Source organism: Apium graveolens, chromosome 4, assembly GCF_009905375.1.
Source record: "Apium graveolens cultivar Ventura chromosome 4, ASM990537v1, whole genome shotgun sequence".
In the NCBI taxonomy this organism is placed as follows: Eukaryota; Viridiplantae; Streptophyta; class Magnoliopsida; order Apiales; family Apiaceae; genus Apium; species Apium graveolens.
Window position 1 is genome coordinate 99,291,737 of NC_133650.1, and position 144,179 is coordinate 99,435,915.

Consider the following 144,179-nt stretch of genomic DNA (forward strand, 5'->3'; position numbering starts at 1 on the left):
TCACTCGGTTCTACTGACAGTTTTCTAAAAATTTAGGATCGTTATTAATGGGTTGTAGTGGTCTTGACATGAATTATTGGTTTTGAATTAGTGTTGTTATGTAATTATCTGCATTATATGCATCGAATAAGAATATTAAAATGTATGGAAAGTGTTTGTTTTATAAATCGTTATCTGGTAGATTATCATGTGTAAATTATTCTAATTTGTTATATGTGTATATGTTATTTGACCCTACGAGGATCGATTGATTTTTTGCTGGGCTGTCTAAATCATTTTTTATAATTTTCAGGTTTAGTATAAAATCGAGATTGATAGTATCGGAGTTCGAGGATTTAGAATAACTAGTTTGATCTTTTGACATCTGCTTTTAGGTACGCTTTGAAATAGTCCCCTTAATGGACTTGTGGATTAATAAATAGTATTGTATTTAATTTTGATTTAAATTTAATAGTCCAAAAAGTCGGGCTATTGCATTTTTGGTAAAAATAAAAATTGACATTAAATTCTAATTTTTTATAAATTTTTTAATTAAAAATTATTGAATTATGGTTCATGCTTATACTTTAAAAATGTTAATTAAAAATTTATTTTTTAAAATTCAAATCGAAAATGTTCAACCTAAAAAAATGTATAAATCTTAATTGATACAATCAATAAAAATATTTAATGAAACTTCGTGAAGAAAATAGTTTTTCTTTATGAAATTATTTGCAATATTAAAATTTAAAAGTTAATACTCAAAAGAATAAATATTAAAAAATATTTATTTTTTTAAACAAACACATCAATATCATGCGTTCAGAGATATGATTTATGATTACACAAATTCCTTTACTTATAAAAAGAAATATATTTGACTTGACAAAAAATTAAATATATTTGAAAAAATACTTTTTCATTAAATGTCATTCGTTCAAATAATATAAAATTTTAATTTGATTATTTATTTAGTAGTACTCTTTTGAACAACCTCCATTATATGCATTATATTCATCTATGGTATTATATTAAAGACGAAATAATGAAATTTTGGTTGCTAGTCGATCAGGTCATCGTAATTATAATAATTGAAAGGACATCTTCGATTAATTATTTATTTTGGTATTTGCATAATTTAACATAAAATTTAAAACACGTATATCCTCTCCAAATAGGCATGAATTTAATTGACATAATCAAAAGTGAAAAGTCAAATCTAGCAAAATATTTTCAAAAATGTTTTTCAAAGTGTATTTATATTTTAAATATAAATACAAGAGATATTCCAATTTGCTGAAAATCAAATATATATATATATATATATATATATATTTAAGGAATATACTCCAAAGCAATGGGATCGTAAAAGAACTATCGGAAATATGATTTTTCTTAGGCTTTCTTGCAATATTAATAAGGCAACAAGTTTGAAAAAGGAATATCAAAACTTGGATATTCTTTAGAAGGCTCGTGCTAAATTTATTTTAAAAAACAGATGATTTTTAAAATGGATAAAATATATATCTTTCACTCCATAAAATATTTATAAATCCAAAGATATATTTTTACACTCCTAGAAATTAATATTTGATAAAGGAATATTAATATCTCATTTTATCCCCTTCCTCATATTTTTTCAAGTAATTTTCTCTCGTATCTCAAATATATTATTTATCGGAGAAAATACTTTTAAATACTTAAAAATATTTCCCACACTCTCAAATTATTTTACACTTAAGGAAATATGTTCTAAGTATTTATTTTAGCCCAAACTGAGCCAACAATGTCTATATGTTTTCATAAAAGATCGTTCATATTTTATTTGGAATCGAACCCTGATTTAATCATTTTAAATCCAAATAAAATACTTTCACTTGCTAGAAAATCTTGAAACTTAAGATTTGTCACTTAAATGATATTTTATATGCATGGTTAAAGTTTCGTAATTTTAAAGAAATTTTGTCCGGGTGTGATTTTTCTAGGTGTTGACCAAGACTTTGACCAAGCGTTTGACCAAGCTACCTTTGACCAAAATTGACCAAAACTTGTAGATCATCATTTTATGATATTTAGGTAATTATCATATTTTTGGTTGTATTTATTAAAGGGTTTTCAAAGTCGTTATATTTAATGGTGCTAATTACTTAATTAACTAAGTAATTAATGATTAATTGAAAAAGCTAAAATCCATTATTATATAATTAATAATTGCTGGGATTTTTCTTATTTGTCCTATATGCAAGTTGCAAACTAACACACCTTATCCTCCATGTCATCAATCCACACCACTCTCTTCATCCACCATTCATTTTAACTCAATCTCAACCACTCCCTTCAACTAACTCCTTCTATAAATAAACACTCACCTCCCACCATTTTTTTACACAAGCTAAGATCTAAATAAATGCGGGGCATTTTCAAGAAGCATTCTCTCTACACACTCATAATATCCAAACCCAAATACTTCATCTCAAAAACCTCTCTCTTACAAATATATATCATATATTCAAGGTTTTTGATCTTCAAGCTTAGTTCCACCAACCAAGCTCTATCGTCCCAAGCAAAGCTCATCCATAACACTTCCTTGCCTCCCGAAGGGCTGCCCAAGTTCGACCAACAAGCCAAAATCCGGCCGAACCTCCGACAAATTTTTCTGGTGAACTTTTCCGTTCATCTCTTAAAAGTGGTAAACCTCTTAGCTTCCATCCGAGTCTTAACCGACCACTCTTAATATTCATATAAGAAGCTTAGTAACACCTTCTCTTCATCTCTACAAGCTCTTATATAGAATAACTTAAAGAAAACTAAATCCGTATAAGGATTATTTTCTACAAATTATACACTTCTAGCACGAAGTGATAATTTCAACAACGCTTGGTTTATATTCCTAACTAGAACCTTTAGTGTTTTGTGGGAATTAAATTACAAAGCTAGCATTTTATTCTTTAAACTTAAACGCACTTATTTTGGCCATATATTGATATATTCGTTATAATTGTTTAACAAGACTTAAGCAACTTCCCTTACTAACACCTTTAGTGTTCCGTGGGAAAAACTTAAGGCTTATATTATATATATCTATATATACATATTTATTATCTTTAGTTAAAAGATTTAAGGGAATTCCCTTACCAGCACCTCTAGTGTTTCGTGGGAAAATCTTAAAGCTTTTAAGTAAATATAAGTATATATATATAATCGTATAAGAATTAAGCGACTTCCCGTACTAGCACCTTTAGTGTTTCATGGGAAAAACCTAAAGCTTATATTGTATTATATATATACACATATAAACTGTTCTAATATAATTTAAACTCTGCTCTTATACTGTTTTGATATATTGTGTTTAAATTACGCACCTTTTATTTTCTCGGCCAAATATTTTTTAAGTGCAAATAGTTAAAGAATAAGTGTAATGCTTTCGATTTATAAAAGTCTACACACGACTATATTAAACGAGACATTATTTTATCAAAGATCCAAAAGCTATAACGCTTCACCAAGGACTTGATATATTTATTACTTCAGAAATAAGATATATTATTCGAAACGAAGTAAAACCAAGTATACTATAAAATTCACTTAATCTAAAGAAAGTATATATTAATATTCTTTTAAGAATATTTGTTTGTCATCCGGTCTAATTAAGTGTATTACTAGTCCAAACTCTTTTTATCTATAACAGGTATTGTTTCGTAGATATTGTCTTATTCATTTTGCAATGAGGTGAAGTATAGTGAGGTGATTCTCGTTCTAAGACCCAAGTCCTAGACGTACTAAAGGGGAGTTAGTAGTCTTCGCACCGTGAGGAAGAGGAAAGACCCAAGACCAACTACTGAGATCTAAGACCGGAAAAAACTTAGAAGGACAAAGACTACACCAAGGGTTCTACATCAACTTTGAAAAATAACAGGGTGTTATTGTCTAAGATAGGTTGTGTAGGTTGCACATTTATTTTGAGGTGGTAACCCGGAGTTACGCACCAAGACAAGTATTTGTGGGGTTGTAAAGGCTTCTCCGCCTACGTAAGGAGCAAGGTTAATTTAAGGGAAAAACTCGGGTCCTGGAGAGGAGCTCGGGGACTGGACGTAGGGGTGAGCGAATCTAGTAGAGGTTGCGCCATCGCGAACCAGGATAAATCTCTCGTATGTTATTTTTCTTCCTTGTCTTTTATTTCCGCATACATAATCTGCATCGGTAAAATATTTAAAACGGGATAAATTTTTTTAATATTCTATAATAATTTTTAAATTGTTAATTAAGCTATTCAACCCCCCTTCTAGCTTAAAATAGCTCTTTTACGGGACCTAACAATTGGTATCAGAGCAGTGCTTTTTAATGTGTTTGTTAAGTGATTTACAGATTTACAGGCATAATAAAAAGTGATCCGAAATGGCATATCTAAATACCATCGGCTGTGGTGAAGGTCTATCTAGCTCTCGCCCTCCTCTATTTGACGGCACCAACTTTGCAACATGGAAAATGAGGTTTCGTATCTATGCTAGATCTCAATGAGTCAGAGTTTGGATGGCCATAGAAGATGGAGTCGTCATTCCTACTAAAACGGTTGATGTCATCATCATCAAAAAGAAGGTTAGTGAATATAATGCAATTGAGGAAGAAAGAATGAATATAGCTGCTAAGGCAGAAATGGTACTCACAAGTGGACTTACTGAAAAAGAATATAAAAGAGTAAATAATTGCAAGTCAGCACAAGAAATGTGGGATAAATTAGTGGTTACCTACGAAGGAACCACGGATATAAAAGATTCTCGAATGGACACATTGATCCAAGAATACGAGAACTTTAAACTCCAAGAATGAGAAAATATCATCGACATGGAAACTAGATTCACTCGCATTGTCGATGAACTATCTCAACTCGGAAAGAGTTATACTCAAAATGAAAAGAACCGAAGAGTTCTTAAATCATTACCTCCAAGTTGGAAGGTTAAAGTAACCACAATCAAAGAAATGCACAATCTCAATGATTACAAAATAGATAATCTATTTGGAAATCTTTGTGCATATGAAGAAGATAATCTACAAGAAAAAGTCATTCCAAAAGTGGAAGATAAAAAGAAAAATGTGGCTTTAAAATCTATACTAATAGATGAAGAAGAAAACGACGATGAACTAAACGAAGAAATCCAAAATCTCGATGAAAGCGAAATTTCTTTACTTACGAGACAACTACGTCGTGTGCTTCAAAGCAAAGCTCAAAGATACAGAAAAGGCTTCCTTAAATCAAATAATTAACAAAGAGTCTTCAACTCAAATGGAAGGCCAAATTATTCTCAAAATTACACTCCCAACTATAAGAGTAATTTCCCGTCAACAAGCTATAATAAAAGCAAAGGCATGCAAAATACTAACGTATTTAATAATAACACTCCTACTCACACTCCTCCCAAACAAAAAGAACAAAACACGGAGGAAATACAAGAGGTGTGTTACGAATGTAAACAACTCGATCACTTTAAACGAGAATGTCCTAAAATTATAAAAGGACGATCTCTCGTGGCCGAGAACGGGTGGGATTTAAGTGAAGATAAAGAAGCTCCGGAAGCTAGTGAAGAAATTGTGAATCTATGCTTAATGGTTATCGGGGATGCATCTAATTCAAAGTAAATCTCCACTTCAAATCAAGAGGTTTGCCTTACTGCTAAGAAAGACTTGTGGTACCTTGATAGTGGGTGTTCAAGACATATGACCGGTAATAAGTCACTCTTGAATAACATTAAAAAGGTCACTGCTGAAGTGTCACGTTCGGAGATAACAGTAAAGGTATCATTATTGGCATCGGTGACATCGGGAACGAGCACTTCAAGATATCTGACGTACAACTAGTCACGGGACTAAAGTACAACCTTCTCTCGATAAGTCAACTTTGCGATAATGGAAATAAGGTAATTTTCTATCCTACTCATTGTTCTATTCTTAATAAAGATGGAAAATTAGTCCTTACGTGTCCTCGAGACAAGAATGTCTATACATGTGACATGAGTAAGCATGTTAATATATGCCTAATCACTACTATAGATGACCCTTGGTTGTGGCATCGAAGATTTGGACACGCAAACATGAAGTTGATTAAAAATATATCAACTAAAGAACATGTACGAGGAATACCAAAATTAAATTATAAAAAGGATCACATATGTGAAGCTTGTGAAATTGGCAAACAAATACGAGCCTCTCACAAAGCAAAATTTATGGTATCTACCTCACGACCTCTCGAGCTTTTACACATGGATCTTATCGGTCCAGTCCCTGTACAAAGCCTCAGAGGATGTTCATATACTTTGGTAGTTGTTGATGACTATTCACGATTTACGTGGACAGAATTCCTCAAAGCCAAAAGTGATGCTTTTGAATCTTTTTCTTCTCTATGCAAAAGAATTCAAAACCAACAAAATAATACCATAGTTTATATAAGAACTGATCATGGTAAAGAATTTGAAAATTCAAGCTTTACAAGTTTTTGTGAAACTAATGGTATCACTCATAACTTTTCTGCTCCTTACACTCCTCAATCTAACGAGTAGTTGAAAGGAAGAACAGAACATTACAAGAAATGGAAAATATAATGATAAATGAATATCTCCGTCCTAAATATTTTTGGGCCGAAGCAATGTCCACTGCATGCCATATACTAAATAGAGTTTTATTAAGACCTATAATTCAAAAGACTCCATATGAGCTTTATTTTGGTAAAACTCCTAAAGTTAATTACTTTAGAGTATTTGGAAGTAAATGCTATATATTAAACTCCAAAGATTACCTTACAAAATTTGATCCAAAATCAAATGAAGGTATATTCCTTGGATATTCAACAGATAGCAAAGCTTATAGAGTATTTAATTTAAATTCTCTAGTGGTGGAAGAATCAATGAACATAGCATTTGATGAAACAAAACCATCACCTAAATACAAAGATCTTGTAGACAACGAAGATATCACACAAGACAATATTGAGAATGTTATTCGACAATTCGAAAATGTGGATTTTGGATCATCACCCCCAACAAATCCACTAGAATTGTTAGAAACAGATATTGAACCACCTAAAGATGTTCCAAATATTAGAAGTCATCCTTTAGACAATGTTTTAGGAGACTTAACTAAAGGAGTTCAAACGCGGTCACAAGTTCAAAACTTTGTGAATCACCTTAGTTTTCTATCACAAATAGAACCTAAGACCGCTAAAGAAGCTTTGTTAGACGAAGATTGGATCTCTGCAATGCAAGAAGAATTAACCCAATTCTCTCGTAGCAAAGTTTGGGAACTTGTTCCAAAACCCAAAAATACTTCCATAATTGGAACTAAATGGGTATTTAGAAATAAGTTAGATGAAAATGGAACTGTTGTGCGAAATAAAGCTAGACTGGTTGCACAAGGCTATACTCAAATGGAAGGTATAGACTTTGATGAAATATATGCACCGGTAGCACGAATTGAGTCAATTCGTATGCTATTAGCTTTTGCATGTCATAAGAATTTTAAAGTATATCAAATGGATGTAAAATCTGCATTCTTAAACGGGATACTAGAAAAAGAAGTATATGTTAAAAAACCTCCTGACTTTGAAGATACACCACATCCAGAATATGTATACAAATTATACAAAGCTCTATACGGATTAAAACAAGCCCCAAGAGCCTGGTATGAAAGGTTAAGCAAATTCCTGTTAGAAAATAATTTTAAAATGGGAATGGCTGATAAACCTTATTTACAAGACAAGAAACAAATGATATCTTGCTTGTACAAATATACGTAGATGACATCATATTTGGTTCAACAAATGATGCACTATGTAAAGAATTCTATGACTATATGAGCAAAGAATTTGTGATGAGTATGATGGGTGAATTAAATTTCTTTTTAGGATTGCAAATAAGACAATCTGACGAGGGCATTCATATTTCACAGTCAAAATATTGTAATGAAATGCTAAAGAAATTTGAAATGGAAAATTACAAACCAATTTCCACACCTATGTCAACATCTGACAAACTAATGGAGGATCCGAAAGGAATTCTCGTTGACACTAAGAAATATCGAGGAATGATTGGTAGTTTATTATATATTACCACAAGTTGACCCGATATACAATATAGTGTTTGCAAATGTGCTAGATTTCAAGTGGCACCAAAAGAATCTCACTTATCCGCGGTAAAAAGGATACTGAGATATCTTAAAGGTACCATGAATATTGGTCTCTGGTATCCTAAAGGAATACCATTTGACTTGACTTGTTATTCTGATTCAGACTATGCTGGACATTTAGTCGACAGAAAAAGTATAAGTGGTACGTGTCAGTTTCTGGGTGGATGTTTAGTTTCATGGTTTTCAAAGAAACGAAATTCCGTATCTATAACCACCATTGAAGCTGAGTATATAGCTGCTGCCAAATGTTGTGCACAAATACTGTGGATGAAACAAACATTGGCAGACTATAACACAAAATTTGATGTAACCTCTATTTTATGTGATAATACGAGTGCAATTGATTTAAGTAAAAATCCTGTGCTGCACTCTAAATCCAAACACATAGATGTGAGACATCATTTTTTACGTGATCATGTCAACAAAAGCGATATAAAAATGACTCATATTGAAACTGAGTTTAACATCGCTGACATCTTTACAAAACCGTTAAATTCTGACAGGTTCACTAAACTTTGTTTGGATTTAGGAATGTTGGAATATTTAAAATAAATAATATATTCTCTAAATATATTATTGTGGGTAAACAATTATATATATAAAAAATTATTTTAAAATAAAAACTTCTTTTCTACTATCTGTTAATTCTCTCAGTAATTCAGATTTATCAATAAATATTTATTGATTGAATTTTGAGAAATTAAATGGACTAAGTGCATTGAAAAGAAAATTATTTTAAAATAAATTGAATATTATTACTCAATAAAATATTAAAATTATTCACTAAATATATACATATATATACATAAATATATATATATATATATGTATATATATATATATTCAAAAATAGTTTTTAATTATTTTCTAAAAACAAAATCTATTTTCTATCTTTTTTTTTGCCCAGTCCAATATACAAATAAATCTATATTCCCTTCAACATTTCCGGGCCCCAAAATTTTATCCAGCCCAATTTTAAAAACACAGCCCATTTTCTTAAAAACCCTAACATCTAAACCATCCATTCCTAATTCAGTCTAATCTCAGCCGTTCGTTATATATCAAATATATACAATTGCTAATAAGGGTTACATTGTTAATACAGTATCTCCTCTCGCCTCTTTCTTCTCTTGTCCTTTTTCTCTGGAACTCGTCGCTGATCTCAATATTTTCCGATGAGTTCATCATTTTTATTCAAACAAACCATGATTGAATATCTCTACAGATACTATATATATATATATATATATATATTATAAACGATTCAATCCTAAAATGATTGAATCAAAGATAGGGTTGGGAAAATCAAAAAGGTTTCGACTAATCGACTCTAGTTCTAAGCAATTGAACTTGAGAGTAGATCGAAATCAACATGCATATAACTATACATATATATTCACTGTTTGATTCGATTAAATCAACTGAGTCACAAACCCTAACTTGAATTCGAGTGTTGTTGTGCAGGATAAACGAAGAAGAAGAGTATATTAATGGTAGATCGGGTAGAAAAATGATGTTTGGAGAAGGAATCGGCATGACTCAGTTGAGTCAAGTCAGACGAGTTACCGAGTTAACTCACTGAGTCACTCAACGATAGACAATAACTCCCCCCCGAACACAGCTCGGGGTCAAACAAGTTGAGTCAGGTAAGTATCCATGAATGCTTCAATGCCATGGACTCGGGTATGTCATTAAATTCGAAGCTGTTTATTGTGTACCTATTGGATTATTTGAAATAAACTGTTTTGATGATTGCACTTTGGATTGATTGGCTGTTTGAGTTCTGATTCGATGTTTTAGTTAAATGAAACAAAGTTACTTTTGGTTTAAATGATTATAATCCATGTGCATGGACTAATTTAGTGTTTATCTTAGTTATCAAATGTGTATTGATGAAATCATTTTCATTTATTTGATTAAAATTTGATTTTGATGAATAATCTAAGTTTTAGTGGTGTAGAAACAGATTCATATTGATGTAAAATGCTAAACTCGATTGGTGTTGGATTATTTGAAGTTATCAGTAGTATATAGATAGATTCATCTTGATTTAAATGTAGAATTTATTTTTTTTTGGATTAGTTGAGTTATCAGCAGTATGTTGATTAGATTTATCCTAACTTAACTAATTGAACTCTATTTTGTTGAATCATCTGATATATCAGTTTAAAGGATTATGTGTACTTAATTTGATTAACTGATGAATCATGTTGTTTTTCTTTTAAAAGTCAGAAGTCAGTTGTTGTTATTTCTGGTATATGAGAATTTTGGTAGATTAAATCACTAAACCAATTTAACTTAAATTGGAATAATTTGCTTCAAGGCTATGGACTGGCATTGAGAAATGTGATTTAGCCTGTTATATGCTTAGTGTATGATCTCAGTATGATTGTGAATGTGTTTGAATTAACTGGTCTATATAGTAATTCTCTAAGCAATTCAAATCTAGTTCCTTGTTATAAATGTGTGGACTATTGGAATTAACATGAACAATTTTTAATCATTTAAAGATGTATGACTAGTCTTGTTCACTTAAAAAGGTTAAATTGAAAATGTGAATCAGGATATTAAGATTGTTTAATGGTTAATTAGATGAGTCTTAACATTTGTAATATAATAATACTTATGGTATGAACTTTAATCAGATCAGTGACTATCTATCTTAAATGCTCATCTGAAATAAGATAGTTTGAGAGTTCTCTGTGATGTGTTATGTATTTGAACTACTGCTTATTGACTATGTGAATTACAATAGTTTATACTCTGTCTTGATAAGATACAGTGAGAAGTATATTAATATAAAAGTTAAACTTAAGTGATTGACTGTTTTGAATAAATCAAATGTAAATTGTAAAAACACAGTGGAATGATAATCTAATTAAAACAGTAATGTGTTGTACTCAAGGTTTTTGCTGTGTGTTATGAGTTTTTGCCTTTACTTGTTAAAATTATTTGCTAATTTATAAAGAAGAAACTATTGCATTTCTCATATAGCTTAATCTCACTCACACACAATGCCCTGACATTAAGACCTGGTTGGGATTCCTCTTGAGAAGCCCAGTATCTGGATCACTGATGAAACGGCCACTGTAGAAATTTGGGACATTTATGCATTTTTACAAATTTATTTATGCTAAATATATGTGCTACATTTTCTAATTGGTAAGTTGCTGGCATATTATATCTTTGTGTTTAGAAGTTACATTGTCATTTGTTGCTGGTGGTCATATGATTGGAAATTTGAATAGTCTAAAAGAATCCAAATCAGTCACATCAATCATGAAAAGTTGAGTCTTGGTCATTTAATTCACAATGTTACAAAGTGACTGCACCTATTTAATGAAACTCTGTCCCTGTGTATAAAATTTGTTCCTTTGCACTCTTTTGCTTATAAAAGGAATATATTAATGAACACTCATTGGATATTTAATGCATGCTTCATTAAATACACCTGCACAGCCACTGAGAGTTCCTTTTACTCTCTGCACAAACCCTGCATACATAAGCACTGCATATCCCCTTCCATAAATGCCTTCATATAAAAACAACTAAAAATATAATACAGTCAGTAGTAGTCAACTTAATCTTTAAATAAAATTAGAAGTAAGTGTCTAAAAGAAGACAATGCCTGTGATTTCTGTGCTTATTACTTGAGTGTTTTGTTGAACAAACTGACATGAGGTCATCCATATCTGCTGTGCATTTAAAATTTGTACTATGCATTTGCATGCCATGCATACACATACTTATGTTTATTCTTTATTCTAATGCCATAACATGATTTCTTTGAACTCTTTATAAGACCAATGCCTTACATACATTGTATTACACACACACACACACACATAAATAAACTTCACTTCATTTCTTCTTTGTGCATTCACTGTCCACTTTCATGGACTCTAGACACTCTCACTTTCACCTTAGGAGAACACCCATGCTTCTCCCTCTCATTGATACCGTTGATGGGAAATCATTCACCAACTCACCACATCAGCCACATGAATCACTCTTCCCAAACTATAATCATCATTATCCTCACCATAAAAAGCAAAAACACAACAACATCACACACCAAGCACCTTTATATCATAGCACTCATGAATATACACAAAGAGTTAGGAACTCTAACTCAAATCAAGTGATAAATGTTTCTCCTCTAAACCCTGCACCACCATCACTTAAACCACCCCAACCTACATTGGTCAAACTGACCAATTCTGGGAAACTCAACAGGATGTTGAAAAACATTCAAACTGGAATGATGATTCAAGTTGAGCAAATGGGTGAACTATTTAAGATAATCATGGCTGCTAAATGGGACAACTTTGTGTTCTATAAAGGTAGGAATTATTATGTGCATCTCATAAGTGAATTCTATGTGAACATGAAAGTCTGTCAAAGGGATGATGGTGTTTATTTTGTTGATTCTTATGTGCGAGGATTAAATTTGAAAGTTGATAGTAACTCTATTCATAAGGCCATGAGGTTAGGAAGCCATACTTTGCAAAAACCATGCATCAATATCTTTGATAAGTTTGTCTTTGATCAAAAGAAGTTTGAGTTGTATGTTGGTCTGTTCTGTGATGATGATGTGCCTTTGGGTCTCTGTGAGTCTAACTGGGGTATACACTTTAAACACTTCACACACACATATCAAAAACTAGCAGTCATACTTAGGGCAAACATTCTCCCTAAACCAAAACAAGATAGAGTTTTTGATTTTATTGATCTTAAGGTAATCATAATTTTGAACATGATAAATGGGTTTTATGAAGAATACATGCCATATGCTTTTCTTATGACCTCTCTGTTTGAAATCAATCAAGTTAATCTAATCAAAACCTTTGCTAAGCAAATTGAGTACTTTAATGTTGAAACCCTTTACCAAGATAAGGTCCCCTTGAGTGTGTGTAAGCCCCAGCCTGTGAATCTGATAAAACTGCCTAAAATAGTTAATCTTGAGAAAACCAACAATGAGATTAAAGTGCTAAAAGTGGAAACTAATAGTCTTAAAGTAATAAATCTTAAGTTGGTTAATTGGATTAATTACTTAGAAGAAAAGATTCTTAGGAAAGAGGCCTTACTTGAGGATTCTGAAGCAACCTCAAAAAGGCATGTGAGTGAGGAGGCAATTGAGCATGTGAGAGTTTGTGAGAAGGCTGATGAGATTGTTTATGTTGGTAAAGGGAATGATAAAGTTGCTGGTCAGAAGGATGATGAGTTTGTTGGTTTGACAGACATTACTGTGCTACCTGAGTTGTGTGAGAGAGCTGTAAATCTGGGTTTTATTGATGTTAACAAATTTCCTGTCAAGGAGTAATTTGTTCTGTGTTATTTTTTTTGCTGCTTGATGATCAAGCATTATCTGTAGTTTCTTTCTGCTGAGTTCTTTTGTTGTTTCTTTGAGATTTGTTTTCAGGTTAGTTGTTGGTTTGTGATGTTCTTTAAAGTTCAGTTACGTTGCTTTAAAAACTGTTGATTGATATTATGTACTTCTAACTGATCATTACTTTCTTTTTTAAATAAAATTTTTGGTGTTGACTTGCTGTTAACACTGTTTGGACTCCAGTTGATTGATGTTAACAAGATATTTAGTTCAAGTTGTGTTATATATATAAACTCTATTAGGTTCTTCAATCTCAAACCTAGTATATAACACTGTTGGTAGGATATAAAGTCATTCTTGCCTAGTATCAGAATTACTTTCTTCTGTCAAAAACTAAATCTTAACATATTGAGTTTTATAATGACTAAAAGCGGGTTGTTTGAACAAATTAAAAATACTCTCTATAATTAAAAACTGTGGTATCTAAATACCTGTCAAAGAAAGTGATTCCAATGTTTAATATATATCACAGTATTGTTACTTTGCAGTAATAGTGTTGAAAAACCCATAAATATGATTCCTTAGCTCATTTTCTATTAAAAGTTGCTAGTTGCATAAAGCTATATATTATGCAGAATGAAAAATATATTTACAGAATTATGTGAACAGGTTTTGGTGTATCATCAATCAGTATCAAGATCAATTCTGGTGGATCAAATTTCTGATCTTAGCTAGATTTAGATAGTTGATTCCCGTATGTTAGGTTCAAATATTTGTGAAAGTAAAAGTTATGTACACATTGCACAGTTTTATAAAAACTGTTATAAGACTTTGTATACTAACTTACTGACTATTCAAGACTAACCTACTAACTACTAACTCAGATGATGTTGAAATGAAAAACATCCAGATTTTAAGATCTCAAATTTGACTATCAAATAGCAAAATTGATGATCAGAAACAAGTTTGTCTTATCAGTCTTACTCAAATGACATTCACAGTTTGTTTTTAACCGAAAAGAAAACCAAGAAATCTATTATCCAGAATAAAATTTCAAGTTCAAACAAAACTGGTATTAAATTGAAAAACAAAACTTTCTCTAAAAAGGGTACTGATATAAATTAAAATGAAAAAAATTATGAAAACTAGTATTCAAAAACAAAAATGGTTAAAACATTAACTATAGTAGAAATTTCACTTGGCACTTTGGATTGAAATAAAAAATAGATTGAGAAGAAAAAATTACCTATCAAACAAATTCAAGACCATCAAGATTTGACACTCAAAAATCAGTCCTATTTATAAAGTGCAGCACAAATTCGATTAAAAAGGGAAGCCATTTTTTAGAAAAATGCTGATATTTTTTTTCAAACACTTTCCCTAAATTGAAAACTTCTTCTTTAAAAAGGGTAATAATACATCAAGGGGAAGCCATTTCTATACTCTTTTAACGATTCTTTTTGATATTATCCAAATAAAAGGGGAAGAAGAAATTAGATCCCCAATTTGAAAATTTTAAAATATTCTTGCTAAAATGACATAAATTTTACATCAAAATTTATTCATCTAATAAGTTGTTTAGTTTTGCAGGAATTAAATTCAAGGGATATACAACAATACTTCCACCTTTAATACATTTATGTGAAAAATATTTTTCAAAACACATGCATACATTTAGGGGAAGCACACACTTAGAAAATTTTAAATTTTATGTTTTATTTGGCAAATACCAAAAAGGGGAAGATTGAAAGGACATCTTCGATTATTTATTTATTTTGGTATTTGCATAATTTAACATAAAATTTAAAATACGTATATCCTCTCCAAATATGCATGAATTTAATTGACATAATCAAAAGTGAATATCTAGCAAAATATTTTCAAAAATGTTTTTCAAAGTGTATTTATATTTTAAATATAAATACAAGAGATATTCCAATTTGCTGAAAATCAAATATATATATTTTAAAGGAATATACTCCAAAGCAATGAGATCGTAAAAGAACTATCAAAAATATGATTTTTCTTAGGCTCTCTTGCAATATTAATAAGGCAACAAATTTGAAAAAGGAATATCGGAACTTGGATCTTCTCTAGAAGGCTCGTGCAAAATTTATTTCAAAAAATAGATGGTTTTAAAAAGGGATAAAATGTATATCTTTCACTCCATAAAATATTTATAAATCCAAAAATATATTTTTACAGTCCTAGAAATTAATATTTGATAAAAGAATATTAATATCTCATTTTATCCCCCTCCTCATATTTTTTTCAAGTAATTTTCTCTCGTATCTCAAAATATATTATTTATCGGATAAAATACTTTTAAATACTTAAAAATATTTCCCATACTCTCAAATTATTTTATACTTAAGAAAATATGTTCTAAGTATTTATTTTAGCCCAAACTGAGTCAACAATATATATATATTTTCATAAAAGATCATTCATATTTTATTTAGAATCGAACCCTGATTTAATCGTTTTAAATCTAAATAAAATACTTCCACTTGCTAGAAAATCTTGAAACTTAAGATTTGTCACTTAAATGATATTTTATATGCATGGTTAAAGTTTCGTAATTTTTAAGAAATTTTGTCCGGGTGTGATTTTTCTGGGTGTTGACCAAGACTTTGACCGAGCATTTGATCAAGCTACCTTTGACCAAAACTGACCAAAACTTGCAGATCATCATTTTATGATATTTAGGTAATTATCATATTTTTGGTTGTATTTATTAAAGAGTTTTCAAAGTCGTTATATTTAATGGTGCTAATTACTTAATTAACTAAGTAATTAATGATTAATTGAAAAAGCTAAAATCCATAATTATATAATTAATAGTTGCTGGGATTTTTTTATTTGTCCTATATGCAAGTTGCAAACTAACACACCTTATCCTCCATGTCATCAATCCACACCACTCTCTTCATCCGCCATTAATTTTAACTCAATCTCAACCACTCCCTTCAACTAACTCCTTCTATAAATAAACACCCACCCCCACCATTTTTTTACACAAGCTAAGAGCTAAATAATTGCTGGGCATTTTCAAGAAGTATTCTCTCTACACATTCTCTAATATCCAAACCCAAATACTTCATCTCAAAAACCTCTGTCTTACAAATATATATCATATATTCAAGGTTTTTGATCTTCAAGCTTAGTTCCACCAACCAAGTTCTATCGTCCCAAGCAAAGCTCATCCATACCACTTCCTTGCCTCCCGAAGGGCTGCCCAAGTTCGACCAACAAGCCAAAATCAGGCCGAACCTCCGGCGAATTTTTCCGGCGAACTTTTCCGTTCATCTCTTAAAAGTGGTAAACCTCTTAGCTTCCATCTGAGTCTTAACCGACCACTCTTAATATTCATATAAGAAGCTTAGTAACACCTTCTCTTCATCTCTATAAGCTCTTATATAGAATAACTTAAAGAAAAACAAATCCGTATAAGGATTGTTTTCTACAAATTATACACTTCTATCACGAAGTGATAATTTCAACAACGCTTGGTTTATACTCCTAACTAGCACCTTTAGTGTTTCGTGGGAATTAAATTACAAAGCTAGCATTTTATTCTTTAAACTTAAACGCACTTATTTTGGCCATATATTGATATATTCGTTATAATTGTTTAACAAGACTTAACCAACTTCCCTTACTAACACCTTTAGTGTTCCGTGGGAAAAACTTAAGGCTTATATTATATATATCTATATATATATTTATTATATTTATTATATTTATTTAAAAAATTTAAGTGAATTCCCTTACCAGCACCTCTAGTGTTTCGTGGGAAAATCTTAATGCTTTTAAGTAAATAAAAGTATATATATATATATATATATATATATATTCGTATAAGAATTAAGCGACTTACCGTACTAGCACCTTTAGTATTTCGTGGGAAAACCTTAAAGCTTATATTGTATTATATATATATATATATACATATAAAGTGTGCTAATATAATTTAAACTCTGCTCTTATATTATTTTGATATATTGTGTTTAAATTACGCACCTTTTATTTTCTCGGCCAAATATTTTATAAGTGCAAATAGTTAAAGAATAAGTGTAATGCTCTCGATTTATAAAAGTCTACACACGACTATATTAAACGAGATATTATTTTATCAAAGATCCAAAAGCTATAATGTTTTACCATGGACTTGATATATTTATTACTTCGGAAATAAGATATATTATTCGAAACGAAGTAAAACCAAGTATACTCTAAAATTCACTTAATCTAAAGAGAGTATACATTAATATTCTTTTAAGAATATTTGTTTGTCATCCGGTCTAGTTAAGTGTATTACTAGTCTAAACTCTTTTTATCTATAACGGGTATTGTTTCATAGATATTGTCTTCTTCGTTTTACAGTGAGGTGAAGTATAGTGAGGTGATTCTCGTTCTAAGACCCAAGTCCTAGACGTACTAAAGGGGAGTTAGTAGTCTTCGCACCGTGAGGAAGAGGAAAGACCCAAGACCAACTACTGAGATCCAAGACCGGCAAAAGCTTAGAAAGACAAAGACTACACCAAGGGTTCTACATCAACTTTGAAGAAATAACAGGGTATTATTGTCTAAGATAGGTTGTGTAGGTTGCACATTTATTTTGAGGTGGTAACCCGGAGTTACGCACCAAGACAAGTATTTGTGGGGTTGTAAAGGCTTCTCCGCCTACGTAAGGAGTAAGGTTATTTTAAGGGAAAAACTCGGGTCCTGTAGAGGAGCTCTGGGACTGGACGCAGGGGTGAGCGAATCTATTAGAGGTTGCGCCATCGCGAACCAGGATAAATCTCTCGTGTGGTATTTTCTTCCCTGTCTTTTATTTCCGCATACATAATCTGCATCGGTAAAATATTTAAAATGAGATAAATATTTTTAAAATGCCATAATAATTTTTAAATTGGTAATTAAGCTATTCAACCCCCCTTTAGCTTAAAATAGCCCTTTTACGGGACCTAACAATAATATTTAAAACACTCTCATAAATAGATTAACATTTATAATATAATTATTTAAATGCAAATAAAATTATAACATGTCTAAGGTCATTATTTAAACAAAATAATATATACAGTTAGCTGGAAGTTATTGTGCTGAAGTGCTTTGGATTAGAAATCAATTAATGGACTATGGCCTAGTATTACACAAAATTCCAATAATGTGTGACAATACTAGTGCCATATCTATTGTTGCTAATCCGGTTAATCATTCTAGAACTAATCACATTGATATAAGGTACCATTTTATTAGAGAACATGCTACAAATGACACCATTGAGCTTATTTTTGTTCCAACTAAAAAATAATTAGCTGATATTTTTACTAAACCTTTGGATGAAGCAATTTTTACTAGACTTATTGTGAAATTGGTAAGTTAAATTCTTCAACCTAAAGGCAAGAACTCAGCTAATGTGTTGCAGCAGATTAATTTCTGATAAATCAAAATCAATTTAATTTAATTATAAATTAACTGGAATATTATTTATAAATATTTCAGAATTCTCTATATATTTTTTTTTCAAAATTAAAATTTAACTTGAAATTTTTCAAATTCTGAGAAAAACTGTCTACTTGTTAATTCACATTCTCAATATGTGAAATTAATATACGACAGACCTGAAAAAGAACAAAGGTATATAGAAAACCGAGTTCTCGATAAGTCTAAATGACTTCTCGACAAGTCATTTTGAGACTTATCGACAGAGTTCTCGATAAGTCTTTTTCATGACTTCTCGATGGACTTCTCAACAAGCCTCTTTATGATTTCTCGATAAGTATTATAGAGATCTCGACATATATGAATATATGGAGTTCTCTATAAGTATAAATTTTAGACTCTCGATAATTTAGAACTGAAATAATTTAATTTAATAAATTATTTTAGTAAATAAATTATTTCAGTAAAATATTTTGATACAAAAACCATTTTTAATTTTATGTTGGTTTATTCAATATAAATTGGAATAATTTAGTCCAATTACGACAAACTGGGTAATTACTTTACATCTCGATAAGTCACTATCAAGTTCTCGATGAGAGTCAGGATAGTGACATATCGACATGAGTTTTCTCATTTACGTGACTTCTCGATAAGCAAAGATCAATCGTTTACTCCGACAAGTCACATCTCTAGCCTATAAATACCCAGACATCTCGACATAACCCCTCTTTACGCTTTCGAGATCTCAATTGACCTAACTTTTGCAAATATACACCGCTCTCACTCGTTTCAAACTCTTTCTTTCTAAAATTTCTTACCCATACAAACTCAAACACTTTCAGTGGATGCCAACAATGTTAGAGCTGATATCATAAAGGATGGAACCAGTTACCTAACGTTTACTGATAAACTACAGTGAGAAGATTAACCTGGCCAGCCTGAACAAGAAGCATCCAAGGAATGAATGGTCTTTTATTTTTAACTCCATTGTTAGAGCTTTCACTTGCAGGAAGACTGGGTTTGACAACATATCCAGTGTTGTCCAAAAGCTGATATTTTCCATGGCATATAACACGCACATCAATGTTGGTCTATTGATCCTGAAAGAGCTAAGCACCAGGCTGACAATGCCCTTGGTAAGTAGAGGTAAGGAAATTTTCTTCTCTATGTTCATAATATCTACTTTAAATCATAAAGTTACAGACATTCATTTGCTTGAAGGAATTGATCAAACTAAAATAGGCAATTGTAAACAGGTGTCCAAAATTTTATTTGGGTCACTTATTACAAAGAATCAGGTAAAGGTAGCTCTAAATGTCACCGACTTTATATTGGAGAGATTTAGGACATACCCTTATCCTATGCCTGACGTGAGGTCTAGTGCAATCTCTAGTACAGTTATGGGTCCTGCACCTGTAGAAGTATAAAAACAGGATATCCCACAGGAACCTTCCACAACTTAAAACATTTCTTCAAAACCATTAGAAGCTAGGGAACCAACTACTTCATCCTCTCAACATAGTGGAGTTAGTAAAAAGAAGAGAAAACAAACACCATTGGTTGTTACTGAGAGTGGTGAGGACCAAATAAACACTGAGTCAAACCTGGTCAAAAAACCAAAGAAGTCAAGGAAGATTGAGTTGATCACCCAAATAGCCACCTCTGCATCTTCTAAAAAAGATGCAGTTGTAATAAAGGGGTATGTACAGAATTTGGGGGCACCTTCTCAACAAGGTGTCACTACTGAACAAAGCATTCTCCCCAATGCATCCTATACAGAGTGTGCACCACCTCTTGAGCACTCTCAAGAGGTTGAAAGAAGTAATTTGGTTGACACACTCCATGAGAGCACATCTGTTGAAACTCCCTCATCCATTTAGGGGGAGTTGCCAAAATAAATTCTGAAATCTCTAATCTTATTTCCCAAATTTCTTCTTCTTATAATGAAGGGCTTGAATCCATTTCTCAAGCCTTGCCAAACTCAAGTGACACAGTTCAAGAAACTGTGATCACAACTCAGACACAACATTTATATGGTGAGAGGCTACATGTTGAGGTAGACCTTGATGACACCATCACAAACACAGGGGTTTCATCAATATTTGATGAAGACCATATGAAGGTTTCAATAGAACCTTTATCTGCACCACAGTCTTCACATAAGCTAGGTTTGAGGGTAGTCCTCTTGAGGGGGAGCTACTCAAATCCTCTCCAATTCAATTGGAGGTTTCTCAAGAAGGAACAACTCCCCTCACAATCCTGCTGACATTGCTTTGTCAATTGAAGCTAGGAGTCCAATTGCCAATAATCCAGTCATTGAGGAGGCAAGAAAAGCACATTCAGGTGCTAGTTCCTTGCAATAGGAACAAGGGTTTGAGGCCATGGTACATGATAGTAACCTGGTCAAATTCCCTCTAATTCAAATGGAGGTTCCCACTAGTGGTAAACAACACACTATCACAACCACAACTAATGCTGTGAGTCCAACTGTGAGCCCTGTCATAGGCCCAGTTACTACCTCCAACCCATCCATTTCAAACACAATAAACCAACCCTTAACCTCATCCATACAAAATCATCCTAAACACCTAATTTTCCAATGGCTGTAAGATATTCAAGCCCACCAACAATAGTAAACGATCTTTTGGTTGACTAGCTTGCAGGCCTAGCCAACAACTCCTTACCACTGATATGTTCAACCAAGATTATCAATCCATTTCACTCTCATACAAGGAGGATGTTGAGGAGCAACAGGAGAAGATTGCAGATGAAGCAGATGGTAATGTGGATGCATGGATTTTTAAAGACTTTACCATAACCATGGAGGAGGCCTTAGCAAAATTTAGAGAGGAGTATGTAACCATCCTGGGTAGCAATGCCAAGGTCCTCACTCCTCAAGAGGTCTATGATGTTGTGACAGAGGTGTATAAAGCTCAATTAAAGGCATTTCATCATATTGAAAGAGCTATGGAACACACACTAGACAAGTATCAAGTTGCAGTAAAGATGTTGATTATTGACAAGATTGATGAACCGATGCCTACATTCACATATATCAAATCCAATTTCAACAAGTATACTGATAAGCTTCAAGCATTCTTTATCACACCAGTTGAAGAAAATGTATCCAAGTTGAGGAATCTTTATTAGCCTTGCATAAAGTGATCCAGAAGCCGGATAACTCAAAATAATGACTCCAAGATCAAGCTGGATCAATTGTACAAGGCTAGGTTTGAACCATCAGCTTTGATCATGGAGGAGATCAAGAATGATGTTCAGAATTCTTTTGGCACCTTAGCTGCATCAAGTTCACAACCTATATCATCCACCTCAACCAACCTTCAAATCCAAAATCTACAAACTCAAGTCTCCAATTTACAAACTTCCAATGACTCCTTATCTGCTCAAGTCTCTCAATTAACTTCCTTGGTCACCGGCCAACAACAAGATATCAAGTCCTTAATAGACTCCCACAAATATCTACAGATGCAAAATTCAGTAAATTTGGGAGCTATTATAGAAGCTTTGAAGATACCTCATCTAGAAATAACTCAAGCTGTAAGGACCCAAATCTCCCTTCCCACACCTCCTATGCCTACTATCAAGACTAAGGGGGAGATGGAGTCTCAACTATAGCTAAAATCAAGCCAAGCCACCACTTAAGTTCAAAAGAAGGATGATGTTGGAATGAACATACTTTTGAAGGTAGTTGAGGGACCTTGTCTTGACAAGGAATTTGATGAACTCCTGAAAGCTCTCAGAATCTCTCTAAACAACAATCACTTCACTTATAAGAAGGGTTTGGATAGAAATATAAATTTTCTGAGGGTGGTACTGGTGATCAATGGAAATTTCAGAAAAAAGAGAATTGTTGCCGACATAAATGACTCAAGAGTGGACAAGTGCATGCAGGTGTCTCTTTCATATCTCCAATCCAGAAGATCATGTGAGCTGGACATCCTGATCAATAAAGTCAATAGGGTGATTCCAAAGGATACTCTCTTTCTCAATGAACTTAAAAATGGTCAAGTAGCTGCATTTTCAGAAGCTTACCTTCAACCAAGCAAGGGAGTGACCTACATCTGTTCATCTACCAAAAGGTACAAACATTTCATGATTTTTAAGCTTTATGTCATGAGAAATATGAGATTGATTATGACTCTAGAGACTGATTTGAAGACTAAAAAGATCAAGACCATTGAAGATGAAGATATAATTAAGATTCTGAGTAGATATCTGAAGAATGCTGAAACCATATTTCCTAGAGCTTATATTAATACAAAACATGACTTGGATGATGATGAGCAGAAGAAAGATGAGCAAAACTCTTCTGGCTCAAATCCAAATCAGTCTAGAAAATTAACTAGTAGCAAGGCGGATGACAAGAAAAAGGAGAAGGAAGAAAAGAAAGGAAGGGGTGATAAAATGAACGGAAGGAAGAATGGAGAAGGGGTAACAAAACAACAGAATGTCCAAGGAACTCAAATTTAACAAACTCACCAAACTCAAACCCCTAAACCTAGCCAAATAGACACTCAATAAATCCAAACTCCATAGCCCAAATACCTATACAAGCCAACTGCAAACTCCATACTCAAGATACCTATCACAGCTAGCCAAGTCTCCTTAAAGAAAGTATCAAAACCACCCTCATTCAAACCTCCAACCAAAACTCACTTCAAGACTGCATGAAGAAAACCAAAAAAAATTAAAGCTAATGTTGGTGCTATCTGGAACTGTTTCAATTAGGATGACTTTCTATCAGTTTCAAGGAGCATAACAGATGATGATTATCACCTACAACTAGCTGAGAAGATAGTCAAAGTTTGGGTTGTTTTCTTGGGAGAAGTCGGGATCTACTACAAGAATGGCTCCTTCATTTTTCTGAATAGAGAAGTAATAGAGACTTTTTTAACTATAAAATTAAAGAGGGTGATCAGTTTGATTAAGGCTAAGGATTCAAGTACAAGAATGGGAAAGGCTGTGTTGGCTGAAAGGTTGAGAGAAATGAACATAAGGCATGCTAGTGAAAAGGATGAGAGAGAAAAAAGGGAGAGAAAATATGCCAAGGAATTGAGATGTTTGAACAAAGATCTAATGAACTCAAGGCAAGGAGGTTGAGCATGGTTTCAAAAGATGGACACTTTCTGAATATAGGTTGGAAAATTCTCAAGATTCAGGATCAATAATTACTCATTGGAAGAATGACTCAAACTAGTGGAAGCTCTAAGAGGGACTGAAATAATTGAAGAACTTAAAGTGCTAGTAAAAATCAAGGACCTCATTAGAAAAGAGCCTGGTTATGAAAAATTCACCTAATGTTTGTAATCGTGAACTGATGTAAATGATTAATGTATTGTGTTTATCAACCTGTCAATTTTATTGATTTTGATTTTAGCTTGGGGTTATTATCAGGCATGAATTTGTGATAAGCAATCTTCTCACAAATTGGGGGAGATTGTTGTGCAAGACATGCCTGTATAATAACAATACTTAGTCATATTTACAGCCCTAAGATTAAGTTATTTGATAATCAATCTTTGTATTCTGTAATTGTATTTCTTGAGTTTGTAAAAATGTTTAGTACATTAAACTGGAAGATTTTTCTGTGAACTATTTTCAAGCTAAGGAATAAACTCTGGAAGAAGATCAAGTCCTGATCATACCTCAGAGAAAAGTGTAGCGGTTTGGAGTTGAATAACGTTGTTCTAGAAAAATTGTTTTAAGTCAAGATATCGACAAGTCACGGATAAAGGGATATAAAGAAGTTAGTTGAGAAGTCCAAAATGACTTGTAGAGAAGTCCCAAAAGTTATCGACAAGTCATTTCTGCATGTAGAGATCTCAAATATGTACAAGTCAAATGAAGATGTAGAGAACTGTAGATATCGACAAGTCAATACCTCATGTAGAGATCTCAGAGATATCGACAAATCATTTTTATATGTAGAGATCTCAGGGATATCGATAAGTCAAGTTCTTCATATAGAGAACTCAAGATGTCGACAAGTTAGAAGCCCATGTAGAGAATTGGAGATGTCGACAAGTCATTCTGCATGTAGAGAACTAGAGATCTTGACAAGTCATTTACATATGTCGAGAACTCGAGATATCGATAAGTCATTATACTTATCGATGTGTCACTTCTCTACAGAACAAAAAGAGATCTTGACATACTATCTCAAATTCGGAATAAAAACAAGTTCAAGATTCAAGATTATCAATCAAAAACAATTCATTCATTGAATTGGAAAGATTACAAAAGCAGCTTGAAGAATACAAGATCAAGGGCCAAAATTCACTGGACAAAGAATGGTCATAGGCCTGCAAGATTCTGCACAGATTTGCTAACACCAGAAAAGAAAATAGACAAGGTTGCTTTAGAAATTGTTTTAGTACATTTTAGTACAAGTTTTGTAAACCCGTGTTGCTAGTGTATAAAGCATGCACGGGTCCTTAGTTTAGAGGCAACAAACAGATGTAGAAAAATCTTGTATTCTCTCAAGATAGTAGCTGAGTTCTTATTTTCTAAGACACATAGTCATAGCAAGACAAACTTAATTAATATAATTAAGTGAGTTTTTGATATATTATGTTTGTGTGAATTCTGTTAAACATAATATCTCTACAATTCTTAACTGCTTTGTTTAACCATTATCCAAACAGTTTTAATAACCAAGTAAAACCCAAGAAACACATTCACCCACCCCCCCTCTATGTTATATTTCTATGCATTCAATATCTAACATCATCTTTAAAATTTCAATTTAATTTATGTTTAAATATAGATAATATTAGAAAAAATTCATGCATCACATGAATTTTAAGCTGGTATTTATAGAGTATGATATAATGTCATTATTGAGTTTTTTTGTTAATTTTATTTTCTTACTCATTTTCTAGTTTTTTAACATTTTCCACGATTTTAATTGTATAAGACTTTCAAGGTATAAGATCCACCCAGAATAAGTAATGTCGTAATGCATCTTGCTTAGTTTAAAAATGTCCCCTATAATTTGACAATGTGTTCTTAGTGTTGCGTTTACTGTGAATGATCTCATCATGACTGAGACCTAGTGCCTTTCCCAATCAAACAATAGGCATCATCACCAAGACCCTATTCTCACTCATTGGTTGTATAACTTCAGCAATCGGGAATTTAATCTTCAGTACCATGACAAAATTCTCTGCAATGACTTGGCACTTGCAAAAGTTTGAACATGGCACATTTCGGATAGCTGAGACATAGAGGTAATATTGTTATATGGCACAAAGTTGTTTGACATAGACTCAAGGTAGTGCGGTATGCCCATCATCAATGGGTTCTTTATCATGGGAGACTTTCTACTCTAGCTAGACTTGCTCTATTATTATTATTTTATTAATAATTACTATTTTATGGGCTATATATAAATATATCAATTATATTAAATATTATTTTATTGGGTTAAATTAAATGATCAACTAAATAATCCAATTAGATTTTAATTTATTATATAAACCTAATAAGTGGATACCCAATACTAGGCTCAATTTAATTATAATAATTAGGCAGTATAAAAAATAGGTTATAGTCCTAATATATTGAGTATGTTACACAACTTATCTTCTACCCATCAGAGAGAAAGTTATTGACAAACCCTGAGGAATACTTGGTTGAGATACCATCACAATAATCACATAACGGATTCAGTTACGCTTCCGCTTTCGATTTAATCTCGATAATTAGATATGATGTTACTATCATTGTCTTTATATTAGAGAATTATGTATTTATAAAATTATTAGATTGTATAAATTGGCATTCGAGCCTCTTCATATTCGATTATTGGGAATTGATTTATGCGAAATTGATTCGTTGTTTTCTTAATTTTATTCGATTATATATTTTCAAGATAAATTATGGATTCAGGTTATAACTTATACATGTTGGTTGATTTCCTTTTTCTTTTTTGTTGTGTTCGTGAATTATGACCTCTGGTGATGATGACATGGATGTGAATTTTTTTATCACATGATTTTTTTTCAAATGTCAAGATAACATATTTGATTCTTATTTTATAATATTTGCTCGATCATTGTATTATGTACTTGGGTCTTGTACATAAACAAGGTTGGTAATATAATATTAAGGATTCTTTTTGGATACATACTATGTTTTGGTATTTGAGGCAAGCTAGGTATTACAGTGTGTGTTGTGGTCATTACTTTGGTTTATTTTTGTGGCAAACTATTCCAGTTAACCATGTGAACCTATGCATAGTTTCATGTTATATAAATGTAATAAACTTTCTTTTACTGGTAAGGGAAATTGCTGAATACAACATGAATAGTTGCACTAATTTAAACATAGTGTAAGAGCTTGCCTTTATGTAATTCGGTCAGTACGCTGCAACATAAAATGAAGAATATATATTATGTGATTTTTATTAAATTATTTCCAAACTAATATTAATTTTTTTAAATAAGAGGTCCAATATTTTTTAAGTTAATTTTTTGAAACAATATGTTGCCAAAGTAACCTCTTTTGTGTAGATTGATTAATTTAAAAGATATTATTATGACGATTGATATTTAATTTTATGCAAATTTTATCGACCCAAAGGAAGGTAATGTTTGGCCAAAATCAAAATATTCTTGTGGTAATAAGTATGTGACAATAAAAAGTTTTTTCATGTAAATAATAAGTCGGTAAAAAAAAGCATATTATTTGACAGAAGTTAATTGTTAATAATTGATTATTGTGTGGAGAGTACCAATTATAACTTAAATTTCCTATTGCGCTATGTATCTTGTGATGGTATTGCCAATATATAAAATTTATCACATGATTATACATACTAGTTTTTGAGTATTTGTTCTATATTTATTTTCTATTTCAGTTATTGCTAGTGTTAATTCTGCTTCCACTCAATTGAGCATGCTTTCGCTGTTGAATGGGACAAACTGTCACGTGGAAAGAAAATGTTGAAATCATTAATTCTTGGGTGCATGGATCTTGAACGCTAAGGAAAGAGCAACCAGTTCCCATTACGGACGATCCCAAAATGGATCAAATTGATAAATGGGAACACTCCAACCGGATGTTTCCAACTGGCTTTCGGGGCTCTATAGCTGAGAGCAAAAGTGACAAGAAGTTTCGCTCTGAAAATGAGCAATATTTTGCTAAAAATGAGAAAACGGAAACGAGTAATCTTTTTTCAAAACTCGTGATCATGAAATATAACGCAAATGGGATTATTAGGGAGTACATCATTGGGATGTCTAATCTTGCTAGCAAACTCAAGGAATTCAAGTTGGAACTTTCAGATGAGTTACTTATTCACTTTGTCCATATTTCTCTGCCTCCTCAGTTCAGACACTTTGTGGTCAGTTCGGTCGAAACGGGTTTAGAAAAAACCAAACCCGAACCTGATTATTTTTTACTATTGTTTGATTATTTGGTTGATTGATTATTGTTTCTGAGTTCACGAGGGTCGATTTAGTATATAACTTTGTTGATTTGGTTATGTTTTATTATAAGCCGAAGTTCTTATTTTTCTTGTTTTTGATTTCGAGTTTTTGGAGTATTAGGAGGTTGTTGATTGATATTGAACCCATGAATGGATTGTATAGTTTTTGGGCTTCATTTTGATAATTAAAACGTGATTTTTGCTTGAGAATTACTCGACTTTGGTTTTCCGATGAATTCGCCGGAGTTGGGTTCGAGTTATGGCCGGATTCCGATTTTTGTTATCGTTGAATGACATGGGCGTTGAATTTGTTAGTCTAGATTGATGTTAGATCGATTGGCATTAAAAAACGAAGCAAAGCGAGTCAATTTGGGGCTAATCGGGGCTGCTGGAAGTGACTGCCGGATTCCGGGCAAGTCACGGATTTTGGAGAATTTTCCAGTTTTCGGCAAATTATTCTTGAAATTCCGGTCGTCTCCTTCCACCCTGCCACCGTTTAATCCAAACACTCCCTCCCCTGTTCCCACAAACATGTTTCTGTAAATTTCTTTTTATTTTTAAATTCAAAATTATTTTCTTGTTTTTAAAAATCATTTAGTTTAATTTTAAAAATCATTTCATTATTATTTTAAATTCTAAATATTATTTACTTAATTATTTTAAATTTCAAAAATTATTTCTTTTATTATTTTAAAAAATTCATATTTGTTTTTAATTTATTATTTATAGATTTAATTAATTGGTTAATTCATTTAATCAATTAATTTTATTTATAAATAGTTAAATAAAAATAATTATTTATATTTAATTCAAATAATTCCTAAAAATCACTTTTAAAATTTTATAAATTATATTTTTGTATTTAAAAATCAATTAATATTATATTAATTGATTTATTCCCATTTTAATCTTATTTTATTCATAATAAATAAAATGTTCGTCCGTTTAATGCGAAACGAACGCGTACAGACTCAGAAAAATATTACGCTTTCAATAAAAATACTTTTAAGACCTAATTTATTTTGTATTGAAAGGTCAATTGAGTTGTGATTCATTCTGAGTCGGTATTTGATCGATAAACACTGTTATTGACCTGATTTCAATTCTAAACGTACTGAGACCTATCTTTTGACTTTCTAATTTATGTGTTACATGAAATATATGGTTACGTGTTATATGAATACCATGATTACGTGCTATGTGATATGCATGCTATCTGTTTACAGTTTTAAATTGTCATGATTAGTTACAAACAATCGGGTAGATGTCAAAACGTATAGTTACGTCAATTGAGTTTGGTTCTATCAATTAAGATAGTTCTTTTGTTTATAGAATCGAGTAGAAAGGAGCGCAGTCAAGTGTTAGACGGAGTTAGTAACCAGCATTTTTAAGCCAGGGTTATAGTAAAAGGTTATCAAGCATACCAGGCAAGTATCCGTACCTTCACTTATCGTTCAAGTGATATTTATTATGAAACTTATTGCACAAATATTCCTGAACTTTCTCATATACTGCAAGTTTCCTACGCTATTCTAATTTCGGAATAGTTTATCATTCTACTTATCAGATTGTTAATTATATCATGCAAATATTCTCGAACCTCCTTGTGTTATATTTCTATATTTCTAGTACAGTTTCCCTATTCTAAGTTCAGAATAGTTAATCATTTTTACATATCACTACAAATTACTCTATATAGTGGAATGTTGAATTGAGATTAGCGAATAACTAATTATTCTAGTTATTTAACCATCAGTTGTTGAGATGACTCCGGACCATGTGAAATAGGTGGTTATATTGATAAGGATGTCGTTTGAATCCGCTCTTTTAATCAAGATGTTTTATGGATTGGATGACTGTGTAAGCGACCGGGGAGGACGGTCCAGGGGAGGGCCAAGTGTTATATGAAAAATTATGACACAACTTATGCCACTGGCAGATATATTGCCTTTTTATTTGAGTACTCGTATTTTGGGACATGTTTCTATGAACCATGATCCAGTGTTGTCACACGTGCTGATCAGCATGTGATAGTACGTCCGTCGGTGATAGATTCCAATCCAAAAATTATCGTTTATTGCTGATAGCTTGTTTAGCTTTTATTATTGATCAAACATCACTGGTTTTATCCTGTTATTCAGTTTTTATCAAAATGTGGTTTATCATTTCAAGCACACTTTATACTGCTTGTTGAGCATTTCTTTCACTCATACTTGTTATTATTCTAATCTTTCAGCTAAGCCAGAGCAGGCTTGAGTTCCAGTTTTGATCAAAAGTCAAGTGCTTGTAAATAGTTTGGTCTGTTTCCAGGTAGACTATTTTGGGACGCTTGACTAGTCTAGAGGTTTGTAATAAAATTTGAATAGATTGTAAAACTAAATAGACTTATGGGTTGTAATAACATTTGGTTTGTATTAGTGTTTGTTCCATACTATAACATGTGATCGATCCAGTTACATGCAAGGGGTCATATCTATTATATTATTCCACTGTGCTTATTTTAGTTTTGTTTATCAGGCAATGACCCCCAAATCTAGACCCCGGGTTTGGAGGGCGTCACAAAAGAAGTGCAAGTAGGCTTGGATTTGTGCTTTTGAAGTTAGACAGATGATTACAAAGTTTACTATTTATTGATTTATAATCCCACAGAATACTGAAGATGTTAGTGGGGATTATATGATACTTTTTTTAATAATTATAGACACGAAATATGTTGGCCAAGATCGAGATAAGTATAGTGCAAGTAATTGGCCAACTCATGAATTTTTCCGTCTTAATATTTGACAAATTATGAAGTTTTTTGTGTATCAATTTATAATCCCACGGAATACTAAAGATGTTAGTGAAGATTATACGATACTTTTCGTAATGATTTCTATAGACACAAATGTGTTGGCCAAGATCGAGATAAATAAAGTGCAAGTAATTGGCCAACTTGTGAGTTTATAAAATATAAAATCTCATTTAGAATTTTTATGGCACTTATGGCTTATTATGATCTAGAGTTACATCAGATGGACGTAATGACGTCTATTCTCAATGGTAACATTGGCAAGATAATTTTCTAGCTGAATAGACACCAATTATATTTAGACCCTGTATGTGTATAGAATTTGACAACATAACAGTTTAATGCACAAGTTATCTATCGTGATTACATAGGGCAAGTAAGATGGTTAAAATTACCTACGAATCATGCATATCACATACATGAACCTATGCTAGCATGGCAAGTTCTAAACCCTTAAATTCACTTTTGCTTTATTAAAGATTAACACAATATCTTATAAATTCGCGACGCCCACAAGACGAATAAGCACAACCAATACTAGGTTATCATACAATCACCACACACTAAGGTATCGAAAAAATTAACTAAAGAAATCCATAAATAAATTCATTGGAACCCCATGATAATGATTAGCCCATAATCGGACTAATCATCAATGTGGGTTCCGATGAAAGCATAATATAATAAATGTAGTCTTTATACAGAATAAATAAAACCAAGTACGAAATAAGAGTATAGGTTCACGAATAAGAAAACTAGCATCCCAAAGTTATAACTTAAAACAAAGAATCACAAGAATAAACTAGATCTTCTTCGCCTTGGTTGAATTGTGCTATATGGTCTTTTTACGCCTTCTCCTTAAGCTCTAGTACGTCTTGTTATAAAAAACGAGCATAAGTTATGTTTATATAGCAGCCCATGCAGAGTAGAAGTCCAACGGATCAAAATTCTATAAGAAACATGATTTTATTTACCGACCTGGCGCGGGCGCGCGCTTGACCAGCGTGGGCGCGCTGACATTCTGCCATCCTGGCACGGCCGCACGCTATCACAGTGCGGGCGCGCCGTCTCTTTGGAGAAATTTCCGACTTCTTTCTTTTCTTGCTGATTTGAGATGGTCTTTTCACGAGCTTTTATTCTAGACACCATCATAACCTCTAATTAGCATCCAAACAATGTCAATTCACCTGTATTCTTGATAAATGCCTGAAATGCAAAAACACTATAAAAACACGTTAAAACACCAACAACTCGAGTACAAAACACCAATTCAAAGCTTTACGGAGCGTTATAAAGTGTCATAAATGCCACTCAACATACCCCCAAACTTGAACCAATGCTTGTCCTCAAGCATAAACAGACTTAAAGAACAAGAAATAAAAATATATGAATGCAACTATAGGAATACAACGATCCCCATAGAATAACTAAACCAATCAACAAGCAACATCTCAACAAATGAAGTTATTCGTACAAAGATCAATTAAACCCCAAAAATCAACTTACAAGCCAGAAATGTGCGTGTGTGCAAATGCTTACAGATAAACTATCACCACTAGATCAATAATCATGACTCACTAATCATCAAAACAATCGCAAGGTTATAAATAGAATAAAGGCTAGACTCAAAATAACTTATAACACTTCTATTCTTATATCGGAGTTTTACATGGACTCACGCTTTTATTCTCAACACAAACACATCACAATATGCTTATTTGACCATGCAATGAGTGAGGTCCATAAAAGACTTATACAATAATACCCATGTAGCGGGCGTTAGGGTAGTGGATCCCAGACTATAAAAAGCCTTAGATCACTAGCTACAAAGTCCCCTAAGAACTTAATAACTCGAGTATTAAAGAGCCCACTCGTGATCAATTATACATAAACACATAACTTTTTTTCTTTTTTTTTCTTTTTTTTTCTTTTCCATAAATTTCTGAACGAGTGCGTTTCGCTCCATCTCGTTCAACCCTAGACTACTCATATAAAATGAGCTGGCTACTAGCCAATTGACACCTAGCCACAACAACTAGCAATGAAATCCAATTTTCTCCAATTTTTAAATATTCATGTTATTTTATCATTAAGAGAATATCTTAAATTCAAAATATAAATAAGCGATTAAACTTCGACAAGCAAATAAACCATGACCATGATCTAGCCCTCAAGCAACCTATAAGACTTAGTGAAATACAATTGTCTCTTGCATGCAAATCAACCCGACAAGACTTAACATCACTAAACACGATATCACTACACTAGCATCAATATCACAAATCAATCGGAAAAAATCATCTAGGGGATCATGTTAGTATGCAAATGCATGAAACTATATGAACAAATTATTATAAAAACTACCAAAAATAAAAAAAACTACTACATGGCAAATATGCAATTATATGAACTAAACTAGCATGAATATACAAACTATATGCGACTCACACAAAACACATAAATCCTTAACTACTACCCTAAACTTAAAATATATTCACTATTCTCAGTGAAGGTAATAGCAAGGAATCAGGCATACCTAATCAGAACCAAGAACATCACCCTCAAGGGGTGGAGTGTCAGGAGTGTCTGGAGGTGGATACACCAAATCCTCACCAAATAATGGCCAATGGATGTCAACTCCTGTGGCTTTGAAAGCAGTTCCCAATGCCTGGGTGAGGTCATGTACAAACCTGCTATGAATATCATACATCACATCCATCCTCCTAGCTAAACGCCTATACTGCGTCATACTCAAACCAGCACAACCCTGCGCTTCATCCTGATACTGCTGCTGTTGCGATCCCGAAGGACCAGCCTCTTCTCCCAACTGTGCTCTCCAAGCTGCTCGACGAGCCTGCGAAGTCCCACCAGCATAAGTCTGATTCGCCAGCCTTCCACCTGGCAGATGGTCATAAGAATATCTAAGCACCTTAGGATTGGGCTTCCCACCAGACCACTCTATCATATTCAACAATGTCGAACTATCAATCAGAGTACTAGGGAGCTGCAGCTGCTCATGTGCAGGCCAACGAATGCCAACCGCCACACACAACTTCGTCACAATAGACATATAGGGTATCGAACCCGTAGTACTCCCTCACAAAAACCTCAGGATACCCTGATGGATAACCATCCCAAGATCCATATAGTCTCCCTACAGAGTACCCCATAACAAACGCGCACGCTCAGTAATCTCATACACGTGAGAAGATGGCATGATATTCGCATAAATAAAAGAATTCCATGCACGTGCAAACCTGTTCATGCACGAAGCTGGGAACGTGGCATACTCATTCGTGCCCTTCTTGAACTTCCAATGAGTCACAGGCATACACAAGGTAGCAAAAATCAAATCCAAGTTAAACTCCTCCGGAGTCTTCTCGTTCCAGTTCTCCTGCTCCTCCTTCCTCTCGGACTGCTCAATCACCCTACAAATAGCCTCAGCACTGTAGTCCACCGTTATCCCCCTCACCACCGTAAAACCGTTCTTCTCCACCTAAGCATTAACATAAAACTCACGCACCACACTCATGGGCACAGCAGTGGGTGTCTCATAAAAGACAACCCAGCCCATCTCCAAGATCATCTCCAACAACTTACCATCTTTCCCTGATGGTAGAAAACCACGGTCCTTAGATATCGGCTTCGAAAGCAGCCTCACATACTCTGACTCAGCCTCGAGAGTTAAAAGTCTAGGCCTCACACCATCTGCACTCGAAGAATCAGTGGTGCTACTGCTTACTTGAGTTCGCTATCTTTTTGGTGCCATTGATATTGAATAAGTTTGAGAGAATAGAAGTTTGTAAGAGAGGTTGTGTGTTTGAGAGTTTTGAGAAGTGATGGAGAAGTTTGTGTATAACTGTATGTATATATATAGGAAATTGGGAGAGAATTAGTTATGGAAAAGGAGTGGGAATTGATTATGGGAATAATGGGAAGAATGGGTTGATTTGGAGAGGGAAATTTGGGATGTGGAAGAGTAAAATTCGGGTGGGAATTAATTTTGTATTAAAAGTCCCAAATTTCTCTTCTTTTCTGCCTTGTAATTTTTTTTCGAAAATAGGGACCCAGCGTGGCTGCACGCTACCTTGGCGCGGGCGTGCCGTGCTACTAACATTTTAGCGCGGCCGCCCCGCCTGGCAGCGCGGGCGCGCTCAGTTTATGGAATTTCAGCGCGACCGCGCACTTGACCAGTGCGGGCGCGCCGTGCTACTAAAGTTGGCCCTGATTTTTTCTGTTTTTCTGATTTTTTTTTATGTTTTTCTCTTTTCTTTCTGCTTCCTCTACCTACTAATGTACAACAAACTTGGGTTGCCTCCCAAGAAGCACTTGGTTTATGTCGTTAGCTTGACATAGAATCTCGAGATCACATAGACAATAAAACGGCACTAGCCACCTCACGGTTTGCCGTATCCCCATAGTAGTGCTTCAACCTCTGACCATTTACCTTGAATGCTTGGCTAGGATCATTTTTAAAAATCTCCACAGCTCCATGCGGAAACAGAATTTTGATTATGAAAGGCCCGGACCATCTCGACTTCAATTTTCCAGGAAAAAGATGGAGATGAGAGTTAAATAACATAACTTGTTGTCCCGGCACAAATGACTTGAGCACTAGACCCTTATCATGCCACCTCTTCTTCTTCTCTTATACATTTTATTATTTTCATAAGCTTGAAGCTGAAATTCGTCGATTTCATTCAATTGTAGCATTCTCTTCTTACCAACTGCATCCAAATCAAGGTTCAACTTCTTCAAATACCAATATGCTTTATGCTCGAGTTCCACAGGCAAATGACACCCCTTACCATAAACCAACTGAAACGACGACATTCCCAACGGAGTCTTGTATGCTGTTCTATATGCCCAAACAGCTTCATCAAGCTTCAAAGACCAATCATTCCTTGATGGATACAAAACTTTCTCTAGAATACACTTGATCTCCCTGTTAGACACCTCAGCTTTGACCATTAGTCTAAGGATGGTAGGCTGTAACAATGCGATGATTCACATTATACCTTTTCATCATGGCAGTGAACTTGCGATTACAAAAATACGATCCCTCATCGCTGATTATGACTCTTGGAGTCTCAAATTGTGTGAATATCTGCTTTTGAATAAAATTAAGCACTACCTTCGCATCATTTATCGACAAAGCCTTGAGTTCAACCCATTTTGACACATAATCGACTACCAACAAGATATGTTGATTATTGCAAGAGGAGAGATAAATGGCCCCATGAAGTTGATTCCCCAAACATCGAAGACTTCAACCTCGAGAAGCATATTAAGAGGCATCTCATCCCTCTTGGACATATTACCCACACGCTGGCATCGATCACACTTCAAAACAAAGTGATGTGCATCCTTAAACAATGTAGGCCAGAAGAATCCCGCTTGAAGGATATGAGCTGTTGTCTTCTCTCCACCATAGTGGCCTCCATAAACAGTCGAATGACAGTCTCGCAAAATCCCCCCCCGGTTTCGCTGTATGGAATACATCTCCTGATGATTTGGTCAGCTCCTTGCCTAAACAGATATGGTTCATTCCACATGTACCACTTCACCTCATGAAGAAACTTCTTCCTTTGAGCGTACGTCAAGTCTGGAGGCAATAAGGTAGTTCAAAATGTCTGCAAATCACGATTCTTCCTCTTGCACTCCAAATAGCTGCTCATCAGGAAAAGACTCATTTATCAATATCTTATCTTGTGAAGTTGCACTTGGATCTTCCAAACGCGAGAGATGATCAGCAAATTGATTCTCAGTACCTTTTCTGTCCTTGATCTCTAATTCAAATTCCTGACGCAAAAGAACTCATCTAATCAATCTAGGCTTCGAGTCCTTCTTCGAGACGAGATATCGAATCGCGGCGTGATCAGTGAAAACTATCACATTCATCCCAAGCAAATCAGATCGAAACTTCTCAAAACCATAGACAATGGCCAAAAGTTCTTTCTCAGTAGTAGTATAATTCAGTTGAGAACTATTGAGGGTCTTACTAGCATAGTAGACCACATGAAATATATTGTTCTTTCTCTGCCCAAGAACTACTTCCACTGCATAGTCACTTGCATCGCACATCATCTCAAAAGGTTTATTCCAATCAGGTGCAGTTATGACAGGTGCCGTGATTAAACTCTTCTTCAAGAACTCAAAAGCAGCTAGGCATTCATCATTAAACTTGAACGGGACATCCTTCTCCAAAAAATTGCACAGAGGTTTAAAAATTTTTGAGAAGTCCTTGATGAACCGCCTATAGAAACCCGCATGACCAAGAAAGCTGCGAATTCCCTTAATAGAAATTGGTGGGGGAAGATTTTTAATGACCCCAACCTTGGCTTTTTCCACCTCAAGACCCTTACTAGAGATGTTGTGACCAAGAATAATGCCCTTTCGCACCATAAAGTGACATTTCTCCCAGTTGAGAACCAAGTTGGTCTCAACACACCTTTTATGAATGTCGCCAATATTCTGCAAGTACTCATCAAATGAATTGCCAAACATAGAGAAATCATCCATGAACACCTTCACATTTTGACCAATCATGTCAGAGAAGATAGCCATCATGCATCTCTAAAATATGGTCGGTATTTCACACAACCCAAAAGAAACTCTAAAGGCGAAAGTGCCAAATGGACAAGTGAAGGTAGTCTTTTCCTGATCTTCTGGAGTGATACAAATCTTATTATAGCCCGAATAGCCATCCAGAAGACAGTAGTACTCATGCCCAGCCAATTTGTCAAGCAATCGATCAATAAAAAGCAGCGTGAAGTGATCCTTTCTCGTGGCTTTGTTCAGCTTCCTGTAGTCCATGCAAACTCTCCATCCCGTGACTGTTCGAGTAGTAATGAGCTCATTCTTCTTATTATAAACCACGGTGATACCTCCTTTCTTTGGTACATATTGAACTGGACTCATCCAAGAACTGTCAGAAATGGGATAAATTATCCCTCCATCCAGCCATTTAAGAATTTCCTTCTTCACAACTTCTTTCATGATAGGATTTAGCCTTCTTGTTGCTCAACAGTAGGCTTGCTACCTTCCTCTAGCAGAATTTTATGCATGCAATAAGAAGGGTTGATTCCCTTAATATCTGCTATAGTCCATCCAATTTCCGATTTGAACTCTCTCAGAATTCTTAAGAATTTTTCCTCATCACTACCTGAAAGGTCAGATGCAATAATAACAGGTAAAGTAGATGCATCACCTAAAAATGCATACTGTAATAACTCGAATTTTTGAGACCTTGTAAAACGTTTAATGAATAGTAACCCTGACGGATGGGGAAAAACTTTTTAGTCCACACTATGTAGTGCATGAGAAAATGAGTTTCGGAGTTGATATTATGATTATACGTACCAAATGAGTGTATGTAAACGCTATTAGTTTTCGAAGAAAACGAACTTTGAGAAACAACCATATTTATGAATCATCGAGGATTACGGGAATCACAATATAATTATGAATTTAAAACCCTACGGATTTATATCTAAATATGATAATTCAAAACATAAGAAATAAATACGAAAGGAATTACGTCGCGAACCATTTAAGAGAAAGTATTACGAGAATGTTTAAGCGACCGAGCGAACGCGTAGACGATTAAATAAACGTAATGCACTAACTAACTATGGTAAGAAAGTAACCATGGTTACTTTATCAAATAGTGAGCTAAGGTGTAGGATGATCAACCAAGGCTATCAAATAGTAAGCTAAAAGAGCTAAACAAGTGGCTTAGCTTGTAAACTAGGAATCCTAGTTAGATTTGTCCCACATATTTACAACAAAAATAAAATCCTAGGACCTAAACTAGAGAATAAAAAATCAATATAAGATATCACAAGCTATCACTTGCATCATTCCAAGAATCAACCAAGAAGCAAACACAAAAACTCTCTCCCCATTTCTTCATTAGCTCCATTCGACCCTTCACCATAAAACAAAGAAACCAATTTCAAATTTTCAAGCTCTAGCCATGGATAAATCCTACCATTAATTCTCAAGCTTCCTAACAACAAAACTAAGGTAAGATAAATCTTTGAGCTATTTTTATCAAGGTTTGATGGGTGAAATAAAATCAAGAAAGTTGATAAAGAATAGTATGAATAGTAACTCTTCTTTGGTTTCTTGATTTTGATGGTTATTTTAGGTTCCAAAAACCATACTAAGCACTCCCAAGAATTCCCCATCATCAAGAACACATCTCAAGCTCTCAATAAAGGTAAAAATCTTTGACCCAACTTTATTTAAGATTTAAGTTCAAGATCCTTTTAGTATGTAGTTGTAAACCTAGTTTTAGTGGTGGTATTGTTGAAATCTTGATGTTTAGCTAAGTAGATTTAAGGTTGATTGTTGTTGCCTCAAGAACATGATGTTCTTGAGAGGGGTTAGTGTGTTGACGATGATATGTTGATTGTTGGTGGTAGTATAAAGATTTAAGGCATAAACGAAACTCAGATCGTAACCATAATCTCGCTAAAACGAACCAAACATAACTTTAAGTTTCTACAGAAAGTCCCAAGGATGTAAACTGTAGATTCTTAAAAAATAACCTTTCATTATGATATAAAATGTTATAAGGATTGTTTAGGTGCTTAAATCGCTTGATTCCTATTTACGGACCAAAAGTTATGGCCGTTTTACTAAAAGAGATTTACGCGACAAAAACTGCTACAAATTACGAATTTTGAAAATATAAAGTATCGACTTAAGAATGTTCATAAATAATGAAAATTTTACAGCGAGTAGTATATTTAGTTTCCTAACTTCCATAAAAAATTCAAGTGAAAATAATGAATTTTCAATTTTATAAAAATATCGGTGCTGAGATCACGCGATTAGAAACTATGAAATCCATAAGCGGAGCCGACGGCGAAAATGAAAATGAACTTAAGATACTTAGGAAAAGGAAATGACCATAATGTGAACAAGGACTTAAAGAAGTAATAAGGGTAATATAAGTCGAGAGGGTGCATAATAATTAGCGCATGAGTGCGGGTAGCCGTAAATTAGAACGGGACCTAACCAAACGACTTGTGTGTTTACGATTATAGATTTTCGAGCGGAACCTAGAGCATCCTCCACCTCGAGATATCCAGGTAAGTTTACGAAACCAACTCTATTTACTGTTGTGTTGTGAAATGATTTTTTTATTATCATTGCATAAATACCATGCTTGCCATGATACGTAGTAATTGAATTTTCGCATAATGTAGCGATGTTGTACGATAAGTATATATCGTAAAATATTTAATTCCACTTTAAGCATAACGTATAATTATAAGACCGAGAGTCGGTCGGGATTTTAAGATGAAAACCCGGTAATCATTCCGGTGATATTATTAGGACAATTAAAAGTCCATAGTAGTACGATTTGAAGGACTCAACGTCCACTTACGAAATATTAAATACCTCGAACTTTTATTAAAACGATTTCCAAAGATCGTATTCGCTCAACTATACTTTATCGTTCGATTAAGAAATATTTATTAACTATTTACTTATTATGGAGGAAGTATTCTCCAGTGAATATTTATTTCAAACTCGATTAAATGTAAAAGATTATTATATTACGTAAACATAAATTAGTTGAGTAATATTATTTTTATTCTTTTAAAAGTAAACTCCTTGGAGGTTTAATTATTTATCTATTATAATTTAATTAATTATTATTTATTAAAGAGTTTATTTAAGATTTCAAAATCATAGAACTTGATTTAAAACACTTTCTGATTTTTGGAAAATCATTCAAATAATTTCAGATCGTCGAAGAATAGTATCTCGACTTATTTAAATATTTAAATATAGTTTCAAAAGAAACTGCCCCCTTATTTAATTATCTGTTGACAACGGTCAACTCACATCCTTAGTACTTCCTCTGAAAAACTCGGAAGTACGTATACATATACATATATACACTAATAAATCAAGCTGTTTCTATCAACAAGCAAAACATTTAGGGGAACTTTGATGTGGTTCGAGTTCTCGAGATATGATAGGATTTCCCAAGGACAAAGGAGGGGTAGGATCCAAGTAATTCTGTATTGGATAGACTACTGGTACCATAGGAGATGGTACTATACGTACCTAAGGACCTGCGAAGTGTGTGTATACCTGAAATGAGGACTTATAGCCCGTATGCGGCAAGGGTGATAACCGGTATATGAAGGTGTCGTCCTTCTACTAGTAGAAAAGGTTACTATTATCGTAGTACGACTAATCATTATATGCGGTGCCTCCAATGAGTGTCCTATTCTTCCAATTGGAATTGTGATGCAATACCGTAACTCAAGCCTAGGTGTTGGGTTTACTTTTAAGGTATTCACGGGATAATAAAATCCACTAAAGGATTATTTTCATAAGAAGGTGTGTATCACCAAGGAAAACTATGTTCGAATAAAATGTAATTATCTTATAAGATATTTTACATGAGATTATCATTACAGTCATTATCATACTGTACATTATTATACTGGGCATTATAGCTCACACTTGTTTTCTTAAATTGACACAACAAAACAGTGAATCAAGATGCCTACCATGAGAACCACAGCCAGGAAACGGGTAGGAAATGGTCAGTTGTTCCGTAGGTTGTTTGGTGTTGTACCACAGTTAGTCCGAATAAGCTGGATTGGTTTTCAGTTGTTTTTAGTTTGGCTTATTTATAAGTATGACTTATGTAAGGTAATAAAATAAGAAACGTATATTTGGCCGACGGACAAGCCTTACTTAAAGGTTATTCCCTGGTAAGACTTAATTACTTTTGGGTTGTAATAATTATCACTTTGTGATTTGATTTACTCTTGTAATGAACGGTTCGTTTCCAAGAAAATAACCTGTAAGTGTGTGTGTGTGATAAGTGTGGGGTCGTAAAGTGTGAGTATTTATTTATTGTGATGTGAGGTATATAGTTTATAGTGGTTTAGATGGCGTGGCCTCCAGGATACCTGACCCCGGATTTTTGGGCGCCACAGAAATGGTGTCAGAGCCTTAGGTTATCAAATCTTGGAAACGATAGGATATAAAATACGTAGACGTAAAGAATAATAAATAATCAATTAGAGCTCAAGTCGAGTTCGTCGTCAGGCTACATGGGTAGTCTTGACAGTTTTACCCTCAAGTGAATTCCGACTCTAAGTTAGTAACACCTTGCCTATTGTGTCAGGTACCAGTGGAGCCTATGAGGGAGGTTGACCCTGTTGATGATGTTATGGTTCCTGAGCGTGACCCTACTCCTGAGCCGGAGGACCCACCCATTGATGACTCAGACGATGACCCTACTGAGGATGCCCCGAAGAAGGAGATTGGCCTTCCTGTCCCCATAGCTGATGACGTTGAGATGCCCCAGGGAGATGACTTAGGATGGAGGGATGTAGAGATGTACCCTCTCCCAACTATTCGCTCTCCTACACCACACCCAGGGATGCGGAGCCTTTTTCCCTATACTGATGATGATGAGGAGGATTGGATGGATGCATAGATCTACGAGGCTTATGACATATCCTCTAGTGACCCAAACTCACCTCTACCACCCCCGGCGACCATACATGTAGCTGTACACGACTGGATGGTGGCTCAGCTTAATGCTGAGATCACTGCACCATCTGCCCGCATTGTGGAGTTACGCCAGGCACTGACAGCTGATAGAGCCATCAGACTAGGATACCGAGGGGACTTCAGAGCTGCTTCCCCAGCCATAGCCCGAAGAGAGATTGATGGGATCGAGCTCCGTACCCGGGTTCAGATGAGGATGACAGCGATTGGAGGGTACATCCCGGTAGTTGACGCAGAGCTGATGTTGGCAGGAGCGATGAGGAGAGTGCGTGACCTCACGCACAGTGACAGTGACTGAGGGACTGGTGACTAATTATGGACCTTGAAGAAGGCTAGTAGTAGATAACATTCCTATCCCTTCAGGGTACACTGCTTATGTATTTGCATTTCAGTATTCAGGACAAGTAATGATGTATTATAATCAGACCATGTATGACTCGGTTAGTTGTTTTGTCCCCAAGATATAATTGGGAGACCATATGGTATATATATCTAACAGTTATTTAGAAATGGATTTTCATATTATTGCACTTAATAAAAACATGCTAGATAGTAAATGACATGCTTACATATGAATAAATTAATCCAACTGTAAATAATTGCAACTATATTGACAAATTTTCATTATCAGAACAATGTCACCCCGTAGAAGAGGAACCAGGGCACAGCCCGTAGAATCTGTTAACCAACAACGGAATGAACCTGACCCTATAGTGAATGAAGAAAGTGAAGAGGACCTAGACTATAATGAATATGATGAGGAAGAATATGTAGAAGAAAAGGCTGAGGATACCCTTCAGGGAGGGAACCCCATGAATGAGTTTATGGAACTGTCATGAGCGAAACTAAACCAACAGCCTATTCCACCACAGCCGCATGCTGCCCAACAGACTGCAGCCATTGCCTTCAGGGCCTTCAAATCTCTCAAACCCCCAGAGTTTCTAGGATCTGCCGACCCCGTAGAAGCACGGGCCTAGCTCAAGGAGATAGAAAAGTCCTTCGAGATATTAGGTATAGAGGAATGACACAAGACCAGAAGCTAATTACTGGTGGGAGTCCAAACGAAGTGATTCCATGGGATAGATTTACCCGACTGTTCTTAGAAAAGTATTTCCCTAGGTTGATGGAAACCCAGATGGAGATTAAGTTTCTAGAATTGAAACAGGATAAGATGACTGTGGCAGAGTATGAGGCCAAGTTTACTGAGCTATCATGATTTTTGCCTGAGTTCGTGAATATTGAAGAGAAGAAAACACGAAGGTTTCAGCTTGGTCTGAAATAGTGGATTCAGAACCGAGTGGCAGTACTAGAGCTGACAGATTATGCCACCTTAGTGCAGAAAGCCTCGATTGTTGAAGCTGGCAGTGAGCAGAGTGTGAAGGAAAAGGAAAATAGGAAGAGGAAGATATGAATCTAAGGCGGAGGAGGAGGAGTAGGAACCGGGAACAGGAGCCTTCCTAGCAGGTTCGTCAGGGGAGTGGTGTCCCAACCTGCACGAGGCCCCGGATTCAGAAAGGCCCCAAGTGAGAGTCTTGGCCAGGGTGGCGGATATTCTAGGGAAACATTTTATAGCCAATCCCGTGCCCCAATACCGGAATGTCAAATATGTGGAAAAAGACACCTTGGAGTGTGCACCCAGGCGAGGGCCCCTCTGAAATGTTACAGGTGCGACTAACCCGGACACCTTGCCAACAACTGCCCCCAACATAATATGATGTGTTTCCAATATGGGAAAGTAGGGCACATGAGAAAGGATTTCCCGACATTGAAGCCCCCAGCCTCAGGAATGAGCAGAGCTGCATCCAACCGGCCCCCAGCTGTTAGGACCTTCAACATGACCGTTCAGGATGCTGTCCGAAACACTGGCGTGATAGCAGGTACCCTTCTGTTAAATTCTGAACATGCAAATATCTTATTTGATTCTGGAGCAACCAAGTCATTTATATCTCAATATTTTGCTAAAAATTTAAAACTTAATGTCGTACCCTTACGTGAAATATTACAAGTGGAAATAGCAAACAACAAAATAATTCCTGTGAATCATATACACCCCAAGTGCAAGTTGAAATTAGAAGGGAAGGTCTTCGAGGTTGACCTAATCCCATTTGCGTTAGGAGAATTCGATATAATCTTAGGAATGGATTGGCTATCCAGTAATGGAATGCAAATAGATTGTGAGCGGAAGAGGGTAAAGATAAGAGTGGAAAATGGAAAAGAAGTAGTGTTTAGAGGTCAACGACAGAACCAGAAATTTCTGACCATGTTACAGGCAAAAAGATTGTTATGGAAATGTAACAAAGCCTATTTGGCTTATATGGTAGATACCAAGAAGGAAGTTCCTAATATACAGGACATACCCATAGTGAGCGAATTCGAGGATGTGTTTCCAAAGAACTTACCAGGGTTACCACCCGACAAGGAAATAGAGTTCGCTATAGAATTAGCACCAGGAACGGCACCAGTGTCCAAAGCCCCATATAGGATAGCCCCAGTTGAAATGAAGGAATTAGCTTCTCAACTACAAGAATTATTAGATAATGGAATGATAAGACCCAGTGTGTCACCATGGGGAGTGCCAGTATTGTTCGTAAAGAAAAAGGATGTCAGTACGAGATTATACATAGACTATCGAGAGTTTAATAAGCTGACTAGATGTATGTGTGATAGTTTTTATAGATGATATTCTAATCTTCTCAAAGACAGAGCAAGAGCATGCAGAACATTTAAGGATAGTCTTAGAAATACTGAGGAATGAGAAATTATATGCCAAGTTCTCAAAGTGCGAGTTTTGGTTAAGGGAAGTTCAGTTCTTAGGGCATGTGGTGAGTAGCAAAGGAGTTTAGTTGACCCCGCGAAGATAGAGGTGGTGTCCAATTGGGAAAGACCAACTACCCCAACAGAGGTTAGGAGCTTTGAGGGTTTAGCAGGATATTACCGAAGATTCGTGCAAGACTTTGCTAAGATAGCCGGTCCAATGAATAGACTTACCCAGAAAGCAAAAAAGTTCGTATGGACAGAGAAATGTGAGGAAAGCTTTCTGGAACTGAAAAGGAGGCTGGTGTCAGCACCAGTGCTCACTCTTCCCGATGGAAAGGGAGAGTTTGTGATATACAGCGACGCATCTCTTAAAGGATTAGGATGTGTGCTTATGCAGCACGACAAAGTTATAGCGTATGCCTCTCGGCAATTGAAGGAGTATGAGAGCAGATATCCGACGCATGATCTAGAATTAGCAGCCATAGTGTTTGCCCTGAAAATTTGGAGACACTACCTGTACGGTGAGAAATACGAGATTTACACAGACCATAAGAGCCTCAAATATATTTTTACTCAGAAGGAACTGAACATGAGACAGATGAGATGGTTAGAGTTGATTAAGGACTACGACTGTGAAATTTTGTATCACCCGGGTAAAGCCAATATGGTGGTTGACGCCCTTAGTAGGAAGGAAAGACTCAAAATGATAATGACATCTGAGGAATTAATTAAAGAATTTGAGAAAATGGAAATTGACGTAAGGATGACCGGTAAGGGAATAGAAGGATTATTTGAGATTAAGCTAGAGTCGGAACTAACTGAAAAGATACGAGTATGTCAGGAAAAGAAGATGAGTGAAGAAAGAGGAACACTGACCGGTGAGGAAGTGAGATGCGAGAAGGACGAGAGGGGGATCATGAGGTATGTGTCCCGAATTTGGATTCCCAATGTGCAAGAGTTAAAGGACGAGTTGTTGCATGAAGGGCACAACTCCAGATATTCAATCAACCCAGGAAGTACGAAGATGTACCGTGACCTTAAGGAATATTATTGGTGGCCTAACATGAAGAGAGAAGTAGCAGAGTGGGTCAGCAAGTGCTTGACATGCCAGAGAGTGAAGGCTGAACATCAGCGACCTAGTGGACTATTACGACCCCTGGAAATTCCGGAATGGAAATGGGAGCATATAGCCATGGACTTTGTGACAGGCCTACCAAGGACAAAGACCAATCACGACGCCATATGGGTTATCATAGATAGAGTAACCAAGTCCGCACACTTCCTACCAATCAACGAAAGGTACACCGTAGAAAAGCTGGTGGATATTTACTTGAAATAAATTATAGTGAGACACGGCGTTCCTGTTGTCATAGTGTCAGATCGAGACCCAAGGTTTAATTCCCGATTTTGGAGAATCTTCTAGGAATGCGTAGGCACCAGACTAAACATGAGTACCGCTTACCACCCCCAGACTGATGGACAAAGCGAAAGGACTATTCAGACCCTAGAAGATATGCTACGAGTATGTGCCATTGATTTTAAAGGAAATTGGAATGACCACTTACCCCTGATCGAATTTGCTTACAACAACAGCTATCACGCTAGCATACGAATGCCTCCGTATGAAGCTCTTTATGGAAGGAGATGTCACTCTCCCCTATGTTGGGATGAAGTTGGAGAACACAAGATAATAGGACCAGAGTTAGTCCAACAAACCAGGGAAATGGTAGGACTCATCAGGAAAAGACTGGAAGCAGCTCAGGATAGACAAAAGAAGTACGCCGACCAGACCAGGAAGGATAGGGAATATGAAGTAGGAGATTCAATGCTATTGAAGGTATCTCCATGGAAAGGAGTGATGAGATTTGGGAAGAAAGGGAAGCTGAGTCCCAAATTCATAGGACCCTTTGAAATTTTGAGGATAATAGGACCTCTAGCTTACGAGCTCGCCTTGCTCCCTAATCTGCAACAAGTGCACAACGTGTTCCACGTGTCCATGTTAAGGAAGTACCATGCAGATGCACGACACGTAATAGAATACGAGCAGGTAGACTTACAACCAGACCTGACCTACATCGAGCAGCCAGTAAGGATAATGGACCAAAAAGAACAAGTGTTGAGGAACAAGAGTGTTAAGCTGGCTAGAATCTTGTGAAGAAATCAAAATATCGAAGAGTCAACTTGGGAACTTGAAGACGCAATGAGGAATAGATACCCCCTCTTATTTTCTAATTGATTCCGAGATGGAATCCTTGTTAGATGGGAAGACTGTAATAACTCAAATTTTTGAGACCTTGTAAAACGTTTAATGAATAGTAACCCTGACGGACGGGGAAAAACTTTTTAGCTCACACTATGTAGTGCATAAGAAAATGAGTTTCGGAGTTGATATTATGATTATACGTACCAAATGAGTGTATGTAAACGCTATTAGTTTTCGAAGAAATTGAACTTTGAAAAACGACCATATGTACGAATCATCGAGGATTACGGGAATCACAATATAATTACGAATTTAAAACCCTACGAATTTATATCCAAGTATGATAATTCAAAACATAAGAAATACATATGAAAAGAATTACGTCGCCAACCATTTACGAGGAAGTATTACGAAAACGTTTAAGCGACCGAGCGAACGCGTAAATGATTAAATAAACATAACGCACTAACTAACCATGGTAAGAAAGTATGATGTTCTTCTTTGGTTTCTTGATTTTGATGGTTGTTTTAGGTTCCAAAAACCATACTAAGCACTTCCAAGACTTCACCATCATCAATAACACATCTCAAGCTCTCAAGAAAGGTAAAAATCTTTGACCCAACTTTATTTAAGTTTTAAGTTCAAGATCCTTTTAGTATGTAGTGGTAAACCTAGTTTTAGTGGTGGTATTGTTGAAATCTTGATGTTTAGCTAAGTAGATTCAAGGTTGATTGTTGTTGCCTCAAGAACATGATGTTCTTTAGAGGGGTTAGTGTGTTGATGATGATATGTTGATTGTTGGTGGTAGTATAAAGATTTAAGGCATAAACGAAACTCCGATCGTAACCATAATCTCGCTAAAGCGAACAAATCATAACTTTAAGTTTCTGCAGAAAGTCTCGAGGATGTAAACTGTAGTTTCTTGAAAAATAACCTTTGATTATGATAGACATTGTTATAAGGATCGTTTAGGTGCTTGAATGACTTGATTCCTATTTACAGATCAAAAGTTATGGCCGTTTTACTAAAAGAGATTTAGGCGACAAAAACTGCTACAAATTACGAACTTTGAAAATATAAAGGATCGACTTAAGAATGTTCATAAATCATGAAAATTTTACAGAGAGTAGTATATTTAGTTTCCTAACTTTCATAAAAATTCAAGTGAAAATAATGAATTTTCAATTTTATAAAAATATCGGAGCCGAGATCGCACGATTAGAAACCGTGGAATCCATAAGCGGAGCCGACGGCGAAAATGAAAATGAACTTAAGATACTTAGGAAAAGGAAACGACCATAATGTGAATAAGGACTTAAAGAAGTAATAAGGGTAATATAAGTCGAGAGGGTGCATAATAAGTAGCGCATGAGTGCGGGTAGCCGTAAATTAGAACGTGACCTAACCAAACGACTTGTGTTTATCATTATAGATTTCCGAGCGGAACCTAGAGCATCCTCCACCTCGAGATACCCAGGTAAGTTTACGAACGCAGCTCTATTTACTGTTGTGTTGTGAAAGGATTGTTTTATTATCATTGCATAAATACCATGCTTGCCATGATACGTAGTAATTGAATTTTCGCATAATATAGCGATGTTATACGATAAGTATATATAGTAAAATATTTAATTCCAATTTAAGCATAACGTATAATTATAAGACCGAGAGTCGGTCGGGATTTTAAGATGAAAACCCGGGAATCATTCCGGTGATATTATTAGGACAATTAAAAGTCCATAGTAGTACGATTTGAAGGACTCAACGTCCACTTACGAAATATTAAATACCTCGACCTTTTATTAAAACGATTTCCAAAGATCGTATTCGCTCAACTATACTTTATCATTCGATTAAGAAATATTTATTAACTATTTACTTATTATGGAGGAAGTATTCTCAGTGAATATTTATTTCAAACTCGATTAAATGTAAAAGATTATTATATTATGTAAACATAAATTAGTTGAGGAATATTATTTTTATTCTTTTAAAAGTAAACTCCTTCGAGATTTAATTATTTATCGATTATAATTTAATTAATTATTATTTATTAAAGGGTTTATTTATGATTTCAAAATCATAGAACCTGATTTAAAACACTTTCTGATTTTTGGAAAATCATTTGAATAATTACAGATCATCGAAGAATAGTATCTCGACTTATTTAAATATTTAAATATAGTTTCAAAAGACACTCCCCCTTATTTAATTATCTGTTGACAACTGTCAACTCACATCCTTAGTACTTCCTACAAAAAACTCGGAAGTACGTATACATATACATATATACACTAATAAATCAAGTTGTTTCTATCAACAAGCAAAACGTTAGGGGGAACTTAGATGTGGTTCGAGTTCTCGAGATATGATAGGATTTCCCAAGGATAAAGAAGTGGTAGGATCCAAGTACTTCGTGTATTGGATAGACTACTAGTACCGTAGGAGACGGTACTATACGTACCTAAGGACCTGCGAAGTGTGTGTATACCTGAAATGAGGACTTATAGCCTATATGCGGCAAGGGTGATAACCGGTATATGAAGGTGCCATCCTTCTACTAGTAGAAAAGGTTACTATTATCGTAGTACGACTGATCATTGTATGCGGTGCCTCCAACGAGTGTCCTATTCTTCCAATTGGAATTGTGATGCAATACCGTAACTCAAGCCTAGGTGTTGGGTTTACTTTTAAGGTATTCGCAGGATAATAAAATCCACTAAAGGATTATTTTCATAAGAAGGTGTGTATCACCAGGGAAAACTATGTTCGAATAAAATGTAATTATCTTATAAGATATTTTATGTGAGATTATCATTACAGTCATTTTTATACTGTACATTATTATGCTGGGCATTATAGCTCACACTTGTTTTCTTAAATTGACACAACACAACAGTGAATCAAGATGCCTACCATGAGAACCACAGCCAGGAAATGGGTAGGAAATGGCCAGCTGTTCCGTAGGTTGTTTGGTGTTGTACCACAATTAGTCCGAATAAGCTGGATTGGTTTTCAGTTGTTTTTAGTTTGGCTTATTTATAAGTATGACTTATGTAAGGTAATAAAATAAGAAACGTATATTTGGCCGACGGACAAGCCTTACTTAAAGGTTAGTCCCTGGTAAGACTTAATTACTTTTGGGTTGTAATAATTATCACTTTGTGGTTTGATTTACTCTAGTAATGAATGGTTCATTTCCAAGACAATAACCTGTAAGTGTGTGTGTGTGTGTGATAAGTGTGGGGTCGTAAAGTGTGAATATTTATTTATTGTGATGTTAGGTATGTGGTTTATAGTGGTTTAGATAACGTGGCCTCCAAGATACCTGACCCCGGATTTTTGGGCGCCACAGAAATGGTATCAGAGCCTTAGGTTATCAAATCTTGGAAATGATAGCATATAAAATACGTAGACGTAAGAATAATAAATAATCAATTAGAGCTCAAGTCGAGTTCGTCGTCAGGCTACACGGGTAGTCTTGACAGTTTTACCCTCAAGGGAATTCCGACTCTAAGTTAGTAACACCTTGCCTATTGTGTCAGGTACCAGTGGAGCCTATGAGGGAGGTTGACCATGTTGATGATGTTATGGTTCCTGAGCGTGACCCTACTAACGAGCCGGAGGACCCACCCATTGATGACTCAGATGATGACCCTACTGAGGATGCCCCGAAGGGGGAGACTGGCCTTCCTGTCCCCATAGCTGATGACGTTGAGATGCCCCAGGGAGATGACTTAGGATGGAGGGATATAGAGATGTACCCTCTCCCAACTATTTGCTCTCCTACACCACACCTAGGGATGCAGAGCCTTTTGCCCTATACTGATGATGATGAGGAGGATTGGATGGATGCATAGATCTACGAGGCTTATGACATATCCTCTAGTGACCCAAACTCACCTCTACCACCCCCGGCGACCATACATGTAGCTGTACACGACTGGATGGTGGCTCAGCTTAATGCTGAGATCTCTGCAGCATCTGCCTGCATTGTGGAGTTACGCCAGGCACTGACAGCTGATAGAGCCATCAGACTAGGATACCCAGGGGACTTCAGAGTTGCTTCCCCAGCCATAGCCCGAAGAGAGATTGATGGGATCGAGCTCCGTACCCCGGTTCAGATGAGGATGACAGCGATTGGAGGGTACATCCCGGTAGTTGACGCAGAGCTGATGTTGGCAGGAGCGATGAGGAGAGTGTGTGACCTCACGTGCAGTGACAATGACTGAGGGACTGGTGACTAATTATGGACCTTGAAGAAGGCCAGCAGTAGATAACATTCATATCCCTTCAGGGTACACGGCTTATGTATTTGCATTTCAGTATTCAGGACAAGTAATGATGTATTATAATCAGACCATGTATGACTCGGTTAGTTGTTTTGTCCCCAAGATATAATTGGGAGACCATATGGTATATATATCTAGCAGTTATTTAGAAATGGATTTTCATATTATTGCACCTAATAAAAATATGCTAGATAGTAAATGACATGCTTACATATGAATAAATTAATCCAACGGTAAATAATTGCAACTATATTGACAAATTTTCATGATCAGAATAATGTCACCCCGTAGAAGAGGAACCAGGGCATAGCCCGCAGAATCTGTTAACCAACAACGGAATGAACCTGACCCTGTAGTGAATGAAGAAAGTGAAGAGGACCTAGACTATAATGAATATGATGAGGAAGAATATGTAGAAGAAAAGGCTGAGGATACCCTTCAGGGAGGGAACCCCATGAATGAGTTTATGGAACTGTCATGAGCAAATCTAAACCAACAGCCTATTCCACCACAGCCACATGCTGCCCAACAGACTACAGCCATTGCCTTCAGGGCCTTCAAATCTCTCAAACCCCCAGAGTTTCTAGGATCTGTCGACCCCGTAGAAGCACGGGCCTAGCTCAAGGAGATAGAAAAGTCCTTCGAGATACTAGGTGTCGAGGAATGACACAAGACCATTTTCGCTTCTTACATGTTGAAAGGAGAAGCTAATTACTGGTGGGAGTCCAAACGAAGTGATTCCATGGGATAGAGTTACCCGACTGTTCTTAGAAAAGTATTTCCCTAGGTTGATGGAAACCCAGATGGAGATTAAGTTTCTAGAGTTGAAACAGGATAAGATGACTGTGGCAGAGTATGAGGCCAAGTTTACTGAGATATCACGATTTTTGCCTGAGTTCGTGAATATTGAAGAGAAGAAAACACAAAGGTTTCAGCTTGGTCTGAAATAGTGGATTTAGAACCGAGTGGCAGTACTAAAGCTGACAGATTATGCCACCTTAGTGCAGAAAGCCTCGATTGTTGAAGCTGGCAGTGAGCAGAGTGTGAAGGAAAAGGAAAATAGGAAGAGGAAGATATGAATCCAAGGCGGAGGAGGAGTAGGAACCAGGAACAGGAGCCTTCCAAGCAGGTTCGTCAGGGGAGTGTTGTCCCAACCTCCGCGAGGCCCCGGATTCAGAAAGGCCCCAAGTAAGAGTGTTGGCCAGGGCGGCGGACAATCTAGGGCAACATTTTATAGCCAATCCCGTGCCCCAATACCGGAATGCCAGACATGTGGAAAAAGACACCTTGGAGTGTGCACCCAGGCGAGGGCCCCTCTGAAATGTTACAGGTACGACCAACCTAGACACCTTGCCAATAACTGCCCCCAACACAACAGGATGTGTTTCCAATGTGGGAAAGTAGGGCACATGAGAAAGGATTGCCCGACATTGAAGCCCCCAGCCTCAGGAATGAGCAGCGCTGCATCCAATTGGCCCCCAGCTGCTAGGACCTTCAACATGACCGTTCAGGATGCTGTCCGAAACACTGACGTGATAGCAGGTACCCTTCTGTTAAATTCCGAACATGCAAATATCTTATTTGATTCTGGAGCAACCAAGTCATTTATATCTCAATATTTTGCTAAAAATTTAAAACTTAACGTCGTACCCTTACGTGAGATATTACAAGTGGAAATAGCAAACAATGAAATAATTCTTGTGAATCATGTACACCCCAAGTGTAAGTTGAAATTAGAAGGGAAGGTCTTCGAGGTTGACCTAATCCCATTTGCGTTAGGAGAATTCGATATAATCTTAGGAATAGATTGGCTATCCAGTAATGGAGCGCAAATAGATTGTGAGCGGAAGAGGGTAAAGATAAGAGTGGAAAATGGAAAAGAAGTAGTGTTTAGAGGTCAACGACAGAACCAGAAATTTCTGACCATGTTACAGGCAAAAAGATTGTTATGGAAAGGTAACGAAGCCTATTTGGCTTATGTGGTAGATACCAAGAAGGAAGTTCCTAATATACAGGACATACCCATAGTGAGCAAATTCGAGGATGTGTTTCCAAAGAACTTACTAGGGTTACCACCCGACAAGGAAATAGAGTTCGCTATAGAATTAGCACCAGGAACGGCACCAGTGTCCAAAGCCCTATATAGGATAGCCTCAGTTGAAATGAAGGAATTAGCTTCTCAACTGCAAGAATTATTAGATAATGGAATGATAAGACCCAGTGTGTCACCATGGGGAGCGCCAGTATTGTTCGTAAAGAAAACGGATGTCAGTACGAGATTATGCATAGACTATCGAGAGTTTAATAAGCTGACTATTAAGAATAGGTACCCTCTCCCTAGGATTGATGACCTATTCGATCAACTCAAGGGAGCTGTGCATTTTTCCAAAATAGATTTGAGAACAGGGTATCACCAGTTGAAAATTAAACCTGAGGATATACCGAAGACTGCTTTTCGTACTAGGTATGAACATTATGAGTTCTTAGTCATGTTATTTGGGCTAACCAATGCACCCACAACCTTTATGGATTTGATGAATAGAGTGTTCAAAAGGTACCTAGATATATGTGTGATAGTTTTTATAGATGATATTCTAATCTACTCAAAGACAGAGCAAGAGCATGCAGAATATTTGAGGACAGTCTTAGAAATCCTGAGGAATGAGAAATTATATGCCAAGTTCTCAAAGTGCGAGTTTTGGTTAAGGGAAGTTCAGTTCTTAGGGCATGTGGTGAGTAGCAAAGGAGTTTAGTTGACCCCGTGAAGATAGAGGTGGTGTCCAATTGGGAAAGACCAACTACCCCAACAGAGGTTAGGAGCTTTGAGGGTTTAGCAGGATATTACCGAAGATTCGTGCAAGACTTTGCTGAGATAGCCGGTCCAATGACTAGACTTACCCGGAAAGCAGAAAAGTTCGTATGGACAGAGAAATGTGAGGAAAGCTTTCAGGAACTGAAAAGGAGGCTGGGGTCAGCACCAGTGCTAGCTCTTCCCGATGGAAAGGGAGAGTTTGTGATATACAGCGACGCATCTCTTAAAGGATTAGGATGTGTGCTTATGCAGCACGACAAAGTTATAGCGTATGCCTCTCGGCAATTGAAGGAGTATGAGAGCAAATATCTGACGCATGATCTAGAATTAGCAGCCATAGTGTTTGCCCTGAAAATTTGGAGACACTGCCTGTACGGTGAGAAATGCGAGATTTACACAGACCATAAGAGCCTCGAATATATTTTTACTCAGAAGGAACTGAACATGAGACAGATGAGATGGTTAGAGTTGATTAAGGACTACGACTGTGAAATTTTGTATCACCCGGGTAAAGCCAATATGGTGGCTGACGCCCTTAGTAGGAAGGAAAGACTCAAAATGATAATGACATCTGAGGAATTAATTAAAGAATTTGAGAAAATGGAAATTGACGTAAGGATGACCGGTAAGGGAATAGAAGGATTATTTGAGATTAAGCTAGTGTCGGAACTAACTGAAAAGATACGAGTATGTCAGGAAAAGAAGATGAGTGAAGAAAGAGGAACACTGACCGGTGAGGAAGTGAGATGCGAGAAGGACGAGAGGGGGATCATGAGGTATGTGCCCCGAATTTGGATTCCCAATGTGCAAGAGTTAAAGGATGAGCTGCTGCACGAAGGGCACAACTCCAGATATTCAATCAACCCAGGAAGTACGAAGATGTACCGTGACCTTAAGGAATATTATTGGTGGCCTAACATGAAGAGAGAAGTAGCAGAGTGGGTCAGCAAGTGCTTGACATGCCAGAGAGTGAAGGCTGAACATCAGTGACCTAGTGGACTATTACGACCTCTGGAAATTCTGGAATGGAAATGGGAGCATATAGCCATGGACTTTGTGACAGGCCTACCAAGGACAAAGACCAATCACGACGCCATATGGGTTATCATAGATAGATTAACCAAGTCCGCACACTTCCTACCAATCAAAGAAAGGTATACCGTAGACAAGCTGGTGGATATTTACTTGAATTAAATTATAGTGAGACACGGCGTTCCTGTTGCCATAGTGTCAGATCGAGACCCAAGGTTTAATTCCCGATTTTGGAGAAGCTTCTAGGAATGCGTAGGCACCAGACTAAACATGAGTACCACTTACCACCCCCAGACTGATGGACAAAGCGAAAGGACTATTCAGACCCTAGAAGATATGCTACGAGTATGTGCCATTGATTTTAAAGGAAATTGGAATGACCACTTACCCCTGATCGAATTTGCTTACAACAACAGCTATCACGCTAGCATACGAATGCCTCTGTATGAAGCTCTTTATGGAAGGAGATGTCACTCTCCCCTATGTTGGAATGAAGTTGGAGAACACAAGATAATAGGACCAGAGTTAGTCCAACAAACCAGGGAAATGGTAGGACTCAACAGGAAAAGACTGGTAGCAGCTCAGGACAGACAAAAGAAGTACGCCGACCAGACCAGGAAGGATAGGGAATATGAAGTAGGAGATTCAATGCTATTGAAGGTATCTCCATGGAAAGGAGTGATGAGATTTAGGAAGAAAGGGAAGCTGAGTCCCAAATTCATAGGACCCTTTGAAATTTTGAGGAGACTAGGACCTCTAGCTTACGAGCTCACCTTGCCCCCTAATCTGCAACAAGTGCACAACGTGTTCCACGTGTCCATGTTAAGGAAGTACCATGCAGATGCACCACACATAATAGAATACGAGCAGGTAGACTTACAACCAGACCTGACCTACATCGAGCAGCCACTAAGGATAATGGACCAAAAAGAACAAGTGTTGAGGAACAAGAGTATTAAGCTGGTTAGAATCTTGTGAAGAAATCAAAATATCGAAGAGTCAACTTGGGAACTTGAAGACGCAATGAGGAATAGATACCCCCTCTTATTTTCTAATTGATTCCGAGATGGAATCCTTGTTAGAGGGGAAGACTGTAATAACTCAAATTTTTGAGACCTTGTAAAATGTTTAATAAATAGTAACCCTGACGGACGGGGAAAAACTTTTTAGCTCACACTATATAGTGCATGAGAAAATGAGTTTCGGAGTTGATATTACGATTACACGTACCAAATGAGTGTATGTAAACGCTATTAGTTTTCGAAGAAATTGAACTTTGAAAAACGGCCATATTTACGAATCATCGAGGATTACGGGAATCACAATATAATTACGAATTTAAAACTCTATGAATTTATATCCAAGTATGATAATTCAAAACATAAGAAATAAATATGAAAAGAATTACGTCGCGAACCATTTACGAGGAAGTATTACGAAAATGTTTAAGCGACCGAGCGAACGCGTAAACGATTAAATAAACATAACACACTAACTAACCATGGTAAGAAAGTATGATGTTCTTCTTTGGTTTCTTGATTTTGATGGTTGTTTTAGGTTCCAAAAACCATACTAAGCACTCCCAAGACTTCCCCATCATCAAGAACACATCTCAAGCTCTCAAGAAAGGTAAAAATTTTTGACCCAACTTTATTTAAGTTTTAAGTTCAAGATCCTTTTAGTATGTAGTTGTAAACCTAGTTTTAGTGGTGGTATTGTTGAAATCTTGATGTTTAGCTAAGTAGATTTAAGGTTGATTGTTGTTGCCTCAAGAACATGATGTTCTTGAGAGGGGTTAGTGTGTTAATGATGATATGTTGATTGTTGGTGGTAGTATAAAGATTGAAGGCATAAACGAAACTCCGATCGTAACCATAATCTCGCTAAAATGAACAAATCATAACTTTAAGTTTCTGCAGAAAGTCCCGAGGATGTAAACTGTAGTTTCTTGAAAAATAACCTTTGATTATGATAGACATTGTTATAAGGATCATTTAGGTGCTTGAATCACTTGATTCCTATTTACGGATCAAAAGTTATGGCCGTTTTACTAAAAGAGATTTACGCGACAAAAATTTCTACAAATTATGAACTTTGAAAATATAAAGGATCGACTTAAGAATGTTCATAAATCATGAATATTTTACAGAGATTAGTATATTTAGTTTCCTAACTTTCATAAAAAATTCAAGTGAAAATAATGAATTTTAAATTTTATAAAAATATCGGAGCCGAGATCGCGCGATTAGAAACCGTGGAATCCATAAGCGGAGCCGACGGCGAAAATGAAAATGAACTTAAGATACTTAGGAAAAGGAAACGACCATAATGTGAATAAGAACTTAAAGAAGTAATAAGGGTAATATAAGTCGAGAGGGTGCATAATAATTAGCGTATGAGTGCGGGTAGCCGTAAATTAGAACGGGACCTAACCAAACGACTTGTGTTTATGATTATAGATTTCCGAGCGGAACCTAGAGCATCCTCCACCTCGAGATACCCAGGTAAGTTTACAAACCCAACTCTATTTACTGTTGTGTTGTGAAAGGATTATTTTATTATCATTGCATAAATACCATGCTTGCCATGATACGTAGTAATTGAATTTTCGCATAATGTAGCGATGTTGTACGATAAGTATATATCGTAAAATATTTAATTCCACTTTAAGCATAACGTATAATTATAAGACCGAGAGTCGGTCGAGATTTTAAGATGAAAACCCGGGAATCATTCCGGTGATATTATTAGGACAATTAAAAGTCCATAGTAGTACGATTTGAAGGACTCAACATCCACTTACGAAATATTAAATACCTCGAACTTTTATTAAAATGATTTCTAAAGATCGTATTCGCTCAACTATACTTTATCATTCGATTAAGAAATATTTATTAACTATTTACTTATTATGGAGGAAGTATTCTCCAGTGAATATTTATTTCAAACTCGATTAAATGTAAAAGATTATTATATTACGTAAACATAAATTAGTTGAGGAATATTATTTTTATTCTTTTAAAAGTAAACTCCTTCGAGGTTTAATTATTTATTGATTATAATTTAATTAATTATTATTTATTAAAGGGTTTATTTATGATTTCAAAATCATAGAACCTGATTTAAAACACTTTCTGATTTTTGGAAAATCATTCGAATAATTTCAGATCGTCGAAGAATAGTATCTCGACTTATTTAAATATTTAAATATAGTTTCAAAAGAAACTCCCCCCTTATTTAATTATCTATTGACAACGGTCAACTCACATCCTTAGTACTTCCTCCGAAAAACTCGGAAGTACATATACATATACATATATACACTAATAAATCAAGCTGTTTCTATCAATAAGCTAAACGTTTGGGGGAACTTCGATGTGGTTCGAGTTCTCGAGATATGATAGGATTTCCCAAGGATAAAGGAGGGGTAGGATCCAAGTACTTCGTGTATTGGATAGACTACTAGTACCGTAGGAGACGGTATTATACGTACCTAAGGACCTGCGAAGTGTGTGTATACCTGAAATGAGGACTTATAGTCCATATGCGGCAAGGGTGATAACCGGTATATGAAGGTGCCATCCTTCTACTAGTAGAAAAGGTTACTATTATCATAGTACGACTGATCATTGTATGCGGTGCCTCCAACGAGTGTCCTATTCTTCCAATTGGAATTGTGATGCAATACCGTAACTCAAGCCTAGGTGTTGGGTTTACTTTTAAGGTATTCGCAGGATAATAAAATCCACTAAAGGATTATTTTCATAAGAAGGTGTGTATCACCAAGGAAAACTATGTTCGAATAAAATGTAATTAACTTATAAGATATTTTACGTGAGATTATCATTACAGTCATTTTCATACTGTACATTATTATGCTGGGCATTATAGCTCAAACTTGTTTTCTTAAATTGACACAACACAACAGCGAATCAAGATGCCTACCATGAGAACCATAGCCAGGAAACGGGTAGGAAATGGCCAGCTGTTCTGTAGGTTGTTTGGTGATGTACCACAGTTAGTCCGAATAAGCAGGATTAGTTTTCAGTTGTTTTTAGTTTGGCTTATTTATAAGTATGACTTATGTAAGGTAATAAAATAAGAAACGTATATTTGGCCGACAGACAAGCCTTACTTAAAGGTTATTCCCTGGTAAGACTTAATTACTTTTGGGTTGTAATAATTATCACTTTGTGGTTTGATTTACTCTAGTAATGAGTGGTTCATTTCCAAGACAATAACATGTAAGTGTGTGTGTGTGTGTGATAAGTGTGGGGTCGTAAACTGTGAGTATTTATTTATTGTGATGTGAGGTATGTGGTTTATAGTGGTTTAGATGGCGTGGCCTCCAATATACCTGACCCCGGATTTTTGGGCGCCACAGAAATGGTATCAAAGCCTTAGGTTATCAAATCTTGGAAACGATAGGATATAAAATATGTAGACGTAAGAATAATAAATAATCAATTAGAGCTCAAGTCGAGTTCGTCGTCAGGCTACACGGGTAGTCTTGACAGTTTTACCCTCAAGGGAATTCCGACTCTAAGTTAGTAAAACCTTGCCTATTGTGTCAGGTACCAGTGGAGCCTATGAGGGAGGTTGACCCTGTTGATGATGTTATGGTTCCTGAGCGTGACCCTACTCCCGAGCCGGAGGACCCACCCATTGATGACACAGACGATGACCCTACTGAGGATGCCCCGAAGGAGGAGACTAGCCTTCCTGTCCCCATAGCTGATGATGTTGAGATGCCCCTGGGAGATGACTTATGATGGAGGGATATAGAGATGTACCCTCTCCCAACTATTCGCTCTCCTACACCACACCCAGGGATGCAGAGCCTTTTGCCCTATACTGATGATGATGAGGAGGATTGGATGGATGCATAGATCTACGAGGCTTATGACATATTCTCTAGCGACCCAGACTCACCTCTACCACCCCCGGCGACCATACATGTAGCTGTACACGACTGGATGGTGGCTCAGCTTAACGCTGAGATCACTGCGGCATCTGCCCGCATTGTGGAGCTACGCCAGGCACTGACAGCTGATAGAGCCATCAGACTAGGATACCCAGGGGACTTCAGAGCTGCTTCCCCAGCCATAGCCCGAAGAGAGATTGATGGGATCGAGCTCCGTACTCGGGTTCAGATGAGGATGACAGCTATTGGAGGGTACATCCCGGTAGTTGACGCAAAGCTGATGTTGGCAGGAGCGATGAGGAGAGTGTGTGACCTCATGCACAGTGACAGTGACTGAGGGACTGGTGACTAATTATGGACCTTGAAGAAGGCTAGTAGTAGATAACATTCCTAGCCCTTCAGGGTACACAGCTTAGGTATTTGCATTTCAGTATTCAGGACAAGTAATGATGTATTATAATCAGACCATGTATGACTCGGTTAGTTGTTTTGTCCCCAAGATATAATTGGAAGACCCTATGGTATATATATCTAGCAGTTATTTAGAAATGGATTTTCATATTATTGCACCTAATAAAAACATGCTAGATAGTAAATGACATGCTTACATATGAATAAATTAATCCAACTGTAAATAATTGCAACTATATTGACAAATTTTCATTATCAGAACAATGTCACCCCGTAGAAGAGGAACCTGTGCACAGCCCGCAGAATCTGTTAACCAACAACGGAATGAACCTGACCCTGTAGTGAATGAAGAAAGTGAAGAGGACCTAGACTATAATGAATATGATGAGGAAGAATATGTAGAAGAAAAGGCTGAGGATACCCTTCAGGGAGGGAACCCCATGAATGAGTTTATGGAACTGTCATGAGCAAATCTAAACCAACAGCCTATTCCACCACAGCCGCATGCTGCCCAACAGACTACAGCCATTGCCTTCAGGGCCTTCAAATCTCTCAAACCCCCAGAGTTTCTAGGATTTGCCGACCCCGTAGAAGCACGGGCCTAGCTCAAGGAGATAGAAAAGTCCTTCGAGATACTAGGTGTAGAGGAACGACACAAGACCATTTTCACTTCTTACATGCTGAAAAGAGAAGCTAATTACTGGTGGGAGTCCAAACGAAGTGATTCCATGGGATAGTTTTACCCGACTGTTTTTAGAAAAGTATTTCCCTAGGTTGATGGAAACCCAGATGGAGATTAAGTTTCTAGAGTTGAAACAGGATAAGATGACTGTGGTAGATTATGAGGCCATGTTTACTGAGCTATCACGATTTTTGCCTGAGTTCGTGAATATTGAAGGGAAGAAAACATGAAGGTTTCAGCTTGGTCTAAAACAGTGGATTCAGAACCGAGTGGCAGTACTAGAGCTGACAGATTATGCCACCTTAGTGCATAAAGCCTCGAATATTGAAGCAGGCAGTGAGCAGAGTGTGAAGGAAAAGGAAAATAGGAAGAGGAAGATAGGAAGCCAAGGCGGAGGAGGAGGAGTAGGAACCGAGAACAGGAGCCTTCCAAGCAGGTTCGTCAGGGGAGTGGTGTCCCAACCTGCACGAGGCCCCAGATTCAGAAAGGCCCCAAGTAAGAGTGTTGGTCAGGGCGGCGGACAATCTAGGGCAACATTTTATAGCCAATCCCGTGCCCCAATACCGGAATGTCAGACATGTGGAAAAAGACACCTTGGAGTATGCACCCAGGCGAGGGCCCCTCTGAAATATTACAGGTACGACCAACCCGGACACCTTGCCAATAACTGCCCCCAACACAACATGATGTGTTTCCAATATAGGAAAGTAGGGCACATGAGAAAGGATTGCCCGACATTGAAGCCCCCAGCCTCAGGAATGAGCAGAACTGCATCCAACCGGCCCCCAGCTGCTAGGACCTTCAACATGACCGTTCAGGATGCTGTCCGAAACACTGACATGATAGCATGTACCCTTTTGTTAAATTTCGAACATGCAAATATCCTATTTGATTCTGGAGCAACCAAGTCATTTATATCTCAATATTTTGCTAAAAATTTAAAACTTAACGCCGTACCCTTACGTGAGATATTACAAGTGGAAATAGCAAACAACGAAATAATTCCTGTGAATCATGTACACCCCAAGTGCAAGTTGAAATTAAAAGGGAAGGTCTTCGAGGTCAACCTAATCCCATTTGCTTTAGGAGAATTCGATATAATCTTAGGAATGGATTGCCTATCCAGTAATGGAGCGCAAATAGATTGTGAGCGGAAGAGGGTAAAGATAAGAGTGCAAAATGGAAAAGAAGTAGTGTTTAGAGGTCAACGACAGAACCCGAAATTTCTGACCATGTTACAGGTAAAAAGATTGTTATGGAAAGGTAACGAAGCCTATTTGGCTTATGTGGTAAATACCAAGAAGGAAGTTCCTAATATACAGGATATACCCATAGTGAGCGAATTAGAGGATGTGTTTCCAAAGAACTTACCAGGGTTACCACCCGACAAGGAAATAGAGTTCGCTATAGAATTAGCACCAGGAACGGCACCAGTGTCCAAAGCCCCATATAGGATAGCCCAGTTGAAATGAAGGAATTAGCTTCTCAACTACAAGAATTATTAGATAATGGAATGATAAGACCCAGTGTATCGCCATTGGGACCGCCAGTACTGTTCGTAAAGATAAAGGATGGCAGTATGAGATTATGCATAGACTATCGAGAGTTGAATAAGATGACTATTAAGAATAGGTACCCTCTCCCTAGGATTGATGACCTATTTGATCAACTCAATGGAGTTGTGCATTTTTCCAAAATAGATTTGAGAACAGGGTATCACCAGTTGAAAATTAAACCTGAGGATATACCGAAGACTGCTTTTCACACTAGGTATGGACACTATGAGTTCTTAGTCATGTCATTTGGGCTAACCAATGCACCCGCAGCCTTTATGGATTTGATGAATAGAGTGTTCAAAAGGTACCTAGATATATGTGTGATAGTTTTTATAGATGATATTTTAATCTACTTAAAGACAGAGCAAGAGCATGCACAACATTTGAGGATAGTCTTAGAAATCCTGAGGAATGAGAAATTATATGCCAAGTTCTAAAAGTGCGAGTTTTGGTTATGGAAAGTTCAGTTCTTAGGGCATGTGGTGAGTAGCAAAGGAGTTTTAGTTGACCCCGCCAAGATAGAGGTGGTGTCCAATTGGGAAAGACCAACTACCCCAATAAAGGTTAGGAGCTTTGAGGGTTTAGCAGGATATTACCGAAGATTCATGCAAGACTTTGCTAAGACAGCCGGTCCAATGACTAGACTTACCCGGAAAGCCGAAAAGTTTGTATGGACAGAGAAATGTGAGGAAAGCTTTCAGGAACTAAAAAGGAGGCTGGTGTCAGCACCAGTGCTCGCTCTTCCCGATGGAAAGGGAGAGTTTGTGATATACAGCGACGCATCTCTTAAAGGATTAGGATGTGTGCTTATGCAGCACGGCAAAGTTATAGCGTATGCCTCTCGGCAATTGAAGGAGTATGAGAGCAGATATCCGACGCATGATCTAGAATTAGCAGCCATAGTGTTTGCCCTAAAAAATTGGAGACACTACCTATACGGTGAGAAATGCGAGATTTACACAGACCATAGGAGCCTCAAATATATTTTTACTCAGAAGGAACTGAACATGAGACAGATGAGATGGTTATAGTTGATTAAGGACTATGAATGTGAAATTTTGTATCACCCGGGTAAAGCCAATGTGGTGGCTGATGCCCTTAGTATGAAGGAAAGACTCAAAATGATAATGACATCTGAGGAATTAATTAAAGAATTTGAGAAAATGGAAGTTGACGTAAGGATGACCGGTAAGGGAATAGAAGGATTATTTGAGATTAAGCTAGTGTCAGAATTAACTGAAAAGATACGAGTATGTCAGGAAAAGAAGATGAGTGAACAAAGAGGAACACTGACCTGTGATGAAGTGAGATGCGTGAAGGATGAGAGGGGGATCATGAGGTATGTGTCCCAAATTTGGATTCCCAATTTGCAAGAGTTAAAGGATGAGCTGCTGCACGAAGGGCACAGCTCCAGATATTCAATCCACCCAGGAAGTAAAAAGATGTACCGTGACCTTAAGGAATATTATTGGTGGCCTAACATGAAGAGAGAAGTATCAGAGTGGGTCAGCAAGTGCTTGACATGCCATAGAGTGAAGGTTGAACATCAGCGACCTAGTGGACTATTACGACCCCTGAAAATTCCGGAATGGAAATGGGAGCATATAGCCATGGACTTTGTGACATGCCTACCAAGGACAAAGACCAATCACGATGTCATATGGGTTATCATAGATAGATTGACCAAGTCCGCACACTTCCTACCAATCAACTAAAGGTACACCGTAGACAAGCTGGTGGATATTTACTTGAAGTAAATTGTAGTGAGACACGGCATTCCTGTTGCCATAGTGTCAGATCGAGACCCAAGGTTTAATTCTCGATTTTGGAGAAGCTTCTAGGAATGCGTAGGCACCAGACTAAACATGAGTACCGCTTACCACCCCCAGACTGATGGACAAAGCGAAAGGACTATTCAGACCCTAGAAGATATGCTACGAGTATGTGCCATTGATTTTAAAGGAAATTGGAATGACCACTTACCCCTGATCGAATTTGCTTACAACAACAACTATCACGCTAGCATAGGAATGCTTCCGTATGAAGCTCTTTATGGAAGGAGATGTCGCTCTCCCCTATGTTGGGATGAAGTTGGAGAACACAAGATAATAGGACCAGAGTTAGTCCAACATACCAAGGAAATGGTAGGACTCATCAGGAAAAGACTGGTAGCAGCTCAGGACAGACAAAAGAAGTATGCCGACCAGACCAGGAAGGATAGGGAATATGAAGTAGGAGATTCAGTGTTATTGAAGGTATCTTCGTGGAAAGGAGTGATGAGATTTGGGAAGAAAGGGAAGCTGAGTCCCAAATTCATAGGACCCTTTGATATTTTGAGGAGAATAGGACCTCTAGCTTACGAGCTCGCCATGCCCCCTAATCTGCAACAAGTGCACAACGTGTTCCACGTGTCCATGTTAAGGAAGTACCATGCAGATGCACGACACGTAAGAGAATACGAGCAGGTAGACTTACAACCAGACCTGACCTACATCGAGCAGCCAGTAAGGATAATGGACCAAAAAGAACAAGTGCTGAGGAACAAGAGTGTGAAGCTGGTTAGAATCTTATGGAGAAATCAAAATGTCGAAGAGTCAACTTGGGAACTTGAAGACGTAATGAGGAATAGATACCCCCACTTATTTTCTAATTGATTCCGGGACGGAATCCTTGTTAGAGGGGAAGACTGTAATAACTCGAATTTTTGAGACCTTGTAAAACGTTTAATGAATAGTAACCCTGACGGACGGGGAAAAACTTTTTAGCCCACACTATGTAGTGCATGAGAAAATGAGTTTCGGAGTTGATATTATGATTATACGTACCAAATGAGTGTATGTAAACGCTATTAGTTTTCGAAGAAATTGAGCTTTGAAAAACGACCATATTTACGAATCATCGAGGATTACGGGAATCACAATATAATTACGAATTTAAAACCCTACAAATTTATATCCAAGTATGATAATTCAAAACATAAGAAATAAATATGAAAGAAATTACGTCGCGAACCATTTACGAGGAAGTATTACGAAAACGTTTAAGCGACCGAGCGAACGCATTAACGATTAAATAAACATAACGCACTAACTAACCATGGTAAAAAAGTATGATGTTCTTTGGTTTCTTGATTTTAATGGTTATTTTAGGTTCCAAAAACCATACTAAGCACTCCCAAGACTTCACCATCATCAAGAACACATCTCAAGCTCACAAGAAAGGTAAAAATCTTTGACCCAACTTTATTTAAGTTTTAAGTTCAAGATCCTTTTAGTATGTAGTTGTAAACCTAGTTTTAGTGGTGGTATTGTTGAAATCTTGATGTTTAGCTACGTAGATTTAAGGTTGATTATTGTTATCTCAAGAACATGATTTTCTTTAGAGGATTTAGTGTATTGATGTATGTTGATTGTTGGTGGTAGTGTAAAGATTTAAGGCATAAACGAAACTCCGATTGTAACCATAATCTCGCTAAAATGAACAAATCATAACTTTAAGTTTCTGCAGAAATTCTCGAGGATGTAAACTGTAGTTTTTAAAAAATAACCCTTTATTATGATAGACAATATTATAAGGATCGTTTAGGTGCTTGAATCGCTTGATTCCGATTTACGGAACAAAAGTTATGGTCGTTTTACTAAAAGAGATTTACGCGACAAAAACTGCTAAGAATTACGAACTTTGAAATTATAAAGGATCGACTTAAAAATGTTCATAAATCATGAAAATTTTACAGAGAGTAGTATATTGAGTTTCCTAACTTCCATAAACATTTCAAGTAAAAATAATGAATTTTCAATTTTATAAAAATATCTGAGCCGAGATCAGGCGATTAGAAACCGTAGAATCCATAACTGGATGCGACGGTGAAAATGAAAATGAACTTAAGATACTTAGAAAAAGGAAGCGACCATAACGTGAATAAGGACTTAAAGAAGTAATAAAGGTAATATAAGTTGAGAGGGTGCATAATAATTAGCATATGAGTGCGGGTAACCGTAAATTAGAACGGGACCTAACGAAACGACTTGTGTTTATGATTATAGATTTCCGAGCGGAACCTAGAGCATCTTCCACCTCGAGATACCCAGGCAAGTTTACGAACCCAAATTCATTTACTGTTGTGTTGTGAAAAGATTGTTTTATTATCATTGCATAAATACCATGCTTGCCATGATACGTAGTAATTCAATTTTCGCATAATGTAGCGATGTTGTACGATAAGTATATATCATAAAATATTTAATTCCGCTTTAAGCATAATGTATAATTATAAGACCGAGAGTCGGTCGGGATTTTAAGATGAAAACCCAGAAATCATTCTGTTGATATTATTAGGACAATTAAAAGTCCTTGGTAGTATGATTTGAAGGACTCTAACGTCCACTTACGAAATATTAAATACCTCGAACTTTTATTAAAACGATTTTCAAAGATCGTATTCTTTCAACTATAATTTATCATTCGATTAAGAAATATTTATTAACTATTTACTTATTATGGAGGAAGTATTCTCCAGTGAATATTTATTTCAAACTCGATTAAATGTAAAAGATTATTATATTACGTAAACATAAATTAGTTGAGAAATATTATTTTTATTCTTTTAAAAGTAAACTCCTTCGATGTTTAATTATTTATCGATTATCATTTAATTAATTATTATTTATTAAAGGGTTTATTTATAATTTAAAAATCATAGAACCTGATTTAAAACACTTTCTGATTTTCGTAAAATCATTCGAATAATTTCAGATCATCGAAGAATAGTATCTCGACTTATTTAAATATTTGAATATAGTTTCAAAACCCCCCCCCCTTATTTAATTATTTGTTGACAATGATCAACTCACATCCTTAGTACTTCCTCCGAAAAACTCGGAAGTACGTATATATATACATATATACACTAATAAATCAAGCTGTTTTTATCAACAAGAAAAATGCTTGGGGGAACTTCAATGTGGTTCGAGTTCTCGGGATATGATAAGATTTCCCAAGAACAAAGGAGGGGTAGGATCCAAGTACTTCATGTATTGGATAGACTACTGGTACCGTAGGAGACGATATTATACGTACCTAAGGACCTGCGAAGTGTGTGTATACCCGAAATGAGGACATATAGCCCGTATGCGGCAAGGGTGATAACCGGGATACGAAGGTGTCGTCCTTCAACTAGTAGAAAAGGTTACTATTATCGTAGTATGACTGATCATCGTATGCGGTGGCTCCAATGAGTGTCCTATTCTTCCAATTGGAATTGTGATGCAATACCGTAACTCAAGCCTAGGTGCTGGGTTTACTTTTAAGGTATTCGAAGGATAATAAAATCCACTAAAGGATTGTTTTTATAAGAAGATGTGTATCACCAAGGAAAACTATGTTCGAATAAAATGTAATTATCTTATAAGATGTTTTATGTGAGTTTATCATTACAGTCATTTTCATATTGTACATTATTATGCTGGGCATTATATCTCACGCTTGTTTTCTTAAATTGACATACACAACAGTGAATCAAGATGCCTACCATGAGAACCACAGCCAGGAAACGGGTAGGAAATGGCCAGCTGTTCCGTAGGTTGTTTGGTGTTCTACCACAGGTAGTCTGAATAAGCTGGATTGGTTTTCAGTTATTTTTAGTTCTCCTTATTAATAAGTATGACTTATGTAAGGTAATAAATAAGAAACATATATTTGGCCGACGGACTAGTGTTACTTAAAGGTTATTCCCCGGTAAGACTTAGTTACTTTTGGGTTGTAATCATTATCAATTTATGGTTTGATTTACTCTAGTAATGAATGGTTCGTTTCCAAGACAGTAACCTGTAAGTGTGTGTGTGTGTGTGTGTGTGATAAGTATGGGATCGTAAAGTGTGAGTATTTATTTATTGTAATGTGAGATATGTGGTTTATAGTGGTTTAGATGGCGTGGCCTCCGAGATACCTGACGCCGGATTTTGGGGCGCCACACATACCTTAAGTGTTCAGGCAATGGTTTAAGCTCAAGTGTCAGAGGTTCCTCAATAAATGGCTTGAGGCGCTTTGGAGATTTATTCAGCTCCTCCATTCCAAGAGATTCAAAAGGAATATCCATCTTCCGTTTCCAGGGAGAAGCATTTAGATATTGAAATTGCTCATCACCTTCATCATCTTCACTATCAGAATTCCCCAATAAGGTCTTTCCTAAGGCATCAGACCGTAGCAATTGATCAAGTTCTGAAGTAACCACAGAATCGACCAACTCCACCTTTAAGCACTTCTCATTTTCCGTAGGGAATTTCATGACCTTGAACACATTGAAAGTTACATCCTAATCCAGCACTCGCATGGTGAACTCACCCTTCTGCACATCTATCAAGGTTCGGCCAGTAGCCAAGAAAGGTCTTCCCAAGATTATGGGAATCTTCTTATCCTCCTCGATATCAAGAATTACAAAATCAGCAGGAAAGATGAGTTTATCCACCTTGACCAAGGCATCCTCCACAATGCCTCGTGGATATGTAATAGAACGATCAGCTAACTGTAGAGTCATATAAGTAGGCTTTAGATCAGGTAAGTCCAACGTCTTGAAGATTGACAAAGGCATCAGATTGATGCTAGCTCCCAAGTCACATAAGAATTTGTCAAACGACACCATTAAAATGGTGCAAGGAATAGTGAAGCTTCCAGGATCTTTAAGCTTCGGAGGCAACTTCTGTTGCAGCACAACACTGCACTCCTCTGTGAGAGCAATCATCTCTAAGTCATCAAGCTTCACCTTCCGAGAAAGTATATCTTTCATAAACTTTGCATAACTAGGCATCTGTTCAAGAGCTTCAGTAAAAGGTATATTGATATGAAGTTTCTTGAACACCTCTGGAAACTTCTCAAACTGCTTATCCAGCTTTTTCTTCTGCAGCCTCTTAGGAAAGGGAGGTGGCGTATAGATCTGTTTATCCCCTTTATTACCCTCAGGAGGAGTGTGTCCAATAGGAGTCTTCCTTGGTTCCACTTCTGCTTCCTTCTGTACTTCTTCTTCAGCTAAAGCTTCTTCATCCAAAACTTGAGAGTGTTCGGGATTTGCAACCTTCCCAGACCTCAATGTAATTGCCTTTACCTGCTCCCTAGCTTCCCTCTTTCTTGGTACTTCAGTGTCACTAGGGAGTGTACCAGGTTGATGATTTAATAAAGTATTGGCAATTTTCCCAATTTGATTTTCCAAGGTCTTAATAGAAACTGCTTGGCTCTTGCATATGAGCCTCAACTCTTCCAATTCAGTTTTTTCATTAGACTGTTGCAGCTGGAGTTGTTGCATTGGTGCATATTGCGGTTGCTGAAAACCAGGAGTGTTGCACTACTTTGCTGGATACTGCTGATAAAGCTGTTGAACCGCATTCTGAGTGTTGCTCCAACTAAAGTTAGGATGATTGTGGTTGTTAGGATGATAGGTGGCTGGTACCTGTTGCTGCGACCTCTGAAAGTTACTCACGAACTGAGTTGATTCACTAGAAATGGCATACTGATCAGTCTCATGGGCACCAGCACAAAGTTCACAGACACTAGTGATATGATTAACTCCATAATTAGATAGAGAATCCACCTTCATCGTCAAAACCTTAAGCTGAGCAGCTATAGCAGTAGCTGCATCCAACTCCAGAATTCCTGCTACCTTACCCTGAGATAGTCTCTGAGTAGGATTTTGGTATTCATTAGCAGCCATCAGTTCAATCAATTCATAAGCTTCATCGTAGCTTTTAGCCCACAAGGATCCTCTTGATGCTGCATCAAGCATGGGTCTAGAAGTAGCACCCAATCCATTATATAAATAGTTAATGATCATCCAGTCAGGCATCCCATGATGAGGGCACTTCCTAAGCATCTCCTTACATCGATCCCAAGCCTCACATAAAAATTCTCCAGATTGTTGAGCAAATTGAGTAAGTGCATTTCTGATTGCAGCAGTCTTCGCCATAGGAAAGGATTTAGTTAAGAACTTTTGAGCAAGATCCTCCCATTTGGTGATAGACCCTGGTGGTAGAGAATATAACCAGCACTTAGCTTTATCCCGTAGAGAGAATGGGAAAAGCCTCAACTTAATAGCATCTTCAGAAACTCCGTTGAACTTGAAAGTGTCGCAGATCTCGATGAAATCTCTGATGTACATGTTGGGGTCTTCTGTTGGAGAACCCCCAAACTTAACTGAGTTCTGTATCATGTGAATTGTGCTCGACTTGATCTTAAAGGTATTAGCCGAGATGGCTGGTCGAACAATGCTAGACTGAATATCATTGATCTTCGGTTGAGAGTAGTCCATCAAAGCCTTTGGATTTGCTTCTGGTTCTCCCATTGCAATAAGAACCTCTTCTTCTTTTGAAAGGTATATGTCATAGCCTATTTGTTTATTTGAGGATTTACCTCAACTCAAATAAGGATGTAACAAGTAATTAGTGGTTCTTTCGTCAGAGAGATCTCTCAAAGTAACATATGTCAAAGGATTAAGTAACATTGTTCATCTACAGACTTGAGGACTTAATTCACTGGAAGAAGCTCAAGAAATTGATCAAGCCTCAGTGATATAAATCAAGATTGTGGATTTAATCAAGTGACAGAGATCTCGTCAGGGTATCAATTAATTGCAGGGATTTAATCTGAAGAAAATCAAGACATGAAGAAACATCACGGATGTTAGTCATTCATGAACCAGACAGTACATCGAGTGTCAACATTGAAGTGGTGAAATGGATTCATAAGTTTCAGTAATTTTCAGCAGATTGTCAGAAGAGTGGTTGCTGTTCAAGAATAGTATTAATTCTCTACTAATTAATTAAGTCATATAATTTAATTAAGAAAATAAATTATATCTGCAAAGATTAATTTATTGATTAATTGGATTAATTGATTAATTAATTCTGAATTAATATTATGGTTTTTCAGAATTGATTTTGAATTTAAATTCAAAATTAATTCAGCAAAGACAATCTTTTGTATTAATATGACAATCGATATGACAATCAATAGTCATACTGAAAGTCATGCCAGTTCATTTAAATTGTCTTGCCGAAAGTCATGCCAGTTCAATAGATTGTCCAACCGAAAGTTCTATCAGTTAAAAGGATTGTCTTGCTGAGCTAACAGGATTGTCTTGCCAGTTAAATCAAGGATTGATTTAATATAAGAGCAGCAGCTGATTTTCTAAAGACAGAGCATTGAATATCAAATTAACAGAAGAACACAGAACCAAGAAAACGGCAGAGAACTTATTGCAATTTCTCAGATCATTAACTTCTAGTATTCATTGTTAAATCTAAACTACTAGAAATCCTTTTCTTGTTCTTGTGTAACTATCTAGCGGATCAAAATCCCTAGAACTTAATCTCAAATTGCTTTTAGCATTTGATCCTTTTTATTTCAAAAATAGAAAAAGTTCATGTCGAATTTATTCTAGATTTGGAATAATTTATTTGAGATTAATCCCTTGTAAACGATACCGTTGTTGTAACACCTTTCAAGTTTAATAATAGTTTTATTTAACTTGAATTTTGTTTCACCTTTTTTTATTCCGCATTTTATTCGATTAAACGGTATAGTTTGTATTCAACCCCCCTTCTACAAACATATTGAGACCTAACAATTGGTATCAGAGCCTTCTGATTAACGAACAAATCAAGATCCTAGACTTTTGTGATTCTTCCACTCCTTGAATTTTTATTTACTCAAAAATTCATAATGACTACACAAAAAGTTGGAACCGTTAAAATTCCACTATTCGATAAAGAAAATTATGTTATGTGGAAGAAGAAGATGCTATTGTTTTTACAAGTTGCAAATCCCAAATATCTAGAAGTGTTAAAGAAGGGTCCAAAAATTCTGATGGTTATTGGACCAGAGGTAATAGAAAATGATGTGGTGATTACCAAAGCTAGAACTTATGTAAAGAATCCTGAGGATTTTTCTCCTGCTGAAAAAGAAGAAGCCTCCCTGGATGCTAACCTTTAATTAATTTTAGTTGATTCCCTTGATCCCTTGATGAATAGACATGTGATGAACTGTAAAGATTACAAACATATCTGGGAAACTATTGAGGTGATTAATGAAGGCACAGAGGAAGTTAGGGAGAACAAGTTAGAAATCCTAACCTCTGAGTATGAATACTTTAAATCCAATCCAGGAGAAGGAATCACTGAAGTGTTTGAGAGGTACAATGGATTGATCAACAACCTGAACACTAATGGTAAATACTATTCAATCCAGGAGGTCAACAAAAAGTTCCTTTTAACACTGCCAACTCATCTCGAACATAGAATCACTGCCATAAGAGAAGCAAGAGATCTGAGTGAGATTTCTTTGAAAAGGCTCTATGGTATTTTAAAAACCTATGAGTTGGAGCAGATTCAGGAGAAGGAAGTCTACGGGAAAGAAAGAGTGGTCAGCACGTCTACTGCTCTAGTAGCTGAACAACAACAACAACAACAACCACAACAACAACAATCTCAACAGTCAGAAAGAATGGTACAGTCTTCCAAGGCTGAAGAAAATGTGATAGTAGCAGAATTTGATCCTCCTACTACAAATCAATCAGGAGATGATTTTTATTCCTTGGAAGAACTGGAGCAATTGGAAGATGAGTCAATGGCCCTGATTGTCAAGAGATTCTCCAATGTCAGATTCAAGAGGAATCCCAAGTTCAAGTACAAGTCCAACTATAACAGATTCCAGAAAGGTGGATCTTCATCCTCTAACACCAGCAGTGGTGGGTACAAAACAGGGATGGTTGATCGAAGCACCATTCGATGCTTCAACTGCAATGAGTTGGGACACTTTGCCACAGAATGCAGGAAGCCAAAACAAGTTAGGAAGAACTCTTATGATTCTAATCAGAAGAGTAAATCTGAAAGGGCTTACCTGGCAAAGGGAAGAAGCTGGGATGATACTGACAGTGAAGATGAAGAAGTTGGGAATCTTGCTCTCATGGCTAGTGATGCAAACACCTCATCGTCAAGAAAAGAGGTAAAATTTACTGATGCTGAATTAGTTTATCATCTAGGAGGTTCCTTAGATTGTGCTCGTCGTGATAATGAAATGTTAAATCAACAAATCAAAGACCTTGAGAAAGAGGTCAATGAATTAAGACTTGTGCACATTAATCAAGATAAATTAAATGAACAAGTATCTTTTCTAGAAAATAGAGTTGACTGTTATAGACAACTCGAAACTATTCTCAAAGACAAGATCACCGGTCTTGAGACTAAGGTCAAAGCTTACTTTAATTCTTGCTCTAACGCTAAAGAGTTCTACAATAAGCAAGCTATTAATCAAACATCTGGAGTAGGTTATGATTATAATGTTGCTATTGGAGAATTAGGCATAAACTCCCCTCCTCATGTTTGTGCTAAAGGTAGGGAAGTACCACATGTGCTTAAGGGTGCTGATGAACCCCTCTATAAAAAATCAATTGCTGAACCATTTGATGAGACCTCATTTATTATTCAAGAAGAAATCCGTGTTGAAGATCTTGCTAATGAGAAAGTTGTTTCCAAGTCAAGTGTGTCAAAGGTTCCAGATCAAAGTTGTGAAAGCAACTGAGACTAACTCAGACACACATGAGTTGGATAACAAAAATGCCATGTCTACCATGCATAAGTTGCATGTTGTTAATCCCTCTCATAAAGCATGTGGTGTTCCTGATTGTATGTCTTGTGCTTTTAATTTGATGTATGCTTATTTTAATGGTAAGCATATTTCTAATGATAAGACTACTCCTCGTCAGTATGTGAATAATAGGAAGCATGATAGGTCTAAGACTGCTAGTCCTCCTAAAGCTAGAAAGGAGACATTTGTGCCTAAGCCTAAACAGAAATTTGTTAAGGCTGTTTACAAGGTCAAATGTCCAGTCATTGAGAAAGTTGAGAACATTAAAGTTAAGAATGTTATTTTGCCTGATAAAGGCCAATTTTACAAGTATGTCGGACCCAACCAAGCTTGGGTTCCGAAGAAGGTCTAATCCATTTGTATTGCAGGGCATTAAACAGGTACAACCGGTAGTGTGGATTCTTGACGGCGGATCGTCAAGACATATGACCGGAGATAGGGCCCTGCTATTAAATATGGTTGAGAAAGCTGGCCCAGTGGTTACCTTTGAAGATAACAGGAAAGGTCTAACTGAGGGATATGGCTATTTGCTAGCTGGTAATGTTATCATTGAAAATGTGTATGTTGTGCAAGGACTTGAACACAACCTGCTTAGTATTAGTCAGTTCTGTGATAATGGCTACAATGTTTTATTCGACAAGCTGAAGTGTCCGATTCTGCACAAGAAAAATGAAAAACCCTCCTTGATGGGAATCTGGAAAGGAAATCTGTTCGTAGCTGACATGAACTCTGGAAGCAATCCTGAAGTCAATTGTTTCTATTCAAAGGCATCGTCAGATGAGAGTTGGCTATAGCACAAGAGACTTTCCCATCTCAATTTCAAAATAATGAATTCTCTTGTCAAAAGAGAATTGGTCAGAGGTCTTCCTCAGCTGGAATTCTCCCCAGAAGGACTGTGTGAGGCTTGCCAGAAAGGAAAGTCAAAGAAAGCAAGTCACAAAGGCACTGACACATCCTCCATAACTGGTGTTCTGCAATTATTGCACATGGATTTATTTGGACCAGTTAATGTTCTTTCGATGTCAAAGAAGTGTTACTGTCTTGTGATAGTTGATGAATATTCCAAGTATTCGTGGGTTTTATTCCTTCACTCTAAGGATGAAACACCACAAGTTGTGATTGATCATATCAAGTTGATCGAGTTAGATTCTAATGTCCCTGTTAGAGCAATAAGGTCAGATAATGGAACAGAATTCAAGAATTCACTTCTCAATGGATTCTGTACAGACAAAGGGATTACCAGACAATTTTCAGCTCCTAGAACCCCTCAGCAAAATGGACTGGTAGAAAGGAAGAATCGTACATTTATTGAAGCTGCAGGAACGATGTTAAGTGAATCAGGTCTTCCAATGTACTTTTGGGCTGAAGCTGTCAATACTGCATGTTATACTAAGAATCGAACTCTAATCAACAAAGACTTCATGAAAACTCCTTATGAGATTATGAATGAACAGAAACCTTCTATCAAATACTTTCATGTATTTGGTGCCAGATGCTTTGTGCTCAATATGAGGGTATTTTTGTTGGATATGGAAGAAGATCATACAGGGTGTATATCATTGATCAACACAAAGTAACTGAAAGTGTAAATGTTACATTTGATGACACTAAACTCCCTAGTATCCAAACTGAAGATCCTTCTGAGAAACTGAAGTTTGATGATATGTCAGATTCAGAATCAGAACATGATCAAGAACCTGAGGTTGTTGCTGGTGAAGAACCTGTTAATCATGATGATACTCAAGGTAATGGTGATGGAAACATTGGCAACAATGGAGATACCACTGCTACTGGCAAAGAATCATCAAGTCAACCTGACAACAACTCAGGGGGAGATGCTGAAGGATCAACTAGTAGGACACAACATCCCAATGTGTTTCGAGGCGAATCATCATGATCAAATCTTCCAAGACAGACTATCTGGAATAAAGCTCATCCTTTTGAGTTGATTATTGGTGATCCAGATGTAGGAGTCAGAACTAGACGTGCTACTCAAAATGAATGTCTATTCTCAGGATTTCTTTCTGAGATGGAACTTAAGAAGATTGAAGAAGCACTGACTGATCCAGATTGGGTGATTTTAATGCAAGATGAACTCAATCAGTTTGAACATCAACAAGTCTGGAAACTGGTACCTAGACCTACACACAAGAAAGCCGTTGGTACTCAGTGGGTATTCCGGAATAAACTAGATGAAGATGGTGTGGTTACAAGAAACAAAGCAAGACTGGTAGCTAAAGGGTATTCTTAAGCTGAAGGCATTGATTATGATGAAACCTATGCTCCAGTGGCTAGACTAGAGGCCATCAGGATATTTCTGGCATTCGCAGCATTCTCTAACTTTAAAGTTTATCAAATGGATGTCAAGAGTGCCTTTCTGAATGGAAAGCTGGATGAAGAGGTGTATGTAGAGCAACCTCCTGGTTTTGAAGATCTAGATCATTTGGATTTTGTCTACTTTCTTTTCAAGGCTATCTATGGACTCAAACAGTCTCCGAGAAAATGGTATGACACTCTTTCTGAATTTCTTATTGAAAATAGCTTTATTAGAGGTGTCATAGATAAAACTCTCTTTTCTAAAAAGTATAAGAATGATACTATATTAGTCCAAGTCTATGTGGATGATATAATATTTGGATCTACTAATGATAATCTCTGTAAGAGATTTGCTAAGTTATTGCACAGCAAATTTGAAATGAGCATGATGGGAGAGCTGAAGTTCTTTCTTGGATTACAAGTAAATCAAAGGTTAGATGGAACTTTTATTTGTCAATCCAAATATCTCAAGGAACTCCTCAAAAAGTACAATCTAGAGGATTCTGCATCAGCAAGGACTCCGTCAACTACAGCTGTCAAGCTTGGACCATGTGAAAACTCCATTAAGGTGGATGTCATAAGCTATAGAGGTATGATTGGCTCGTTACTCTATCTTACTGCAAGTAGACCAGATATTATGTATGTTACATGCTTATGTATAAGGTTCCAAGCGGATCCTAGAGATATTCATCTCGTTGCTGTTAAACGAATCTTGAGATATCTTAAGGGAGCACCAAATCTAGGTATTTGGTACCCTAAAAAATCTGGTTTTAACCTTGTTGGATATACAGATTCAGATTACGCAGGAAGTGTTGTTGATAGGAAAAGCACCTCAAGGAGTTGTCAATTCCTAGGTAGCGGACTAGTCTCATGGTACAGCAAGAAACAACAAACAGTTTCCAATTCAATGGCCGAGGCTGAATATATTGCTGCTGGAAGCTGCTGTGCTCAGATCTTATAGATTAGGAATCAGCTACGGGACTATGGCTCTGTATTGAACAAAATACCTATTCTATGTGAAAATACAAGTGCAATAGCCATCACCAACAACCCTGTGCAGCATACAAGGACCAAGCATATTGACATCAGGTATCATTTTATTAGAGAGCACGTCATGAATGGTACTGTTGAACTATTTTTTGTTCCAACAGAAGAACAAATAGCAGATATTTTCACTAAACCTCTTGATGAATCCACATTTACCAGATTAGTTGGTAAATTGGGTATGTTGAATACCTTTAGTGATTAAACTTGTTAATATCTGAAATCTGTTCTTGAATGAATTTACAAATGAATTTTTCATGAATGAAAAATTCATTTGCAAATTTATTTTATCATATTTACCATAATTCTTGCTTAATTCTATGTAATTGTTATTATCTTATCTTATTTATTTATTTATTCTTCTTGTTAATTTTAATATATCTCAGAATATTTTATTTTCTCTAAAAATAATTTTCTATGAATTTTATTTGCTAAAATTCATAAGAAATCTATTTTTGGACTGAAAATATAATTATTTATGAAATATTTTAATTTTGTAAATATTTTCTGTACTTGTAAATTCTGTTTATATTTGTTTTATAACGGCAATGACAATTGGCAAGACTTTTGCAATTGTCTTGCTGAAAGTCATTCCAGTGTAACTGTGTTTATTTTAATTATTCAGTATAGTTTTATACTGGCATTACAATCGGTATGACAATCAATTGTCATGCCTGATAGGAATAAATAAATTATGATTAAATACTGCAAGGTGCGGGTTGCTAGGCCCAATAAAAAGATATATGATACTCAGACCAGAAAGGTTAAAGCCTGATGGAACAGATCAGGCCTGATGGAATAAAGAAGGCCCAAAAGCCCTGATTATTAATTAATTTCGTAATTAATTAATAAGGCAAAAATCAGCTATTGAGAAGGGTCCCGATAAGGATATAAATCCTTATAGATTATCCTCAAGGGGACCTAAAAGGATAAGGAATCAGTTTTCTACTATTTAGGACTCCTAAGTCCATTCTAATTATGAGACTTGCCCACCAAGTCTCCTATACCAAGTCCAATTCAAGGACTCCCAACATCTATATAAGGGGCCTCACCCCAAAGATCAGAACTACGTTTTTTGGCTTGATTCTCTAATTCACAGAGATACGTAGGCATCTCGTAAAGGCAGATCGAGCCACGAAACACGAGAGCAGCCATTAAAGGCCTTGAGCTCCCGAATCTTAGTAATAAATACAGCAAATAATAACCTTAGCTTTTTATCCATAACATTTGGCGCCGTCTGTGGGAAAGCACAACAACAACCATGGCGAGAACACGGAGAACAATTGGAGCTCTGGAGGAAGGAACACCATCAGGGACAACTCAGGTGATTTCGTCAACCGTGGAGGTTCCGCCCCATTCGACTTATGCATCTACTCAGGGGGATGCCCAGATAGAGGGAACTCAACCTCAGCCACAAGGGACAACTCCCTCGATTATTCAAGGTACAAATCCTCAAGTTCAACAAGTACATATACCTGTGAATTCTCGACCCGTCGGGTATGAATATTCAACTGTTGTTACTACTAACCCCCCTAATGGGATGCCCCTTCGCCCTGAGGTTGGAGGAAGCGGATATGCTGGGCGAGGCGAAGCACGAGGGTAGTCACCCCCCTATATACGAGGTTTGGGTCCTATTCCTGAGGATCGGGAATTTTCTGGTCCTTACACTGAGAGAGACTCCGAATCTTCGGATGATGAAGTGGCCCCGAGAAGGAGGCGTCCTGGAAAAGAGCCAATGGCCGATGGAAGGCAACGCCCCCAAAGCACCCCAGGGGCGAATCCCCAAGAAGTGCAGGAAAGGATCAGGGCTCATGAGGCTGAAATCCAAAGGCTGAGGCGTGATTTGGAGGCTCACCAGGCCACCAGACCCCAGATACCTCCTAGGGGGAGAAATCCTCCTCCTGTCATAGACCTGGATGGTCCGGTAAGAAGAAGGGCTGCTGTCCCAAGAACTGATCCAAGCAATCTCCTTCCCCTTGGAGATCCTGATGATCCAACTCCACCCTTCACAGAAGAGATAATGAATGCCCATATCTCAAGGAAATTCAAGATGCCCACTATCAAAGCCTATGATGGCACGGGAGACCCCGCTAATCATGTTAGGACATTCTCTAATGCACTGCTGCTGCAACCCGTGAATGATGCTATAAAGTGTCGGGCCTTCCCTCAAACCCTGTCGGGTATGGCTCAAAGATGGTACAGTCGCCTGCCCCCAAATTCTATTGGATCGTTCAGAGAATTAAGTCAGGCTTTTATTAAGCAATTCATCAGTGGAAGAGTCCATGAGAAAAGTCCAGCATCTCTTATGAGTCTTGTGCAGGGAGCTAAGGAATCCTTGAGAGATTACCTGAATCGTTTTACAAAGGAGGCTTTAAAAGTCCCAGACCTTGATGATAAGGTAGCCATGATAGCACTACAACAAGGAACTAGGGATGAGTTTTTCAAGATGTCTTTGGCCAAACGACCCCCTGAGAGCATGTTGCAGCTCCAAGAGAGGGCAGGGAAGTATATTAAAGTTGAAGAAAGCATGAGGAAGACCGTAGTAAGTAATGAGCCCACCGGAGGCAAGAAGCGAAAAACTGATCTGGAGTATATCGCAAAGGACAAATATCCTAGAACCGAACAAAAGCCTGATTCAACCCTCAAGAAGGGAGGACCTGGGCAAAAGTTCACTGAATACGCTAAGCTGAATGCTCCTAGAAGTCAGATTTTGATGGAAATTGAGAAAGACAGAGATATTCGCTGGCCTAAGCCCTTGAAGGCTGATCCCGCCAAGCTAGATAAGAGCAAGTACTGCAGGTTTCACAAAGATGTTGGCCATGACACCGATGAGTGTAGGCAATTGAAGGATGAAATTGAGTTCCTCATTCGAAAAGGAAGATTAAACAAATACACTGGAGAAGGAGGGGACAGGAATAATAGTGGAAGGAAGAACTTTGAAGATCGTAGGAGGGACCAAGACGATCAGGGGCGAAACCCCTAGCCTAGAGGACCAGTTATAAACACCATTTATGGAGGGCCGAGACCTCGGGGGCATGTGATAAACACGATCTTTGGAGGTTCAACTGCTGCTGGATTGTCCAAAAATTCCAGAAAGGCATATACTAGAGAGGTTATACATATTGTAGGAGAAGCCCCGAAAAGGGCCAGGACAGAAGTAACATTGGCTTTTGATGATTCTGACCTAGAGGGAGTCAAGTTTCCTCATGACGACCCGCTGGTCATAACACCGATAATAGGAAATAGCCCGGTTAAGAGGGTCCTTGTGGATAATGGTGCTTCTGTGGATATCTTGCTCCACGACACCTTTCTAAGAATGGGGTATAACGACTCCCAGTTGACACCAACCGACATGCCGATATATGGATTTACTGGAGTAGAATGTCCTGTGGAAGGGATAATCAAATTGCCAACCACCATAGGTACAGAACCAAGGCAAGCAACGCAGATGCTGGATTTTGTGGTGGTAAAGGCTAGTTCAACTTATAATGCTATCATGGGGAGAACAGGGATACATGCCTTCAAGGCAGTCCCCTCTTCCTACCATTCAGTCATGAAGTTTCCCACCCGAAACGGGATTGGAGAAGAGAGAGGAGATCAAAAAATGGCTAGAAGCTGTTATGTGGCCTCTTTGAGGGCAGATGGAGTCGGGGGGCAGGTTCTTCCTATTGAAGATATGGATGTTCGAGAAAATGATGAGAATAGAGGAAGGCCACCAGAAGAATTGGTTTCGGTTCCTTTAGACCCCGAGAATCCTGAGAGGATGACTTTCATTGGAGCCACATTAGAGGAGCCCCTTAGAGGGAAGTTAGTGAAATTTTTACAAGAAAATGGTGATGTGTTTGCATGGTCAGCAGCTGATATGCCAGGCATAGACCCGGAGTTAATTACTCACAAGCTAAACGTGGATCCAAGCCGGAAGACAGTGAAACAAAAGAAAAGAAATTTTGCCCCGGAAAGACAAGAGGCTATAAAACAGGAAGTAGAAAAGCTCTTAGAGGCTGGTTTTATTGAGGAGATTCAATTTCCGGAGTGGTTAGCAAACCCTGTAATGGTGAAGAAGGCTAATGGAAAGTGGAGGATGTGTATAGACTTCACTGATCTGAATGATGCATGCCCCAAAAACTGTTTTCCGCTGCCTAGAATTGATACTTTGATTGATGCCACTGCTGGACATGAGATGCTGAGTTTCATGGATGGATTTAGCGGATACAACCAGATCAAAATGCATAAGGATGACATTCCAAAGGTATCATTTATCACTGACTTTGGTGTTTATTGTTATCTTGTTATGGCGTTTGGTCTCAAGAATGCAGGAGCCACCTATCAAAGGTTGGTAAATAGAATTTTTAAGGATCTTATTGGTAAGACTATGGAAGTCTATGTTGATGACATATTAGTCAAGAGTCTAGTAAAGACTGATCATATAGCCCATTTAAGGGAAGCTTTTGAGGTCCTGAGGTACCACAAGATGATGTTGAATCCTACGAAGTGTGCTTTCGGAGTAGGATCTGGAAAATTCTTGGGACTGATGGTCTCAAAGAGGGGAATTGAGGCTAACCCGGATAAAATAAAGGCGATCCTGGACATGGAACCACCAAAAACTGTCAAGGATGTTCAGAAGCTCACAGGAAGGGTTGTTGCGCTAGGACGATTCATCTCCAAGTCAGGAGACAAGTGCTTGTCATTTTTCAAGTCACTAAAGAGCATCAAAGGCTTTGTATGGAGTGAGGAAAATCAGAAGGCATTTGAAGAATTAAAGAAGTATATGGGCCAGGCCCCGTTGTTGGCCAAGCCAGTTCTGAATGAAGTTTTATTCTTGTACTTGGCTGTTTCAGAGAGCGCCTTGAGCGCGGTGTTGGTTAAGGAGGAACTAAAAGTCCAGAAACCCGTATACTATGTCAGCAAAATTTTGCATGGTGCTGAGTTGAATTATTCAACTATTGAGAAATTCGATCTAGCCTTGGTAATGGCTTCAAGAAAACTGCGTCCTTACTTTCAAGCTCATCGGATTGAGGTGCTAACGAATCAACCACTGAGAAATATCATTCACAGTCCCAAGGCAAGTGGGAGATTGATTAAGTGGGCAATAGAGTTGGGAGAGTTCGATCTCAAGTATAAGCCACGTACGGCCATAAAAGCCCAGGCACTAGCTGACTTCGTGGTGGAATGTACCACACTCAACCAAGAAGTCGGGGGGCAGGAAGATGCCATACCTCAAGACCAGGGAGATGATAATGAAAGCAGAGGGAAGGATAATAAAGAGTATTGGGTTCTCTATTTTGATGGAGCATCAAAAACAAACTCCAGTGGAGCAGGGTTGGTTTTGCAAAGCCCTGATGGGTTCTTAATTGACTATGCTATGAAGCTAGACTTCCCAACCACAAATAATGAGGCAGAATATGAAGCCCTGATAGCTGGCCTTGGTCTAGCTGGGACACTTAGAGTCAAAAACTTAAAGGTCCGCGGAGACTCAAAGCTGATCATATCCCAGGTACAGGGAGAATTTGAGGCAAGGGATGATACGATGGCTAAGTATGTACGCCTAGTAAGGGCTGTGATGACCCAATTTAATGAATGCCATGTTGAACACATTCCAAGGGAAGAAAATGCTAAGGCAGATGCGCTATCAAAGTTTGCTTCATCTGAGATAGAAGAAAGTTCAGGAAGTGTATACTTCCGTGTATTGAAGACACGAAGCATAGATGTTAAGCTTGTGGCTCCCATAGGCCTGGGGACATCATGGATTGATCCCATCAAGGCTCACATTCAGACCGGTTGGTTGCCAAGTGATGCAACTGAAGCACGGAAGTTAACTATTCGAGCACTAAGGTACTCTTTGATAGATGGGATTCTGTATAAAAGATCTTTCGTGGTTCCATACTTAAGGTGTCTCAGGCCCGATGAGGCACGCTTGGCTCTTGAGGAAGTGCATGAAGGTATTTGTGGGCAACACCTGGGGGGCAGGGCCTTGGCTCATAAGATAACCCGTTTAGGCTTCTATTGGCCAGAAATGATGGATGATGCCAAAGAATATGTGAAGAAGTGTGATCGCTGTCAGAAGCATGCACCAGTTGTTAGACAACCCCCCGAGATGCTGACCTCTATCAACTCCCCAATTCCCTTTGCTATGTGGGGGATGGATATTCTAGGGCCTTTCCCTATGGCCACGGCACAAAGGAAGTTTCTGATTGTAGCCATTGATTATTTCACTAAGTGGATTGAAGCCAAGCCCTTGGCCAAAATCACAACTAAGCAGGTTGCACAATTCCTGTGGGAAAACATTATGTGCCGATATGGAATTCCCCGTATCCTCGTCACTGACAATGGAACACAATTCAACAATGAGGAATTCAAGAAGTATTGTGAAGAAAATGAAATTGAGTTACGGTTCACCTCTGTGGCTCACCCGCAAGCCAATGGGCAAGCGGAGGTAGCAAATCGGATAATCCTGGATGGACTACGGAAGAGGATCGAGAAGTCAAGAAATAATTGGGTGGATGAGATACTTCCAATACTATGGGCCTATAGGACTACCTGTAGAGTCACGACTGGAGCAACTCCCTTCATGTTGGCATATGGGGCAGAAGCAGTTGTTCCCGTGGAGATATCACATTCTTCTCCAAGAATTCAAGCTTTCAATGCTGGGGAAAATGAGGAAGGGCAAAGGTTGGCGTTGGACTTAATTGATGAAGTGCGAGATAAGGCACATGCAAAGATAGTAGAGTATCAGAAAAATGCTTCGTTCTACTACAACCTAAGGGTTAAAGAAAGGTTCTTCAAACAGGGTGACCTAGTCTTGAGGAAGGTGGAAGCTTCTGGTGTAGGGCAGAAAGGGAAACTTGCCCCAAATTGGGAAGGGCCGTACAAAGTCAAGAGCGTTCAGGGTAGAGGAACCTACAAGCTGGAGACTATGGATGGCTTTGAAGTCCCGAGAACTTGGCATGCGCAAAACCTGAAGGTTTACTATGTGTAAAGCCATTAAACATGATTCTCACTTGACAAGTAGGTTGAAAAGCACCTTGAAGCTTTGATTGCTTAGGATTTACGTGTTTTAGCTTTATTTTTAGGAGTGGTGTAAGGGATGAACCTCAAGAGTTGCCGTAAACCTGTTTTACAATTGTTTAGTTCATCTTATTATAGAACTATTTGATTCATATTATTATATGATCAAGTTTGCTTATCTATTTTAGTACAAGTACGGGTAAAATAGGAGATAGTTTTTAAAGCTAGCAAGCTAACAGTACAAGTACTTGAAAAGGATAATAGAAAAGCAAACAAATAACGTAAAATAGCATAATAAGCCCCGAAGGGTAATAAGTTCTGAATACGATTAAGTCAATACATATAAAGCCATAATGGGCCAAACAAGAAAAACAGAATACTCAAAGATCCTTGAAGAAGTCATCATCGATGTTTCCTTCATCGGCAGCAGAAGAAGGAACTGGCACAGGATCAGCACCTCGAGGAGAAACAGCTGCGGCCTCAGCAGAAGTAGTAAGAGTAGGAGAAAGAGGGATACCATCAAGAAGAGGCTCTTTCCCAGGAATATCAGGGACTGGATAGGCAGTGAGAGTCACCTCCGGAATCTTCTTCCCAATCTCCTCTACTATCTGCTCCCAACAGCTAGAAAAGGTCTCCGGGAAGTTAGCATCGTACTCAACATTTAGGACATCTTGAAAGTCCTGAGATGCCTTATACTCAGCTATCACCTCAGCTCGGGCCCTTTGAGCATCCAGCTCCAGCTTACGAACTTTCTCCTTTTCATCCGCCAGCTCCTTCTCTACCTCACGGAAACGAGTGAAGTTGGCCTCAGAAGCCTTGAGGTACCTATCCCTGTCTCTCTCAGCAATAGTTAGGCTGGTCCTCACATCCTTCAAATTGTGAAGGGCATCCTGGAGATAGGTATTCATCTACACAAACATATCAAAGTACAGTAAGTAATTAAAAAAATAAAATAAAAAAAAATAGTTAAAAAAGGAAGAGGCTTACAGAAGCCACGACCTGAGCACCCAGACGCTCAATCTGTAGGTCATCAGAAGACTCTACAATCTCAGCCCTGTCACGAGGCGTGATCACACTCTCAGACCAAACGGCGGCAGCCTCGGAACTCCCTACCACCGTGTCCCTCCTCTGAAGGCCCCAAGTGACGGTGAAAGGAGAGGTATCTTCATCAAGGCTAAGAGGCCTCTGGGATAAAAAGGTAGGGACGGCCTCCTGAACTGTGACTGAAGGGCCGTCACCAATCCTAACCCGCTTGTCGCGGTGGGTCTCAACAGCAGAGCCCTTGGCAGCACGGGCCTCCTGCTTCTTAAAGATCGTGTCCAAAGCTGCCCTAGCTGCAGGCAAATACAGGCACATAAGAAGAAGGACAAATAGAGAATGGAGAAAATGGAACAAAAAGGGGGAAGAAATACCCTCCGGACCAAGGTCACTTAGACCTAAACCTTGCAAATTACCCTCTGAAAGGATGAGAGCGCAATGGTGCAAGTTATCAGCAGTAATGGCCTTGATGGCCGCATCCTCATCTATCCCCAATTTTAGGTCTCTTAAAGACCCGTCTATACTTTTTGAGAAGTCGGGCCTGAAAAAATGGTCCCAACCCTCCTCGGAATCCAGAAATACATAAAACCACTCACTCTTCCATGTTGGATACGAGTCGGGGTTGGTGCCAGAAATAAAGCAGGAACGGGCCAAGGATCTATGAACTATTTTGACCTATCCTTGGTCCTCAGAAGCATTTACAAATTTAAATAAATAACGAAAGACACAAACATTTGGCTCAAAACCATGTTTACGAGATTAGGCCATATAACAGTGAATAAAATGCCAAGAGTTGGGTGTGAGTTGGGTCGAACAGACTCGGGCCTCAGCCAAAAGGCGAAAAACAAAGGGATGAGGAGGTAGGCGAAAACCAGCATAGAAGGTTTCCTTATAGACCCGAATGGCCCCAGGCTTTGGGTAGCAGGCCCTATCATTTGGGCCTGGAGCCTCGGCCCTATAAGGGTGAGAAATGCCAAAAAGGCGGGCTATGGTACCTACTTGATCTGGACCAAATCTAGAAGGATAATTATATGCATCTAAGTGTAACATGTTAGGAAAGGCTTGCCCGAATTCGGTTAAAAGATCCCTAAGAGAAATAACTGAGGAATGTACAAGAGATTTTTTACCTCGGCTGGCCCTAGAGGGACGGGCAACAGCTTGGGGGACATGGGAGTGAGATGAATCAGAATCCGCCATGGATGAAGACAAAAACCCAGGAAGCTCTTGAAGGTAAGTGAAGAAGATGAAGATTCAAACGGAATCTTCAAAATAAGCCCAGAAAGCGGCGGAGTAGAAAGCCGGAAATCGCTTTGAGGTGGCGATTCTTGAGAGACTAATTGCAGAATAGAAGTTAAGAGATTTTTGTGAAAGTAAAGTTTGAGAAATGAACTCATACTCCACCTCTTATATAGAAGAACTTAAGGATGCACAAACGTGCCTGGGCCTAAAAAAAAAAGGCGGGAAGCCCATAAAATTTGAATTTTGAAAAGATTTGCAATCAAAAATCAAAGTTCATTGAATGAATCAAGGCTCGAAATGCCTCAACAACGCCTAGGATGTATTGTCCCTAGCCGTTGTTAGAAGTGTGGCTCCTAGGCGTGGTCCAACAACGCCCAGGAAGCATCAGTCTTCAACAACGCCCAGGGTGCATTGTCCCTAGCCGTTGTTAGAAGTGTGGCTCCTAGGCGTGGTCCAACAACGCCCAGGAAGCATCAGTCTTCAACAACGCCCAGGGTGCATTGTCCCTAGCCGTTGTTAGAAGTGTGGCTCCTAGGCGTGGTCCAACAACGCCCAGGAAGCATCTGTCTTCGACAACGCCCAGGGTGCATTGTCCCTAGCCGTTGTTAGAAGTATGGCTCCTAGGCTTGGTCCAACAATGCCCAGGAAGCATCAGTCTTCAACAACGCCCAGGGTGCATTATCCCTAGCCGTTGTCAGAATGTATGTCTCCTAGGCGTTGTACTAAACCTGTCTCCTAGGCGTGGGTGCACAACGTCTAGGATCTATGAATGCATCAGCCTCCAACAACGTCCAGGAAGCATCAGCCTCCAACAACGCCCAGGACGCAAGTTTTCTAGACGTTGTTAGGAAACTGTCTCCTAGGCGTGGATCAACAACGCCTAGGATGTATTGAGCAGCAAAAGTTCTATTATTTAATCAGAAAAATAGGAAAAATCCAGAAATTAAAGGAAAAATCCCAGAAAATTAGGGAAAATCCAGAAATTAAAGGAAAAATCCCAGAAAATTAGGGAAAATCCAGAAATTAAAGGAAAAATCCCAGAAAATTAGGGAAAAATCCAGAAATTAAAGGAAAAATCCCAGAAAATTAGGGGAAAATCCAGAAATTAAAGGAAAAATCCCAGAAAATTAGGGAAAATCCCGGAAATAAGGGAAAAATTCCTGGAATTAAGATAATTCCCGAATAAAAGGAAAATTTATTGTAAATGTGTAGGTCGCTCCACACTTTACGCGAAAACGAAACCCTGTAAGGGAATAAACAGACTTAACTTCTGCGAAACCTAATCAATGTTTCCCAAAAGTTGGGGGGCAAATGATAGGAATAAATAAATTATGATTAAATACTACAAGGTGCGGGCTGCTAGGCCCAATAAAAAGATATATGATACTCAGACCGGAAAGGTTAAAGCCTGATGGACCAGATCAGGCCTGATGGAATAAAGAAGGCCCAAAAGCCCTGATTATTAATTAATTTCGTAATTAATTAATAAGGCAAAAATCAGCTATTGAGAAGGGTCCCGATAAGGATATAAATCCTTATAGATTATCCTCAAGGGGACCTAAAAGGATAAGGAATCAGTTTCCTACTATTTAGGACTCCTAAGTCCATTCTAATTATGAGACTTGCCCACCAAGTCTCCTATACCAAGTCCAATTCAAGGACTCCCAACATCTATATAAGGGGCCTCACCCCAAAGATCAGAACTACGTTTTTTGGCTTGATTCTCTAATTCACAGAGATACGTAGGCATCTCGTAAAGGCAGATCGAGCCACGAAACACGAGAGCAGCCATTAAAGGCCTTGAGCTCCCGAATCTTAGTAATAAATACAGCAAATAATAACCTTAGCTTTTTATCCATAACAATGCCAGTTATAAAACTTATATTATATATTTCTATATTTCTATATTTATTTTTTTACTAGAATGATAATCGGTATGACAATCCGATTGTCTTTCTCGTTTATTCGTTTTATATTCCTAATTTTGCCCAGTATAACTATCGGTATGACAATCGGTAAGACAATCCCGAATTGTCATACCAGTTATACTACTTAATCAGTCTTTTTTGTGTTTTGTCTTGTTATTTTATATCTCTCCTTCTTTTATTTTTTTTCTTCCTCCCGAACCGCTCTCTCTCTCTGTTCAATCAATCAATCGCCATCTCTACTTCCTTGCTCGAGTTTTTACTCAGCATAACATTTTCACTCCTGTTATATATACATACATGTATATACATACAGAAGTGTTGTCAATTTTTTTTTAAAAAAAATCAAAATCAAATCTTTCATTTCATTGGCTGTTGTGTTGTGTGTTTGAGTAATCTGCTTGCATATCTGATTTTGGTGGTTAAAAATCGTCAAGACACATTTGTTTCTAAATTTTTTGTATATAATTGAATTAATTCGAATTATTAATTAATTTTTAATTCGAATTTTCTTAATTTAATTCTTAAAATTCTGACAGTGTGTGTCTTTTTGTATTTGTTTTTAAAATGGCTCTCAATTTCCAAATTGTCTCGCATAATCTTGTTGGTTATTTTAATCCGGAAAAATGTGATGTGGAAAAATTTAAGTCGTGGATCAGATTTTTAAATGACCATTCGATTGTTAGCTCTGCTATTAAATCAAATGTGCTTTTAAATGTCGATATGCTCAGACTAATTTGCACAACCTCTACTGTGGTCGATGATTGTAAATCTTTTTCATTCACCGTGGCAAACACACAGTATGTAGTTGATGAAACAGTCGTCAATCGAGCGTTAAATTTTCCAATGGACAATTTCTGTAATTTGCCCTCTGAAAATGATATTTCAAACTTTTTCCATGCTATTCACTATCAGGGGGTGATTAATTTAACCAAGTTATCTAAATCCAATTTGGTTTCTGAATGGGATATTTTCTTCGATACACTTTCCAAAGTGTTTGCCAACTGCACTAAATCCAACTTTCACAACATCACTTCCACTCTGCAGTATATTGGTCTCGCGGTTGTTTTCAATCAAAGGATCAATTTTGGCAAACTACTTTTACCCATTCTTCTGAGACGTCTCACTACTGCTTTACGTGATCATTCTACAAATCGTAGGGTTTCATGCTACTACGCTCGTTTTCTTATGCTTATAGCAGAACATCTTCTCACACCTGAGCATAAGGCTCTTTTTGCTAACTCTTCAGAAACTGAACCCCCTCCAGTAAGCAAAAAGATTTACACACACCAAGACACAACCTTCAAATTCATGCAAGTTCCAGTACTTGTATCTGCTTTCATGGCCACTTACATTCCTTTACCAATTTTCAATCTTCCCGGTCATGAACAACAAGCTCAACCTCCAGTGGTTCAAGCCACCCAGGCTCAAACATCAGATGCTCTTCCACTGCAGGTAATAATTTCTCACTTACAAACTATTCCTACTTCTGTTGAAAGACCCTCAGTGGTTGATAGGGCTGACCATGAAGTTGTAGAACTGCAGCTTCAATCCCAGGTCATAGAGCCAAACACAGAGTCACAACCTATCTCAACCTCTCCCCCACTGTCTAAAATGTTGCCTAGAAGGTTAGTAGGAAGTAGTATGTTGTTGGATGTGAATGAACCCTCAACTCTGCCTCCTCCCAAGAAAAGAAGAACATTTACTGAGGCATCTGAAAACCCATCCTTGTCCTCCCAATAGGACATGGACTTTGATATGGCCAGTGAACAGTTACTAGAGACATTCTATCAACAGGATGAATCTATTGAAATTCGCCATAGGGCCATGGCATCCTGTACTGAGTCAAGCACACTTCCATTACTCACAATGGAAGCATACAGACCAACAGATGATACTCAGGACACAGAGCGAGGAGTGCACATTGAGTCGGTTACTGTGCCTGCCATAGTTACGGCAGAAGAACAGTCACATGCTTCTGAGGGAAAATCTAACTCTCAGCCACCTTTAATAGAGTCATTTTCTCCCCTCCCAGAACCAACACCTCTGGCTCCCTCACGGGATTCTCCACTCATAGATTTATCTGGAGAAAGTGGAGGGCAACTCGGTCAATCTATCCCTGAAGCAATTCAGACATCTATTTCACATGAAAAGATAGGTTTGACTGAGGATCGGGACTCGCGAATTCCCATTGCACCACCACTGACCTCTCTTGAAGAGGCTAGGGTGATTTCAATTGCAGGTACAGAAGATCAGCAATAGGAAGACTCCTCACGAGCAATAATATTGAGAGATACACAAGCACGTGAGTTGAGTGAACCAAACAGGAGAGATATTCAGGTGAGCGCACACACAGACACAAACACTGAAAATCTGTTAGCCCAAATAGCTGATCTGAAAGAACAACTTGCAAAAAGTCAGGCTGAGGCTCAATCATTCAAAGCACAAGTGGTTGAACGGTCTTCTTCTTCCACCTCTGTCAATAATCAGCTGGCTCTCATCAGGACTGAGATATCAGATTTGAAGACCTCTGTTGTACCAAAGCTTAACTCAATCCAGGCATCTCCAACTTTATCAGCTAAAGACATTTTAAACTTCTGCTCTCTCCATTCAATAATGACTTCTCTTGAAGACTTGGTTGAAATGAATCATTCACTGGACTTATCCAGATTTCTGAAGATAGAGACGGACATGAAACATCTCAATGAAGGGATGAAGCACTTGTACTTCATGATCAAAAATTATCACTGCCCTAATGAAGAACAAAGGACTTTTTTTGAAGGGCCTTCTGGTGGAGGCTCAGGCTCTGGAGGTGATGGAGGTCATGGAGGGTCTAAGGGAAAGTCTGTAGAGGATTCCTCAACTAAGGGGGAGAAGTGGAAAGGGAAAAGAAAAAGATTCTTCTGTTAGAGGCACAGGGAAGGCTGATGATGTCTACTATAGTGGAGAACATGATGACTTTGATATTTTGGAAATTCCCACTGAACCAGTCTTGGAAGATAAAGATGGTTTCTTTGAAGCTGGGGAAGAAAGTGATTTTGGAGAATGGGAAGAGGAAGCTCAAGTGGATCCTGTTTTTGAGAAAGAGTTTCAGCAGCAGCAGTCAGAGTTGAAAAGAAAAGAAACTGAACTAAAAAAGGTATCCCAGATCATTGATATGAGGAAAAACATTGAACGAACAAAAACTCTTGAAAAGCAACGTCTTCATGACATTAAAGCTAAAGAAAGGAGAAGAGATGTCAAACTGAAGATTGGTGAAAATTGGGATGAAGCTTGGAGAGTACTTGATATGCCTCAGCTGAGCACAAACAATGATAGGCAGTTTCTATATCTTCTTGACAAGATGGAGATCTCTAATCCAAATAATGACGTGTACATGAATGCTATCAAGACTAAAGTCTCAAGGATCACAGCTGCCTTTGACAGATCTCTAAATGAAATGAGCATATTTGTATATTGTCAGAGCGAAGGATATTTCAAGGTATCACTTCATCTGTTTGAGAATCGTTCTTTATCAGAGATTTGGGTTCTTCTCAACAAAGTCAAAAGAAGCTCAGAATTGAATGAAGTTCTTCGAGAAAGGCTCAAAGAGTTTGCCAGCAGGGCTAATCCTCAAGTGGTCAACAATCCTCATCAGGTAAGATTCTTTAAGTCTGACTGTCTTCAAATCTGCCAGCTCGATTCATAATCTATTAAAGACTACTCTGCTAAGCATCTTGTCTGGATGGAACATCACTTAAGAACTGCTGGATATTCATCCATTTTGAAAACTCAAGCAGCTGATCGGATTCAAGCTTATTGTGAAAAGAATATTAAAAGGTACAATCAGTTCAAGAATAAGCTAAAGTCAGTTGGAGTTCAACCAGTCAGACCAGCCAGCTTCACTTCTGAAAAGGATCGTGTCTTTGACAAGGAGTTGCTTCAAGATTTGGAAAAAGGTGAATTCGGAAGGGAAGACAACTGAATTCAATTAGCTCAAAACTTAATGTAATATGATTAGAGCTTTATGAATCAAGATAGACAAATGTAGTTATATGTTCAGTCTAGAGTTACATCTATCTTGTATTTACTTGTAAATTTCTTTTGGAATCTGGAAAATATTAAATATAATCCAGAACTTTTCTGTTATTTACTTTGCTTTACTGTTTATATCTTTTTCTTATTTGTTAGTTGAGTTATCCTCTAGGCATTTATTGTTATTGTCTAACAAACAAATAGGGGGAGATTGAAAGGCATATGTCATAGCCTATTTGTTTATTCGAGGATTTAACTCAACTTAAATAAGGATGTAACAAGTAATTAGTGGTTCTATCATCAGAGAGATCTCTCAAAGTAACATATGTCAAAGGATTAAGTAACATTGTTCATCTACAGACTTGAGGACTTAATTCACTGGAAGAAGCTCAAGAAATTGATCAAGCCTCAGTGATATAAATCAAGATTGTGGATTTAATCAAGTGACAGAGATCTCGTCAGGGTATCAATTAATTGCAGGGATTTAATCTGAAGAAAATCAAGACATTAAGAAACATCACGGATGTTAGTCATTCATGAACCAGACAGTACATCGAGTGTCAACATTGAAGTGGTGAAATGGATTCATAAGTTTCAGTGATTTTCAGCAGATTGTCAGAAGAGTGGTTGTTGTTCAAGAATAGTATTAATTCTCTACTAATTAATTAAGTTGTATAATTTAATTAAGAAAATAAATTATATCTGCAAAGATTAATTTATTGATTAATTAGAATAATTGATTAATTAATTCTGAATTAATATTATGGTTTTTCAGAATTGATTTTGAATTTAAATTCAAAATTAATTCAGCAAAGACAATCTTTTGTATTAATATGACAATCGGTATGACAATCAATAGTCATACCGAAAGTCATGCCAGTTCATTTAGATTGTCTTGCCGAAAGTCATGCCAGTTCAATAGATTGTCCTACCGAAAGTTCTACCAGTTAAAAGGATTGTCTTGCTGAGCTAACAGGATTGTCTTGCCAGTTAAATCAAGGATTGATTTAATATAAGAGCAGCAGCTGATTTTCTAAAGACAGAGCATTGAATATCAAATTAACAGAAGAACACAGAACCAAGAAAACAGCAGAGAACTTATTGCAATTTCTCAGATCATTATTTTCTAGTATTCATTGTTAAATCTAAACTACTAGAAATCCTTTTCTTGTTCTTGTGTAACTATCTAGTGGATCAAAATCCCTAGAACTTAATCTCAAATTGCTTTTAGCATTTGATCCTTTTTATTTCAAAAATAGAAAAAGTTCATGTTGAATTTATTCTAGATTTGGAATAATTTATTTGAGATTAATCCCTTGTAAACGATACCGTTGTTGTAACACCTTTCAAGTTTAATAATAGTTTTATTTAACTTGAATTTTGTTTCACCTTTTTTTATTCCGCATTTTATTTGATTAAACGGTATAGTTTGTATTCAACCCCCCTTCTACAAACATATTGAGACCTAACATCTTTCTCTACTAATATCTCTTCTTCAACTTTCTCCTCTACTACAACTTCTTTCTCAACTTGATCCAGTATTCTCTTACAAGACCGAGAACGCGTATGCATACATGCTCACTAGATTACCTGAAACACGTCAAGGAAATATGTAAGTAACAATGTCCGAGTCACTGAACTTTAACGACCAATAATGACAAACACATAAACTAAAAATTAACACCGCAGTCCCCGGCAGCGGCGCCAAAAACTTGTTAGGGCTAGAACAGGCGCTAACATTCACGCAAGTATACGCGATCGCAAGTAATATAGAATTAATTCTAGTTCATTCCAACAGGGACTGGTTTTGGTTAATTTCATTCAATGTATTTGTGCAACACTAGTATGGCTATTATTCAATGCTAAGATGAATAACAATTTGAGATTGTTTATAACTCAGATTAACTAAGAATTATACTAAAGAACACGAACTAGGAGATTAAAGAGAGTTGAATAATATATGACACAAACATGAGATTCTAACTTCATTAAATACTTCCTTAATTAGCCTATTCATTTTTAACCTTAGCATGTAATGGTGATGACACTAATCAGATAACACGGAACTGATAAACGCCAACTTTCATTGTACGAATACCATACTACCAGACATCCACAAAAGGGATAGAAGCTAAATAGACACCAATTATATTGAGACCCTATATGTCTATAGAATTTGACAATATAACGATTTAATGCACAAGTTATCTATCGTGATTACATAGGGCAAGTACGATGGTTAAAATTACCAACGAATCATGCATATCACATATATGAACCTATGCTAGCATGGCAAGTTCTAAACTCTTAAATTCACTTTCGCTTCATTAAATATTAACACACTATCTTATAAGTTCACGATGCTCACAAGATGAATAAGCTCAACCAATATGAGGTTATCATACAATCACCACACACTAAGGCATCGAAACAAATTAACTAAAGAAATCCATAAATAAATCCGTTAGAACCCCACGATAACGATTAGCCCATAATCGGACTCATCATCAACGTGGGTTCCGATGAAAGTATGGTATAATAAATGTATGTTGAGTGGCATTTATGATACTTTATAACATTCTGTAAAGCTTTGAATTGGTGTTTTGTACTCGAGTTGTTGGTGTTTTAACGTGTTTTTGTAGTGTTTTTGCATTTCAGGCATTTATCAGGAATACAGGTGAACTAACATTATTTGGATGCTAATTTGGTGTTAGGATGGTGTCTAGAATAAAAGCTCGTGAAAAGACCAGCTCAAATCAGCAAGAAAAAAAAGAAATCAGAAATTTCTCCAGAGAGACGGCACGCCCGCGCCAGGATGGCAGAATGTTAGCGCGCCCGCGTTGGTCAAGCCGCGGTCACGCCAGGTCGGGAAATAAAATCATGTTTCTTATGGAATTTTGATCCCTTGGACTTCTACTCTGCATGGGCTGCTATATAAATATAACTTATGCTCATTTTTCATAACAAGACGTATTAGAGCTTAAGGAGAAGGCGTAAGAAGATCGTAGAGCATAATTCAACCAAGGCGAAGAAGATCTAGTTTATTCTTGTGATTCTTTGTTTTAAGTTGTAACTTTGGGATGCTAGTTTTTTATTCGTGAACCTATACTCTTGTTTCATACTTGGTTTTATTTATTCAGTATAAAGAGTGCAACCGGAAAATTTTGTCATTGGAGATCCAAAGATTATGGTTTATAAATTAAAGAAGTCCATCTATGGTCTCAAGCATGCTTCTCATGAATGGTACCACAAATTTCATCATGTTATCACATCCTATGGTTTCAAAGTGAACTTGGTGGAATATTGTGTATATCACAAGTTCAGTGGGAGAAAATTTATCTTTCTTCTCTTATACATTGATGACATCTTACTTGCCACTAATGATATAGGTGTATTGCACGATATCAAGAAATTTCTCGCTAGTCAATTTGAGATGAAGGACCTTGGTAACGCCTATTTTGTATTAGGGATTCAGATACATTAAGATCGCTCTTGAGGTAGTCTTGGTTTGTTATGGCATGAAAGATTGAGCATCAATGGATACACGCGCGTCTAAGGGAGACAAATTTAGTCTCAAATAGTGTCCCAATAATGAACTTGAGATAAGGAAAATGTAAAGGATATCATATGCATCGGCAGTGGGAAGCCTAATATATACTCAAGTTTGTACTCGTCCTGACATAACATTCATTGTTGGAATATTGGGAAGATATTTGAGTAATCCGGGAATGGAACAATGGAAAGCAGTGAAACGAGTCTTACAGTATTTAAAGAAAACAAAAGACTACATGCTCACATACAGAAAATTAGATCATCTTGAAATTATTAGATATTTGGATTTCCGACTTTGGGAGATGTAAAGATGAAAAAAAATCTACTTCAGGCTATGTTTATCTACTGACCGGTGGAGCGATTTCATGGAGGTCTTCCAAATAGACAGTCATAGCTTCATCCACCATGGAAGTGGAATATATATCATGTTTTGTGGCATCCAATCAAGCCTTATGCCTGCAAAACTTTGTCATTGATTTGCGTATCCTTGATGGCATTGAAAGACCATTAAAGATATTTTATGATAATAAATCAGTAGTGGAGTATTCAAATAACAATGGAGCACTACAGAAGAAAAATATATAGATATTAAGTTCCTGATTATTATAGAAAAGATTCAGAGTGGACAGATTTTGATAGAACACATCAGGGCTAACTCCATGATTACAGATTCGCTAAGGCGTTAACACCTAAGGTTTTTCACGAGTATACTGCTCATATGAGTGTTACCTTATGTGATATTTTGGTTTAATGGGAGTTTATATTTGTTGTTTTATGTAATAAATATTGAGTTGTTTATGTTCTGCAAAATACAGTTGATGGAATTTTATTTTATTAAATGTCACTCTACTTTTTTTTTCAATTTTCTTAGTATGACGAATGCCGCTAGAATCTCTTGCATATATAGTAGACGAACCGAATTGTTTTTTGGTAAAATCTAAGGGCGATAAATAGCATAAAGTTGTACATTAAAGATTTGTATGATTAATTCTGGATTCTATAAAGCCCAAGTGGGAGGTTGTTATTATTAATTTATGGGCTACATATAAATATATCAATTATATTAGCTATTTATCTTATTGTGTTAAATTAAGTGATCAACTAAAGAACCCAATTAGATTTTAATTTATTATATGGACCTAATAAGTGGATACCCAATACCGGGTCCAATTAAATTATAATGAAAGATTTAATTAGGCAGCATACAAAAAGGGTTATAGTCCCCAATATATCAACTACGTTACACGGTTTATCTTCTACCCATCGGAGAGAGCTAAAGGAGTACTTAGTTGAGGAAGATAATAATTAAGAACATATTCATGATTCGGATACCGTCGCAATTATCACAACTGGATTTAGGTACGCTTCCGCTTTCGATTTAATCTTGATAATTAAATATGATATTACGATATTTATCTCTATTTTAGATAATTATGTGTTTATAGAATTGTTAGACTTTATCATGCTCGTTTTGGCATTCATAATTCCCAACAGTCCTATTTATATATTAGGGGTAGAGAGACCGATTCTCATCTGTTTCTATTAGGTCACACACACTGTAGAAGGGGGTTGAATACAGTGTATAATACAATCAAATCGAATTAAGAACACAAGTATGTAACAAAGAATAATCTTATTAATAAAACAATATTGCAATGGAACCGTTCTCTTTCAGTGATGAACAAATATCACGAGAGCTGCTAGGGTTACAATGAATAATATTCTCAATAATGATAACACTTCTAGTGTAACCCCTATGCTGTGTTTATATACCACACATTTACAAGATAATCTCTAATTGATATCGAATATAATTTTGTATCCTAAAATATATCAATTAGTTATCTTTTCCTCCAAGTCTTCTATTCTTCATAGAATTCTTCTCCATGCATATCTCTTCTCGTTTTAGTCTTGATCTTCTTTCCATTCAATCAACCGCCTTCTTTATCTGAAAGTCTTCTTAAGTCCTGATATTATCTCCTGATGAATATCTTCTGATATCTTAAGTTCTGATAACTTAAGTTCTGATATCTTAAGTTCTAATTCAGTATAAGTACTAATTTCCAGTTAAGCCCTGATTTGTCCTGTTAGTCAAGATCTGAAAACTAAACACAAATCATTATTAGACATGACATCACAAATATATCTAACAATCTCCCCCAACTTATAAATTAGCATAATATACAAGTTCAATAGTTATTTGATGATGTCAAAAACATTAAGTACAAATATATATGTGAATTTGACTAGATAACTACAACTCACAGTCCTTGTAGCTTTTACCATCCTTAAAGTCTGATATCAGCTTTAGCCTCTATATCCTTCAAAATTTAACAGTTGTAGTCCTCGACCTGGCTTCAGTGTTTGATCTCTTGAATGTCAGGAGTTGTTCTGAGATAGTTCTTCAAAAGAGTTCTCTCAGCATATTCAAGTTCATTTATCATCCTCCTTTTAGCATCTTTAAGTTCAACCGTATCTTCTCCTGTCTGAAAGATAGCAGCCCTGAGATCATTAATCTTTGCTTTCCTTATCTCCTGATCCAGTCTGATCAGATAAGCTTTGTCAGACTCCAGATTAAATTTAACACCCTTAATACCCAGAAAAGTAGTGATCTTGGCGGTATTGGGCCTCATCTCAACTAAATCACCATTGTGAGCTCTGTACTTTGGATAGTATGGTCTGTCAGACTTTACAGAGTAAAGTTTCTTCTGCCTCTGAATATCAGATATTAAGTATCTGGCAACACCATCTGTTGACATGTTCTTCACTTGAAGTAGAAATAAAACATGTTGCATTTCTTCATAATACTTCAACCGAATTGCATCCTTTCTTATCTGGAATACTCTCCCATCTGTCATAAAATAAAGCATTATGTCTTCTTTCAGCTTGGAGTTGTAGACCATCTATACAGACTCTAATTGATTTAGTCTTTCTAGAGTTGTCCCTACTCCTGGTTCAGTAAGGGATGTAGGATCTGATGTAGAGTTGTTTATTCTTTTCTCATCAGGATTACCCAGTCCTTTTTTATCTGTAGCTTCCTTCCCTTGGATCAATCTACCCTGAAAAACATTTGTTGAAGTCTTCATAGGTTGAGCAGATTGTCGAGCTTTAGTAAACCCAGGTAGTAGAACTGTTGAAGGTTTAACATGAGCAATGTCAGATTCCTTTTCTTCTGATGTCAAGACAACTTGAGCTCTGTCAGAGGTTGCTTGAATATTCCTTTTCTCCTTCAAAATCAGACTTGTATCTTCATCAACATTTACTTCCAGATCCATGGTTGGCATATATATCTTTACAGATTCATCAACTTTTGCCTTACCCTTAAATCTAGGATCAACTTCCACCTGTGATTTGGACTTGGCCTTAGATGCCTCAGTATTTGTCCTCTCTTTGATCACAATGCCCTTCGGCTTAGGTGGTTTCTTTGCTATGACTTGAGTTTTAGACTTTGATTTAGATTTGTCATTTTCAGCTTTCAGTCTAATCTCTTCTTTCTCCAGACTTTCAATATCCATGTCTGGATTGTCCTTTAGGAACAGCCTTTTGGAGATCTCTTCATCAAGTTTCAGAGTTTGTTCATCAGAACTTATCCTTTTAGTATCAGAACTTGTTCTTTGACTTATAGTTCTAGCTTCCCTTGATAAAGAACCCCTACCTTGACTTAGACCTCTACTCCTTTCAGAGTTTCCTTGGTCTTCATTATCATCATCCTTACCCTTCAGTGGTTGATCAATTATGCATTTTGACTTAATTACTTTCTCCTCCTTTTTGGCATCATCTGGTAGAAGCAGGGAGACAAGCAATTCCACAGAGTTTTGGATTTCATTGAGTTGGTTTTGTTGAGCAACTTGATTCTTTAAAATATCAGATAGTTGAGCTTGTTGCTTTTCTTGAGTCTTTTCTATATACTCAATGCGGTCAAAGGCTGGCTTAAAAAACTTTTTCTTGTCCAATGTGACATTCATGGTTTGCCTAGTCACTGTATCTTGAATTTTGTCCACCTTGGCTTGAGTTATTGAGTGTTGACCTTGAAGGTTCCTGGTACTCAATGCAGTAACTCTGAGCTGTGCTTTGAAGTCATCATTCATCAGCATTTCATCAGCTTTAGCCAGGTGCTCAGCAAGAACATCTGCAGTAGGAACAAAATCAACTTTGTTCCACTCCTTGATCCATTCTCTTCCTCTGTTAGTTTCACTCCAAGAAACTGAAGCATCCTTTCTCATAAACTTCTTAATCAAATTAGCTTTACAAACTGTTTGTGGAGGTGCATGTCCAGAAGGACCAGCTGCATCAGCATTTATATTTGTAGCAGCTTCACCAGTTTTTTCTTCAACAGAATTTGCAGAATCTTCAGTATCAGCATCTTTTGATAGAATGATTGTATGTGAAGCAATAAAAGATTCATCTTCATGGACATCAGCATCTATCAATGGAGTGGTTGGTGGAGTGTGCTGAGAAAGATGTGAAGTAGATGGAGCTTCCAGATACAAGACCAAAGGCATATCCAAGTTGTTGATATCAATTTCAGCACTTGTGCCTGGGTTGTCAGCATGTACTGGAGAGTTTATTGGAGACACATGAGGTGTAGGCATTGGAGTAGTCTCTGGCTCTTGGATTGGAGATTTGTGAGCTTCATGAAGTTCTGGCTCAGCACTTGGAAGAGATTCAACTACAGTAGGTTCTTGTGGGATCAGAGATTCCTGACCCCCTTCCACAGCTGCTGCTTCCATTCCTTCTTCAGAGATTGATTCTTCTACAGCCCTCCTTGTTCTTTGCTTTTTAAGTCTCTTAGCTGGTGGAGAGATTCTGGGAGCTTGATCATCAGAGTTTAGCTTTCTAAGCCTTTTTAGGGGCCTAGAACTCCCAGTTTCTTGAGCTATCTAAGAAGAGACCTTCTCAGTTACTTCAGCAACATGTTCAGATGGTTGAGCCTGTACCTCATCATCAGACTCATCTCTTAAAATCATCTTCCTTCATTTCTGTTGTGCCTGAGGTACTGTTTTAGTCCTCTTTTCTCTAGAAGAAGAAGGTTTTACTTGATTATGTGCTAATGGATGGTTGGCATGTTCTGATGTGTGTGTTTATTGAGTGGCAGTAGTAGGTTCTGATGGCTGTTGTGGTTGTGGTTGTTGTTGTTGTTGTGGAACATCAGGATATAATACAGAGTAAGTATTAGCATCAGCATTTACAAAGGCTTGCTTTACTGCTAAAGGAATTCTAAGGGGCCTCAGAACTTTCTTTTTGTTATCAGCAGTTAAAAGGTCAGTAAAAGCCCTTTTTGCTAACCTAAAAGGTTCTATGTGCTCACTTGCTAGTTGTGGTTCATCTGATGTACAGTAACTGTAAATTAACTGACAGAACCTAGCAAAGTAAACTACATTCTTGTCCTCTTTCATTCTATCTCCTATAAAACATAACACAGTCTTGGTATAATCAAAGTGAGACTGGTTTAGGAGAGCATACCCAATTTGTTGAGTCAGAATCGGAATGACGTCAAAATTTGAGCATTTGTTTGCGAACGCCTTAGTGATGCAATCGAAGAAAAAGCTCCATTCTCTTCGAATATGTAGGCGTTTAAGTTGGCCCAACTTTGCCAAACTCTCTTCATACCCTAAATTAACCATCATTTGCTGTAGCAATGGCTCCTCAACAGCGGAACTGAACTGGCAGTTCTCAGGTAGATGTAGAGCTTTCCTGACTATTGCCGGAGTAACAACGTACTCCACCTCCTTTGCTGTAAAAATGATGTTTGGAGTCCCATCCTTACCACCATCATCATAAAGTCCCGTTCGCCAGAACGTCAGAACTTGAGTTCCAGATAAAGTGGATGGTTGCGTCAAAGCGAACCCTATTTCATTGTGAGCCAAGAAGTCCTGAACAAAATGAAGTTCTGACGGAGCGTCACTCTTGGTTAGAATGGAAGTATAGTTGTTGGGGACAAACTTTTCTCCATTAAAGATTAGATCCTTGGGTGCCATTAAAAAAGAAGTGAGAAATAAGAAATCCTGAAAGGTGTTTGGCAAAATGCCTGTGTAACGGAGAGAATAAGAGAAAAGAGAGAGAGTATTGAATACAAAAGTAGATAAAAGATTTAAAATCTTTTCTCTTTTTTACTTATACACGCCACTTGACAGCAGTTAAGACGAATTGGAATAGTCTTTACACCTGTCAGCCATTCAGTAGTTAAGACAATAGTTAATGGGCACGGGAAATAAGTAATGGTTACTATTCACATGCAGTTTTTCAATAAAAAAAAATGTTCCCACTAAACAAGTAACTATGACTGTCTTTATCTCACTTAAACCAATATTCTGATAAAATAGAACTATTCAAGTATTGACCAAAAATAAATTAAGTAAATAAATACTGCCACGTAAGCATCAGAATTTGACTATTATCAGAATTTAAAGGTCATCGGAATATAGCTTATGTACTCAAAAAGTGAATGTTTATTTCTGTAGTACTTCACACAAATACTGATATGGTTTCCGCCGAACTTAATCATCGGAACTTCCATCAGAACTTGTCCTCAAAATTTATGCAACTGGCACTTAAACTGTTCATCTAAAACAACATTGATCACCACAGTAATTTTCATCAATCATATGGAGTGTATTGTGTGCTTTAAGCTAAATATCAGACAAAGAGTAAAGTTTGATTCACTTCAGTACATCTTAGAAATAAGGCATAACTAAGAACTTTGCTCAAAATCTGTCATTAGTCTGAAGTCTACTATAGAATGAGTTCATGCATGAGTCCACCTCAACTGTTTTTTGCTCATTTTATGCATCTTTTGATATTCTTTTTCACAGGAGCTCCTCAGTGTAAGTGAGTCACAACTGCTTATCAGAATTTATACTATTATCAGAGTATTTCTCCAGTAATCAGAGAATATGAAAAGTCACTAAGAAAATTTTATTTTGCTTTTCTAATGCATATTACTTAATACCAGCAATGCACTTGGGTCTTCCCTTCCACATACATTTTTCTCTAGATCTCAAAGGAGTACCTGATATTTATTTCTTTTCTTTACTTTTTCTTTTAATAAGTGAGGCTTATCAGCACTTAGTACATCCATAAGATTTACCAACATCAGAACTTAACACATAAGAAGCACTATTCTAGTTTTTGACTTAGTAATAAGATACACAAAGTAAACCTAACCAAGCACAATATCAGAATTTGCTTGTGTTAAAAGATTTCCACATAAACTGAAAGGCATATGTCATAGCCTACTCGTTTATTCGAGTATTTAACTCAACTCAAATAAGAATGTAATAAGTAAATAGTGGATTAATCATCAGAGAGATCTCACAATGTAACATCTGTCAAAGAATAAAGAAACATTGTTCATCTGCAGACTTGAAGATTCACTGGAAGAAGTTCAAGAATTTGATCATGCCTCAGTGATATAAATCAAGATCGTGGATTTAATCAAGTGACAGAGATCTCGTCAAGGTATCATTTATTACAAGGATTCAATCAGAATATCAAAGTCAAGACATGAAGAAACGTCACCAAAGTTAGTCACTCATGAACCAGACAGTACATCGAGTGTCAGCATTGAAGTGGCGGAATTGATTCATAAGTCTCAGTGACTTTCAGAAGATTGTCAGAAGAATGGATGTTGCTCAGGGTTAGTATTAATTCTCTATTAATTAATTAAGTCATATAATTTAATTAAGAAAATAAATTATATCTGCAAGGATTAATTTATTGATTAATTGAATTAAATTGATTAATTAATTTAGAATTAATATTAAGGATTTACAGAATTTTAATTGGTTAAAATCTGTTTTAATTCTAAAAAGACAACTAATTGTACTAGTATGACAATCGGTATGACAATTGATAGTCATACCGAAAGTCATGCTAATTCAGTTGACTGTCTTGATGGAATTATTATTTAGATTAAAATCACTTATTAATTCAGTAAGACAATTTCATTTGTACTACTATGACAATCGGTATGACAATTGATTGTCATACCGAAAGTCTTGCTAGTTCATTTTAATTGTCTTGCTAGCTCTAAAGATTGTCACACCGAAAGTCTTATTGGACAAAGGATTGTCATACCAGTTCATTAATCTCGGCTGTGTTGATTAAAAGAAGCAGAAGCATCCAATTCATAAACACTTACAGAAAGCAATCAAACAGAACATACTCAAGAACAAAAAGAAAAAGGAGCAGAAAAATATTACATCTCTTCTGCAACTTCAAGATCAATTTCTAGATTGTAAAGTTAAATCCAATCAACTAGAAATACTTATCTTGTTCTTGTGTATCAATCTAGCGGATTAAAATCCCTAGAACTTAATCTCAAATCGCATTTAGCATTTGATCTTTTAATTACAAAAATAGAAAAAGTTCATGTCGAATTTATTCTAAATTTGTAATAATTGATTTGAGATTAATCCCTTGTAACCGATACCGTAGTTGTAACACCTTTCAAGTTTAATAAAAGTTTTATTTAACTTGAATTTTGTTTCACAATTTTATTCCGCATTTTATTCGACTAAACGGTATTGTTTGCATTCAACCCCCCCTTCTACAAACAAATTGGGACCTAACAATTGGTATCCGAGCCTTCTGATTAACGTACAAATCTAGATCCTAGACTTTTGTGTTTCTTTCACTTCTTGAATTTTTTATTCACTCAAAAAATTCATAATGACTACACAAAAAGTTGGAACCGTTAAAATTCCACTTTTCGATAAAGAAAATTATGTTATGTGGAAGAAGAAGATGCTACTGTTTTTACAGGTTGCTAATCCCAAATATTTGCAAGTGTTGAAGAAGGGTCCAAAAATTCCTATGGTTATGGAACCAGAGGTAATAGAAAATGATGTGGTGATCACCAAAGCGAGAACTTATGTGAAGGATCCTGAGGACTTCTCTCCTGCTGAAATAGAAGAAGCTTCCCTGGATGCTAGCTGATAGGGATAAATAAATCCTGATAATGGGCTGCTGGACCCAATAAGAAGGTGTTTGATATTCAGACCAGAAAGGTTAAGCCTGATGGACCAGATCAGGTCTGGTCGAATAAAAAAGGCCCAAAAGCCCTGATTATTAATTAATTTCGTAATTAATTAATAAGGGAAAAATCAGCTGTTGAGAAGAGTCCTGATAAGGATATAAATCCTTATAGATAAGCCTCAAGGGGACCTAAAAGGATAAGGAATCAGTTTCCTACTATCTAGGACTCCAAAGTCCATTCTAATTATGAGACTTGCCCACCAAGTCTCCTATACCAAGTCCAATTCAAGGACCACCAACATCTATATAAGGGGTCTCACCCCACAAATCAGAACTACGTTTTTTGGCTTGATTCTCTAACTCACAGAGATACGTAGGCATCTCGTAAAGGCAGAATTAAGCTACGAAACACGAGAGCAGCCATTAAAGGCCTTGAGCTCCCGAATCTTAGTAATAAATACAGCAAGTAATAACCTTAGCTTTTTATCCATAACATTTGGCGCCGTCTGTGGGAAAAACCGGAATAACAACCATGGCGAGAACACGGAGAACAACCAGCACTCTGGAGGAGGAAACACCATCAGGGACAACCCAGGTGATTTCATCAACCGTGGAGGTTCCTCCCCATTCAACTTATGCATCTACTCAGGGGGAAGCCCAGACAGGGGCAACTCATCCTCAGCCACAAGGGACAACTCCCCCGACTATTCAAGGTACGAATCCTCAAGTTCAACAAATACATATACCTGTGAATTCTCGACCCGTCGGGTATGAATATTCAACTATTGTTACTACTAACCCCCCTTATGGGATGCCCCTTCACCCTGAGGTCGGAGGAAACGGATATGCTGGGCGAAGCGAAGCACGAGGGCGGTCGCCCCCTATATACGAGGTTTGGATCCTATCCCTGAGGATCGGGAATTTTCTGGTCCATACACTGAGAAAGACTCCGAATCTTCGGATGATGAAGTGGCCCCGAGAAGGAGGCGTCCTGGAAAAGAGCCAATGGCCGATGGAAGGCAACGCCCCCAAAGCACCCCAGGGGCGAATCCCCAAGAAGTGCAGGAAAAGATCAGGGCTCATGAGGCTGAAATCCAAAGGTTGAGGCGTGATTTAGAGGCTCACCAAGCCACCAGACCCCACATACCTCCGAGGGGGAGAAATCCTCCTCCTATCATAGACCTGGATGGTCCGGTAAGAAGAAGGGCTGCTGTCCCAAGAACTGATCCAAGCAATCTCCTTCCCCTTGGAGATCCTGATGATCCAACTCCACCCTTCACAGAAGAGATAATGAATGCCCATATCTCAAGGAAATTCAAGATGCCCACTATCAAAGCCTATGATGGCACGGGAGACCCCGCTAATCATGTTAGGACATTCTCTAATGCACTGCTGCTGCAACCCGTGAATGATGCTATAAAATGTCGGGCCTTCCCTCAAACCCTGTCGGGTATGGCTCAAAGATGGTACAGTCGCCTACCCCCAAATTCTATTGGATCATTCAGAGAATTAAGTCAGGCTTTTATTAAGCAATTCATCAGTGGAAGAGTCCATGAGAAAAGTTTAGCATCTCTTATGAGTCTTGTGCAGGGAGCTAAAGAATCCTTAAGAGATTACCTAAATCGTTTTACAAAGGAGGCTTTAAAAGTCCCAGACCTTGATGATAAGGTAGCCATGATAGCACTGCAACAAGGAACTAGGGATGAGTTTTTCAAGATGTCTTTGGCCAAACGACCCCCTGAGAGCATGTTGCAGCTCCAAGAGAGGGCAGGGAAGTATATCAAGGTTGAAGAAAGTATGAGGAAGACCGTAGTAAGTAATGAGCCCACTGGAGGCAAGAAATGAAAAACTGATTTGGAGTATATCGCTAAGGATAAATATCCTAGAACTGAACAAAACCCTGATTCAACCCCCAAGAAGGGAGGACCTGGGCAAAAGTTCACTGAATACGCTAAGCTGAATGCTCCCAGAAGTCAGATTTTGATGGAGATTGAGAAAGACAGAGATATTCGCTGGCCTAAGCCCTTGAAGGCTGATCCCGCCAAGCTAGATAAGGGCAAGTATTGCAGGTTTCACAAAGATGTTGGCCATGACACCGATGAGTGTAGGCAGTTGAAAGATGAAATTGAGTTTTTGATTCGAAAAGGAAGATTGAAAAAGTATACTGGAGATGGAGGAGATAGAAATAATAATGGAAGGAAGAACTTTGAAGATCGTAGGAGGGACCAAGATGATCAGGGGCGGAATCCCCAACCTAGAGGACCAGTTATAAACACCATTTATGGAGGGCCGAGACCTCGAGGGCCTGTGATAAACACGATCTTTGGAGGTCCAACTGCTGCTGGATTGTCCAAAAATTCCAGAAAGGCATATACTAGAGAGGTTATGCATATTGTTGGAGAAGCCCCGAAGAGGGCCAGGACAGAAGTAACATTGGCTTTTGATGATTCCGACCTAGAGGGTGTGAAGTTTCCCCATGACGACCCGCTGGTCATAACGCCGATAATAGGAAATAGCCCGGTTAAGAGGGTCCTTGTGGATAATGGTGCTTCTGTGGATATCTTGCTCCACGACACCTTTCTAAGGATGGGGTATAACGACTCCCAGTTGACACCAACCGACATGCCGATATATGGATTTGCTGGAGTAGAATGTCCTGTGGAAGGGATAATTAAATTGCCAACCACCATAGGTACGGAGCCAAGGCAAGCAACGCAGATGCTGGATTTTGTGGTGGTAAAGGCTAGTTCAACTTATAATGCTATCATGGGGAGAACAGGGATACATGCCTTCAAGGCAGTCCCCTCTTCCTACCATTCAGTCATGAAGTTTCCCACCCAAAACGGGATTGGAGAAGAGAGAGGAGATCAAAAAATGGCTAGAAGCTGTTATGTGGCCTCTTTGAGGGCAGATGGAGTCGGGGGGCAGGTTCTTCCTATTGAAGATATGGATGTTCGAGAAAATGATGAGAATAGAGGAAGGCCAGCAGAAGAATTGGTTTCGGTTCCTTTAGATCCCAAGAATCCTGAGAGGATGACTTTCATTGGAGCTACATTAGAGGAGCCCCTTAGAGGGAAGTTAGTGAAATTTTTGTAAGAAAATAGTGATGTGTTTGCATGGTCAGCAGCTGATATGCCAGGCATAGACCCGGAGTTAATTACTCACAAGTTAAACGTGGATCCAAGCCGGAAGACAGTGAAACAAAAGAAAAGAAATTTTGCCCCGGAAAGACAAGAGGCTATAAAGCAGGAAGTGGAAAAGCTCTTAGAGGCTGGTTTCATTGAGGAGATTCAATTTCCGGAGTGGTTAGCAAACCCTGTAATGGTGAAGAAGGCTAATGGAAAGTGGAGGATGTGTATAGACTTCACCGATCTGAATGATGCATGCCCCAAAGACTGTTTTCCGCTGCCTAGAATTGATACTTTGATTGATGCCACCACTGGACATGAGATGCTGAGTTTCATGGATGGGTTTAGCGGATACAACCAGATCAAAATGCATAAGGATGACATTCCAAAGGTATCATTTATCACTGACTTTGGTGTTTATTGTTATCTTGTTATGGCGTTTGGTCTCAAGAATGCAGGAGCCACCTATCAAAGGTTGGTGAATAAAATTTTTAAGGATCTTATTGGGAAGACTATGGAAGTCTATGTTGATGACATGCTAGTCAAGAGTCTAGTAAAGACTGATCATATAACCCATTTGAGGGAAGCTTTTGAGGTCCTGAGGTACCACAAGATGATGTTGAATCCCACGAAGTGTGCTTTCGGAGTAGGATCTGGAAAATTCTTGGGATTGATGGTCTCAAAGAGGGGAATTGAGGCTAACCCCGATAAAATAAAGGCAATCCTGGACATGGAACCCCCAAAAACTGTCAAGGATGTTCAGAAACTTACAGGAAGGGTTGCTGCGCTAGGACGATTCATCTCCAAGTCAGGAGACAAGTGCTTGTCATTCTTCAAGTCATTAAAGAACATTAAAGACTTTGTATGGAGTGAGGAAAATCAGAAGGCATTTGAAGAATTAAAGAAGTATATGGGCCAGGCCCCGTTGTTGGCCAAGCCAGTTCTGGGTGAAGTTTTATTCTTGTACTTGGCTGTTTCAGAAAGCGCCTTGAGCGCGGTGTTGGTTAAGGAGGAACTGAAAGTCCAGAAACCCGTATACTATGTCAGCAAAATTTTGCATGGTGCTGAGTTAAATTATTCAGCCATTGAGAAATTCGCTTTAGCCTTGGTAATGGCTTCAAGAAAGCTGCGTCCTTATTTTCAAGCTCACCAAATTGAAGTGCTAACAAATCAGCCACTGAGAAATATCATTCACAGTCCCAAGGCGAGTGGGAGACTGATTAAGTGGGCAATAGAGTTGGGAGAGTTCGATCTCAAGTATAAGCCACGTATGGCCATAAAAGCCCAGGCACTAGCTGACTTCGTGGTGGAATGTACCATACCCAACCAAGAAGTCGGGGGGCAGGAAGATACCACACCTCAAGACAAGGGAGTCGACAATGGGGACAAGGAGAAAGAATATTGGGTTCTCTATTTTGATGGAGCATCAAAAACAAATTCCAGTGGAGCAGGGTTGGTTTTGCAAAGCCCTGATGGATTCTTAATTGAGTATGCCATGAAGCTAGACTTCCCAACCACAAACAATGAGGCAGAGTATGAAGCCCTGATTGCTGGCCTTGGTCTAGCTGGGACACTTAGAGTCAAAAACTTAAAGGTCCGTGGAGACTCGAAGTTGATCATATCCCAGGTAAAGGGAGAATTTGAAGCAAGGGATGATACGATGGCTAAGTATGTTCGCCTAGTAAGGGCTGTGATGACCCAATTTAATGAATGCCATGTTGAACACATTCCAAGGGAAGAAAATGCTAAAGCAGATGCGCTATCAAAGTTTGCTTCATCTGAGATTGAAGAAAGTTCAGGAAGTGTGTACTTCCGTGTTTTGAAGACACGAAGCATAGATGTTAAGCTTGTGGCTCCCGTAGGCTTGGGGACGTCATGGATTGATCCCATCAAGGCTCACATTCAGACCGGTTGGTTGCCAAGCGATGCAATTGAGGCACGGAAGTTAACTGTTCGAGCACTAAGGTACTCTTTGATAGATGGGATTCTATATAAAAGATCTTTCGTGGTTCCTTACTTGAGGTGTCTCAGGCCCAATGAGGCACGCTTAGCTCTTGAGGAAGTGCATGGAGGTATTTGTGGGCAACACTTGGGGGGCAGGGCCTTGGCTCATAAGATAACTCGTTTAGGCTTCTATTGGCCAGAAATGATGGCTGATGCCAAAGAATATGTAAAGAAGTGTGATCGTTGTCAGAAGCATGCACCAGTCGCCAGACAACCCCCCGAGATGCTGACCTCTATCAACTCACCTATTCCCTTTGCTATGTGGGGGATGGATATTCTAGGGCCTTTTCCTATGGCCACAGCACAAAGGAAGTTTCTGATTGTAGCCATTGATTATTTCACCAAGTGGATCGAAGCCAAACCTTTGGCCAAAATCACAACTAAGCAGGTTGCACAATTCCTGTGGGAAAACATTATGTGCCGATATGGAATTCCCCGTATCCTCGTCACTGACAATGGAACACAATTCAACAACGAGGAATTCAAGAAGTATTGCGAAGAAAATGAAATTGAGTTACGGTTCACCTCTGTGGCTCACCCGCAAGCCAATGGGCAAGCGGAGGTAGCAAATCGGATAATCCTGGATGGACTAAAGAAGAGGATCGGAAAGTCAAGAAATAATTGGGTGGATGAGATACTTCCCATATTGTGGGCTTATAGGACTACCTGTAGAGTCACGACAAATGCAACTCCTTTCATGTTGGCATATGGGGCGGAAGCAGTAGTTCCCGTGGAGATATCACATTCTTCTCCAAGGATTCAGGCTTTTGATGAAAAAGAAAATGAGGAAGGGCAGAAGTTAGCCCTGGATTTAATCGATGAAGTGCGAGATAAAGCACACGCAAAGATAGTAGAATATCAGAAAAAGGCTTCATTCTACTACAACCTAAGGGTTAAAGAGAGGTTTTTCAAACAAGGTGACCTAGTCTTGAGAAAAATAGAGGCTTCTGGTGTCGGACAGAAAGGAAAGCTTGCCCCAAATTGGGAAGGGCCGTATAGAGTCAAGAGCGTTCAGGGTAGAGGAACCTACAAGCTGGAGACTATGGATGGTTTTGAAGTCCCGAGAACCTGGCACGCACAAAACCTGAAGGTTTACTACGTGTGAGATGGTCGGAGTACGATTCTCACTCGTCAGGATGGCGAGTAGGTTGAAAAGCACCTTGAAGCTTTGCTTGCTTAGGATTTATATGTTTTAGTTTTATTACGAAATTTATTAAGACTTGTGTAAGGGACGAATCCCAGACAATTTTATGAAATTCATAAGTTCTTCAAAGTATGTTTGTGGCCTAACAAATAAAAATAAAATACATGGATGCAAGCATAAAAGGTGATAAATGAAATAGATCTGATAGATGTTACAAAAGTTTGATAAATAAAGTCTCGAAAATAAAAAAAGCCACGCATGGCTGAAAAAGCTCTAAGGAGCTGAAGTACCCTCGGCGTCCATATCATCGTCCTCTCCACTCTCGCTGGATGTCTCTGTCGTCTCGGAGGAGGAGGAAGAGCTGTCGTCCTCAGCAGGTCTGGAAGAAGACTCGGGAGGAGGAAGGAGTGGATCCTGAGGAACATGGTCTGAGACAACTACTCGGGTACGAAACCTCTGTAGCAAAGCCTCGTCATCAGGGCAGATATAGTCCGCCGGGTTAATATCAGGACAAGCCTCGTTCACGGTCCCAAGGGCCGTGTCCCAACCAGTCCTAAAAAACTCGGGAAAGACTGAATCATCCCTAATCCTCATAGATTGGGCAAACTCCTCCGAGTCCAGATAGTTGTCTATAGCTTTATCCTTCTCCGCCCGAAGTACCACCAGCTCGGTGTTAGACTCTCCGAGTTCTTCCTCCTTGCGCTTGAGCTTCTTCTCCAGGGTAGCATACTTCTTCTGTTGCCTCCTGAGGGCATTATCGGCCTTATCAGAAGCCCGCTTCCATGATTCGGCTTGCCTCACGGCGCCTTGAAAATAGGCGTTAGACTGAAACAAAGCAACCAACGAAGTATAAGGCAAGAAAATGCTACAAGAATGAAAGATAAATTTAAAAGAGAGAAGGCATACCGAAGCCAGAGATTGGGCTCCCATGAGCTTAATCCTCTCAAGGTCAGGGGTGGCCACCACATCAGTAAAGTCCTTTGGAGTCACGCTATGGTAGGACCAATCCCAAGCATGTTTCGTGGAACCAACCACAGTGTCCCCTCGGCGGAATCCCCAGAGAGGCTGGAAGGCTCCTGTGGCAGCAGCAGTAGGGGCAGCAGCAGTAATAGGAGCACTATGGCCCCTAGCTCCTTCAGTTGAAGCCTCCCCTATAGGCTCTTTCTGCTTCTTCAAAAAGATAGGCTCCGTGGCCTTTCCCCGGGTGTCTAGGCCTGCGAGCCGAGCTTTCTTCATCCTAGCTGTTTCCTCAACCAAAGGAACATTGTCCTCGTTAATCTCCTTAGCAGCTGAAACAAAGCAAAGGACAAAATAAGTGAAGTTAATAATGCATGAAATGAAGTAAAATTGAGAAGGGAAGAAAAATACCCTGTTGAGAAACAGAGGATAGTCCCACATGAATCAGGGAAAACTCCTCTAAGAGAGTCCAGCTGGTGGTCGTGCCATCATCCTGAGTAAGCCCATTATAAATAATAGTTTCTTCGGGAGTTAAGTGAATGGATTTGAGGCTACCATCACTGACCTTCCCAAAGGAAGATCGAAAAAGTGTGCCCCAGTCACCATTCTCCCAACGTAACCCGACGAAACTATTCCTCCAATTTTGATTATTATCAGGAATAGAGGCACTGTTAAAGATATGTTTGCTTTTGGGCCTTTGCTTGACATAGACCCAGCCGCAGATACTGGAAGAACTATTGTAACACTGAAAGACTTTCCTAAAAACAGCTACAGAGAGAGGAAAGCCCTCCCTAAGACAGCAGACCATAAAACATAGAATGTTCCTCCAGGCGTTTGGAGGAAGCTGACACGGGTTGATTTGTAAATCAGCCAAAAGATGAGGAATAAAGGGGTGAAAAGGAAACCTAAGCCCAGTATTAAGGGCATCTGTGTAAATGAAAAGAGTATCGGGTCTCCAGTGGCAAGTACGATCACCACCAGAGACTGGAACTAATCTAAGAGGAGGAAGGACGTTATAACGAGCATTTAGTTTATTGAAATCTATGTTGTGCCAAGTATTACAATGATTAAAAGAGTCGAGATGTGCAGTGGAGGGATATTCATCCCCCCTAGTGTTAATCATATCAATTAAAGACATATATGAAGAGCGGATCTCGATATCCTTACCTCGTTTTGAAGCCGAGGCTATCTTTGCCACCCTCTCGGAATTCTTGTCAGCCATTAGTAAGCTAGAAAAAGCCTGAAGGAGAGGTTGGAAAACTAAAGGAGGGGATTTGAGAGAGGAAAGGTTAGAAAGTTGGAGGAAGGATGAGGAGAAGTTGTAGAATGAGTAGAGAGGTGAAATGAGAGGTGTGGAGAAATCAAACTCTCACCCCACCTTTATATAGCCAAGGAAGGGGGATAATGGGCCTTAAAAAAGCCCATTTGGGCCCAAAACTTAGAAGGTTCTGGAATTATCCAGGAAGTTCCTGGAAAATTCAAGAGAATTCTAGCAAAAATCAGAAGAAAACTTGAGTTTTTGAAGAATCTGGAAGAATCCAGAAAAACCCTAGAAGGATTTGGAATTTGGGCTTAGAAAATAGAAGCCCATCTCAGAAAAGGGCCTAATTTTAGAAAAAATCAAGCCCGGTTAAGGGCCCAAGTGTTTAAAAAGCCCTGTTTGAGGCCCAAAAGATGTTTAAGAAAAAAGAGTGGAAAGGGAGCCCAGTTAAAACAATGGGCCAATTGCAAAAACCTAGTTGGATCAAGAAAAATGGGCCCAAGGTTTTTCTATTGAAGCCCAAAAAAAGGGTAGGCCAAATAAGAAAATAGGCCCAGTTAAAATGGGCCCAAGTCTTAGCCCAGAATTAAGAGCTTAAATCCAAGTATATACAAAAAAAAATATATATGTATATATTCTTGACCCTTTCGAATAGAAAACACAGAGAAATCCTGGTCGAATGGTCTGAGGTCGAATTTCCCTCGACCAGGGCTGATAAAAGAAGCTAATTCGGTCAAGAAATTAATTCTGACCAAAAATCTTGGTCGAAAATGATTGTTTTTTGACCGAAATGCCAGAATAATGTTCGACCTTGTTCCTTGATCCTTTCGACCAGGGAACAAGATAAAATCTTGGTCGAAATGATCCAGCTCGAAATAGCTTCGACCAAGGCAAGAGATGATGGTTAATTCGGTCAAAAAATGGAGATCCTGACCGAAAATCTTAACCGAAGTTGAAAAAAATTCCTGGTCGAAAATTCCTGGTCGAAATATTTAAAAAAAAAAAAAAAAAAAAAGGGGGAGAAATCCTGGCCGAAATTCGACCAGGATTCTTGCTCGAATGGAATCTCCTCGAAAATCCTTCGACCAAGGCACAGCAGGGGCTAATTCGACCAGGATCCTGGTCGAATGGATTCCTGGTCGAAAATTGTATTAAAAAAAAAGAGAGAGAGAAAAAAGGAAGAAAAAGGGAAGAAAAAATCCTGGAAAATTACAAAAAAATAAGGAAATTCCTTAAATAGTTTCTGAAAAATGTTAATATTTTCAGAAATAAGGAATAAATCCAGGATAAATCCCAGAAATTAAGGGAAAAATCCAGAAATTAAGGGGAAAATCCAGAAATTAAGGATAAATCCCAAAAATTAAGGGAAAAATCCAGAAATTAAGGATAAATCCCAGAAATTAAGGATAAATCCCAGAAATTAAGGGAAAAATCCAGAAATTAAGGGAAAAATCCAGAAATTAAGGATAAATCCCAGAAATTAAGGGAAAAATCCAGAAATTAAGGATAAATCCCAGAAATTAAGGGAAAAATCCAGAAATTAAGGATAAATCCCAGAAATTAAGGATAAATCCCAGAAATTAAGGGAAAAATCCAGAAATTAAGGGAAAAATCCAGAAATTAAGGATAAATCCCAGAAATTAAGGGAAAAATCCAGAAATTAAGGGAAAAATCCAGAAATTAAGGATAAATCCCAGGAAAATAAGGAAAAATCCCAGAAAAATTAGGGAAAATTCCAGAAATTAGGGAAAAATCCCGGAAATAAGGGAAAAATTCCTGGAAATCAAAATAATTCCTAAAAGGAAAAATTCGTTGTAAACGTGTAGGTCGCTCCACACTTTACGCAAGAACGAAACCCTGTAAGGGAATGAATAGACTTAACTTCTGCGAAACATAATCAATGTTTCCCAAAAGTTGGGGGGCAAATGATAGGGATAAATAAATCCTGATAATGGGCTGCTGGACCCAATAAGAAGGTGTTTGATATTCAGACCAGAAAGGTTAAGCCTGATGGACCAGATCAGGTCTGGTCGAATAAAAAAGGCCCAAAAGCCCTGATTATTAATTAATTTCGTAATTAATTAATAAGGGAAAAATCAGCTGTTGAGAAGAGTCCTGATAAGGATATAAATCCTTATAGATAAGCCTCAAGGGGACCTAAAAGGATAAGGAATCAGTTTCCTACTATCTAGGACTCCAAAGTCCATTCTAATTATGAGACTTGCCCACCAAGTCTCCTATACCAAGTCCAATTCAAGGACCACCAACATCTATATAAGGGGTCTCACCCCACAAATCAGAACTACGTTTTTTGGCTTGATTCTCTAACTCACAGAGATACGTAGGCATCTCGTAAAGGCAGAATTAAGCTACGAAACACGAGAGCAGCCATTAAAGGCCTTGAGCTCCCGAATCTTAGTAATAAATACAGCAAGTAATAACCTTAGCTTTTTATCCATAACACTAGCCTTCAATTAATCTTAGTAGATTCCCTTAATCCCCTGATGAATAGACATGTGATGAATTATAAAGATTCCAAACATATCTGGGAAACTATTGAGATTATTAATGAAGGCACAGAGGAAGTTAGAGAGAACAAACTAGAAATATTAACCTCTGAGTATGAATACTTTAAATCCAATCCAGGAGAAGGAATCACTGAAGTGTTTGAGAGGTACAATGTATTGATCAACAACCTGAACATTAATGGTAAATACTATTCCATCAGGGAGGTCAACAAAAAGTTCCTTTTAACACTGCCAACTCATCTCGAACATAGAATCACTGCCATAAGAGAAGCAAGAGATCTGAGTGAGATTTCTTTGGAAAGGCTCTATGGTGTGCTAAAGACTTATGAGTTGGAGCAGATTCAGCAGAAGGAAGTTTATGGGAAAGGAAGAGTGGTCAGCACGTCTACTGCTCTAGTAGCTGATGAACAACAACAACAACCACAATATCAACAATAATCTCAACAGTCAGAAAGAATGGTACAGTCTTCCAAGGTTGAAGATAATGTGATAGTAGCAGAATTTGATTCTCTTACTACAAATCAATCAGGAGATGATTATTATTCCTTGGAAGAACTGGAGCAATTGGAGGATGAGTCAATGGCCCTGATTGTCAAGAGATTCTCAAATGTCAGATTCAAAAGGAATCCCAAGTTCAAGTACAAGTCCAACTACAACAGATTCCAGAAAGGTGGATCTTCATCCTCTAACACCAGCAGTGGTGGGTATAAAACAGGGATGGTTGATCGAAGCACCATTCGATACTTCAACTGTAATGAGTTGGGACACTTTGCCACAGAATGCAGGAAGCCAAAACAAGCTAGGAAGAACTCTTACGATTCTAATCAGAAGAGTAAATCTGAAAGGGCGTACCTGGCAAAGGGAAGAAGCTGGGATGATACTGACAGTGAAGATGAAGAAGTTGGGAATCTTGCTCTCATGGCTAGTAATGCAAGCACCTCATCGTCAAGAAAAGAGGTAAAATTTACTGATGCTGAATTAGTTTATCATCTAGGAGGTTCCTTAGATTGTGCTCGTCGTGATAATGAATTGTTAAATCAACAAATCAAAGACCTTGAGAAAGAGGTCAATGAATTAAGACTTGTGCACATTAATCAAGATAAACTAAAAGAACAAGTATCTTTTCTAGAGAATAGAGTTGACTGTTATAGACAACTCGAAACTATTCTCAAAGACAAGATCACCGGTCTTGAGGCTAAGGTTAAAGCTTACTTTAATTCTTGTTCGAAGTCCAAAGAGTTTTACAATTAGCAAGCTGTTAATCAAACCCATGGAATAGGTTATGATTACAATGCTGCTATTGGAAAATTAGGCATAAACTCCCCTCCTCATGTATGTGCTAAAGGCAGGGAAGTACCACATGTGCTTAAGGGTGTTGATGAACCCCTCTATAAAGAATCAATTGCTGAACCATTTGATGAGACCTCTTTTATTATTCAAGAAGAAATCCGTGCTGAAGATAATGCTAATGGGAAAGATGTCTCCAAGTCAAGTGTGTCAAAAGTTCCAGTCAAGGTTGTGAAAGCAACTGAGACTAACTCAGACACACATGAGTTGGATAACACAAATGCCATGTCTACCATGCATAAGTTGCCTATTGTTAATCCTTCTCATAAAGCATGTGGTGTTCCTGATTGTATGTCTTGTGCTTTTAATCTGTTGTTTGCTTATTTTAATGGTAAGCATGTTTCTAATGATAAGACTACTCCTCGTCAGCATGTGAATAATAGAAAGCATGATAGGTCTAAGACTGCTAGTCCTCTTAAAGCTAGAAAGGAGACATTTGTGCCTAAGCCTAACCAGAAATTTGTCAAGGTTGTTCAAAAGGTCAAATGTTCAGTCATTGAGAACGTTGAGAATATTGAAATTAAGAATGTTGTTTTGCCTGATAAAGGCCAATTTTACAAGTATGCCGGACCCAGCCAAGCTTGGGTTCCGAAGAAGTTCTAATCCATTTGTATTGCAGGGCATTAAACAGGTACAACCGGTAGTGTGCATTCTTGACAGCGGATCGTCAAGACATATGACCGGAGATAGAGCCCTGCTATCAAATATGGTTGAGAAAGCTGGCCCAGTGGTTACCTTTGGAGATAACAGCAAAGGTTTAACGGAGGGATATGGCTGTTTGCAAGCTGGAAATGTTATCATTGAAAATGTATATGTTGTGCAAGGACTTGAACACAATCTGCTTAGCATTAGTCAGTTCTGTGACAAGGGCTACAATGTTTTATTCGACAAGCTGAAGTGTCAGATTCTGCACAAGAAAAGTGAAAAACCCTCCTTAATGGGAATCCGGAAAGGAAATCTGTTCGTAGCTGACATGAACTCTGGAAGCAATCTTGAAGTCAATTGTTTCTATGCAAAGGCATCGTCAGATGAGAGTTGGCTATGGCACAAGAGACTTTCCCATCTCAATTTCAAAACAATGAATTCTCTTGTCAAAAGAGAATTGGTAAGAGGTCTGCCTCAGCTGGAATTCTCTCCAGGAGGACTATGTGAGGCTTGCCAGAAAGGAAAGTCAAAGAAAGCAAGTCACAAAGGCACTGACACATCTTCCATAACTGGTGTTCTGCAATTATTGCACATGGATTTATTTGGTCCAGTTAATATCCTTTCTATGTCAAAGAAGTGTTACTGTCTTGTGATAGTTGATGACTATTCCAAGTATACGTGGGTTTTATTTCTTCACTCTAAGGATGAAACACCACAAGTTGTGATTGATCATATCAAGATGATTGAGTTAGATTCTAACGTCCCTGTTAGAGCAATAAGGTCAGATAATGGGACAGAATTCAAGAATGCACTTCTCAATGGATTCTGTACAGACAAAGGGATTACCAGACAATTTTCAGCTCCTAGAACCCCTCAGCAAAATGGAGTGGTAGAAAGGAAGAATCGTACATTGATTGAAGCTGCAAGAACGATGTTAAGTGAATCAGGTCTTCCAATGTACTTTTGGGCTGAAGCTGTCAATACTGCATGTTATACTCAGAATCGAACTCTAATCAACAAAGACTTCATGAAAACTCCTTATGAGATTTTGAATGAACAGAAACCTTCTATCAAATACTTTCATGTATTTGGTGCCAGATGCTTCGTGCTCAAGGATGGAGATGATCGTCGTGGTAAGTTCGAGGCAAAGGCATATGAGGGTATTTTTGTTGGATATGGAAGAAGATCATATAGAGTGTATATCATTGATCAACACAAAGTAACTGAAAGTGTCTATGTTACATTTGATGACACTAAACTCCCTAGTATCCAAACTGAAGATCCTTCTGAGAAACTGAAGTTTGATGATACGTCAGATTCATAATCAGAACATGGTCAAGAACCTGAGGTTATTGCTGGTGAAGAACCTGTTAATCCTGATGATACTCAAGGTAATAGTGATGGAAACTTTGGCAACAATGGAGATACCACTGCTACTGACGGAGAATCTTCAAGTCAACATGGCAACAACTCAGGGGGAGATGTTGAAGGATCATCTAGTAGGACACAACATCACAATGAATTTCAAGGCGAATCATCAAGATCAAATCTTCCAAGACAGACTGTCTGGAATAAAGCTCACCCTTTTGAGTTGATTATTGGTGATCCAGATGTTGGAGTCAGAACTAGACGTGCTACTCAAAATGAGTGTCTGTTCTCAGGATTTCTTTCTGAGATGGAACCTAAGAAAATTGAAGAAGCACTGACTGATCCAGATTGGGTAATTGCTATGCAAGATGAACTCAATCAGTTTGAAAGTCAACAAGTCTGGAAACTGGTACCTAGGCCTGTACACAAGAAAGTTGTTGGTACTAGGTGGGTATTCAGGAATAAACTAGATGAAGATGGTGTGGTTACAAGAAACAAGGCAAGACTGGTAGCAAAAGGGTATTCTCAAGCTGAAGGCATTGATTATGATGAAACCTATGCTCCAGTGGCTAGACTTGAGGCCATCAGGATATTTCTAGCATTCGCAGCATTTTCAAACTTTAAAGTTTATCAAATGGATGTCAAGAGTGCCTTTCTGAATGGAAAGCTGGATGAAGAGGTATATGTAGAGCAACCTCCTGGTTTTGAAGATCCAGATCATTTGGATTTTGTCTTCTTTCTTTTCAAGGCTATCTATGGGCTAAAACAGTCTCCAAGAAAATGGTATGACACTCTCTCTGAATTTCTTATTGAAAATAGCTTTATTAGAGGTGTCATAGACAAAACTCTCTTTTCTAAAACACATAAGAAGGATACTATATTAGTCCAAGTCTATGTGGATGATATAATATTTGGGTCTACTAATGATAATCTCTGTAAGAGATTTGCTAAGTTAATGCACAGCAAGTTTGAAATGAGCATGATGGGAGAGCTGAAGTTCTTTCTTGGATTACAAGTAAATCAAAGGTTAGATGGAACATTTATTTGTCAATCCAAGTATCTCAAGGAACTCCTCAAAAAGTACAATCTAGAGGATTTTGCATCAGCAAGGACTCCATCAACTACAGCTGTCAAGCTTGGACCATGTGAAAACTCCATTAAGGTAGATGTCACAAGCTACAGAGGTATGATTGGCTTGTTACTCTATCTTACTGCAAGTAGACCAGATATTATGTATGCTACATGTTTATGTGCAAGGTTCCAAGCGGATCCTAGAGATATTCATCTCGTTGCTGTTAAACGGATCTTAAGATATCTTAAGGGAACACCAAATCTAGGTATTTGGTACCCTAAAGAATCTGGTTTTAACCTTGTCGGATATACAGATTCAGATTATGCAGGAAGTGTTGTTGATAGGAAAAGCACCTCAGGAAGTTGTCAATTCCTAGGAAGCAGGCTAGTCTCTTGGTACAGCAAGAAACAGCAAACAGTTTCCAACTCAACGGCCGAGGCTGAATATATTACTGCTGGAAGCTGCTGTGCTCAGATCTTGTGGATTAGGAACCAACTACGAGACTATGGCTCTGTATTGAACAAGATTCCTATTTTATGTGACAACACAAGTGCAATAGCCATCACCAACAACCCTGTGCAGCACTCGAGGACAAAGCACATTGACATCAGGTATCATTTTATTAGAGAGCACGTCATGAATGGTACTGTTGAACTATTTTTTGTTCCAACAGAAGAACAAATAGCAGATATTTTCACTAAACCACTTGACGAATCCACATTTACCAGATTAGTTGGTAAATTGGGCATGTTGAATAGTTTTATTGATTAATTTAGTTAATATCTGAGATCTGTTCTTGAATGAATTTACAAATGAATTTTTCATAAATGAAAAATTCATTTGCAAATTTATGTTATCATTTTATCATATTTCTTGCTTATTTCTATGTAATATATATTATCTTATCTATTTTTATTTTCCCTTCTTGTTAATTTAAAATATCTCAGAATATTTTATTTTCTCTAAAAATATTTTTCTATGAATCTTATTTGCTAAAATTCAACAGAAATTTATTTTTGGAATAAAAATAATAAATTCTGATATATTGTCTTTGGTTCTGTAAATATTATAGGTCTGTATTTCAGTTTTGCTATTTTGTTATATAATTTCTGTACATATTTGAGTGTCTTTCTACTGAAATGACAATCGGCAAGACAATTGAAATTGTCTTGCTGAAAATCATTTCAGTACTTATATATATATATACTTATTTTCATATTAATTCTGTGTGAAATCCTTTTATTTCCAGAATGACAATCGGCAAGACAATTGAAATTGTCTTGCTGAAAGTCATTTGCGAATATAATTGTCATTTCAGTGTTTTTCAGTATAGTTTTATACTGGCAAGACAATCGGTATGACTATTGATTGTCTTGCCAGTTATAAATATTATATATATATATATATATTATTTTATTTTATACTGGTATGACAGTCGGTATGACTATCAGATTGTCATACCAGTTATATATTATCACTTGTTTTTATTCTTATTCTTTTCGGTTATTTTCTTTCTTTTGCCTGGTATGACAATCGGTATGACAATCCAGGATTGTCATACCAGCTGTTATATAAAGGCATTTATTGTTTTTTTTTAACCATCACAACAGTTTTCTTTTCTTTCAAAAATTCGAACAGTTTCCTCATTCTCTCTCTTCTCTCTCTTCGATCAAAAACATCTTCAAATCTGTTTTGATTCTCCTTTGCTCGAGTTTTTACTCAGCTTACTAATTCATCACTTTGTGGTATATACATACAAGTATATACATACAAAGGTGCTGTTGAATTTTTGTTAAATCTATATTTTATTTCGATTTGTGTTTGTTGATTTTGAGCATTTTTATTTCTTATTTTAATTTCTGATTTGTGTCGTTTGGTCTTTCAAAACTGTGTTTGTGAGTTAGGAATTTTAACGAGATACATTTCTGTCTAAATTTTTCAATTATAATTAATTTAATTCGAATTATTAAATAAATTTAATTAATTCGAATTTTCTTAATATTATTCTTAAAATTCTGAAAGCGTGTGTCTTATTATTATTTTAAATGGCTCTCAATTTCCAAATTGTCGCGCATAATCAGGTTGGTTATTTTAATCCGGAAAAATGTGATGTTGAAAAATTTAAGCCATGGATTAGATTTTTAAATGACCATTCGATTGTTAGCTCTGCTATTAAATCAAATGTGATTTTAAACGTCGATCTACTTAGACTGATTTGCACAACCTCTACTGTGGCCGATGATTCAAAATCTTTTTCATTCACCGTCGCAAACACACAGTATGTAGTTGATGAAACAGTCGTCAATCGAGCGTTAAATTTTCCACTAGACAATTTCTGTAATTTACCCTCTGAAAATGATATCACAAATTTTTTCAATGCTATTCACTATCAGGGGGTGATCAATTTAACCAAACTTTCTAAATCAAATTTGGTGTCTGAATGGGATATTTTCTTCGATATACTTTCCAAAGTGTTTGCCAACTGCACAAAATCCAATTTTCATAACATCACTTCCACTCTGCAGTATATTGGTCTTGCGGTTGTTTTCAATCAAAGGATCAATTTTGGCAAACTACTTTTTCCCATTCTCTTGAGACGTCTAACTTCTGCTTTACGTGATCATTCTACAAATCGTAGGGTATCATGTTACTATGCTCGTTTTCTCATGCTTATAGCAGATCATCTTCTCACACCTGATCACAAAGCCCTTTTTGCTAACTCTGCAGTAACCGAACCCCCTCCAGTTAGTAAAAAGATTTACACTCGCCAAGACACAACCTTCAAATTCATGCAAGTTCCAGTACTTGTATCTGCTTTCATGGCCAATTATATTCCTTTACCTATTTTCAATCTTCCCGGCCATGAACAGCAACATCAACCTCCAGTGGTTCAAGCCACCCAGGCTCCTCCAACATCAGATGCTCTTCCATTACAGGTAGTAATTCCTCACTCTCACTCCCTTCCTACTTCTGTTGAAAGACCCCCAGTGGTTGATAGGGCTGACCATGAAGTTGTAGAACCACAGCTTCAATCCCAGGTCATAGAGCCAAACACAGAGTCACATTCTATCTCAACCTCTCCCCCACTGTCTAAAATGTTACCCAGAAGATTACTAGGAAGTAGTACATTGTTAAATATGAGTGAACCCTCAGCTCTGCCTCCTCCTAAGAAAAGAAGAACATATTCTGAGGCATCTGAAAGCCCATCCTTGTCCTCCCAACAGGACATGGACTTTGAAATGGCTAATGAACAGTTACTAGAGGCATTCTCTCAACAGGATGCATCTATTGAAATTCGCCATAGGGCCATGGCATCTTGTACTGAGTCAGGCACAATTCCATTACTCACAATGGAACCATACACTTCCCCAGATCATACTCAGGACACACAGCGAGGAGTGCACGTAGAGTCGGTTACAGTGCCTGCCATAGTTACGGCAGAAGAGCAGTCACATGCTTCAGAGGGAAAATCTGACTCTCCGCCATCCTTAATAGAGTCATTTTCTCCCCTCCCAGATCAAACACCTCTGGCTCCCTTATGGGATTCTCCACTCGCAGATTTATCTGGAGAAAGTGGAGGGCAACTCGGTCAATCTATCCCTGAAGCAATTCAGACATCTATTCCAAAAGATTTGATAGTATTGACTGAGGATCGGGACTCGCGAATTCCCATTGCACCACCACTGACCTCTCTTGAAGAGGCTAGGGTGATTTTTAATGCAGGTACAGAAGAACAGCAACAGGAAGACTCCTCACGAGCAATTATATTGAGAGAAACACATGCACGTGAGGTGAGTGAACCAAACACGAGTGAAATTCAGGTGAGAGCACACACAGACACTGATACTGTAAACCTGTTAGCTCAGATTGCTGCCCTAAAAGAAGAACTTGCTAAAAGCCAAGCTGAAGCACAAGCATTCAAAGCACAAGTGGTTGAACGGTCTTCTTCTTCCACCTCTGTCAACAATCAGCTTGCAATCATAAGGAATGACATCTCAGATCTAAAGACTACTGTAATACCAAAGCTCAATTCTATTCAGGACACTCCAACCTTATCAGCTGATGACATATCCAACTTCTGCTCTCTACACACAAGAATGACTTCTCTTGAAGACCTCGTTGAGATGAATCATTCACTGGACTCCTCAAGATTTCTAAAGATAGAGACGGGCATGGAACATCTCAATGAAGGGATGAAGCACCTATATTACATGATCAAGAATTCTCATTGCCCTAATGAAGAACAAAGAGCTTATTTTGAAGGACCGTCTGGTGGAGGATCAGGCTCTGGAGGTGATGGAGGTTCCAAAGGAAGGTCAGTAGAGGATCCCCCAACTAAGGGGGAGAAGAAAGGGAGTAGTGCCAAAGGGAAAGAAAAAGATACCTCTGCTGGAAACAAAGGAAAGGCTGATGATGTCTACTACAGTGGAGAACAGGATGACTTTGATATTTTTGACATTACCACTGAACCAGTTCAGGAAGATAAAGATGGGTTATTTGAAGCTGAAGAGGAAAGTGATTTTGAAGATTGGGAAGAGGAAGATACAGTGGATCCTATGTTTGAGAAAGAATTTCAGAAGGAGCAGTCAGAGATGAAAAGAAAAGAAGTTGAACTCAAGAAGGTCTCTCAGATCATTGACAGGAGGAAAGACATACAAAGAACAGAAACTCTTCAAAAGCAACGTCTTCATGACATTAAGGCTCAAGAAAGGAGAAGAGATGTCAGACTAAAGATTGGTGAAAAATGGGATGAAGCTAGGAGAGTACTTGATATGCCTCAGCTGAGCACTAACAATGATAGGCAGTTCTTACATCTTCTTGACAAGCTGGAAATCTCAAATCCTAACAATGACATGTACATGAATGCTATCAAGACTGAAGTCTCAAGGATCACAGCTGCTTTTGATAGATCCCTAAATGAGATGAGCATTTTTGTATATTGTCAGAGTGAAGGATCTTTCAAGGTGTCACTTCATCTATTTGAGAATTGTTCTTTGTCAGAGATTTGGGTTCTTTTAAACAAAGTCAAAAGAAGCTCAGAATTGAATGAAGTTCTTCGAGAAAGGCTTAAAGAGTTTGCCAGCAGGGCTAGTCCTCAAGTGGTCAACAATCCTCATCAAGTGAGATTCTTTAAGTCTGATTGTCTTCAAATCTGTCAGCTAGATGTACAATCTCTTAAAGACTACTCAGCTAAGCATCTGGTCTGGATGGAACATCATTTGAGAACTGCTGGATATTCATCCATGTTGAAGACTCAAGCTGCTGACTTGATTCAAGCTTATTGTGAAAAGAATGTTAAAAGGTACAATCAACTTAAGAATAAGCTGAAGTCAGTTGGAGTTCAACCAGTCAGACCTGCAAGCTTCACTTCAGAAAAGGATCGTGTCTTTGACAAGGAATTGCTTCAAGATTTAGAAGAAGGTGAAGTCAGAAGAGAAGACAACTGAAGTCAATTAGCTCAAACTCAATGTAATATGATTAGAGCTTTATGAATCAAGATAGTCTAATGTAGTATGTTCAGGCTAGAGGAACATCTATCTTGTATTCACTTGTAAATTTTATTTAGAATCTGGAAAATGTTAAATATAATCCAGAACTTTTCTGCTATTTACTTTACATTACTGTTTATATCTTTTTCTTATTTGTTAGTTGAGTTATCCTCTAGGTATTTGTTGTTATTGTCTAACAAGCAAATAGGGGGAGATTGAAAGGCATATGTCATAGCCTACTCGTTTATTCGAGTATTTAACTCAACTCAAATAAGAATGTAATAAGTAAATAGTGGATTAATCATCAGAGAGATCTCACAATGTAACATCTGTCAAAGAATAAAGAAACATTGTTCATCTGCAGACTTGAAGATTCACTGGAAGAAGTTCAAGAATTTGATCATGCCTCAGTGATATAAATCAAGATCGTGGATTTAATCAAGTGACAGAGATCTCGTCAAGGTATCATTTATTACAAGGATTCAATCAGAATATCAAAGTCAAGACATGAAGAAACGTCACCAAAGTTAGTCACTCATGAACCAGACAGTACATCGAGTGTCAGCATTGAAGTGGCGGAATTGATTCATAAGTCTCAGTGACTTTCAGAAGATTGTCAGAAGAATGGATGCTGCTCAGGGTTAGTATTAATTCTCTATTAATTAATTAAGTCATATAATTTAATTAAGAAAATAAATTATATCTGCAAGGATTAATTTATTGATTAATTGAATTAAATTGATTAATTAATTTAGAATTAATATTAAGGATTTAAAGAATTTTAATTGGTTAAAATCTGTTTTAATTCTAAAAAGACAACTAATTGTACTAGTATGACAATCGGTATGACAATTGATAGTCATACCGAAAGTCATGCTAATTCAGTTGACTGTCTTGATGGAATTATTATTTAGATTAAAATCACTTATTAATTCAGTAAGACAATTTCATTTGTACTACTATGACAATCGGTATGACAATTGATTGTCATACCGAAAGTCTTGCTAGTTCATTTTAATTGTCTTGCTAGCTCTAAAGATTGTCACACCGAAAGTCTTATTGGACAAAGGATTGTCATACCAGTTCATTAATCTCGGCTGTGTTGATTAAAAGAAGCAGAAGCATCCAATTCATAAACACTTACAGAAAGCAATCAAACAGAACATACTCAAGAACAAAAAGAAAAAGGAGCAGAAAAATATTACATCTCTTCTGCAACTTCAAGATCAATTTCTAGATTGTAAAGTTAAATCCAATCAACTAGAAATACTTATATTGTTCTTGTGTATCAATCTAGCGGATTAAAATCCCTAGAACTTAATCTCAAATCGCATTTAGCATTTGATCTTTTAATTACAAAAATAGAAAAAGTTCATGTCGAATTTATTCTAAATTTGTAATAATTGATTTGAGATTAATCCCTTGTAACCGATACCGTAGTTGTAACACCTTTCAAGTTTAATAAAAGTTTTATTTAACTTGAATTTTGTTTCACAATTTTATTCCGCATTTTATTCGACTAAACGGTATTGTTTGCATTCAACCCCCCCTTCTACAAACAAATTGGGACCTAACATAAACAATTACTTCAAACATGGGATCTTTAGTATATTAGAGACTACTAGGTCAGCATCTAGCACAGTTTTCCTTATTGGATTGAATAGTCACAGAAATATTCATATCACTATTAGAGTTTAGAAATTCATATCAGACAATAATCAACACTTAGGTAAATTTCAATTTAAGCACAGATTACATAAAGATAGTAATATTTGTAAATACTGATCATAAGGTCTGATGTATCAGAACATAAACTAAACAGATTTAGAGAAAGAACCTGAAACCATTCAAAGTTAATTTACCAATCTTGTAAAAGTAGCCTCACACAGTGGTTTTGTGAAGATATCTGCTAGTTGTTGATCTGTTGGAACAAAATGTAATTCCACTGTGCCTTCCATCACATGTTCCCTTATGAAGTGGTACCTAATGCTGATGTTCTTTGTCATTGAGTGCTGAACTGGATTACCTATCATAGCAATAGCACTTTGATTATCACAATAAATGGGTATTTTAGAATATGTTAACCCATAATCCAGTAACTGATTCTTCATCCAAAGAATTTGTGCACAACAACTTCCTGCAGCAATGTACTCTGCCTCTGCAGTTGATGTGGAAATTGACTTTTGTTTCTTGCTAAACCAAGAAACTAATCTGCCTCCAAGAAATTGGCAGCTTCCACTTGTGCTTTTCCTGTCAATTTTGCACCCTGCAAAATTTGCATCTGAGTAACCTATTAGCTTAAAGTCTGATTCCCTAGGATACCACAATCCTAGATCAGCTGTACCCTTAAGGTACTTGAAAATTCTTTTCACAACTATTAAGTGAGGTTCTCTTGGATTTGCTTGAAATCTTGCACAAAGACAAGTAGCATACATAATATCAGGTCTACTTGCAATTAGATAGAGTAGTGAGCCAATCATACCTCTGTAATCAATAATATCTACTGATGTACCAGTATCCTTATCCAATTTTATTGCAGTGGCCATAGGAGTGGATGCACTTGAACAGTCTTGCATTCCAAATTTCTTCAACAAATTTCTGGTGTACTTAGATGGACAAATAAAAGTTCCTTCTTCATTCTGCTTGACTTGAAGACCCAGAAAATAGCTAAGTTCTCCCATCATACTCATTTGATATCTTGACTGCATTAGCTTGGCAAACCTTTTATAAAGTCTGTCATTTGTAGAACCAAAAATGATATCATCAACATATATCTGCACCAAAAGTAAGTCATTTCCATAGTTGAGATAGAATAAAGTTTTGTCAATAGTCCCTCTGTTAAATCCACTTTCCAGAAGAAACTGAGCTAATATCTCATACCATGCTCTTGGAGCTTGCTTAAGGCCATAAAGTGCTTTATCAAGTCTGTAGACATGATTAGGAAATTTTGAATTTACAAAACCTGGAGGTTGTTCAACATATACTTCTTCTTCCAATTCTCCATTAAGAAAAGCACTTTTTACATCCATTTGAAAGACTTTAAACTTTTTGTGAGCAGCATAAGCCAGAAATATCCTTATGGCTTCCAATCTAGCAACTGGTGCAAATGTTTCATTATAATCAATTCCCTCATGTTGAGAATATCCTTTTACAACCAGCCTTGCTTTATTTCTTGTAATTATGCCATCACTATCAGTTTTATTTCTGAACACCCACTTTGTACCAACAACAGATCTATTCTTTGGTCATGGCACTAGGGTCCAGACTTTATTTCTTTCAAATAACTCTTCCTGCATTGCTTGCACCCAATCAGCATCTTGAAGAGCTTCTTCCACTTTCTTTGGTTCAGTCTGAGAAAGAAAAGAATGATAGAGACATTCATTTGATGTTGCTGTTCTAGTTCTAACACCTGCTTCAGGATTTCCAATAATCAAGTCAGGTATATGTGCTTTAGTCCACTTTCTTGCGGATGGAAGGTGATCTCTAGAACTGGATGCTCCCCCATGATCCATGTTGTCTCCATCAACATTTTCTAATACTCCCCCTAAAATTATGCTCTCTGAGTTGGATCTTTCAGAATTTGAGTTTCCAGAATTATCAGAACTTGGCCCATCATAACTTGATGAATCAGAACTTGAAGAGCCTGTTTAAGGTTCTGATGCTTCTAGAGATGTTGTTGGATCTTCAATATGATTCCCCTGCACAGGTGCATTTTCCTTTGGCGTAGTCACCACAGTTTCAATAACATCAGAGTTTAACCCATCAGAGTTTGTAGTATCAGGATTTAGACTATCAGAATTTACAGAATCAGAATTTAAAACTTCATTCTCAAATCTCAGCTGATCATGATAATTGAAATCTTCAAGTCCAGTAATCTTCTTATCATCAAAAGAGACATTAATAAATTACATGACAACCCTTGTTCTTAAATTGTAGACTCTGAAGGCTTTTGTGGAAATTGAATATCCAACAAAAATTCCTTCATCAGCTTTTAGATCAAATTTGGATAGCTGTTCAGGATGAGTCTTAAGAACAAAACACTTGCATCCAAATACATGAAAGTACTTCAGATTTGGCTTCTTTTTCTTCACCATCTCATATGGTGTTTTTCCTTGTTTCTTGATAAGTATTGCATTTTGAGTAAAACAAGCAGTCTGCACAGCTTCAGCCCAAAAGTAGGTTGGTAACTTTGCTTCATCAAGCATAGTTCTTGCAGCTTCAATAAGAGTTCTATTCTTTCTTTCAACAACTCCATTTTGTTGTGGTGTTCCAGGAGCAGATAATTCCTGCTTTATTCCATGGTCTTTGCAGAACTCTTCCATAATCATATTCTACTTAGTGCCATTATCACTTCTTATGATTTTCACAGAGTCTTTGACCAATTTATCCAGTTGTTTTACATGATCAATCAAGATAGATGCAGTTTCACTTTTTGTGTGCAAGAAATACACCCATGTGTATCTGGTAAACTCATCTACTATGACCATCGCATATTTCTTCTTTGCAATAGACATGACATTCACTGGACCAAATAAATCAACATATAGTAGGTGATAAGGCTCAAGAATTGAAAATTCAGTCTTGCTCTTGAATGAAGATTTTCTTTGTTTTGCCTTTTGACATGAAGCACAAAGGCCATCAGGAGCAAATACTGATTTTGGCAGTCCTCTCACAAGATCTTTCTTGACTAGTTCATTTATATTGTTAAAATTTAAATGAGAGAGTTTCTTGTGCCAATCCCAGCTTTCTTCAATTGATGATTTACTTAACAGACAGAATGTAGAACCATCAGAACTTGTTGAAAGCTTGGCTTCATAAATGTTACCATGCCTGTATCCCTTCAGAACAACTTTGCCTGTAAATTTGCTTACAACTTCACAGTGTTCTTCAAAGAAATCCACATGATAACCTATGTCACAGATTTGACTAACACTCAGCAGATTGTGTTTAAGTCCTGAGACTAGAGCTACTTTTTTAATGATGACATTCCCAAGATTGATATTGCCATATCCCAGAGTTTTTCCCATGTTGCCATCTCCATAAAAAACTCCTGGGCCAGCTTTCTCCACAAAGTCTGATATCAGGGCTTTATTTCCAGTCATATGTCCTGAACATCCATTGTCCAGAACTAGGATGTTTTTCCTGTTGCCCTCCAATCACAAAAACCACTAATGATTAGTTTTAAGGACCCAGACTTGCTTGGATCCTTTGGCCTTATTAAGTTTGTTAGCATTTGCAGCGGATTTAACTTCAGAGTTTATGCTAACATTTTTCATATCAGATTTTACAGTATCAGACTTTGCATCAGAACTTACACTAGAAGGAATAATGCTAACTTTCTTTAAAGAAGGTTTTATTTGATAATAATCATACAACAAACTATGATATTCCTTATAAGTATAAATGGAATGCCATAAACTACCACAATGAAAACAAGGATTTTGTGGTTTAAACCTAACAGTCCGACTCTTAACTCCTGATTTAGGAGTTAAAGAGTTTATATCCTTATTCTTCCTGCAAAAAGAAGCAAGATGGTTAGTGTTTCTGTTGTGCATATGTTGTGTACTTGATGATTTCATAAACAAAACATCTAAGTAGATTTTACTTAGTGAAATAATGTAGCACTCGACGGATAAGAATTATAGTCCCAACGGATAACTCATTATAGTCCCGACGGATGATGACTTATTATCCATCGAGTGAGTAGCTTATGTAATAATGAGTCTGTAGCACAGTTCTGTATACATCTTTGTATAGATTCTGTAGTAGCCTATAAGTCATGTTGACTTTAACTAGATATGCAGAATAGGTTGATTAATTCTATATAAATGATGTCTTGTAATTTTGCATAAGTGAAATGAAGTCAAGTGCCAAAATAGCTACCGACGGATGATTAACAAAGCCATCGACGGATGATCAAATGACTATCAATGGATGTTTAATATAGCAGTCGACGGATGATCAATGAAGCCATCAACGGATGTTCAGAAAGTCGACGGATGATCATATATCCAACGGATATTCATAAAGTCCAACGGATGATCATATAAAGAATTCAAACAGCAGTTGAACAGTGAAAGCTGAGCACAGCCGTCGAGATGTATACAAATCTGTAGTGGAAGCCCATTAACTGGGTAATAGAGGACGAAAAGTAGCAAAGCTTAAGACTGATAGTTTTTATATTTATTCAGTCTTTTTGACTTTGTAATCTTGGTAATATATAAACCAAGAACGTAGCAAATAGAAACAAGTGAGCTGAGATACAAAAACAGAGAAATCTTTGTAAGCAGAATCTTTAGCATTTCCCTGTATTCTCAGCAGTTTAATTTGTAAGCAGCTGTGAGCATTCTTGCACACAGAGTTCTCTCGATATATAATATATATCTCTGGTGGAATTGTTTAAATCCACCAGAAAGTTTTTAAAGACTCTTGTTTTTAATTACTTATGTTTGATTCAATTAAGTTTCTATTCCGTATTGTGCTAATCAAAACACTTATATCTTATTCGAGTTGAACATTTTTATTTCGAGAAAAAGGTTCAAGAATTCCATTCAACCCCCCTTCTGTAATTCTTGCTATATTGTTAAGGGACTAACAATTGGTATCAGAGCAAGCTCTTAATCTACAAAGAGTTTAAAGATCAAAACAATTCAGCAAGATGAACAAGAAAGACGTTGGAGTCAAGATTCCTTTTCTAGATAAAGATAATTACCATCATTGGAAGGTAAAGATGCATCTTCATATGCTTTCTCAAGATGAGGCCTATGTGGACTGCATAGAAAGAGGCCCTCATGTTCCAATGAGAGCTGCAACAGGAAACGAGCCATCAGTTCCCAAGCCAAGGCACGAATGGTCTGATCCTGACATTGAAGAAGTCAGGAAGGATAAAAAGGCCATGAACATTCTATTCAATGGAGTTGATGCAAACATGTTTGACAACATTATCAACTACAAAACTGCCAAGGAAGTCTGGGATACTATACAGATAATCTGTGATGGCACTGAGCAAGATAGAGAAAACAAGATGCAGCTCTTAATTTAGCAATATGAGCATTTTCACAATGAGGAAAGTGAGTAAGTCACTGACATTTTTAGTAGATTTCAAAAACTACTAAATGCTCTTAAGTTGCATGGAAGAGTCTATCAGACTAAAGACTCTAATCTGAAATTCCTTAGATCTCTTCCAAAGGAATGGAAATCAATGACAGTCTCATTAAGAAACTCACAAGATTATAAAGAGTTTACTTTGGAGAGACTGTATGGAATCCTGAAGACCTGTGAGCTTGAGATAGAGCAGGATGAAAGGATGTAGAGAGGAAAGAAGAAAGGAGGATCCATTGCACTAGTTGCTGATTTGGAAAAGGAGAAGGAAGTGAAGATGGAAGCTATTGAGTCAACTTCTAAGGTCTGTGAGAACAAGGGCAAGGGGCTTGCAGTAGAAAGTGAAGATTCATTGAGCCAAGATGATATGGAGGACATTGATGAGCACCTAGCATTTCTTTCTAGGAGATTTGCCAAGCTCAAGTTCAAGAAGAACTTTGGAGCAGCTAAGCCAAATAGAAACATGGTGGATAAGTCAAAATTCAAATGTTTTAAATGTGGCTTGGCAGGGCATTTTGCAAATGAGTGTAGAAAGTCAGATTCAAGTAAGAAAAGGTTTGAGTCTGTGGATTATAAGCAAAAATACTTTGATCTACTCAAACAAAAGGAAAGGGCTTTTATTACACAAGAGAATGACTGGGCAGCAGATGGTTTGGATAAAGATGAAGATGTCAGCTATGTCAATCTAGCCCTAATGGCCAAGTCTGATGAAACAGATACAAGTTCCTCAAGCAATCAGGTAATTACTACAAACCTTGCACATTTATCTAAAGCTGAGTGTAATGATGCCATAAATGACATGTCTACAGAATTATATCATTTGCGTGTTACACTTAAGTCTCTTACTAAAGAAAATGCTAAAATCAAAGAAAACAACTTGTTTTTAAGTGAGAGGAATAATGTGCTTGAGCTCAGTTTGTTGATTTTGAGAAACTAAGAATTGAGTGTAAGATTGCCAAGGAGGAATTAACTGAGTCCTTGAAAAAGGAAGAGATTTTAAAGAAGCAGCTCGAGTGTGAACAAGAGGTGATTAAAGCATGAAAAACATCCAGGGATGTCCATGCTCAAATCACCAAAGTTCAAGGAATTGAGTCTTTTTGTGATGAAGCCTGGAAAAAGAGCAAAGAGAAACTAGAACCTAATTTGATAGATGGTTTGCTAACAGATGTAGACTCGATGGATGATGAGGACTATCCGTCGGATAATAAAAGGTGTTATCCGTCGAAAGATGAAAATCCTCATCTGTCGGCTGTGAGCAAGCCCATTAGCATAGCCAAACTAATCAAGTTGAATGAGAAGTAGGGGTCTGTTTCCAAGAACTTTATTTCAGGAGAGTCAAGTCAAGTTAAGAAAGGGAAAAAGGCTAATGTTGGTCACATGACTGTCAAACAGTTAAGTGACAGACTTGAGAAAATTGAGGTAAAAACAGAGACTAAAAGGAAAAACAATAGGAATTGTAAAGTAGGGATTAACAAACACAATAACTACACACCTGATAAATATGCTCCTTGAAAAATCTATGTCAAGTGTGGTAGTGTAAATCATTTGTCTGTTAATTACAAATCTGCCATGCCTACTCCCATGTATGTTCAGTCTCAATTTCCTAACATGAATGTCATGCCTCCCATGTCTGTTAATGCTATGCCTACACAGAACATGAATGCACAGTTTGCTAATATGCCATTTGCACCTAATCCATATTATGCTACATACAGTATGCCTCAAATGCCATTTAGCATGCCTTACTGGAATAACATGTTTACACCAAGCATGCCATTTCATGTTAGCCATAATATGCATGATAATTCTGTTGCATTAAATGGTTTCAAAGGTCCAACCCAAATGACTAAGGAAGAATGTGAAATTCCTAAGTCAAATGAGATAAGACCTAAGAAACAAAAGAAGAAAGCTAACAAGGCAGGACCCAAGGAAACTTGGGTACCAAAATCAACTTGATTTGATTTTGATGTGTGCAGGGAAACAGAAGGAATCTTTGGTACTTGTATAGTGGTTGTTCAAGATACATGACTGGTGATTCTACCCTGCTCACAGAGTTTAAGGAGAGAGCTGGCCCAAGTATTACTTTTAGAGATGACAGCAAGGGTTATACTGTGGGATATGGCTTGATTTCAAAGGACAATGTCATCATTGAGGAGGTTGTCTTAGTGGATGGTCTCAAACACAATCTGTTGAGTATCAGCCAGTTTTGTGACAAAGGCAATTCAGTAACCTTCAACAAAGAAGCCTGTGATGTGACTAATAATCAAAGCAACAAAGTGGTTCTCACTGGTGTGAGAAGAGGAAATGTGTATCTAGCTGATTTCAACTCATCCAAAGCAGAATCTGTAACTTGCCTTCTCAGTAAAGCAAGTCAGGATGAAAGTTGGCTATGGCACAAGAAGCTATCCCATTTAAACTTCAAGACCATGAATGAGCTGGTAAAGAAAGAACTAGTAAGAGGCATTCCTCTAGTGGAGTTTACAAAGGATGGACTGTGTGATGCCTGCCAAAAAGGGAAGCAGATTAAAGCATCATTCAGGAAGAAACTTGATTCAGCAATTGAAGAGCCTTTGTAACTGCTTCACATGGATTTGTTTGGACCAGTCAATGTATTGTCAATCTCAAGGAAAAGATTTTTCCTAGTAATTGTAGATGATTTCTCAAAGTTCTTTTGGACACATTTTCTAAATTCTAAAGATGAGGCTAGTGAAATCATCATCAATCACATAAGGCAAGTCAACAATCATCCTGATTTCAAAGTTAGAAGAATCAGGAGTGACAATGGAACTGAGTTCAAGAATTCTGTCATGAGAGCATTTTATGAAGAAAATGGGATTCTGCATGAGTTTTCAGCAGCAAGAACTCCACAACAGAATGGAGTAGTGGAAAGGAAGAATAGATCACTTATTGAAGCTGCAAGGACAATGCTTGAAGAATCTAAACTACCAACATATTTCTGGGCTGAAGCTGTAAATACTGCATGCTACACTCAGAACATTTCTCTGATTAATCAAGCAAGATGCATGACTCCCTATCAATTGTTCAAGAACAAGAAGCCAACTCTAAACTTTCTTCATGTCTTTGGCTGCAAATGCTATATCCTGAGAAATCAAACTGATCAAAATGGGAAGTTTGATGCTAAAGCAGTTGAAGAAATTTTTGTTGGATATGCTGTTGGTAAAGCATATAGAGTCTACAATCTAAGAACCAACATTATTGTGGAATCTACACATATTGTGTTTGATGATAAAAAGATTGAAGGACTGATAGATGGAGATTACCATGAGAGCCTCAAATTCGACAATGTGGAGATGGTTAGTGATGACAGTGATGATGAGAGTGATCAAGAAACAGTGTCTAAGGATAATACAGAAAAATCTACCACCAATGAAGCACAAAACTCAACATCCGTCGAGTTGTATAATGCTTCATCCATCGGAAGGCAATATGTGTTATCCGTCGAAAGACAACCTGCCTCATCCGTCGGTACTCAAAATTCACCATCCGTCGGGTTATCAAGAGGAGCAAGAAGTCAAGATAGATCACCTATAGAAAGTACCCCTTTCTCAAATCAAAGATCCACAAACTCAGGGGGGGTTTCTAGCAATCAAAACTCAATCACACATCAAGACAACCATGAGGTCTCTTCATCTAGAGCTAATCTACCTCAACAAAGGAAATGGACAAAAGATCACCCCTTTGAGCTTATCATTGGTGATGTTTCTTCTAGAGTTCAAACAAGAAGAGCAACTCAGGAAGAATGTCTATACAGCAGCTTTCTGTCAAAGGAAGAACCAAAGAAGGTAGAAGAAGCTTTGTTGGATCCTGATTGGATTTTAGCTATGCAGGAGGAGCTAAACCAATTTGAAAGGAATAATGTATGGAAGCTGGTACCCAAGCCTAAAGGAAAGAATCCAATAGACATCAAGTGGATATTCAGAAACAAGAAGGATGAAAATGGCATAGTAATCAGTAATAAAGCTAGATTGGTTGCTAAGGGTTATTGTCAGCAAGAAGGAATAGATTTTGATGAAACTTTTGCTCCTGTTGCAAGACTTGAAGCCATCAGAATCTTCTTAGCCTATGCAGCCCATGCCAATTTCAAGATCTATCAAATGGATGTCAAAAGTGCCTTTCTAAATGGAGATTTGGAGGAAGAAGTGTATGTTAGTCAACCTCCTGGTTTTGAAGATCCAGATTTTCCAGAATATGTCTATTATCTTCTGAAAGAACTTTATGGACTGAAGTAAGCACCTAGAGCCTGGTATGACACTTTATCAAAGTTCCTTTTGGAAAATCATTTCACAAGAGGTACTGTAGATAAAACTTTATTTTTCAGAAATGTTAATGGCTCTAGTATACTTGTTCAAATCTATGTAGATGATATTATTTTTGGCTCTACAGATGAGAAACTTTGCAAAAAGTTTGCCAAATTGATGCAAAGTAAGTATGAAATGAGTATGATGTGAGAACTAACTTACTTTCTTGGTTTGCAAGTTAAGCAAGTTAGTGATGGAATATTCATTAGTCAAACTAAATATATTTTTGATCTTTTAAAGAAGTTTGATCTAATGGATTGCACATCTGCAAAAACTCCCATGGCAACTGCAACTAAGCTTGAATTAAACACTACTGAAAAGTCTGTGGATATTTCAAGTTACAGAGGCATGGTTGGCTCACTTCTGTACTTAATAGCTAGTAGGCCAGATATAATGTTTGCTACATGTTTATGTGCTAGATTTCAGGTTGATCCTAGAGAATCTTACTTGATAGCTATTAAGAGAATTTTCAGATATCTCAAGGGAACACCAAAACTTGGCATTTGGTACCCTAGAGATTCTGGTTTTGATCTAACTGGTTATTCAGATGCAGATTATGCAGGTTGTAGAATTGATAGAAAGAGCACAACAGGAACTTGTCAATTTCTAGGAAACAAGCTTGTGTCCTGGTTCAGTAAAAAGCAAAATTTAGTTTCTACTTCTACAGCTGAAGCTGAATATATTGTTGCTGGCAGTTGCTGTGCACATATTTTATGGATGAAAAATCAATTGCTAGACTACGGTTTGCAAGTTGAGAGGATTCCTATTTTCTGTGATAACACAAGTGCAATTGCCATCACTGAAAATCCAGTGCAATATTCAAGGACAAAGCACATAGACATCAAGTACCATTTCATAAGGGAACATGTGATGAATGGTACTGTGGAATTACATTTTGTTCCAAGTGAAAAGCAACTTGCAGATATCTTTACCAAGCCACTGGATGAATCCACCTTTTCAAGGTTGGTAAGTGAGTTAGGTATACTTAATTACTCTTAAATTTATCTGAGTTATTTTGCAAGTTGTAATGTAGCCAGAAATTTAGTTGATTTTTAAGTCTTGGATGAAATTTTGGCCAAGTCAAAATTTGCATCTAGACGGATGACCCTTATCCATCGAGTTTAGTCATTCGTCGATATACTACTTGCTAATAAAAGTCAATTATTTTTCTGGAATACTTTATGTCTTGACGGATATCAGTTTATCCTCATCCGTCGAATTGTCTAAATCTCAGCCGTTAATTTCGTGAACATTATCCATCGAGTATACTTACAGTTTGTAAGCATTACACGACAGATAATGGTTGGAATTTTTATAGTTTACTTTTAAACGACTATTTTAGGCAATTTCTATTGGTTAATTTACTTTTATTTATTATTTTTATCAGTTATTTTTGAGATAGTATAAAAGCTTATTTCATTCCAATTGTTTTCTTTTATCATTCTCAAATTCAACTGCTTTTATTTCATTCTCTCTCAAGCAAATATTCTCTTTCTCTTCAAGCTTTCATTCTCTAACAATGGCACCTGTAGTAAAGATTATGTCTCAAACTGGGTTCATTTATGAGAAGAACAACTTCACTGCTTTGGTCAATAAGGGTATTCAGCAATCAGAGGACTATCACAAGATGATGGACTTTGTGAAGAATTGCAAGCTAAATTACGCCATGCTGGAGTCACCCACAATCTTCTGTGAAGTTGTTGAAGAGATGTGGACCACTGCTATCTACAACTCTGCTGATAAGACCATCACTCTAACCATCAAAGGTAATGAGTTCTGTATCAATAGTGATGTGATAAAAGCATGTTTTAAAATTCCTGATAATAATGTGACTTCACCACACAATGACACTGATATTATCAATATGCTTAATTCCATGCATTATGCACTTCCTACTACTAAACTAAGTGATATTAGGAGATTAGGTCTTAGGAAGGAGTGGAGTTTCTTGTGTGATGTGGTTACTAAAGTTTTCTATGGAAAAGTCAGTAATTTTGATTTAGTGAATATTTCCATGCTTAACATGCTAGTTACAGATAAATTTTATAATTTCAGTGACCTTGTCTTGTTTGAGTTAGGTTTTAAACTAGGTGAGTTAGCTAAAAGAGGAAAGAATGTGTATTATGCTAGATTTTTCATGTTATTGGCTAACCATCTATGTCAAGAGATTGTGCTTGAGAACCCAAACAACAAACTGGCTTGTTGGGTTCAAGAGAGAAGACTCATTGCAGATTTGAACAGAGCTAACCATCATAGGGATGTGCCAATGTTCTATTTTCCTGTAATGCAGGCACCTCAGGTAAGTGAGGTAAGTTCATCCATCCTTACAACTATTCTAACCTCCACTATTTCTTTGACTTCAGGAGTAGCTATGGCAACTGTGCCAGTGACCAAACAGTTGCGTACCAAAGCCTCCAAACCCTCTACAATTTCCAAATCCAAATCAAGGAAAACCCCCTCTAGTATCTCTCAAAAGATACCAGTTGAAAAATCCACAAAAGCAAAAGAGGGGAGTGTGAAGGAGGGAAAGTCAGGTGAGAGAAGGGGTGAACATCAAAGAAACCCCAAGAATAAGGATGGAGAGTTGAGTGAATCCCAGCCTAGCCACACTGCAGTTTCCCAACAAACTGCAGTGCTTAAAAAGGATAAAAGCTCACTTCTAGCTGCATCCTCCCAAAAGGATGCAGTTATTGAACAAAGCTCTCAGCCAAGAGCACATGCCAAAAGGGTTAGGGATACAAGTTCACCCCAAACTTACACAAAAAAGAAGAAATCTAAAACCTCTGAGGATGCACAAGGCACACACACAGTGCAAACTGGTGCTAAAGACACAGTCCCTGCACTCTCTCAAATTCAGTTTGATGTGGCTCCAATAAATGTGGAGTCACGGCCAAAATCTCTAATAATAGAAGCATTTGAAACACCATACTCACCAACAAACTCTCTGGAAGTGGATATGATAAACACTTCAATTCCTGATTCCCCTTCTTTAACTCTGTTGGGGAAGCCAAAATCTAGTGCAAGTGAGCATCATCTTTTAGATGATTTGTTGGCTCACTTGCCAATTCTTTCAGATACTATTGTGACATCTGTGCCTCAAATATCTTCAATCAACACAGAGTCAACAATAGTTTCTCTTCCCACCTCATTCATTTCTACTCTCTCGATGGATATTGCTCATCCATCGAGTAGTGATTGTATCCCGATGGATAAGCTTAACAGCAGTTATCTGTCGGATAGCATTACCACTCACTCGATGGATATCACTTATCCGTCGAGTATCTCTACACAACTTCAAACTTCAATTATTTCAAGTGCAGAAGATTTAGTGGTTGTACAGTCACTCTTAGGACTGAGAGAGGAGAGTGTATTGAGTGAGAGGCTGGGTTGCTCCCAGGCAAAAGGAGAGGAAAAGAGTGAAAATCAGCAATCCATTTATTCAGGATTGGCAAAAGTGAGTGTGAGGAGTCCCACCTTAGTAGGTGAAGGTGAGGGTGTGAGGGTGGGGAGCCAGGGTGAGACCCTGATGCAACAAAAGAGAGATTATGAGAGAAAAGCAGGTATAAAAGTAATAAGGGTGGATACAGCCATTGCTCATGAGTCAATGATTGTGGATGATGCTGAAAAGGAAAGACAATTTCAGCAACATTACAAGGCTGTAATTGATAACATTTCCTTGGATGCTGACACTTTTACTCATCCTGTGTCAGCCAATCAATTATTGGCTGCTCAGGGCAATGAGGAGGCAGAAAAGACATTAAATTTGGTGCACACTTCAGAATCTCTAAAAAGGGATAAAGCTGCAATCAATTTAATGCCTCCTACAGCTGATGAGCCATCTGAGGAATTTGGAGTAAATTCTAATGATGATGACTCTATTTCATTTGATGGAAGCATGAACTTAGGGGGTGATGAAGGCCCAAGTTCTATTCCAGATTTACCTGAATGGGCCTTGACAAAGGAGTCCACACAAGGACAATTTGGTGTATCCTAGGTCAAATAAATCATGTCTATCCAAAAGGCCATTCAGAAGAGCTCAAATGCTGATACCAAGGCTATTCTTCAAGCTCACCTAGATTCTATACATCTCATGAAGATACAACAATTAAGACAGAATCTGAGTGTAGATGAAATCAGAAAGGATATAGCTGACTTGAAGACCTACAATTCTGAGAAGCTGGATTCAGTCATGCCATATGGTACCATGCAGGATCTATTACTGAGACTGAGGAGAGAATCAGATTCTGAAAAGAAGTTGGCCAAGCTGGAAGATAGAGTTTAAGTTATTGAGAATTCTGTGGCCATCCTTCTTCAAAATCAACAGTCTCAGACAAATCTTCTCATGCAACTGGCTAAAGCACAAGGCCTAACTCCTCAACTTGATGATAACAAAAAGGGGGAGAGAGAACCAAGTAAGGGGGAGAAAGGACCAAGTGAGGGGGAGAAACTTCAAGTACAAATCAGCAAAGTAATTGTACCTTCAATTACTGTCTCCAAGCCACCAGTTGCAGATGGTATAGATCTAATTAAAGCAGCAGCAGCAAACTTGAAAGTTGTTGAGAAAGGAAAGTTGAGTTTGATCAACTGGGATAAGATTGATGAGGAGATACAGAAAAAGTTTGAACTTGTCAAGGAGCCAATTAAGTCAGCCATCCATCACTCTCAAGTCAAGCAAATCAGTGTGAATGAGATGAGCATGAATTATCTAAAAAAAGGACAATCTTCCTGCATCAAGTCTCCAAAGGCTGAAATAATTCTTAAACCAAGGGCAAACTATCCAAAATCATATTTGAAGAACCCCTTGGACACTGTGTATGAGACACCCAAGCCTGATGAGAAGAAGCTTCTGTCAAGATCAATTGTCTTCTATAAAGATCCAGCTGATTCAGCTTCAAAAGGGAGAATTGCTAAGATATTCAGAAATGGAAAGGAAATTTGTGTGGTAGCTGGACATCCATAATTTGCTCAAGCAAAGAGAGAAGAAAAAGCCAGATTAAAGCAGGAAAAGAAGCAAGCTGCTCTAGATATAAAGAAGACTAAACAAAAGAAAGAGCAGATTGCTATCTTGGCCAAGCTACAGGCTGTGAATTCATCTCAACAAATTCCCTCTCAACCATCTGAAGCTGCTGAATCAAAGAAGCAAATTGAAGAACAGAAGAAATCTCCAAGAAAGAAAGAATTGGCTAGAAGAACAAAAAGGAAACTGGATATTGTTGACAAGGAATGGGAAGATCAATTTCCTAAGGTACCCACGCCAGCTACAACTCAAGCATCAAAGCCCTCTGTGGTATTTGAAGATATAAAGGTGGTGGATCCCTACAGGAATATTCATGATGAACCTATTGTGCCCAAGGATGATCCAATAGAGTGGGATAACATACCAATTCCTGACTTGAGTTTACCAATCCTTAGCAAGCCAAAAAGGACAAAGTCAAGAGCAGTCAAGAAAGTGAAGTTGTCACCTCTCAAATCCAAATCAGTAGTTAAAGCTCAACCCAAAGTCAACAAGGGAGACTACTTGTACTTATGTGACATCAAAGAATTTTCAGATCTATGCCTCTATCTGGATGAACTGGATGAAGTGAGGGGAATTGATACATACAGGAACCTACCTGAAAGGTTAGTGTTCAAGTACAAAGGAGGAAGGGAGGTTCAGTGGCCACTTCACAGGATTC

At 37.4% G+C, this 144,179-nt stretch overlaps 1 non-coding gene across 1 annotated transcript; it reads left to right on the forward strand.

The window, feature by feature from the left end:
* The first annotated feature begins 71,233 nt into the window (after positions 1-71,233).
* On the forward strand, positions 71,234-71,340 carry LOC141722933 (small nucleolar RNA R71). Its single transcript, XR_012575931.1, has one exon. It is a non-coding gene; the product is annotated as a small nucleolar RNA R71 (small nucleolar RNA).
* Positions 71,341-144,179: the final 72,839 nt, after the last annotated feature.